Source organism: Sturnira hondurensis, unplaced genomic scaffold (assembly GCF_014824575.4).
Source record: "Sturnira hondurensis isolate 20B ecotype Veracruz unplaced genomic scaffold, ASM1482457v3 Scaffold0010128, whole genome shotgun sequence".
Classification (NCBI taxonomy): domain Eukaryota; kingdom Metazoa; phylum Chordata; class Mammalia; order Chiroptera; family Phyllostomidae; genus Sturnira; species Sturnira hondurensis.
Window position 1 is genome coordinate 8,637,811 of NW_028082759.1, and position 104,095 is coordinate 8,741,905.

Below are 104,095 nucleotides of genomic sequence, written 5' to 3' on the forward strand. Positions count from 1 at the left end.
CTCTCTTCAATTCTATGAAGGCTGAGAGAGGTGAGGCAGCTGCAGAAGAAAAGTTTGAAGCAAGCAGAGGTGGGTTCATGAGATTTACAGAAAGAAGCCATCTCCATAAAACAAAGAAGCAAGGTGAAGCAGCGAGTGCTGAGGCAAAGCTGCAAGTTATCCAGAGACTCTAAGTTAAGGTCATGAAAGTGGCTACACTAAACCACAGATTTTCCATGTAGAGAAACAGCCTTCTACTGGAAGAAGATGCCACCTAGGACTTTCATAGATAAAGAGGAGAAGTCAATGCCTGGCTTCCAAGTTTCAAAGGACAGGATGACTCTCTTGTGAGAGGCTAATGCAGCTGGTGATTTTAAGTTGCAGCCAGTGGTCATTCACCATTCTGAAAATCCTAGGGCCCTTAGGAGTCAGGCTAAATTTCTTCCTGTGCTTTATAAGTGAAAGAACAAAGCCTGGATGACAGCATGTCTGTTTACAACATGATTTACTAAATATTTCAAGCCCACTGTTGAGACCTACTACTCAGAAAAAAAGGTTCTTTTCAAAATATTGACCACTCATCGACAATACACCTGGTCACCCAAGAACTCGGAAGGAGATATACAATGAGATTAATGTTGTATTTATGCTTGCTAATATCATATCCATGCTGTACCCCTTGATCAAGAAGTTATGTAAACAAAATTTTTATATGCACTGGGAAACCAAAAAAAAAAAGTGTAACCTGCTTTATTGCTATATTTGCTTTACTGTGGTGGTCTGTAACCAAATCCTCAATACCTCTGAAGTATGCCTGAATTATCTTACTACTTAGCTAAATAAAGATGATTTCTAGTTTACAATTGCCAACAGTGCTATTTAAGGTATACCATTTGTAGACTACTTATGGCAAATGTAGGAAGCCAAGACAAATATGTTTCATTTGGAACAAGATTACTATATCACTGAGGGAAAAACCTAAATCAAACAACTATTAGTCAATATAATTTGAATTGCTGAAGCAAAACATTAAGATTGTCCTTTTGGGTAAAACCTGATTTTTTGAAAAATTCAGGAGAATAACAATGAACATACACACAAAATTTAGCATGCAATTTCTGGATTCACAGATTAAAACATTTTCTTTCTACAAAGTACCCGTATGTGTTCCGAGTTCAGTAAAGGATTCTAAATGGATTGAGTAAAGATACACGACAGTGTTTCTCACCTCCTCCTGTTCTCAGCTTCACAACATAGCTGTAAGTGTGTGATTTGCTTCTTAAGTTGAAAAACACATCTGCTTCTCTCCAGCGTATCTATATTCCCTTTATGTTGTATTGCCCATTGGTTTTAACTGAACATAACATCTATTTGTTCATTCACTCAGTAAATGTTTATCTTGTATTTATTATTTACTGGCAGCAAATTGAGGCAGCACAGTCAGAAGGAGGATGCAGATGAGTTAAAAAGGTTCTGTTGACACAGGAACGGGTCACCTCTGCCCGGTTACCTCCACAGCAATTCTCACGTGTCCCAAACTCAACCTGCACGAAGAGAAGGACCTTCAGCAGGCCTGGATGAGCGAATCCAAAGCCCTCGTAAGATACTAATTAGCAGACATGTTCTCTGTTCACACTTGAACAATTAAGTCAATTGATATTTTGTGTGCTCCTGACAGCTAACACAAATATCCGGGGACCTGCAAACACAGTTTGCCTTTCACAAGAGGGACGTGACACTTTTTGGATCTTACAGGGAGCTGAGCTCAGATGGTAGGAAGGAATCAGCGCCACTGAAACACCTGGTGCTTGCCTGAAACATCTAGCTCATCAAGTTGAAGTGTTAATAAAAAACTTACTCATTCCATTCCCCTTCCTGTTGTGACACAGAAGGTATCACCTACAGCAAGATCCATCAACTGGAACCCAAACGATGTTAAGATTAGAAAAGTAAGTAACAACTTGTACTAAATAACTTCATGTTTTTGTAAGAAGCACAATTTCAATTTAGACTTCCATGTCCAAAGAAGAGTCCAGTGTTATTTTAAACACTGTCTTCAGTGAACAAATAAATCCTTCATACCACACTCATAAGTGGTTTATAAACATAAATGCATAAACAATCTAAGCAAATGACATACCGTATTTTCTAGATTAAAATAACACAGATTAGAAAGAGATTTCTAGAGCTCAGCCCGAAGAGTTATATCAAAATCCAATAACTAGACCAAGTTAAACGATCCTACTTGTTCACCACAAGACACAGTGGCTTCTTGCTTAGGAGCATATCACTCAAAGGCCAACGACCTCGCCCATGATGTCATCTCCAGGGACCACTGCTATGTTCAAATTGACGCCAGCCTTTCTGGCCACCTTGTCAAGGGTGGCAGCACACACGAGAGGGTTGGGGCCCCCAGCATTGCTGATCACACGCACCCCTGCCAGGAGAGAGACACCGGGGCAATCACTCGGATGCTCCATCAGGGGCTTTCATTCACTGAACTGGTTCCTCTCCCCCTTGTTTTTTTGTTTTGTTTTCCTTTTAGAGGCAAACACCCCAAGGCGATGGCACTCTGCACAATAGTTAAGTGGCCGAAGCCACTTCCGATGTTTAAGCTCGCTCATAAGATGCATGGCTGGTAACTGACGTGAAATGAGATGTCACCATTGGGTCTTAATATAAATATCTGTGATCTATTAAAAATGACTATTTCTAATTTTAAAAAATTCTCCTGATTTTTCTAAATGATTCTCTGGAGAGGACTGATCCAGTCAATTACACTTTAAAAACTCTAATCTGTAACTTGATCTCTGAAAGCGATTTGCTGAGACAGGCCACGAGACTAGGACAGACTGGTTTAAACTAGAGATTTAAAATCCCAGATTTCTAAAGTAGAAAGGCCTTTAGTGATCACCTACTCCAGGAGTTCTTATTTTTTCCAGATTCATTATCCTTTATGAAATCCAATAAAAGCTATGGATTTCCTCCTTAAGTGAAGAATATTTTTTTGCTTATAATTTCAGGGGCATGTCAGATTCCCTGAAGCCCATCATTGAACACCACATTAACTAACTTTGATCAAATCCAACCACCTCATTTACAGACAAAGAAATTTAGGTGCAGAGAAGCTGCGTGACTTGTCCAGGGTCATGCGGTTTGTTGGGGGGCAAAGGCAGGGTGAAAATCCTGCTTGTCCCACTTCCTGTCTGCGGTGTCCGTGCTGTTCGACTCTATGTCTCTCTATGGACTTGTGTGGGCAGTTAATGGCCATCAAACAAAATCTGCAAAAGGCTCTGAATGCTGTGCCAAACCACTCCTACTAATCGGCCAAAGAATGATTGTTAATTATAAATGACCAGAAATTTATATCCATGAATCCTCTTTCTAACTGAAGACAACATTTTTTCTCTCTTTCCATTCTCTTCAAACTGTTCTCCTCTTTCCCACCTCTTTCCACCCCACCAACACTTTCTCAGAAAACGCCCTCCTGCCGCAGTCCGCCCCTGCCTTCCCCTCACATGTTAATCTCCTTCTTTGCCTCCACCCGTCCTCCCCCTTTCCCTAAAGCTCAACCCTACTGTCCTTGATATCCATTCCCACCCCTCGCCTTCAGAAATCCTTCCCCATAACGGCATCCACCAATCCTTTTACTGAATGAAACTCCCACCCTCAAACGTGTTTCTATGTCCACCCTCTCACCCAGGAAGAAGGGTGATAAGTGACATCTTCCGAGTCCAAAATAAAATGTAATCTACAAATAACAGATTTATTACCAATACTTAAGGTTCATACAAAGTTTTGGCAAGTCTAACTGACACCTTGCTTTGCTCTTTTTCAAGATTACGGATTTTTTTAAAAGGGGATATAGCTTCCTCTAGTGGAAAATAACAATATTTTACAAAACAGACCCTCCTAATGTGTATTCCGAGATGCATTAACAGGCTAGTAATTACCCAAAGCTCTTCCTCCTGAAGCTTTTCATCTTCAAGATCTTAAACAACCGCATACTGTAAGGGGTTTATCCTTCTTAAGCAGAAATGTAGTCTCAGTGCTTAAGAGATCTTCAGGAATGCCACTTGAGGTTACCTCAGGACCCAGCTGCAAAAGACTTCCTGTGTTCGTCCACAAACCACAGCACCAGGTAATGAGGCCGGAAACCTGGATGTGGTTCAAGTACAGCGAGCAGCTTGCAGGGGTCCCCCAGCCACAAGTTGCAATCTGACCCCAGGAGAGACCCAGGGGAGAGGCGTGACCCAGTATAATTACAACTCTCTGACGGGAAATTAACCCAAATATGCCAGTGGATTAATGCTGGCTGTGCTTTTAAATATTCTTTCAGCCAACAGCAACTACCTTCTTTCCTGAGAACCACATCAAGGTGGCCAATAAAGGCTTTCGAACGTTCAGTAAGTTAATTGTTTACTTTAAGTAACATGTGTATATTTACCTATATTATATAATACATAAACATATATTCTCTCTTACAATTTGACACACGATTAGATACAGGAAATTAAGATGATTTAGTGACAAACATTTTTCAAATTACCTTTTTTGTGAATGTCCTTCATGCATGGGGCCATGGCAGTCTGTAGACAATCAGGAACGTAGCCTAAGTCCTAAATTATAAGAATATGTGTTATCTACTAGTGAGTGAGTATTTAATTGTTTGCAAGGCTACATTAAATTTTAAGTAACTGCAATATTTAGGTTGTCTAAAAAAAAGAACAAATCCCTAATGAATTGGAGAATATAAACCAGTCAATGGAAAAATCTAATGTTATGTTCAAAACAAACTTCACTTTCATTATTACCAAAGAGACGACATGAGGAATGCAACTAAACAAATTAGTCACTTCTCCTTTGTGATCCATTAACAAAGTGGTTTTAACTCCAAAGTTTTATTAAAAACTGATCTTCCCAACACTATACATGTCCTGAGACCATCTTCCACTAGCTCTCAAGAGAAGCTCATGATTTCACATCTGGTTGATTATAGAAAGAGGTGCAGGTAACCAAAGGGGTAGAGTGGAGTAAGAGGAACCATGGGTGTAATTCATAAATGTCTCATTTTTGGCCAAAGCAAAAGCTAGATAATTAGTTATGTTACTACTACGGGTTCACTTTCAAATTAATTCTACCAAGTGAAAACAGCAGCTTACATGTATTCAATGTCACAAAGTTGATGACATAGCGACACCAAGACCTGTATGTACTCTCTAACAAGCTAAAGAATTCCAATGGTTCTCTCGTCTCACTGGAATTTCTGCTGGGGTCCTCCATGCTGCAAGCCAATTTCTTAGCCTTACATATTAAAACAAAAAAAAGTTTAATTCAGTGGGACTAACAATGTCAAAGTTAGAACTAAGACATTTATCATGTATTAGAGATGACAGCAAAAGCAATTTGTCATGTTAATAAAGCCTTTCCTAACTATAATTTCAGTGGCTATGTAAGGTTTCATTGTCTGGACCTCTTGTCATTTATTGAACCATTTCCGTACAGTTGGCCATTTACGCCTTTAGTTTTTTGTGAATGTTATAAATAAGGCTACATGATCCATCTTTGTGAGCCAAGCTCTGCCACAGTTAGCTGTAGTTCTGATTTTATCCAACTTAAGTGACAGTAAATAAAACACATTTTCTCTAATAATAAGACCTAACATTTTAAAGTGTTATATGTCATTATGCAAACATGGTCTTATATAATGCTCCTTTAAGATATGCTTACATAGTCATTAAAATTATCGCAATAATTAACTTACGGGCAATTTTCCTTTTGCAGCAGTCAGCAGGCACATAGTTACCTCCAAGAGACAATCAAAAGCCAAAAAATTCAGCTTCTCTCCATGTATTAGCTGAGGAACTGGAAGTAAATCACAGAGCGTGATCAACAATAATTTAATCAAAACTTTAAAAAGTATGAGTAAAATCTTCTTTTTTCTTTTTAAAATGTATTGACTTTAGAGAGCAAGAAAGGGGGAGAGAGACATCCATGTGTTGTTGCACTTAGTTATGCATCTATTGGCGGCTTTTTGTATGTGCCTTCACTGAAGATGGAACACGCAACCCTGGTGTATGGTGACGACGCTCTAACCAACTGACCTACCCGGCCAGGGCTTATTGTCTATACATTAGCTAAAATTGGAAGTTGTGCATATATATATACATACATACACACACATATAGATATAGATATATAGATATATAGATACTGACACATTTGGGGGGCATGTTCCTGGGAACCCTTCTAGCTCACTGTACTGCACATTCAAGCATTGCCACATTGGGGTGATAATTCAAAGACTTTCTCATGCCAACTAAAGAAAAAGCAAATTATTATATGGTAACGGAAAACTACCTGTAGCCACGGTAGCATATTTCCCCACTGCCAGTGCTCTCTAGAAATTATTTCCTTCAGATGGCAAGAGTCTCTTTGTAAAAAGAGATAAATTTCCAATTCATCAGATGTAAAACCTTTGCTCTTCCAGTCTCGTAATCAAGTCAGTTATTTCATTAAGCAGCCCAATGGGGCAAAGACACATGCCAAGCACTTAGACACAGCAGTGACCAAAACTGTCCAAATCTGTGCCTTCCAAACTCTTTGCAGTCTACACTCGGGTGGCGGGGGAGGCAAAGTGCCCCAAAGTATCTGTTATCTGACAAGTGCAGTAAAGAATGATAAAGCAAGTAAGGGGTTAGGAAATCCCAAGAAGGATCGGGTAGAATTGTAGCTATTGGTTGTGGAGTGGTCAAGGGTAGATGTCTTTGACAAGACAACATTTGAGTGAGCAGAGAACTGAAGGACGTGAAGAAAGCCAGCCCTGCGCTGTCTGCAGGAAGAGTGTTCTAGATGGAAAGACTATTAAGCACCCAAGATAGGAATGTGCTGGGACATATGGGGATCAGAGCTGGGAGGTCCACATTCCAGCAATGTTGGTGACCAAGCGGGGAAAGGGAAAGGGATGAGGTCAGAAAGGAAGCTGAGACTGAATCACATAGACTGTTAGACTTTGCATTCTTTCTGAATGAGATAAACCACGGGACAGTTGTCACCTAATTCAAGACATGATTGACTTGCACGATTACTTGTAGCTATAGGAGAATAGACTGCAGAAGGGCAAGGGAAAAACCAGGGAGACTAGGTAGGAGGCTATGGCTACCATCCAATTAGACTGGTTTAGACTAGAGTGATGCTGAAAGACAAATTCGCCGGCAGGGGTTTTAGCCTGAGCGGGGAAAGCCTGGGTCGTCATTTATTGAGGTAGATAAGATGGGCGGAGCAGATTAGGGCGTTCAGCTCTAAACATGCTTCTTCTAAGAAGATACCAGGAAGGCAGCCGGGTACCTGCCATGATCCGGAGAAGTAAAACTCACAAGACTTCAAGACAAAAGCATTTTAAGGAGACAGTCATCAATTTGATCAATACCACTGATAGGTCAAGGAAGAGGAGGGCCTGTACTGACCCTTGAATTTAGTAGTCACTGGCCAAATGGGTAAAGGTTATTTGCCCCAGCTTCCCTGAAATGAGAAGAACAAGGTTCCAAAAGATGCAGAAAACTGAACACCAAAGTCACATAGCCAATTAACAGCAGAGGTAGGCCCAGAACCAACACAAAACACAGGCCTTCAGAGGTTAGCCCTGTTTCTTGAACCCCAGAGCAGGCTCTTCTTCAATGGCGTATTATAATGTCGTCGCCCCTGGTAACTGTCATGCTGGAGAGGGACTCTAAAAGAACATGCAGCCAGTAAACAAAAAGGAACAGACATCAATATTAGAACTGCGGGGCATAATGGCAGTGAGACAATGGTTTAGTGTTTCATGACGAGGACAATATCCTTCAAGTCAAGTGAAACAGGAAGATGCTGCACGCCCAGGTGTCAAAACACACTTCAGTCCAAAGAAATGTTCCCATCTCTTCCAAGGAGTTCTCTGTGCATGGTGCTTCACCAGATGACTTCCATGGAAACTGAGCACTACTCCGCCCCGCCCCCCCCCCCACGCCTATTCCCATACGTTACTAGCACAACTAGAGCCAGGGTTGGAATAACGAGGCTCTCATTCCCCATCCTCCTTCCTTCACTTGATTTCTTACCAAGGTGCCCAAAACGGGGGAAGGGAGCGTAAATTTTCACTTCAGATTTTAAATTCAATTTTAAGATAAAAAAAAACCTAACAAATGTTAGGGGTCCAAAGGCACAAGAGAGCGAAGGCCAGTTTTAATAGTCCCAGCGGCTCCCCTCAAACCAACAGTCACCACAAAACGAGGAGGCTGGATCACGTAAGAAGTCCACTGCGCCGCCAATGTCCGCGGAAGGGTTTTGCAGACGAGGAAGAGTTCCAGGGGAAGAGAGATGGCGGGGAAAGAGGAAGGCAAGTGCTTTTCCCGGGACAGGTTGCGCAGAGGGCTTACACCCGGCTAATTGTGTTGGCGGAGGAAAAACGGCGCTGCAAGGCTGGGACGCCTGGCAGAGAAAAGCCCAGCAGCGGGGCTCGAAACTCTCCAGAGTTCCAAGTGCCAGGGCTGGGACTCCAGCGCGCACACCAGGTGTCTCCTCCCTCCGGGGCAGCAGCTAACTCCTCGCGCCTCCCTTCCAAGCTTTCCTTCCAGAAATGCAGGATCGAGGGGAGCTTAGGGGGGGTGAGTGCGGCGCAGATTGTAGCCAGGTTACCTGCGGCCGCCGAGTCTCCCCAGAAGGCGGAGGCGCAGCCGATGCGAACGGCGCAGCTCCCTAACCCCGGCTGCTCCGCCGCCCTAGCCTCCGCCCTGGTGCCCAAGGGCGGCAGCCCTGCGCTCCAGGCGGCCGCGCGGACAATCGCCCGCAGCAGGCACAGCGGCCAGACACAGTTCATGGCTGCAGGATGACACCAGAGAGCCGGCCTGCCCCTGCGCTCGCCCGGAGGCTATTCGATGGACTGCGCCCTGCGTTTCACCTGTTGGCCAGGCCCCACCCGCGCCCCAGGCCTGGGTCTCCAGGCCCCAGTGCCTGCCGCCTTCGCTCCAGTGATTGCGACAGCCTTCTCGGCAAAACAGACGCGGAGGGTTACTGGCTCGGCTCGTTTCTTTGTTCTGGGAGTTTGCGCCGAAGATTTAAAGGTCTTCCTGCAATCCCCATTCCCTTACAAATTCTGAGTTTGAAAGGAAAAAACCAACAAGAGAGACATATGGAGGCGCCCTCCTTCCCCACCGACTTCTCTTCCGAGGAGCCAGAGAACTGTATCAGCGCCAGCATTCTTTCTTCAGCCAGGTCCGTGAGGAAACCTTATTCATGAGAAACAATTTCAAGAGCTTTATTTTAAAATAAAAATAAGCTCTTATACTTTAGATTTTTTACATTTATCAACACATTAAGCAAAATAACCCAGCGAGATCGTACAGTTGAGGAAACAGAGAAGTCGGGCCCTTTCCCAGGGTCGCTCAGCTAGAAATTCAAAGTGGGACTCGAAACCCAGGCGGTCCCCGCCAATGTCCACGCTCTGGGTTCTCAAGTTATACTGCCTCTACAGAAACAAATTCACTAGGATTTCATTTAATGTCCACAACAAACCTACTGGATGGGTGGGAACTGGTATTGTTCCCATCTTACAGACAAGGAGACCTAGGCACAAGGAGACAGGATGAAGCTAGAAAGTGGGGCAGGCAAGCCGCTAGTAGCCTGTCTGATCCTGAACTACCACCGTGGGAGGGGAGGTACTGTCTTTTTAAATTCATTCACACAGAGGGAGATGTATGAGGTGTATGAGTCTTTCATAACCTTCAAATACGGAGTCCCTGGGCGTTAGGCTCCCTCTGTTGGTGTCTCTCCTCTGGCCTAACACAGGGCCAACCCCCTCTCCAGGTTGCCCCACCATCCCTGCACTCCACCGGCCTTGCCAAGAACACGAGGCCCTGGACCCAACGCAGAGCCGCACCAAGGTCCAGTCATTTTGCCAACAGCTGGACGACTGCTCCCCGAGTTGCGCATACCATATTTAAAGTGCCTACACGTGTGAGCGCCATCCCTTTTGTGGCCAGGCCTCCAAGATGCTTTGGGAAGGAATAACCAAAGGTACCAGTACCACCAAAGTCTCTTTGTTCCTAGCTGGGAAACAGCGCAACTCTCTGGAGGAAGACGAGAGCCATGAAAGGGAGACACAGAGGATGTGTGAGGCCCTGACCGAATTAGCAACTTGCTTTATCTCACTCAGTTCATGAAGTTCATTTCTTTCTCCTTGCTGAGGCCAGGCCTGTTTTGCTCAATGAATGGGTTCGAGGGATTCTGAGGATGAGCAAGAGAAAAGTTACAACCATGGGGAGGGAGTAGCACACAGCACACTTTATTTGGGCAACATTTTGACCAGTTTGCATGCAGGAGCAGGAGAGAGGAGTCTCAGGCAGCATGGGCTATGGCAGGATAGGGGCCACTACCCAGAAAAATCAGAGGGCAAGGGAACACCCTGAGGGATGAGGAGGATGGGAGAGGGGACTTACACGTCTAGGTGAGGCAGCCCAGCTACCACCAGGGACTCTGCGTCAGGGAGCTCCCAAGGCCAGCAGCACAGTGGGATCTTTAAGAGCTACCGTGTTTATCTCACCTATGGCCAGCAGGTGTTGGATGCAGTTTCTCAGGGTATACAAAGCAGGCCAGTTCTCAATAGTAAAGGTCTGCTTAGTTGGGCTGTGTTTAAAACAGTTGAGTACATTTTAAAGATACATTTGGCTCTGCCCGCAGGCTTTTTAGTTCATGGGTCCCAGCCTGTTGTGAAGAAATCAACACCCCGGGAACCAATACACAGGATCACCTTTGGCTTGTTAATGTAACATCCTAAGGCTCAGTAGGAAGTACACCCAAACGCACCCAGAATCCTCAGCTCCACTAGGCTCAGGTCTCTCCCAGGCATGCCACACACCCAAAGTCTGAGCTCAGGATACTGACCCAACGCACTGTGAATGCTGGTGTTCGACACTGGCTGGTGATTCATTCTGATGTTGCTATCCCTTCATCAGCACAAAAGCAGAGGAATCTAATGTTCAGACAATCAATTATACACATACAAAAGGAATGGTCTGGAGGAAACATTACCAACACGAGTCTACGAGGCAGTTTGGGTGGATAGGTATGTATGTGTCCCTGTTCATGTTCCTGTTACCTGACCGTGAAATAACTTCACCAGCAGGTGTCTCTGTTACATTATGTATGAGAGAGGGCCTGGCTCCCAAGCTAGGGCCCGAAATAAAACATATTTCTAAATGGTTTATATTCTGGTCACTAGCTCTAGTAAGTGCTCTGTCATTATAGCTCTCGATGATGATCTACGCTGTATTAACCCCACTTACTGTGCAATCCAACAGGTTCCTCCAAGCTCCTCAGGAAATGCAGCACAACTAGGAGATTAAGTCCACAGGATACACTAATGGACAAAATGTGTTTACTAGGCAGCTCCCTGCTTCTGGGTCCACAGGACATGAAGTAAGTAAAATGACTCTTCCTCTGCTCGTTCTGTAGGACGAGGCACGTGATCCAACACAGAGGAACTCTTCATCGAATATCGTTATCATTCTTTCCTTCGAAAGCATCCCAAGGCCCAGACAGACACACCGGTGGACTCAAGCCCCCAGGATTTCACCGAGGAGGTCTGCAAGGCATTGGCACGTCCGTAGGACTGGGGCATGAGGCAGCGCCAGGGCCATTCCTGCCGCCTCTGTCTGTTCTGTTAGCTTTAGATTCAGGTCCAAGTTCTGCCCCCGGGCCCTTTTATTTTCACGTCTTATTTTCTTCTTGGAAACTCTCATGGTCCCCCATTGACTCAGCATTGGATCTCATTCCCAAATCGCTGTCTTCAGCATTCCAATGCCACCACCTTAGAGGGTTCGCCAGCATCAAATGTTGGAAACTGGACTCATTTTCTCTCTCCACTAAACCAGTTCCTCCTTCGTATGTTCCTACGCATGTTACTAGCCAACTCTCCTATTCCTCAGAGTTATTATCTTTGACCCTTTCTTCCCTGTGTCTTCCTCACAATTCCACCCTTTCCTAAATAGACTAGTCCTTTCTAGTCTATTTCTATAAAATGCTGGAATGTTTCCAAACTGTTTCTTGTGCACCCCCTGTGTGCAAGAACTTCTGCAGTGTGTTAAGGTGTTGGGTTTGGTGACCGTCTGCATGCTATTCTTGTGGCAGCATTGAAGAAATCTTCTTAAAGCAACACGTGCCAGTAAATGGATTACCTAACATTTAATTGTTAGCTTAAATAGGAGAAGTGGATATAGTTGAGTCTTTTAAAAACTCTGTCTGTAACAAGAAATAATTTTGGTATGCCTTCAGTATAAAATATAGCAGAGGAATTAGGTGAGCTTTGAACTTGCTGACTAGAAATCAGACCCCTCATGTAAGAAGCAGGTGTGACCCCTCCGCAGCACAGCGCAGGGTGGCGGGTCTCCTACTTCCCTCCACATGGTGAAGCCAATCCCCTAGGGAAGCTGATTAATGAAATGCAGGCTCCTGGGGTCCATAACCAGATATCTCTGATTCAGTAGGTCTGGCAAGGGGCCAAGGAATCTGCATTAAAAAAATTAAAATCTAAGGAATCTTCTTAAGAAGCAGTCATGCGGAAGGAAAGTCTAAGTACTTAGAATATTGTCCTTACATCATGAAATTGCTTCATCCTAATTTGTGTTATTTGGTCTTATAATTCTCTCCCAGAAGCCGTTTTCTTCAATTTTATCTGTAGAAGTGCATCTCTTTGGTTTCTAGTTTTATATCAAGTTTAAATTTCAATCTTGGTAGAAGTACCACCTCAGGCGGATCAGTCCTTCATACCTCACTAGTGTGAATTTCTCAGGTCCTATTCTTGAGAGAGCTGAAAAGAGGAAGAAGGTACCACTGCACACCCCAGTGAGGGCAGGATGCTGGGGCTGAGCTGGGAGTCAGTGGCACATTTCCTTACAGCAGACAGAAGTCTGGTGTCTGAAGTTCAATTCCAAGCTGCAGTGAGGAGTGTGCAGGGAGGGGCCCAAGATCCTACAACCCAAAACCCTGCAAGAACTTCCCAAATGTAGGCCATGACCCCTCTCATTGGTGCTGGCATAGGACATAGGTAAGTGAGCTGGGCTAAGGCATAGAACCAGGACAAAGCTAAGGAAAGGGGCAGGTGAAGGTCACTTGCCTTTCTTTACGTGGTCCTGTGTGCTCTGGACATTTTCCTTAGGTTAGGTCAAATGCCTGACACAGCTCCAAAATGCAATATAATATCAATCCCTTCATTTCCTTCCTGCCAGGATTTTATTTAACATTGTTAAGGTCGTGTGGTTTGGTGAGGGCTGACTTGTTCTGGGCAATGGGAGTGGCTCAGGGGCCTGGGCATAGCCTTCCCTCCTCATCTTCAGGTAGTGGATCGGAAGCAGTGCCCAGTAGCCCCTGGAAATTCCTCCTACTGCTGTGGCATTCTGGGAATTGTCCAGACTATTTTATGCACACTATTTAAACTTGGGTCTGTTTTGAAGTATTACATGTTTTTGCCTTTGTTCTCCAAACATTAAATACATGTGAAGTCTCCTGCAGTCAGAAAGTCACGCAGAATGTCTCCCTCCAGTCCTGCTGCCACTCAAGTGGAGTCATGGAAGAATCCCCAGGGTTCGTCCATGGGCGGCCGCTCGGCCCCAGTTCCACAACTGAGCGGCCCTGTGGCATTGATGACCGTGTCACACCTGAGAGCAGCTTCTCCTCCGAGACAGATGCTTTGAGCCTGGTGTGCTTTGTCTTTTCTTTTGTTGACTGATCTTGTGGGTCCTTGATGGCCATGTGCTTGGCCTCAAGTTGCATTTTCGTATTTTAGTGTTTTAGTAATATTTAGTATTTAGTAAAGGGTTACTAAAATATACTTTATTCCTTCAGCAAATGTGTATTGAGTGAACTGTTTTAAGTGCTGCAGATAATAACAGATAAAAACCCTTGCCTTCATGGGACTTCCATAAAATTTATTTTATTTTGTTTGGCATGATTATAATAATATCTTAACATCTTATGGGATTGTGCTACCTCATTTAGAACATATGGATAATAAGTTATATTGCAGGTATTTTTTGGACAGGATGGGGACCTGAAATGCAAAGCTGTGAAGTGTGTATTGTATAGCAGATAGGGAGTCCTTGGGTGTTTTGCTGAGGAGAGTGACATCATTAGGGCTCTGTCTCAGGGCACCAGCCAAGACAGTAGTGTACGGATGTACTTCGTGGTATTTGGGGGCTAGGTTTCATGGGGCTCCTCTGCTTTTTCCCCTCTGTCACTTACCCGGGCTGTCAATTCTCTGATAGCCCCAAATAAAAAAGTACCTGTATGTAAACAAGTTGGCTTCAAACTGCCCATACTCTAAGAGGCCTGCAGGTGGCAGTAGTGAGCCAGCCATGAGCTCTGTAGCTAACCCCCACACTAAACCGGTCAAGTCACCTTATGTCACCTGTCATCTTACTTTACCTTAGAGTGGAATGCTTCCCAGACCACTGTAGCTCAACCAGCCCCTGGTGGCAGTCTCTCTCACTCCCTTAACCCTTCTTTATTTTTGTTCACGGCCTCTGTCACCAGTTGACATTATATACGGTATTTACTGCCTCTTTCCTTCCATTGGAGTGTAAACAAACCTCTTGACAGGCAGGACTTTCTCTAACTTGCTCACTGTATGGGATGAGGAGGACCTAGCAAGTAGTACACTCTCAATAAATATTCTGTCTGAATATCCTGCAGGGGAGCATCATGGGACAGTGTGCAATTACCCTTTAACCAATTTGGTGGGGGGTGGTGTGCATATTTTATCAAGCATTATTTCAGAAATTTTCCTAGGATAATTCTATAAAGATTCTGTATCAGAGCTACAAACAGTTTATTTTAGGAAGATGTGAAGAGAGCATGTGAGAAAGGAGCCTTCCATCCCATAATGAGATGATGCAGTAGTAAATACCCATGAAGTGCTAATGGGGACATTCACTTAATACATGGTAGTGGCTAGTATCCACAAGAAGTATTGATATGAGATTATAGCATAGTTTTCTGACCTAGAGGGGTACAGAGTTAAGCAACTGGTTTCCTGGACTTGGGTAAATAGAATTTCCTCTGTGTTGGTTGTAAAAGATGAAACACTGTGTTCTGAATTTTGACTTAATTTGTTTTTGTTTTTTTTTTTTTTATGGATGAGTATGTCCTGGTTAGTCCTGCAGGAAGACCATTTCTCAGTAACTTACTGGCACAATAGTTATCAACCAAGAATGTGTTTGACACTCTGGTCTTCCTTGCAAAACATTAGGTAAATATTTGGCTTTTTACAAATCATCCCATGGCTTACCGTGTGGAGGTCACTGCTCCGCCACTCAAGGTAAAGCACACACAGCAGCCCCCGTTTCCGGAAGGCTAACCTATGTCACCTTCACCGGTGAAGAAAGGTCCTTCAAAATGTCAATATAAAGTTAACTTTTACACACAACTTATTCTGTATGGATTTCACTTTGAATGGAAAGGACTATAGTGCAATCCCAGTTAGATAGTAAACTAACCCAAGTAGTTAGAATTTAACACGCTGAGACAAGTCTCTTAAATATTTCATTTGCCTCATTCAAGACAGAAGCTTCAAGCAAATGTGGGCATTAAGTAAGATAAGATGTCATTTTGTTGTCTCATAACATTGTTTATTCTTTCCACCCTCCCTCTTTCTTTGGGAATACTACGTAATTCTCCCAAGGTAATTTATTTAATAAAATCACCAGAATTTTTATCAAATAGAGAAATGTAACTTGATACCTTTTTGCTTTACTTTTCCCCACACTTACTTGCTCCTGTTATTATTCTGCTGATCACACTAGTGGTGAAAATTCTCTCAAAGGGTTAAGGGTCTCAAATTGTAATTTCCGTGAAGCTAGAAACAAACACAAACCAGGAAGTTAGTAACAAACTAATTTGACACTGCAAACACTTCAGTCCAACTTCTCCAGTCCAATTTGTCTCAATGCACGGCACCTCCTAATATTCCTTAATTTCCAGCCAATATTAAACATGGCTGATTCTTGGCCATTTTTGTCTCTGGATATAACTCCAATTGAGACAATCCTTTTTCTGGGCACTAGCTTGCTTAATTTTCTAAGTCCTAACCAAAGCACTTTTTGAACTCCCCTGCCCCTTGGCCCGATGGCCCAATTGATATATCTGATGAAGCTTTATGAAGTTAAGAAGTTCAAGACCCACCCGGTGGCTGGCCGCCCTGCCCTGACATGAGAACTCCATGCCACATGACCCATGTTGTTTTTCTGTCTTTGATTGACATAATGAAACTAAAAGCACATTGTTCACAGACTTACAAAAAAATTTATTTTCACTTTCCATGTGCTATTTTGATAAACAAAGCAAATAGACTAACAGATAACTTTGTTTCAATTAGTGGGGTATTTTTATTAGGTTGTACAGATTTTCAACATGCCAACAAATCATTTCCTTCCTGTCTATTTTGAAGAAATTTGATTCTAAGGAGTCAGGTTGTAAATTTAGCTCAGGTCTATAAATGGCTTACTTATTAGAAAAATGGACATACCATTGTCAGCATTGATCGGAGCTTCCTGGCACCTCCCAATGGATGTATCTTTCTTTAAAGTACTGAGTGACTTGATGAACTGAAGTTCTATTGAACTTGAATCATGCAACCAACATTGAAACACTTTCCATCTGTGATTGGACTGAAAAGACAAAGAGTATAAAACAATTACAATGCGGGTTTGAGAAAGACTGTAAAAGGTCATCCAGCCACCTTGTTTCTAATCCAGAGAAGGAGTTAAAAAGGAAGATGAGATAGATAGACAGACAGATAGATGCCAATACGTGTTCCTGTAACCCCTCACACACCTACGCATACACATGCCGTGTTTTAGAATCCTTAACCTCTGCTAGTGATTCTGTCCATGAATCACTTTCATAGTAACATCTTGTATCTGTCTATGACCTGAGGTCAAGAAGGGCTTCGTGACTGCATTTAGGGGCATGGTTAAGAGCACAGGCATTGGGCCCATGGATCTGAAGCCTTGTTGGGATGCGGTGACCTTGCATTGAGCACCATAACCTCTCAAAGACTCTCTTCATTTATAAGATGCAGATAATCACATCTAGGCTTGTTGTGAGTATTAAATGATAGAATACACAAAATAGCAGCAACTAAACTACAGCAGGACATTGAGCCTTAAGAAGATGCTCAAAATTGGCAGCTGTTTCTATTATTCCTTCAGGCCTATGTCATTCCCCACCCCCCACCCCCAGCTTAAGAAGTCTTAAAGTAACTCTACCAAAACAAATTTGAATTCAGCAAACACTTGGGGAGTATAAGTGAACAAAACAGACAAGGAGCTCATAGAGTGACTTCTCCATGCACGTGAAGACCATTAGCAGTAGACATTATGTTCTCAAATCAGAACACAAGTGGTCGATAGGCAATTTGAGAAATCATTATTTCACTAAGAAAGCCCATTGATCTCTGAATTAAATTAAATGATTATTTTGGCTTCAAGACTACCTGTGCTCCTTTCTCAGTAAACAAACCTGGAAGTAGAGGATATCTGACTTAAGAAATATTCTTCTTTCCTGGAATTCATCAATCATTTATAATTTATCAGAAGAAAAAAAACTGGCTCAAACATGAAAGGGAACAAGTAGTTAAAACTTAACAAACCCAGTGACTGAGAGCAGGGCCAATGGAGGCCGATAAATCACTTTGGCCATTTCCTCTCAGAAAACATCTTATCTAATAGGATTAGACGTACGACTTGAGATTGTGGTACAAAGCAAGTCTTTTCAAATCAAGTGTTTTCTCTGAAGTTTTGAATACACATCTCAGATGCCAATGCAAGTCAGCAAAAAGCCAGGAATACAGGCACTATCCCTCTAGGGTTGAATAAGATAGAATTTCCAATTTTAAGTGTTTATCAACCCTGTGCATATGAGATTATGTATTCTATAGATAATATATGCAAGATGTAAAACAAAGTTATGAATTGGTATCTTAACTGCAACAAATCAATACTTTATAGACTTCGGCAAGAAGAACCACAGCGACAACTTGCTCTATTTGATATGCTTTGCTGAAACTCTGATGGGAATGACACCTTTTCACAAGGTGTGCAGTCTCGTTCTATTATGAAATTATCATTTCATCTTTGACTGGTGGAGTTAATTGAGGTGGAATCTCCACCTAAATTAGACACCAGATGCTTTCTTCTCTGGAACCAGTCTGCAGTTAGTAACGACAGATCATTTAAACTTTTTGTACCTGGAACAATGAAGCTCGGTCCCGACAAGCCAGATCTACCAATAGTGGCCCCTCTAGAATTCCATGTAATAAAATACCTATAAATACAAATTCCATTTGCCAAGTTAAAACATTTGGTGACTCATAAGCCTTATAAACGTGCACCTAACCCTCTCTGTGAATCAGGCCATGTGCTCAGCACATTAGTCCATTGAATCCTGGTAACAGTCCTACGAAGTATTATTTTAAGTGATTTTTCCTATCTTACTATCACAGATTCGGAAACTCAGAGAAGTTCAGTAACTTGTCCTAAATGACTCAGCTGGTAAGTTGTAAAATGAGTTTTGAGCCCCAGGGCTCCTGACAGCTGCTGAGGCGCTTTCTCTTCCGCTGAGCTATCCTTTCCTTGAAAAGCAATGCTTCAGTCACTGTTTATATTCAGATAAAAGAAAAATCGAGAAATAATGATTAGTACAACAAATAAATCATTGTGGATAATCAATAAGTGTACCTTTAATGATATGTACTTTGCCTATATGCTCACACAGAGAAACGAAGCCGTTATGCCCCACTCTCTGCCCATCCCTCTCCACAGAGGCCCACAGTGGTACACTCTGGAACGGAATCTCGGAAAGGGATTCCAAGTACACGCTGACATGTGTGCGTATGTATTCTGTTGTCTTTTAGGATTCTGGCCTTTGATGTTGTGTATAGTGTTCTTTGGAAGGGGAGGGTTTGTCTAGACAGGCTTTTTTTTAATGTGGTCAAAATTCATCAATCTTTGCTGGGAATTCATCTCATAGTTAGATACACCTTCCATGCTCAAATATTATAAATGATTTCCTCCTATTTTCTTCTAGCATGTTTGTGGATTAGTCTATTATATCCCAATGTTTATTTAATCTGTAATTTATTTTGGCATACAAAATTAGGTATGCATGCCACTTAATTTTTTTCCCCAGATAACTTCCCAGTTGTTGTAATGCCATACTAATGCCATACATTTAATAACTTTTAATATCTTCACTGATATGTAATACCAAGTTTATCATACTCAACATCAAAATGTATTTAGGCCAATATCTTGATAATACTTATCTACCTAATATGAACCAGTATCATATTGTTTAAAATATATAAATGTATAATATGTTTTCATATTTGACAGATATTTTGGTCCTCATTCTTCTTGTTTAAAATTTTCCAAGATGATCTTCTTTTTTTTTATTTGAGTTTTGGAAACAGCTAATCTAACTCTTTAAAAAGAAGAAAGTTAGAAAAAAGGAGTCTTTTTTATAGTTTAATTGGAATATTAATACAATTCTAAATTATGGAAATCATTGATATTTTTATTGATTCTTTTTATTTTGAAATAGAACATGATTTTCATTTTTCTAATTTTTATTTTATAATCCTAAAGCATCGTTTGGAATTTGTAATGATATTCTTTCTATTACTTATTACATTTTCCCTTAGATATTTTATCTAATCATATTTGTATGGTTGAAATGATATGTGATGTTTTTCTTCCATTAGATATTCCAAATGGTTTTTATTTTTATAGAAGATAGCTATTGATTTCTGATTAGTAACTTTTACACACTCACCTTATCAACAGCTTCTTTCTGATTATTTACTTTTACATAATTATCCTTGACAAAGTCATTTATTTTTGCATTTGAAAGTTTTGAGAGATATTACTTTTAGAAGAGTAAGCTTTAAAGGCTTATTTCCAGCCCAATTCAATTCAATATCATCAACTCATTATTGAGTATTAAATATTGCTATATGTGAGGTGTGGTAGCCATAAAATAACTACCATCTAATGAGGTGCATACTGCTTATGTGTCTGTGTAATATATAATATATATTATACATATATATATATATATATATATACAAATATATTACAAGGTTTCTATAAGTGCTATGAAAGGGGCAGAGCTGGCCTGCAGAGTTTTGGATTTTGTTTTGGAGGGAGTAGGAATCATGAAACAGGGCCTGCGGGCTGTGTAGAGATTTGTCAGGCAGAGAGGTGGGAGTGTCTATGAAGGCAACCCAGGTAGGGGGTGGCCCATACGAAGAGGAAAACAATTCACGTTAAGGGGATGCTGTGTGATTCCATTGGGTTAGACCAGAGGACGTGGGGAAACAGAATCAAGAGGGAAAACACAGCAAAGGGACAGCGACTATGTTTACATTCATTATGGGGGGGCGGAGAGATAGGGCGTAACTGAAGGCTGTTGATCAGCTGAATGCCATAAGCAAAGCTACGTTGTAAGAGAACTACTCTGTCAGCAGGGAGACAGTGTGGAGCAAGAAGTGACTGGTGCGGACGGACGGAGGAAGGGAGACCAGTCAGCAGGCAGTGTAGACACGCAGTCTGGACAAGAAATGAGGGCCTCCTCCAGCATAGCCACAATGGAAGTAAAAAGAAGGAATAAAATACAAGTGGCGCCGTGAAAACAGTTTTAACGACGAGCTTGGACAACTCGTTAGATAAGTAGATAAGGAGAATGAGGAAGTTCGTGGACTTTAATTGGCTGGAGGTCTGCTAAACGTGATTGACAATAACTGTTACCAGAGAGAGGAACTATTAAAGAGAAGAGAAAAGGCCACAAATCTGGTTTTGATATGTTCACTTTGTTATAATAATTATTATTTACTGAGTAGGAACATTATTCTTGCTTCAAGTCAAAACTTAACATTCCTTTGTAAAGATTTAGAATTAGAGAGTTAGCATTTCTTTCAGTCTAGACATATTTCTCTTACTAATACATTTAACCAAAATGTGCAGTAAACTTGGTTTCAGAGGAGGAAATGAGGGATAACCAAAACTAGGAATATTAATAATAGCACTAATACGCAATTACAGATTATCAACAAGAGATGGTGACAAACGTGTTTTCCCAATATACCAGGAAGCTGCAAGGGCAGAGCCCACAGGCTGGTCTTTTACCTTTTTTCCTCCAGCTAGGCTTCTTGTCCCAAGATGGGAGGTGCATTTTTCTCACCCCCCCCCCACCTCCTGCATCCAGGCTCCCCCCTGAGGTGAGGGACCGAACCTCAGAAAAACAAAGCAGGCTCCTGAGTGGCTCTCCTGCGCAGCGTGGTGCTGTGCTCTCCAGGGTTTGTAGACAAGGGAGGGTTGAGCTCAAGAGTGCACAGAAAGCTGAGAACCCACGCAAATGGTCAACATAGGGGCGAAAAGGGTTAAAACGTACAAACTTACAGTTACTAAAGGAGTAAGCGCTGGGTATATCATGTACAGCATAATAACTACACTTAACAATACTATATTGTGTATTTGAACGTTGCTAAGAGAATAGCTCTTAAAAGTTCTCATCCCAAGAGAAGAATCTGTAACTATGCGTGGTGATGGATGTTGACTATGGTGATCATTTCACATATGTACAAATACTGAATTATGATGTTGTAAAGCTAAAATGAATATAATGCTATATGCCAGTTACATCTCAATTTTTAAAAAAAGAAAGAAAAAAAAGATAACAACACAGAGGGGCAGGGATGTATCTCCAGGGCCATTTGTTTTGGGAATACTAGTAAATTGGGATCTAGTAGAAAGCAAAGTCTCCTCTTGCCACAGCCACAGGTTAAAAAATAATTATGTGACCTAATCCATGGGCTAAGGAGGACTTTCAGGAATTTGGGTTATGGCACCAACCTCCATCTTAAGGTTGGACTGGGTTTGTTCTGGTCGAGGTCAACTGGCTGGGTTTGCTCTGGTGGAGGTCAGCTGTCGCTGTTTGCTCTCCCCTCCGCATACTGGAAGAGGTTGCATCATGCCACTCCCCAGGCTCCCCTCCCTCCTCTTCGCCATGGCTCATGCTTCACTTGCTGTTGCAGATGAATTGGCTGCAGAGGGGAAAGGCTGAACGAAGCCAAAAAAGGAGGAGCTTAAACCGGTGTGCAAAATCTGGGAACCCGACTGAGCACAGGTTGGGGGCCGGGATAAGAGAAAACAGACATCCCCCACCTCCAGGTAAGAAGGCCCCGTGATCAGCTCCAGCCAGTGGCAGTCCTGGGTCTCCTCCGAGCTTACATAAAGGGACAAGTGGAGCCTGAGAGGCCACATTCTACAAGGTTGGAGCCCAGGGCACCCCGACATCATGAGTTGGCCCTTGCACCCCCGGAGTTTAATCCTCTACTACACTCTTCTATTGTTCTCTTCAACGTGCCTAGCTGTAAGTGTGCTCTCCACAAGGCGCATTTGTTTTTGACGGAAAGCTGAAAAATAAGAAAAGATATGTAAAGTAGTGAAATTTCTGTATTTTTCTCCTCTAGCATGTGGCCACCAGAGATAACTGCTGCATCTTAGATGAAAGATTTGTAAGTAGTTTCTACGTTTCTTGCTGTGTTTGGACTGCAGAGGGGCAGGGGAACAATAGGCATTCTCCGACAAATATTATTTGGCATTTGAAAGTCTGTTCACTTTGTCTAGCTTTTGCCTATTTTTATTAACAGATTTTAAGTGCAGCTTGTATCAAGATTTTAAACCACTCTGTTGTTGCATTTCCAGGGTAGTTACTGCCCAACTACATGTGGGATTGCAGATTTCCTGTCTAACTACCAAAACGAAGTAGAAAAGGACCTCCAGTCTTTGGAGGATATCTTAAATCAGGTTGAAAACAAAACATCAGAAGCCAAAGAACTGATCAAAGCAATCCAAATCAACTATAACCCCGATGAGCCAAAACCAAGTAAGGAACCTAATAATACTGACCAAGAAAATAATTTGTAAAATTCTTTTGCTGTTGTTTTTGTGGCTCTATTTGCCTAAGTGTGTTTGTCTCTTATCTCATGTTCCAGGTGGTGTACAAAGTGCCACCAAGAATTCCAAGAAAATAATGGAAGATATTTTGCAATTTGAAGAATTGATTCTGTCACATGCTTCAAGTATTCGGTATGCATTTCTGTTTTCACTTACTCTCCAGGAGTGATTGAGGTTTTATACTGCAAACTTTGGGGGGAATAATTTTTCCCCACTTCTAATATCCAAGTGGCATTATGCCTGAGCATCTGGAACACGGGCAAGCGTTTTAGTACCATGTGAATTGTACCGGGTTATAATCGCTTTTTAACAATCATATGGGAACAGGGGGTTCTGGATGTCCTCAGATGCTCTTATGACCATATTTATCAAAATGTTTCTTCCCCCCACCCTCATTTGTCTTACAAAATAAATTCAAATGAGAATTGGGGTGCGGAAACTAAAATTCTCTTTATAAGATCGTCAGCAAAGTGCTGGTGAGGGATAAGCCAGCAGAGGCATGGGGAAGACATTGGCTACAGAAGTTAAAAGATGAAGGGTAACAAACACGACAAAGCTGTGTGGGCTCAGCACAATGAACCTGCAATCACGTGCTCTCCTCCCTTCACTTGAAACTAAAATGTCTTTGGTGACAACTTCCAGGGACTCATTAACTTCCTGAACATAGAGTCTCAGAGACCGTTTTAATTTTCTCAGTTTTTATTTCTACACTGTTTTCAAAGCAGCTTAAGAAATAACAATAAGCGGTGGCCTGGGAGAAAGGGCCTAGGAGGGATTTCTCCTCTTTATGGTATGCAAGAGCCTTGGTCAGTAACATTAGTACCACCTGTCATTGAAGTTGAAAAGGTTAGCATGCAGAAACTTTGGAAGGGGTAGTAGAGAACAAGAGGGGTCAAATACTTTTTATATCCTTCTTCACAGAAAGATGCAATAGTCTATGTATTGTAGACAGTTTTGGTTCATTTCTGAGTATGTACAGCAACCCTGTGAGAACTACGAATGCAGGGGTTTTTACTTCCCCTGGCCTTTTCTCAAAGCCCTGTAAACAGAAATAGTAAGAAGGTTGGGAAAGTGTCTATTGTCTTATTATATGTAAGATAATGTCTCAGATCCTTTCCCCAAGTAAGTTGTAGATTACAGACCTTAATTAGGTCCTCAGTACATTCACTAGTGAAAAGCATAATTTGGCACTTGTGAATTAATGAACAGAGCCTTTCCTTCCCTGAGACTATCCAGTCTGAAGAATGATCACCAGGCAGTCTTCCCCTTAACCAGGCTCCTCACTCAATAGGTCATTATCTGCTGCCCTGATACAGACAGGCAAAAGTCAGAATGACCACTGTTTAATGACAATGGCATCGTTTATGGACAAGGACTTTGTTATCTTCTTTTCAAGACAGCTTAGAATTTTAACTCCTCTCAGTGAAACAACACCATTGTAGAGGTTTTCCCAAGAAATGGAGTAATGCATTGCAAAGTAATTCTCGAAAAGATAAGGTAGTATTTTTAAATGAAAACGCAAAGTTACACCTCTGAATGGAATGGGAATGCTCTATTCTCTCACTCTTTTGCTTGTAGATTTTTGCAGGACATATATAATTCAAATAATCAGAAGATCACGACCCTGAAACAGAAAGTAGCCCAGCTTGAAGCTCAGTGTCAGGAACCTTGCAGAGACACAGTGCAAATACACGATATAACAGGGAAAGGTAAGTGACAGACTGATATGGGGTCGCTTTCATCTGAGTGAATACAGCAAGAAAATATTTCCTGTTTTGGAGTGTATAGGAATGACTTTGAAAGTGCCCAGTCATTAAATCTAAAATGTCCAATTGCTTTGATTTTTTTTGAGTAGCTGAAAATCGTTGGAAAGGAATGATACTGTGAAAAGTAACAGAAAGCTTCATGGGATATGAAGAGTTGGCAACTTGTTAAAACTCACGTTCAAGGCTGGAACCGTCTTACCGGGATTTCAAACCGTAGTAAATGCGTATTCTTTTTCTTCTTCAGATTGTCAAGATATTGCCTATAAAGGAGCCAAACAGAGCGGGCTTTACTTTATCAAACCTCTGAAAGCCAAGCAGCAGTTCTTAGTCTACTGTGAAATTGATGAATCTGGAAATGGATGGACTGTGCTTCAGAAGGTATTGTTTCCCTCACTGTGTGGATTTAATAAATGCTTATATAAGCATCTGCCTTACGCCAGATACTTTTCTAAATACCTTGTGAGCATTAACTCAGTCCTTGAAATGACCCTGTGAGGTAGGCACAACGATCCCCTCATTTACAGAAGAGGAAACTTAGGCGCGGAAGGTAAAAGTAACTTAAGATCATACGACTAACTGGTAGTAACGGAGTCAGGATTTGAACCCAGGCAGTCTGGTTTCAGAGTCTGTGCCTTGACTCTATGCTCTGCTGTCACTGCTGTTGTAGATACATGATACCATATAGTCACAGAATCATCGTGACCAAAAAACCCCCAAAACCTAGAAGGGACCGGTTTCATTACTTAGATCAAGACCTACAGCTGCCAATTCCAAAAAGATAATGTCCTGCAGAGGATAAAGCTGGGCTGTTCCATGAAAGGACCCCCTGTTTTGTCTCTGCCAGTCCCCAGCCTCTTCTGCAATCCTTTCCTGTTTACTTCTGACCATGGTTACAACTAATCCTGCAGGAGGCGCCCAGAGGGCATGTTTGAAGGAACCTCTGGTTGGCAGACAGATTGAGCAATCAGTTGACCTTTCCACCATCAATACAAAAATCAGCAAATTCAGGCTGAAGTTCTGAGGCCTCTGAGTGTCTTCTAAAAACTACCACTAATTTAGAATTTACCATGTGCCAGGCATTCTTTAAGTATTTCTCTTGCATGGTCTCAAGTAATCCTGTAACAACCCTAACAAGTAAGCATCATTATTCTTATTTGGCAGCAGAAAAAACCGAGGCAACTTGACCCGAGTCACTTAGTTAATAAATGATGGGATCATACTGTCACATTTTTTCTTTTTTAAAAAATTTAATAATTGTTCAAGTACAGTTTTCTGTCTTTTACTCCTATCCCAGCCCCCCCCCCCCAGTGCTCCCCACCTCCCTCCCATTCCTCCCACCTTAGTTTTTGTCCATGTGTCCTTTATACTTATTCCTGTGAATCCTTCCTGCTTTCCCCTGAAATTCTCTCCCCTCTCCCCTTGGTCCCTGTCAGCCTGTTCTGTATTTCAGTATCTTTGGTTATATTTTGCTCGCTTGTTTGTTTTGTTGTTTAGGTTCCTGTTAGTGGTGAGATCATATGGTATATGTCTTTCACCACCTGGCTATTTCACTCAGCATAATGCTTTCTAGTTCTATACATGATGTTGCAAAGGGTAGTAGCTCCTTCTTTCTTTCTGCTGCATAGAATTCCATTGTGTAAATGTACCATAGTTTTTGGATCCATTCATTTACTGCTGGGCACCTAGGTTGCTTCCAACTCTTGGCTATTATAAATTGTGCTGCTACGAACATTCTCAACAAGTGTTTATAATGTTTTCTTTATGTGTGAGGATCATCCATTCTTTCCTTTTGCCTATGTACTTGTGTAATCAGAGGCTGGATGGCAGTGTGGATTTCAAGAAAAACTGGATTCAATACAAAGAAGGGTTTGGACATCTGTCTCCTGATGGCACCACAGAATTTTGGCTGGGAAATGAGAAGATTCATTTGATAAGCACACAGTCTACCATCCCCTACGCATTAAGAGTGCAGCTGGAGGACTGGACTGGCAGAACCAGGTACTGTTGGAGAAAGGGTTTCCTGTGGTCTGCAGTGTGCTCTCCAGCCATCAACAGACTGATGGCAGAGTCAGTCTGACAGATGCAAAGAGCCCAGCCAGCTATTTCCCCCAGAAGTCATTTTGGTTCTTGGGCAGCCCCAAGAGATAGGTCCTATGCAGGATGGATCTGAGTATTTTGGTACAATCTACTCACCCTAGAACCGTACAGAATAATCACGGACATTTACTGAGCACTTAATATTTATCAGAAATCAAGCATGAAATTGTAATTTAATCTAGTGCTAATAACTTTCATGAAGCAGATAACTTTATTACTCACATTTTACAAATTAACTTTTCCAAGGTCATATTGTTATGACAATGTAAAGGTGGGACTTGAACATAGGTACCTTGACTCTTCAGACTGACTTCTTAAGCCTATCTTGGTTGAAAAGTGAACCCAGCTTTTTCCCATTTCCTGGGTACCTTAAAATTAAATTAGCTGGATCCTTTAGTGAGGTGGAGTCCCCTCAATGCTCAGAGCTATCTGGGGGCTTTGAGCAATTGCATACCTAATAAAAATTCAGAAAAATATCCAACTCCCTTATTTTATAAAATAATGAAATATGTTTTGTGTCCAAACACATATTTTCATTTTTTTGAAATTTTTACCTGGAAAGTCAGTACCTCTCTTCCTGTGAAAACATCTTCTATTTTGCAAGTACTGGAGATCCAGGAAGAAGCTAAATATTCTCTGGAAATCCCTGTTCATGTACCACGGCCCATTCTTCCCTGAGCTCCATAGAATTCTGGCCCTCGTTCCTATTTTTTCCAAGGGAGAATCTCTCTCTGCTCCCCCAGTTCATGTTTTGTGAGTTACACAGGGCCCACTTCTTTTATATGACACTCTAAGAAGCCCTCCTTATTGCCACTACCATGTTGCCTTGGGGAAAAATAGTCCCCTTTGGACTCACCCTTCCAATTGTATGAGTAGCTCAAGGGGATGCAGCTCCTTTGGGTTTGGTGCATTAATTAATGGTCACTCAGTGTCAGCTAATGACTGTCGTTTATGATAACTGTGTGAACAATGCTAACCACTTAGATGAAAGTGAAAATATAAATATATTTTTAAATATAAATATAAAATCAGTCAGATTCATCCACACATCTGATAATAGGATCCTATGGGCAAAACAAACACACACACAAAAGAAAAACATTAAAACCACTGAAGTTTTTAGTTTTCATTGAAATGCCAGGAAGGCTTCTAGACCATTCTGGGTGGTGCTGATGAGCTCTGAACTGATTCATGCAGCCATTGCTTTTTGCCAAGTTTGCAGAAGACTTCATTTAGTGAGAATATTTCAGACTTAAGGAGCAAAGTTAAAAAATCCAAACAATTGTCCCGTAAGAGAGGAAACTTCTGAGATCCCTAAAGAAGCTCAAGACATGATGTGTCTATTTCTTTACAGTACTGCAGACTATGCCATGTTCAAGGTGGGACCTGAAAGTGACAAATACCGCCTGACATATGCCTACTTCATCAGTGGAGATGCTGGGGATGCCTTTGATGGCTTTGATTTTGGTGATGATCCTAGCGACNGGGAAGAAGCTAAATATTCTCTGGAAATCCCTGTTCATGTACCACGGCCCATTCTTCCCTGAGCTCCATAGAATTCTGGCCCTCGTTCCTATTTTTTCCAAGGAAGAATCTCTCTCTGCTCCCCCACTTCGTGTTTTGTGAGTTACACAGGGCCCACTTCTTTTATATGACACTCTAAGAAGCCCTCCTTATTGCCACTACCATGTTGCCTTGGGGAAAAATAGTCCCCTTTGGACTCACCCTTCCAATTGTATGAGTAGCTCAAGGGGATGCAGCTCCTTTAGGTTTGGTGTATTAATTAATGGTCACTCAGTATCAGCTAATGACTGTCGTTTATGATAACTGTGTGAACAATGCTAACCACTTAGATGAAAGTGAAAATATAAATATATTTTTAAATATAAATATAAAATCGGTCAGATTCATCCACACATCTGATAATAGGATCCTATGGGCAAAACAAACAAACACACAAAAGAAAAACATTAAAACCACTGAAGTTTTTAGTTTTCATTCAAATGCCAGGAAGGCTTCTAGACCATTCTGGGTGGTGCTGATGAGCTCTGAACTGATTCATGCAGCCATTGCTTTTTGCCAAGTTTGCAGAAGACTTCATTTAGTGAGAATATTTCAGACTTAAGGAGCAAAGTTAAAAAATCCAAACAATTGTCCCGTAAGAGAGGAAACTTCTGAGATCCCTAAAGAAGCTCAAGACATGATGTGTCTATTTCTTTACAGTACTGCAGACTATGCCATGTTCAAGGTGGGACCTGAAAGTGACAAATACCGCCTGACATATGCCTACTTCATCAGTGGAGATGCTGGGGATGCCTTTGATGGCTTTGATTTTGGTGATGATCCTAGCGACAAGTTTTTCACATCCCACAATGGCATGCAGTTCAGTACCTGGGACAATGACAATGATAAGTTCGATGGTAACTGTGCTGAACAGGATGGATCTGGTTGGTGGATGAACAAGTGTCATGCTGGTCACCTCAATGGAAACTATTACCAAGGTATGACTTCCTTCCGTAGATGTATGAGTTCGTGTATGGTTTATATTTTTATAAAAGGTAGACATAAATAAAAGGAAATGAGAAATAATTAGTAAGGATATTAGGGGGCTTATTATACGGTTCTTGATTTTAAATCGGAATTGGATAACTGTGCTTACACCTCAAACTGGTCCCTCTAAAGAACTCCACCTGCTGCAAAAATAGCCAGTGGTTTGTCATGGCCCCTGAAATTACCACCATCAGAGTTGACCCTTTGGGTTATGGTATCTCCTTCAGTTTACCATATCTATGATCTGGATGGACTAACATTGCCATATTTGTGCTAGTTAACACGTTAGCCTGGCTCCGCTACACACGAGCAGTGTAGCAGATATAACCAGTGAGCAGGAAACTGGTGTCTGGAGGAATGGAGTAAAGAGCGGAAAGTGTTGGTAAGGACAGGGGTCCGTGGGAGCCTGAGAGGAGGAGAGTCCCGCCTAAGAGTCTTCTGACCCTTACTTTAGGAAGGGGGGAAGGCAAGCTTAGTTGGCGCTAAGGCTGCAGTACTTAAGAACACTGGTTTTACTTCCCCACAAACTGTTGTTATGTGAGGAAGCCCTACTGTTGCTAAAAGATCCATTAAGATGAGCATCTGTTAGCTCCGCAGGGCATTGCCCTAGCCAACAGATGCCTTAAAATCCTTTAAAAATTATTCAAATTCACCTTTTGGCTTTCACAAGTTTTTTTTTAAACTAATTTATCTTTGCACCTACAAACCACATAATTAGAAGACATTCTCAGGGAAGGATTTTGATCCATATGACCCAGAGTAGCCATGTTGGTGGCCAGTATTGGACCCAGATATTGTGTTACAAAACTACATGAGATCTGCTGTCCACGGACAAGGAGAAGGCCAATTCAACCTGATCTCCACTTTATAGTGGAGATGTGAAATAACATTCTGGAACCGTTTGCTAAAGTCCCTCATACTTTCCAGCACAATTGTGTTTTCAGATGACTTGAGACCCCTGATCAGGAATCGGGACTCCTGCCATTCCAACTTGCTTGCAGAAAGACGGTCCGTAGTAGCTGAATCCAGATGGTCACACTCAGGGAGAAAGACAAACTGGGGAAACTGGGGTTCTAGCCCTTTTAGAAGGGAATATATTTAAAGTATGAAAGTAACTAGAAAGTATAACACAAGTGAAAGGGGTTGTTTAAGAATCCATTTATTTTCATTGTAAACGGAGATTTCAGGAATCCTTGGGGTATTTTCAGTTAGTTGCTAGCACTATAAATTTGATGTGACTATGGGCATCGTAGCTGACAGTTCTGTACAGACTCTCTGAGGTACAGAAATGCAGGAGCAATGATATGTCTGTCGACCATTTGTCTTAGGTGGCACTTACTCAAAAGCATCTACTCCGAATGGTTATGATAATGGCATTATTTGGGCCACTTGGAAGTCTCGTTGGTATTCCATGAAGAAAACCACCATGAAGATAATTCCATTCAACAGACTCACCATCGGACAAGGGCAGCAGCACCATATTGGGGGAGCCAAACAGGTCAGCCCGGAACACCATGTTGAAATAGAATATGATGAAAGCATGTCACCCTGAGAATCAGTGCTCATTTCCATTAACCCACAACATTTCAGAAACTTTTCTGAAAGTCTCTTTTTGTTTTCTCTCACCATATTCATCAATTTTGTCTTTTATTAAGAATGTTAAGCCTTAAATGGAAATTATAACTTAGTTTGGATTGTATTCCCAAATTACTGAATGCAGAGTTATTTAAAATTTGTTTATTTCATGCAATAACATTATTGTATATTTCCTAGGTGTATATGAAATTATTACCACATTTTTTTTACATTTTAATGATCACACATCATTTTGTTTCGGTGACTTTTAAAAATTATGTCTTAAATGTTTTTAGTATATGCTAACAAAATAGGAGTAAATTCTAGCATTTCAAATGCCTAAGTATTTTTCCATGTGTATTATCTTAAGTACTTTATAGTTAATTACTTTTAAATGGAGACAATTATATCTTTTTAATATATTTTTGTTTTGGTCATAGGCTGGAGACGTGTAAAAGACCATTTCAAAAGTGATTTACTTTTTCAGAAGGACTTTATTTGAACACATAAATGTAATATTTTTCATATGGGACAATGGACTTGTAAAGCCTCACTTCGTTTTAAGAGAACAAAAACCCATGTTGAAAACTCCACTGACAGTTTTATGCTGGTGATAATTTATCTACATGCCATTTCAATAAACTTTTGTTTCCTAAGATTAGATACATGGTACCTTTTATTGACCATTCAAAATCACCACTATTCAGTTTAGTAATTACAGCTCGACAATTATTAGTAGTTGCTGACTTGTCACTGTACACTAAATATTATACCTGCCTGTTGGGGAGTAAATGGAAAAAAATCATGGCTTTTCCTTCCAGGGGATATAAAAGAAACCCAGAAAAATACAGTAACCCAAAGTGACAAAATTTGATACAAAAACCAAACACAAGTCATAATCACATAACAAGATTCAAAGTACTTGAAGTGCAGCCGGGGACATATAGGCTGTTTGGAAATTCTCCCAGCACAATCTTTTGGCTCTGGACCCCCGAGGCCAGATGCGGGCACTCTGAAAGGACTGGAACTCAGAGCAGAGAGATTTCAGGAACAATCTGCTCAGTCCCTCAGTGGTCAACAGTGAGGTCGGTGCAGTGGAGCCCCGGCTTCATTCTGAATCTGGGGATATTCAGTTCTAAGCAGCTGGAGTCGAGGGAGCACCAACTTTCTGAGAAGGAACGCCTCAGTCTATATGAGCCACCACAAGATTGACCTTGTAAAGCAATTGAGTAATTCTCTGAGGGGAGGATTGGGTTGTTCTGAAATCCTGAGGTTTGGCTTTGGATTCTCTTCTTTTCCACAATTTCTGTCCTAATTGTCTCACTTCCTTGTTCTCATGAGTCTTGGTTTTAAAATATCCTATTGAGATTAGAGCGAATACACAACTGAGTATTCGTGAGACCTTGAGAAACAGGAATGCTTATTCAGTGTTTGCAGCACTCATTAGTGCATGTACCAGTGAAGGATTTATACCGCTAACATTTATTGAATGTGTTTGTTGTACTAGACACTGTGCTGAATGCTGGCAACATAGCGCACAGCACTATCCTCTTCTCTCTCAAACCTGCTCTATTCCATCCAGTTCTCAAATTCCAAACAACCATGAAATCATCCCCTGGTCTTCCTTATTCCTCCCTCCCATGTCACCAAGTCTGTCAAACCCACCTCTAAATATTTCTTATACTCATTTCCTTTTATAAACCCACTGCCACATTCTAGGTGGGATACACAGCGTCTCCTGCCAGAATAATGGCACTTGCCTTCTTTCTGCCCTTCATCATGCCTCCACCCTTGCCTGCCCCACCTCACTGTGCTCCAAACTACTTCTAAACTCAACACACACAGTCTACCCTGTAAAGTCCTTTAGGTGAGCAATTTGGTCATAGATAGGAAGAGGTATGCAAATATTAATGTTTTGATGGAATAATACGATATCAGTGATTTAGCCCGAGAATTATTTTTTAAAAGAAAATAACTTCACAAAATCTCAGAAATATAAATATAGCCATATATTTAATGACTGGGAAATTTAAAAATTATTTAACAGCAGAAGAATGCACAATCAAGGTAGTTTATTAGTACAATGGAATAGAAAGCAATGATTACATAATAAGCATTATATCTGAACATGAACATGGAAACATTAACAAAATAAGTGAAATCTCAGGATGAAAAACAATTCTACAATGACAATATAAAAAGTGCATAAGCCTATACAGTTCGAACAAAATATAATCTTGACATATATTTACTATTTGTACATATTTGTTCTCCCCCAACCAATATATAATACAAAATTTAATAAAAATTCTAAGCACAAAATAAATATAAAGAAGTTCAAATGTTTCTGCTTTTTTCCATGGTCACTTGTCCAACATGCCTTCTAAAACATCAAATAAAAACATTTTTCAAAAACATTTTGGAGACCTCTATTTTGTGGGCATCCTGAGTCTGTTCGGTCTGTGTGTTGGGTAATCCAGCATCAGTTGGTAAAGGCAGAGCTTCTAACTTGCCCTTTATATACCCCGGCATTGCTTGACTCATTATAATCAGTACATATTAATTTTGTAAATAAAAACCCATTGAGGTAGAGAAAAACATGAACTTCAAAATTCTACTTGTTTAGTTATTATTGAAGGGCTACATTTTAAGAATGAAAGTATGAGATACACTTTCAGACTGGATCATGTCTCCACAAATAAAATGGAAATTGAAATGATTATCTTGATCAATTAACTTTTAGAAATCTCCTTTTGAGTGAAACAAAGGCTTTGGGACTTCCTAGGCAGATTATTTTTCCTCACAATGCAAATCACAGGTAACTATTACTCAACCCTTCCCTTCACTTTTCCGGGCATAAAAACTTAGGTTATTGCAAAACAGGGAGATTGGGTACAAAACAGTGAGCGCAGTTACACACTCTGAAACACCTACAGAGGGAAGCTTCCAAAAAAGAGGGCACCAGTACAGATGTGCTGATACCATGACTTCAGGTCATGCAACTACAGAGCAGCGTTCTGTAATCACCAGACAGGGGTAATCACTTACCGGACAAATATCAAGATTTCTAAATAAACTTCTGAAGTGTTACAGCTTTACCCCTCACAATTCTCCTCTGTTTAGTGGTTTTACTTTAAAAAGAGTTCTTCAGATGTGTGGGTGGGTGGAAAATGAAGAAATGTAAGTACAGACAACATATCTGAGATCTTTACAAGATCTAAAATTCTTTGACTGTCTCTAATCAGTGTACACTAGCCAAGGTATTTATAGTAGGTACCTTGCATTTATGGAGATGGTAAAAGTAAAAAACACGGTACACATTTAATCCAGAGGAAAATATATCTGTATGAGCATTTCTTATCAGTTTGATATAACTCAAAAGAGGAGAGAAAAGAGTTGATGATAATAAGACAAGTTCAAGTAGATGGAAAATAACAAGTGACAAAGAGACCAAGAGTGTGGGAAATACTGCTTCATGTAACTTTTTGCTGTGTGTGTGCACACATATGTATGTTTCTGCCTCAGAGGCAGAAACTGAATTAACCATACTCTTAGCACACCAGCCTCACTCACCTGTGTGCTTGGCTACTCTCTGGATTGATTGATTCTTTATATTCGAACTTTCTTTTCTTCCCTTTGTCCCCATAATAAATAATCATTCCAACAGATTTGATGTGTTTCTTTACTTATAAGGATTTGTATAAATCATAGATTTTTTCTTTTGAGCTATTTATTTTCAAATTACACAAATGGCATTATGCAATAAATCAATGTTATTCAGAATGCTGGTTACAAAGAACTCAAGTTCTTTGTTACTGGTCTGCATTAAGACAAGTGAAATAACCTTGGTGCTATCAGTAAATGAATAGATAAAAAAACGATGTTACATTTACACAATGGAATTCTATGTGGCAGAAAGAAAGAAGGAGCTCCTACCCTTTGCAACAGCATGGATGGAACTGGAAGGAGTGAAATAAGACAGGTGGTGAAAGACAAATACCATATGATCTCACTTTTGACTGGAACCTAATCAACAAAACAAACAAGCAAGCAAAATATAACCAAAGGCACTGAAATACACAACAGGCTAACAGTGACCAGAGGGGAGGGAATTTCAGGGGAAAAGGGGAAGGGTTTACAGGAACAAGTATAAAGGACCCATGGACAAAAACTAAGGGAGTTGGAAATAGGAGAGAGGTGGGAGCACTGGGCAGTGGGCTGTGATGGAAGTAAAATTGTACTTGAACAATTAAAATAAATAAAACACATAATATGTAATTTCAAGGGCATGCCAATTTTATTCCATTACTTAATTGTTTCTATACTCTAAGAAAAGATAAGTGAAATAATAGAAAATAGTCATGTAGAAACATTTTTCTAAATTGTGTTGACTCTGATTACATTTAAATTACATAACATAATTTTATGACTTTGGAATCTAATAATAAAAATTCGGGCTTGTATTTTGTATATACTTTTGTAAACTTTATTTTCCTAGGAATTAAATTTTATAATCTAATAGGTCTGTAACAGGTTAGAAATGTAATAAAAATAGTCCTCTACTACAAATGCTTTGAGAAACACTGCTTAGGTTTTCATTGTACTGGGCAATGTCCACAGTTTGGACATTAATTTTTCTTGATTTCCTTTGGAACCCAAGGGTTTTAAAGTGAATACCATTTCATTCCAAAGCCTGTAGCTTTTAAAACTCTATTTTAATTAATATCTAAATTTATTGCATTGTGGTCAGAGAACATAAACTTGATGATATTAATTCTTGAGAGAGGGAGAGATTTCAGAAATTATTTTGGGACAAGGAAATTATCAAATAATTCATTAATCCCATTAAAGTGTATGTAATATAATCAGTCTCCAATAATGGTCTATATAACAGAAGACTCTTAATACTATTTCCTTTAGGAAGGAAAATGAACAAACTAAAGACAGACAGATGCTTATTGGCTTTGTAAACATGAGCTTTGGTCCAAATGGTCCTGTAGCTATGCTCCATCATGAACATTAAAAATAGGTTTGACCATTGGCCTGTAGACACACTCCTCTGGATCAGATTTGAAAGCCTTTTGGGAAAGCTGGCTTTCACAATTTCAAGCTCTTTCTCATATCAGTTTCATTGGGAAATATGTGAAGTTACAGATAAATTCAGGATCTTGGCATTTAATCAAGTCTACAACTGGATGCAACACGTGTTTCTCAAATGAAAACCCAGTATCCTTGTCCTCCACCCCCATTTCCCAGGCCCTCATCCAGGTCTTTGTCTACTGGTGATCCCAAGAACACAAGTGACCTGAATTAGATGGGAGCCCTCTGTAAATAAATTTGAACATTGACTCTCCCGTAAATAAACAGAGTGGGCAGAGTGGGCAGAGTCCACTCTGTGATGAAAACAGCCTTTTTTAAATCCTCAGGGGCAAGTAGTTAAAGTATGACTTAAAATATACATAAAACAGCATGTAAGAAACCATGGGGTAAAAATATTTTCCTTCCTAATTTTCTCTCCTTTGCCAAGTCATGAAAAGGGTCAAATGACATGTCATGAAATTGCTCCAGGCACAAAAACAAAATTCCCATATAGGAATACCAATCTGTTGAGATTGGTATTCCTATATGGGATTTGAACCAATGTTGGTTAAGTGTGGAAATACAATTTTAAAACTTTAATATTTTTGTGTTTATTTTTAATAATCTTTCCATTTTGAAATAATTTTCTTATTTACAGAAAAGTTTTAAAGATACTATAGCTTCCTATACCCATCACCCAGTCTCCTCCAAAGTTAGCATCTTATATTAGCATCTTACATTGCCATGGTTCATTTGTCAAAACCAAGAAACTGGCTGTTATAGTTACTATTTTCTAACTTCCACCCTTCATTCAGATTTCAGCAGTCTTTACACTAATGTCTTTTCTCTGTTCCATGATCCCATCCAGGATACATTACATTTAGTTGTCACATCTCCCTAGCTTTGGTAACGGTTTCTTGTTTTACATGATCTTGATGTTTAGAAGAGTATATTCTGGTATACTGGTCAAGTATTTCGCAAAATGTCCCTCAATTTGGGAATTGGGGTTTCTCTGCTGCTATTCTCCACAATGTTTTTTTATTGAATTTTATGTAAGCAGATTTACCCAAATGCCTTTTGTAAGTTACTTTAGCATAGAATAGTCCATTAAAAATAGGTTCCAATAAGAACCGCAGAGAATTAAATGGATCTTGGTGATTATATTATCCGCTGCTTTTCATAAAAATTCTTGCTGTGGAAAGTCTATGTACCTTATAGATGCTATTTCTCCAGGTCTCAATACATCACTATTAAATCAATACCAACTGATAGATTTTGTTTGCTAAACTTTAGTAGAAGAACCACAGTGAACTCAGCAGAGAAGTGTGTCAAATCCAATGAATTTAAGGTGTATAATGTTAGAATGAATCCATAGTGTAGAAATTAATATATCAATTGGTTGTTCATCTGTATAATGGTTTTACTTTTCAAAAATAGCATTTATACTTTAATAAATTTTCAATGAAAAATATTTGATAAATTAAATTTAGTAAAGCGCATTATAAGTAAAACTGATTTATCTTGAAAACTGAATTATTTAATTGATAATACAGTCAAACATAAAAAGAAATAAGGCAGTGGGGAAAACTCAAGACCTCACTTTCACCCAATTCTCTCTGTCTTTCACACATACACACCCATGCACACACTTATAATTACTCAATGGAAACGATTAAACTTGCATAAGTAAAAGACCATAAAATTACACACAAAACAACAAACAAGAATGATTATTGTATTATTAGAAAAATTACAGAATTTAATCTCAAAAAAACAAAAAACTGACTTCCACCAAGATGGAGGTGTAGGTGGAAACACTGTGCCTTCTCCCACAACCAAGTTTGAATACAACAAAGGTTTGGAGAACAAAGACGCAGCCAAAGAACAGAAAATTGAACTATACGGAAGTCCAACAACAACGAACCGTTTTACTGGACGGGTAAGAAGGGCGGAGCCAGCATCGGAGCGGGGTCGGGCAGGAAGGATCCCTCGACCCCAGGCACCCAGGCATCCAGGGTAGCACCGGCGGACCCAGTGAGGGCTTGGGACGGCGGGAGTGAGAAGTGAGACAGACTGCGCAGCCCCCAGCAACGAACCCAGCAGTGGCTGACCACAGTCGCACATTCGCGAGCAATGGGACGAATCGTGTGGCCTGCGGTGGTGGCGGGAGGAAGCAAAGGGTGCTTGCCATTGCCTTCCTTTGGCCCCACCCCCACATACAGCGTCACAATCCAGCGACTGGTTCACCCGGCTCTGGTGAACACCTAGGGCTCTGCTCCTCATACATAACCGGCACAAACAATCCAAACTATGGCTCAAGAACTCAAAGCCCCAGAGCCCATAACTCTAAGTGACCAGGAAATAGCGAAACTCTCAGATGCACAATTCAAGACACTGGTGATCAGAATGCTCACAGAACTGGTAGATTATAGTCACAAATTAGAGGAACATATGAAGGCTAAACTAATTGAAATGAAGGGAAATGCACAGGAAACCAATAGTGATGGAAAGGAAACTGGGACTCAGATCAAGGGGATGGACCAGAAGGAAGAAAGAAATGACCAAACAGGAAAAAGAAAAGTTACAAGAATTCAAAAAAATGAGGAGAGGATTAGGAACCTCCAGGACATGTTTAAACATTCCAACATCTGAATTATAGGGGTACCAGAAGGGAAAAAGAAACAGCCAGGAGTGGAAAACTTATTTGAACAAATAATAAAGGAAAACTTCCCCAGTCTGGCAAAGGAAATAGACTTCCAGGAAATCCAGGAAGCTCAGAGAGTCCCAAAGAAGTTGGACCCAAGAAAGAACACACCAAGGCACATCATAATTACATTAGCCAAGATGAAAATGAAGGAGAGAATCCTAGAAGCAGCAAGAGAAAAGGGGACAGTCACCTACAAAGGAGTTCCCATCAGACTGTCAGTGGATTTCTCAAAAGAGACCTTACAGGCAAGAAGGAGCTGGAAGGAAGTATTCCAAGTCATGAAATCCAAAGACCTACATCCAAGACTGCTGTACCCAGCAAAGCTTTCATGTAGAATGGAAGGGCAGATAAAATGCTTCTCAGATAAAATCAAATTCAAGGAGTTCATCATCACCAAGACCTTATTATATGAAATGTTAAAGGGACGTATCTAAGAAAAAGAAGATAAAAATAGGAACAGTGAAAGGACAGCAAACTCACAGTTACTAACAACCACACCTAAAACAAAAGCAAACCAAGAGGACAGCTAGATCAGGAGTGGAACCATAGAAATGAAGAACACCAAATGGAGGGTTAGCAACAGGGGAGTGGGAGGAGGAGAAAGGGGGAGAAGATACAGAAAATAAGTAGCATAGACGATAGGTAAAAAAATAGATGGGGGGAGGGCAAGAATAGTAGGGGAAATATGGAATCTAAAGAACTTGAGACATATGGTCATAAACTAAAGGGGGAATGGTGGGGGAGGGGGTGTGCAGAGTGGAGGGGAATGAAGGGGGGAATAGAACAACTGTAATGGTATAATCAATAAAATATATTAAAAAACCTAAAAACTGATTTAATTAAATGACCACTAATCTGGGCACAGTTCAGTTATAAAAAATAAAGTGGATTTCTTTCCCAGATAAAGATTTAAAGAGAAATGCAGTGTAACAGAATCAAACATAATCAAAAAAACCTTTTCCCTCCTCACTTCCATAAGTACCATTCAGAATCATTTCTCTGTATTTTAGGAAATTGTCATCTTCTCTCCAAAGCTACAACTTCCAGGACAACCATCCAGAATCAGGGTAATGGTGGAGTCTAAAAACAAAATTCCATTAGTTGCTCTCGCACAGATCCCCACACAAACTCATTCACCCTTCGCAGGAAGCGACTTGGTTAATAACAAACGTTTACAACTCCCTTGAAGTGCAGGACACAGGTAGAGAAAATAAGACAAAGCTCAGTGGCCTTGCCAGCATTCTCCAGTTAATCCTTTAGAGGCCGATGGCTGTTGTAAAAACCCGAGGCAAAGGCCCTGAAAGAGTATGTTAGGCGCCAGAATCTCCTAAATGTTTATAAGTCATGCATTTCAAAATTTAGAGATTAATTTTAGTACTTTCCTGTCATGCACTTAATACCATTTTAACAACATATTTTCCTCAAAGTACCATTACCTTCATGTTATTAGGAAAATAATAAATGTGCATATTCATATAGATTTTTAGTCTGGAAGACATAACAAGTGTTTTTCAGGAGGATCTTGCAGTTTTTTGGCCAGAACTATATCTGATATTGTAAGGAATGTTTCACACAAAATGTAACAGAAAAGAATGTGGAAGTGATATATTGCTCCCTGCTCTGTGTTCTAACAGTATTTTGAATTAACCACACAGAAGTTTTTCCATTGTTTTGTATTAGGTTAAACCATATAAATTGCAGATAGTCATCATTTTGATGTACAAAAATGGTAATTTTCAATGGTTTAACTTCTTACCTTCGTATGCACTTGATTTGCTCACAGCTATAAGCAACTTGAATGCACAAAACTATACATTATTTCCCTTTGTCACTCAAGAACATAGAGTTCGGGACTGACAAATAACAAACATAGAGTAAATGGTCATGACATTTAAATGAATGGATAAGGAAGTAAACTGCTCTCAGAATTCAATACATTTAAAATCAATTGGTAAAGAAAAGAATAATCCTCGACTTTCCTATGGAGACAAATACTACATTCAAAAGAAAGATGATGGTTTTTGTTTATCTTTTGTTTTGTCTTTGTTTTTAAGTTACTTTTGTACAACAACAAATACTTAGATGACTGGCTACATATTTTAGTCTTCCTGTGTAAGTTCATAGGTAGGTACAGTTTAAAACGGAAACATATTTACAGCTCTAGAATTTCTATTCTTTTTTACACTCATTATTCACCATACGAATGAAAACTATTCCAGTTTTGCCAGGTGTGGTGGCATAACAAATGTGAGAATCCCTGCATGTAAATATTCATAATTTGTAGAACATTATATTAATTTCAAAAGGATTAATAAGTGAAAAATCCTTTTCACGATTAGAACGAAGGAAAATAGGATATAGTCCTCTTGGAGAAAAACGCAGAGATTGTGATTTAAGAAACCGGAAATTGCTCAGATAATTTTCCCTTTTTTCCATTTGTAAAGATGTCCTTATTATCACATGCTTTAAAAAAAATGATACTGTGGGTACTATTTGTTGCCTCTTCATCTGCATGGCTTTCTGTCCAAACAAAACCTACTTTTCCATAGTGGATGACATGGCTCGTTCAGGGGGTGGAGTGACCAGTCTGGGGGCTCAGGGCAGTGCCAGGCCAAGGCAGCGCCCCAACAAAGTGCCCAGTTAGGGATCCTGGCACTGGAGAGTGACCGTGGGAACTTTCTATTTGGGGGCATCAGGGCATTTTAGGAACAATAGGAGATACCATCCCCAGGGCTCATAATGTGTATATCCCACATGTCATCCCTCACAACAACCCTTCATCCTTATCAGTACTTGCTTGCCTGGCCTTGGACTAGACAGTATGCTCTGGTTTCATGAAGCTAAATGTGGGAGAGACATGAAATAACCAAATAACTTCCCGAATACCTCTAGTCTAGCAGTGATGAAGAAGTAACACACAACCAGATTAAGGGAACAGCACCTGAGGTGGCTGCTCTTAGGATGGCGTGGCCAAGGAGGGCCTCTCTGGCCGCCTGTGCAGAGCCCTGAAAGAGGTGTGGGGGTCAGAAGTGCTGATACTGGAGAGAACCACGGAACAGCAAGGGTGATGCAGGAGACCTACTTAGACTAAAAGCTATTTGTTTCTTATCTGAAATTCAAGTTTAAATGGGCATCCTGGATTTTTATTTGGTAAATGTGGCAGCTCTCAGCCAAGGAAACTTTGAGATGGAGGTAAAGAGCAGGGAAAGGGAATTAGCATGTCCAGAGGCATAGAAACAGAGAAACGGTATGTTCCACGGCACCTGATGTTCTCCAAAAATTGTTTACAATACTGACCACTGGACTTAGCATGTGGCCATCACTGCTCTGAGGGCTTTACAAGTATTAATTCATTTATTCTTCATAAAACATGTGTGGCAGATTATCCTAATTCCCATTTTGAAAATGAGGAATCTGAGACATAAAGAGGCAAAGTAATGTGTCCAGAATCACAGAACTGGGCCCTGGCTGGTGTACCTCAGTGGACTGAGTGCGGGCCTGCAAACCAAAAAACAGAATCACAGAACTGGGAAATGTAGCTAGGATTTTAAACCCGGGATGTCTGGAGTCGGGGGCTGCTGTCTTTTGGATAGAGAAAAAATTACCTGTTCAAGCTAAGCTTTTAGAAGGCCTCCAGTCATTCTTTAAAGGTCAAATCATCCAGCCACAATTCTTACATAAAGCGAAATATCATTTTGTCAAAACTCTGCTTCACAACAGGTTACATACAGCTGGCTGGCTTGCCTCATGACCTCTCTATATTCCCTCAAGTACTCAGGTCCGGGTATGTCCTCCCATAGTTCCCCTTTGGATTTGAAAATCACCTTGTTCCTGGAATGTGGAATCTGCCCTCTCTGTTGCTACCTTTGCAACATCTTATTGGAAGCAAACAAGCGTGGAGCAATTGAGCAAGAACTTCCAGGACTCCAACCTTGGAGAAGCAGCAAGGAATTGGAGGGCCTGTTGACCATCTAAACAGGACAGAGATAATGATTAATCAAACCTCCGGCAGGTTTAAATGAGATGGGCACTAGGAGGGAGGGCAGTCCTCCTTTCTTGCTGCTCCTTGGAAGCCACCCCACCCTCAGGAAAGATGTCTTCCGTGAGGATCTTTTGCCTGGTCCTGGGTCTGGCAGGCACGGTTTGGGTATGGTTTCCTTTGTTTTCTCTTCTTGCTCACTTTCTGGTGTTTATTTCACAGAGAGCTTGCAGGTTTGAGTCGGCTTTCCCTGTGTCCTCACCCTGTTAGCTCTCTAAGCTCTGGGCCACGCAGGCCAGTTCCCAGACGGGCTGAACACCTCCGCAGTGCTGGGTAATATGACCCTAAGAGGGGGACTTGGGGGGAACAAAGTGTAGAAATTCACAGGGGAAGCTTTAACATACACAACTTAGGCTTACAACATTGTGGCTTTTTTTTTTAAGGGAAGATATCTTGGTTGCTCTAAAGCCTTGAGATAGTTACTGAAAGTTAATAGAAAAAAAACATTCACATAAGTTGTTTAAATCTAATTATTATTTTCTTGCTATCTGTTCAGAATAAGCAGAACAGCGGTTTAATATAGTCTTCCTGAAAGATTGTTTCTGTGTTTCTTTTAAGACAAGCAAATTAGTTGTCTTTGCAAATACATCACATAGCAAAGTCAGCTGTGATTAAGTAATTAGGCAATATGTTATTTGGAAGCAATTACATTCTTTTAAGATAATTACTAAATATTGCAATAACTTCTAAAGTTTGACTCCAGAAACCTATAGAAAAGAAACTACTCAACATGGCTTTTGAAACCCTTTGATCTTATAAAAAAACATGATAAATATGTTTACAAACTCAGTTACATTGAGGCTGTGAATTACTCCAATTTATTCCTTTTTTCTTCACCACTCATAAGCTTTTATACCAAAGCAGAAAAAAAAAAAAACTAAAGAGGGTCTCTAACTTAACGTTCTCCCTTAAAGTAAAACAATAAGTAAATATTTTTATGGGAAATAAAACCAACATCACTGCTAAAAATGATATTTTGGATAATGCATAACTTTCTGTTATCACTCCCTGTTATTGGCATATTTCATTTTTGTCTGCTTTTATTCTTGTGTCATTTATTCTTATGTTTTGTATCATCTTATTTCTTAGACAAAAAAGATTACATTTGTTATTTTTAATAAATTGTTCATGATTGCTTCAATTAGTACTGATTATTATTGTTGAGGTATTTCTTTAATCACATGACAAATAACTAATTATAAGAATAAGCTGTCTGAGATTAAAATAGTCATAGTCACAGATGACAGTGTGGGGGGTGTGGGGGGCGGGAGAGGAGGGTTGGGGGAATACATGACAATGGAAACAGTACAATGAAATACAGTAGTCGTAGCAAAATCCTTGTAAGTTGGTGGTACACAGTAAAAATAGCTTAAACCTAAACCCTGCATTGATTTGTTAGCCTATAAAGTCTTATTAGAGTATTTTATGTCTTTTTTTACTTCATAGATCCTGATAGAGAGTTTTTTAAATTTGAACTTCTAATTATAAGGTGTCCAAAAAAGTTGTCAGTCATGAACCATTATCTATGCGTTCATTCTATTTTTCCTCATTTCAAGCACAAAGAAAGTATTAGATGAGTAAGCAACCTAAAAAGCATTTCTGTATCTGAACTGGCCACATTTGTGTCCCTAGTAATATTTGCTCAAATTATGAACCCCCAAGGTCATAGCAGAAACTTAAAGGAGTGACAAACAATAAGCCAAGATAATGTAGACATTTTTCTACTAAAACAGGAATTATAGGAGAAAGAACTCTTTAAATTTTCCATGATCTGTCTTCAGACATTAATAAAAATTAAAAAATAAAATTTATCCCTGGCTGGTGTAGCTCAGTGGATTGAGCGTGGGCCTGTGAACCACATGATCGCGGTTCGATTCCCAGTCAGGGCACATGCCTGGGTTGCAGGCCAGTTCCCAGCAGGGGACTCATGAGAGGCAACCATACATTGATATTTCTCTCCCTCTCTCCTTCCCTTCCCCTCTAAAGATAAATAAATAAAATCTTTAAAAAAATTAAAAAATAAAATTTAACTAATTTTGTTCATTCAAATAATTTTCCTTTTATAATGGAGACTTTTAAAAGCCTACCGTTTACTATATGATTTAGTGTCAAACACAGTTAAGAAATCCCTACACCTTATCTCCTTTAATTCTTACAGCTTTAAAAAATGGGTTTTATCTTTCATTTGAAAGACAAGAAACAGCTGGGGGGTGTTGAGGACGGTGGGAAAAGAACTCATGGACATGGTGATTGTGGGGAGTGGAGGTGAAAGTGGAAGAGTAAGTGGGAAAAATGGTGATGGAAAAATACAATAAAATTATTAATAAGATAAAATAAAAATAAAAAACCTGAAGCTTGTAGAGCCCCCAAAGCTGGTGCACATAACCTCTGGGGAAACTGCTTTTCTTCTCCGTGTCTGACAGGCATTCCAGTTTCTTTGCCTTGTGTGCTCACTCTTCCTTTTTTTTTTGTATGTATGGATGAATACTTGAAGACTACAGAGACGGGTCCAGGGGAATTTTTAACTGAGGGAGGAGCTGCACGTGGCCCCAGACTTACAGAAAGACAGCAGTCTTCCTGCAGAGAGACAGACTGGCCCTTCTGCTCCGACGATGACTGGGTGAGCCATGGGCATGGGGACGGGGAATCCTTCCTTGTGGTGTGAGAAATGTCCAACCCCAGTAGGTTACAGAAAACTTGCTCAATAGACACAATCTAATGGCTCCTTACATGTTAAATGAAAAGGAACCTAGTCCTGAGAACATAATTTAAATTACCTCCCATGCTCTGATCATTAGTGGGATTAAGAGATTGGATTTTAATTGCATGTTCAGATAGATACTCAGAATCTGAGTAGGATGACCTGAAGACTTCCTGGGGTCTAGTTTGGCACTGAGAGGGTCCTCAGTACAGGATTTCTCTATGGTCCCTTCAACAACCTTTGAGTCAATAGATGATCTGAAGGGATTGGAAATGATAGGGGCTTCACAGAAACCTTCAAAACTGCACTGAACCCAAGAGACAGACCCTTAGTGTAATCTTTTCCTCTTCACTTTCAGAACCAAAAATGCCCTTCTGGCTGCAGAATGAAAGGGTTGATTGATGAAGTTAATCAAGATTTCACAAACAGAATAAATAAGCTCAAAAACTCACTATTTGATTATCAGAAGAACAACAAGGACTCTAACTCAGTGACTAAACATCTAATTGACCTAGTGAGGGGGGATTTTGCCAACACTAACAGTAAGTATTACATACATAGCATTTTGACTTTATAGCACACAACAAAACAACATAAAAAATCCTGAATATGGTATCTCTTTATAGCAACTGAGGTTATATTCCAAAGTACTTTATGTAAAAACGCGTACTGTGTTTCTAAGCGTAGGTTAAGGTGTAAGTGAATTCTTAAGGAGGGGCTTGCAATGTTGTTATTGTTATAATGTAAAAAAGGTCAGCTTAGAATTGTTTAAGATCATGATGGGAGTCAGAATTCTGGATTGAAGGCTATAATTTCAGTGTCCTCTTTCCAAGGGTACGTATGGAAAATAAGATGGGCCCACCCTTTGGAGTGGATATTATTTGTTTCTCTCTTACAGAGGAGGGAACTGGGAGGTCAAGGGGCTTCCCTAAAGACACAAAGCAGTCACATGATGGAGTTGAGTGCAACCCAGAGACTCCACTAAGCTGATTATGCCGTGTTTTTTTTTTAATTTTAAAATATATAGCCATGTTATAGCTTTCTCACAGGATGAGGGCCAGGGCTAATTAGGACCAGGAAATATCGGATTTGTTCTGCGCATGGGCAGCAAGTTTAGTGAGGTCCCAGTTCCTGAAGCCTTGCTTGACTCTTTATATCTTCAGGAGACACTTAACTAATCTGAAGTCAATAGTGCAGCAGTAATTGGCAAGTGAGTGATCCTGTTGACCCAAATACAAGGTTAGGAATAATTCAAATCCATGGGTAAGAAGAAAAGCTCAGTAAGAAAATCCAGGAACACATTTCCCACTAGACCATGTCTGGCTATCAAGAAAAACCCATTACAAGGCACACCAAAAGGCAAAGTGCACGCACACGTGCGGCAGAGTGAGCATCAGAGCCACACACGGCAGGGAGGCTGAAATTGTCAGTCTGGGAATTTAAGGCAACTAATGACTAATATGCTAAAGATTCGAATGAATGAAGTAGATAACATGCCTGTGCAAGAACATGGGGAATGTAAGCAGAGAAATGGAAATCCTTAGAAAGAACTAAAATTAAATGCTAAAGATTAAAAATAATAAAACAGAAGTAAAGAATGCCTCTGACAGGCTCATTAGTAGACTGGACATGGCTGAGGAAGGAACCTCTGGGTAAGATGATATATCAATACAATCTTCAAGAACTTATACATTCATCCTTATACTAGTACAAACCCATAGAATGTACAACAGCAAGAGTGAACTGTAAGGTAAACTGTGAACTCTGGGTGATTATGATGTATCAATGTAGATTCATCCTTGGTTTCAAAGGAGTACCATTCTGATGAGTAATGATAACGAGAGAGACTGTCCATGTGTAGGGGCAGTGGGTATGTAGGAAATCTCTGTACCTTCTCAGTTTTCTTGGAAACTTAAAACTGCTCTGGAAATGAATTGATAAACACCCGCACAGAAAGAAAAAACAGGAAATTATGAAAACAAAAAATCTGGGAATATGTTTGAATCCCCTGAGTAAGGATATAATAAAATAACTGGTATGTGATAAAACCAATTTTTAAAAATATTTTATTTCTTTTTTTTTTTATTTTCAGAGAGAGGGGAAGGGAAGGAGAAAGAGAGGGAGAGAAACATCAAGGTGTGGTTGCCTCTCACATGGCCCCCACTGGAGACTGGGCCCGCAACCCAGGCATGTGCCGTGACTGGGAATTGAACCGTAACCCTTTGGTTCGCAGCCCACATTCAATCCACTGAGCTACGCCAGCCAAAGCTAAAACCAATTTTTTATCTCTTAATTACACCTTTAAAATTTCAAAGAGATTTTTTACTTCTGCAATTATTTGGATTACTAATTGCTAGCAGGACACCTCCATTGGCATCCATGACAACAACAGGGCTTAACAGTGTCCAAAAATCAAACGCCTAATAGACTCACAACTCCCAAATTAAATTTCCAGAGACCAAACTATTATGAAAATAAAACAGGAAATATTTCTAGGTAGATTTCTTTTTTTGTTGATTATTACAAGCAGATCACTCAGCAGCTACTTCAATATTCATATTTTCTATTTCAGACAATGACAATACATTCAGACAAGTGTCAGAAGACCTGAGAAGCAGGCTTGAGGTTCTGAAGCGCAAAGTCACAGAACAAGTGCAGCATATTCAACTTCTGCAGAAAAATGTCAAGGCTCAGCTGATAGATATGAAACGACTGGAGGTGAGGATGTGGCTCTATCACTGGATTTCCTTATTTTTGAATAGCAGGGAAAGGGAAGACAATAGTCATTCACTGGAGTGGCTACTATATGTAGAGCAAAGTGTTATATATTCCTTCTTACCTACAAAGCAGGTATTATTCCCCCACCATACAGATGAAGAAAAAAGCTCAGTGATACTAAATAAAATTTCCCAGGGCACATAAAGAGTAAATTTCAAAATCAGATATTTAGTCCCTGCTTGTCTGATGCAAGTTCCTGATACTGCCAAGCCTCTGAGCCCTCAGCCTCACTGATGATCACTTCATTAGTGCTGTTTTTCAGAAGGAATAGCAGTTTGCTTTAGATCTGTTCTGAGATCAATCCAAATAGTTCCTATTGCTTCTCCTGGCCAGCCTTACAACACCCAGCATCTCTTCCACTGAGGATACTACATAAATAGAAAATAAACTTTTGCTTTGGTAGATTTCCAAGTCAAAGAAATGAAAACAGTTTCCAAGAAATAAATTAAGTACTAAGAACTCAATAGATATCTTATATTTACTTATATCTACATTTCTTCGTCTTCTCTCTCCTCCTCTCTCTAGGTGGACATTGATATTAAGATCCGATCTTGCCAAGGGTCCTGCAGTAGGTCTGTAACACGTGGGATAGATCTACAGGACTATGAAGAGCAGCAGAAACAACTTGAACAGATCATGGCCAAAGACTTACTTCCCTCCAGATATAAGCAAAACTTACCACTGTTAAAAATGAGCCCGGCTTTAGAGTTGGTTCCCAGAGATTTCAAGAGTCAGCTTCAGACAGCCCCCCCAGAGTGGAGGGCACTAACGGAAATGCAGCAGATGAAAATGGTGTTACAGAGGTCTGGAACAGACAGCAATCTCCGAGGAGACTCTGCACCTTATGGAACAGGACTGGCCCCTGAAAGCCCCAGGAATCCTGAGCCCAGTAGTACAGGAAATAGGAAACCTGGGAGCTCTGGACCTAGTGGTGCTGGCACTTGGAACCATGAAAGTCTTGGGCCAGATAGCTCAGGGCATGGGTACACCAGGCCTACAAATGCAGACTGGGGCACATTTGAAGAGGATTCAGGAAGTTTAAGTGCAGGGTCAAGGAAAGACTTCCACACAGGTAAACTGGTCACTTCTGAAGGAGGAAAAGAGCTTCTGATTAGTAATGAGAAGGTCAATACTGGTGGCTCAACCACCGGGCATCGTTATTCATGCTCTAAAACTGTCACTAAGACTGTTATAGGTGCTGATGGACACAAAGAAATGACCGAAGAAGTGGTAAACTCTGAAGATGGTTCTGACTGTGGGGATGCAATGGATTTGGGCTCATATAGTCTTTCTGGCACGGGGGGCCTAGATGACTTCCGTAGGAAGTTCTCTGAGCATGCTGCTTTCTTTGACACTGGCTCAACTGGAAAATTGTCCTCATTACCTGTGTTCAAAGAATTGGAGACTAAGACCCACTCTATGGGCTCAACATCTGACTTAGGGGAAACCAGTTCTCGCCACGTCAAAGAAACTTCTCTTGAAGTCAGAGGAACTCGTACCACCAAGAGAGGCCATAGTAAAACTCGCACAGCCAGAGGTATCCGCACTTCTCCTTTGGGGAAGCCTTCCCTGACCCTCTAGACTAAGTTAATTACTTTTGCAATGTGCTCCCATAGCACTTTGCATTTCTTTCCTAGCCTTCTCTCACGCTTTATTAAAATTACACCCTTTATTTGTTTTTCATGTTGGACTGTAAGTTCCACAGGGGCAGGGACTTTGTCTATCATGTTCATCTCTGTATTCCCACATACCTAATAGTGCAGAGGATCACCACTTAATAAATACATGTTAAATGAATGAATCCCACTGAAACTCGATTTTGAGTTTGTTTAACCAATTTTTTTTTTACTATTCAAAATATGCATTGTTGGAATCATATATTTAGAGTGGCTCTCACTTGAAATTGAGATCAAGTTAAAAACAAGTTATGTTAGTGCTAAATGATGCTTAGTTATATTTCCTGGTTACTTGCTATTAATCAGTACATCAAGTAAAGTTTCAAATCCATTGAGGAAATCTCCTTTGCAATTTGTAGGTATAAATGCCACTCATTTGCTTATGATTCATTCCAGTGTAAGTGTATTTTTTCTCCATAGAGGGAAGGAAACAAGAAAGGAGGAAAGGAAGGAAGAAAAGAGGGAAGGAAAAAAGGGAAGAGAAGGGTAGGTAGGAAAAGGAAGCCAGTATATTGCCTTCATTTTAGTCTGGGCCATTCCTATCTTTGTAAAGTTAAATGAGAGTAACTTCTTCCAACCAGCTTAATTTTTTTTTTAGACTGTGATGATGTCCTCCAAACACATCCTTCAGGTGCCCAAAGTGGCCTTTTCAATATCAAGCTACCAGGATCCAGTAAGATTTTTTCAGTTTATTGCGATCAAGAGACCGGTTTGGGAGGATGGCTTTTGATCCAGCAAAGAATGGATGGATCACTGAATTTTAACCGGACGTGGCAAGACTACAAGAGAGGTTTCGGCAGCCTGAATGACAAGGGAGAAGGAGAATTCTGGCTAGGCAATGAATACCTCCACTTGCTGACCATGAGAGGCTCTGTCCTCCGGGTTGAATTAGAGGACTGGTCTGGGAACTGGGTATATGCAGAGTATCACGTGAGGGTAGGCTCTGAGGCAGAAGGCTACGCTCTGCAGGTCTCCTCTTATGAGGGCACAGCGGGCGATGCTCTGATTGAGGGTTCTGTGGAGGAAGGTACAGAATACACTTCTCACGTGGGTATGCAGTTCAGCACCTTTGACAGGGATGCAGACCAGTGGGAAGAGAACTGTGCAGAAGTCTACGGAGGAGGCTGGTGGTACAACAACTGCCAGGCGGCCAATCTCAATGGCATCTACTACCCTGGGGGATTCTATGACCCCAGGAACAACAGTCCTTATGAGATTGAGAATGGCGTGGTCTGGCTGCCCTTCAGAGGAGCAGATTATTCCCTCAGGGCCGCCCGCATGAAAATCAGGCCCCCGGTGGCCCAGTAAGCTGACAGAGTGGAAATGAGAGCACTCGCTTTGTTTAGCGAAGTGGAGAAAAAATAACGAAGATAAAGGAGTCAAGATTCTCTACAACCTAAAAATTGCCAGGTGCTATTTTATTATTTTTTGTACTCTAGCTAAATGTAACCAAGACATGTTAGTGCTTAAAAAATAAAGTTATATGATTTTTTAAATCTTTAAAATAGCTCCGTGAGTTTTAAAATTTCTGTAAGGATACACCAAGGGGCATTCAGTACATCAGAAAGAGGGATTCAGATAAAAGCTCTTCTTTGCCACCCTTGAGGGTGTTGTTTGCAGTACTTCTCTCCCCATACTATTCAAAGTCATAGGGATTTGGAAGGTGGAAAAGTCACCCTGGCCCATGTGGCTCAGTTGGCTCAATCATTGTTCTGTAACCAAAAGGTTGTGGGCTTAATTCCTGGTCAGGGCACATACCTAGGTTGTGGGTTCAATCCCCCCGCTGGGTATGCATGCGGCCCCCAATGATTTTCTCTCTCCCCCTCCTCTCTCTCTAAAACAATGGAAAAAATGTCGTCTAGTAAGGATTCAGGGAAAAGTTATCTCATATTTCATTGGAACGACTTAAAACCAATGTTTTAAGTTGCAAAGCACTAAATTTAACAGTGAGTGGCTCTTGCAGAAGAATTTCCAGAGTCATTTTATCTCTCCTGCTGGCAAGCAAATCCAGGAAGACAAGACAAGCACTGCATCAGAATAGAAATAGAATCTACTCATAATGAAGACCGCAATGCACACTTATGTATTTTCTCCAGACTCTAACCAATTTCTTTTTAAAAAACCCTGAAAAAATGCATTTAAATTTTTAAAAATATTTATAAGTATTCCAAAACCAGATGGCATTTACTGATTGGCAAATAATTTTCACAGCATTCATTTTATTTTATTTTCCCACTAATTATAACGTATAGTCTGTGATACGTTAGCTGCTACTAAAGTAAAACTTTTGTTTGAAAGCACCTCACTAAATATGATCCATACTATTCATAAATTCAACATATTACATTGGTTAATATTATATTTTGATCTAAGTTGCATCTCTGATCTTTGTGGCCTCAGCTTTTGCTCCCAATTTTTAATTCATATTTTATTCTAGTGAGTACAACTTGTCATATATTCTTAAAAATGTTTTAAAATACCCCAAGCACACTTGGATCCCAGTACATTGCACTCAACTGCAGAGTTTCTATTCCAGTATAACTGCATTCATTCTTTTTGTAAGGGAAGAAAAGAGAGGGAGGGAGGAATGGAGGGATGGATGGGGGGCAGGGGGCAGGCAGGAAAACAAAGAAGGAAGGAAGGGGCTAGGGCTGGGGACCTATTAAAATAAAATATTTTATTTTCTAGAATATCACACTACTAGGGACAGAGTCAGGTCCCCAAAATGAAAGGGACTCTGAATGTGAAGGGTCATTTATTTCTCATCTACTTTGAAGGCTTAGAGTTCATTAGCAAAGAATAGGTAACTTCTTTTAAAAATAATAAACAACAGCCAATATTAGTACAATCATAAAATTAGAGACAAAATTTAATTGTGAAAAAAACCCCACCAAACATCTCTTTGCCATTTTATCTTACCTTTAACCTGTTGCTCTATGTCCTTTGTTCCTGAAATTAAATATTAACTCAAGTTCTCTGATTATCATTTACATGGAAACCCACTTTAATTTGGTTTTCACTGAGTTATCACTCTCTTGAAATTGTTCTTCTTAAAGTCGACAACAACTTTGTAGTTCGAAAGTTCATTTCCTACACGCAAGACTCTTCTTACTTGGCCTCTTTTAAACATCTGCTACTACCATCCCTATCCTTCTCTTCAATCTATGTTTTCCTCATTTCTGGCACCTCCCTCCTAGCCATGTCACTTTTCTTTAGTCTTTTTAACTGGCCAATTCTTTCTTAGACCACTCCTTAAATGGAGCTGTTTCTCACTACAATACTATTAGTACTCATTTTTATTTAGTTAACATTAGGTTTGACCCACATGGCTTAAGTAAGATAGAAACTTATTTTCTGTCCACAGAAATGTCTACAGGAATATGTCCCCGTAGTGTCTTCAGGAAACCATCATCCTGATAAATGGCTTCCACCTCAGGTCTACCTCATGGTTTAAACACTATGCGCTGTGGAAATCTGGAAGAGTAGGAAAGACAGAAGTTAAAACAAGCGCCTTCTCTCTTTGAAGAAAACTTCCCGGATGTTCTGTATGGTGCTTCCTCCTATATCTCATTAGCCACAGCTCAGTCACATAGACATCCCTAGCCACAGGGGAGGCTGAGACACCTGACCGTTAGCTTAGGTACAGGCTATCCCAATCAAAATTAGGATTCTGTTACTAAGGAGGAGGCAGAGAACAGATGGTGGGTAGGCAATTAGCAGCTTCGCCAGACTATCTTTTCTCTCCGTATGTGTACATTTTCTCCTTGGTTAATTTGACAATCACCATAGCTTCATTAATCCATAGGTTGAGGACAGCCAAACTGAAAACTTCAGTTCTGACATCCAGATACATTATTCCTATTAATACTGAACATGTACGGTTAGACATTTCTCATTCATTTAAGATTAAACCAATAACCTTTCACTAAAGCCTATTGCATCTTCTCTATTTTTTTCTCCTAGTCAGAGGCATCCTTAACCTTCCAGTTTTGTAATTTAGAAAATTTGGGCTCCGTCTCAGCTCCTTTATTAAAATTCCTGTAACCAATCTATTCCCAAACCATCTCTTACGCTAGAATTGATCATTCCAATGGCATTTTTGTGTTCTTATGCAATCTTGTGTTATTTCTTTCTGACCCAGGCCGTTCAATGGTCTCTCAACCTCTTGCTTTACCACTGGTCTTTCCTTCATCGTCCACAGTGAACTTTCCAAAGATAAACCCAATCACGGCTTTATCTTGTGTAAGACCTTCTCTTAAGGTTGAGTTAAAGCAGGATGGAAGAACAAACAAACAAAACAGACACACAGGTACGGAGGGCAAACCCATGTTTGTCAAAAGGGAGGAGGTGTGGAAGGTGAGTCAGAAAAACCGAAGGGGAATAAGATGTACACACTTTCAGGATTCTTTGGTTATATTCCCAGAAGTGGAATTTCTGGGTCAAAAAGGAATCCTATTTTTAATTTTTTGAGGAAACCCCATTCTGTTTTCCATAGTGGTTGTATCAGCTGGCATTCTGGCCGAGAGTGCACTAAGGTTCCTTTTCTCCGCATCTTCTCCAGCACTTGTTGTTTGTTGACTTATTGATGGTAGCTATTCTGACAGGTGTAAGGTGATATCCTATTGTGGTTTTAATTTGCATCTCTCTGATAATTAGTGATGTAGAACATTTTTTCTCATATGTCTGTGGGCCATCTGTATGTCCTCTTTGGAGAAGTGTCTATTCAGTTTTTTTGCCCACTTTTTAATTGGATTGTTTACTTTTTAACTTAAACATGAGAATATTATATATAGCATTTAATTTTAATTATTTTTCCCACTGGTATTACTGATCTAATTATACTCTATCATGAGTTCCTTTTACAACCAACAAAATACATTTTCAATTTAGTTAGCTGAAATGAGGGGCACAGCTAGTGAATTAGAACAAGACCCACCCAGCCAAGTTCATTAATGTCTAATCATGTCTAGAAAAGCCTGAAAAAATATTAATATAGGTACACACAGGTTATAAACATCATAAACTAAACATTAGTTATACTTGAATAAAGTAATGCAACATTTACAATATACTGAAACAACTATATTAGTTACACTTGAATAAAGTAATGCAACATTTACAATATACTGAAAGCAACATTGAGATTTTGATAGTCATGAATATTATAGAGGCTGCTTGTAGGTAATGCAATTTACACAGAAACTATTTTAGAAATATCATACTTTATGTATTGATTGATGCATTTATTGATTAACCCACATCTTATTTGTAATTGAATCCCAAGTACTTTATAAAGCTGGTTATGGAGAATAATCTTTAATAGGAGGAGGGAAGGCAAGGGCTTTAAACATCATAGATGGGAGAGTACAGTAAGGAATTTGCATACTAATTCAAGTGAATTCTTATACAAGAGCTAGACAGTTTGTCTTTCCATTTCCACATTGTAAAAGCAACACGTTGAAACCACAGAGGCAAGAGCATCTAAGTTTGAACGGATTAAACAGTAGCCAGGTATTAAACAGTGGTCTCCCTGTTCATCATCTCCGGGGTGAAGGTGGCTACATGTGCATTGCAACAGAGCACTCTAGAAAACATTTGCTAGGCCTCTATCTACAATAGGTGAGTGACCTCAAGATTGCATGCCTTGCAAAGGCATAAGCTGTTGCAAAACTGCATTGAGAGTATATCCGTTGGAGAGATAAAGCAAATGTTGCAAACAGCTGGTGAATCTAGGTGAAGGACATCAAGGTATTCATTAAACCACCCTTGTTATTTTTCTGTGAGACTGAAAAAAAGTTTAAAAAAAGTTTTAAAAGTTGTTGGAAAACCATACTTCAGTCCATACACAAAAGAAAAGACATGTCACCCGTTGGTCACATCCCGGTTGCCAAAACAGAGAGAGAGCACAGTGGTTAATACTGGTACCAGTTGAGACTTGTTGCATAAGCATATGATTCTCCCAGTCTAATCACTTAGGGAATAAGATACTTGAATACACAGAAGGTAGTATCATGTTTCTAATTGCTATCTTACATACAAAAAGGGAGTGGTTAAGAATTTATATAAAAGATGATTATGCTAATAGCTGAGGAAAGAATGTAAAAGATAATTCTCAAAGGATAAATGGTCATTAAACATTTTAAAATCTCTTACTTGCACTAGTAATTAAAGATATGAAAATTAAGTTGTCAATATTTTATTTTATTTTTTATTTAATTCTTGTTCAAGTACAGTTTTCTGTCTCATATTCCCAGCCCTGCCCGCCCCCTGCCCAGTGCTCCCCACCTCCCTCCCATTTCTGCCCCCCACCCTTAGTTATTGTCCATGTGTCCTTTATACTTGTTCATGTGAGTCCATCCCCTTTTCCCCTATGATTCTCTACCCTGTCCCCTCTGGACCCTGTCAGCCTGTTCCGTATTTGAGTGTCATTGGTCATATTTGCTTGCTTGTTTGTTTTGTTGTTTAGATTCCTGTTAATGGTGATATCATATGGTATTTGTCTTTCACCGCCTGGCTTATTTCGCTCAGCATAGTGCTTTCCAGTTCCATCCATGATGTTAGAAAGGGTGGGAGTTCCTTCTTTCTTTCTGCAGCATAGAATTCCATTGTGTAAATGTACCATAGCTTTTTGATCCAGTCACTGACCGATGGGCATCTAGGTTGCTTCCAACTCTTGGCTATCGTAAACTGTGCTGCTATGAACATCGGGGTGCATAGGTTCTTTTGGATTGGTGTTTCAGGGTTCTTAGGATATACTCCTAATAGTGGAATTGCTGGGTCAAAGGGCACATTCATTTTTAGTTTTCTTAGAAAATTCCATACTGTTTTCCATAATGGTTGTACCAGTCTGCAATCCCACCAACAGTGAACTAGGGTCCCCTTTCCCCCCCAACTTCTCCAGCACTTGTTGTTTGTTTCTTTGTTTATGATAGCCATTCTGACTGGTGTCACGTGGTATCTCATTATAGTTTTAATTTGCATCTCTCTGATAGCTAGCGATATCAAGCATCTTTTCATGTGATTCAATATAGTATTAGAAGTTCTAGCCATAGCAATCAGACAAGAAAAGGAAATAAAAGGCATCCAAATCAGAAAGGAGGAAACAAAACTGGCACTGTTTGCAGATGACATGATAGTGTACATGGAAAATCCTATACCCTCTACCAAAAAACTGCTGGAACTAATAAATGAATTTAGCAAAACAGCGGGATACAAAGTCAATATCCAGAAATCAAAGACATTTTTGTATACCAACAATGAAGCAGCAGAAGCAGAAATCAAGAAAAAAATCCCATTCAATATAGCAAAAACAAAAATAAAATATCTGGGAATAAACCTAACCGAGGAGGTAAAAGACCTATATGCAGAAAACTACACAATGCTGAAGAAAGAAATCAAGGAAGACACAAACAAATGGAAACATATACTGTGTTTATGGATTGGAAGAATTAACATCATCAAAATGTCCATGCTACCCAAAGCAATTTACAGATTCAATGCAATACCTATTAAAGTACCAATGGCATATTTCACAGACATAGAGCAAACACTTCAAAAATTTATATGGCCTGGCTGGTGTAGCTCAGTGGATTGAGCACAGGCCTGTGAACCACACAATCGTGGTTCAATTCCCAGTCAGGGCACATGTCTGGGTTGCAGGCCAGTTCCCAACAGGGGACTTACGAGAGGCAACCACACATTGATATTTCTCTCCTTCTCTCCTTCCCTTCCTTCTAAAGACAAATAAAAAAAATTTTGTTAACTTTTTATTTATTTATTTATTTATTTATCTTTAGAGGGGAAGGAGAGGGAGAGAAACATCAATGTGTGGTGGCCTTTCGTGCATCCCCGGCTGGGAGTTGGCCTGCAGGGAACCAGCTTGCAACCGAGGCATGTGCCCTGACTGGGAATCGAACCACGATCCTCTGGTTCACAGGCCCACACTCAATCTACTGAGCTACACCAGCCAGGGCTAAAAAAAAAATTTTTATATGGAACCATAAAAGACCCCGAATAGCAGCCACAATTTTGAGAAAGAAGAACAAAGTAGGAGGGATCACAATACCTGATATCAAACTGTATTACAAGGCCACTGTAATCAAAACAGCCTGGTACTGGCATAAAAACAGGCACATAGACCAATGGAATACAACAGAGAGCCCAGAAATAAACTCAATATTTTAATTATAAAATTCAGAATTAGTGGGGGAGGAAAAATAAAAAACACCTATAATTCTGCATACCAGATGTAAATTGATACAATTTTTCTGAAGAGTTATTTGGATATATATATATATATATATATATATATATATATATACATACATTTATATATATGTATGTATTTAGTCTTTAGAATGCTAAAACCCATTAATTCCTTTAGAAATTCTGCTTCTAGGGATTTATTCTAGAGGGAAATAGATAATAGTGTATATTATACTACATACAGACTATATATATGCAAAAATTTAGAAATATGCTAATTTCAGTATTATCTCATTAGGAAAAGTTCAGAAAAATCTAAATGTCAAACAATAGAAACTTGCTTAAACAAATAAAGAACATTCACATGATGGAATGTTATATGGCCATTAAAAAGCATATTATAGAAAATAATATTATAGGAAATATCAGATAACATGGAAAATTTTCCATGACACAATGGGGTGAATCCAGGTACTAAAATATGTACAGAAAAACAAGAAAAACATAAACCAAAATATTAGCTGCTTCCATATTAGTGCTGAAATTATGTGGTTCTACCTTTTACTCTATTTCCCCAAATGTCTACAAATAACAGGTACCACTTGCATTGCCTAAGACAATACTTAATGTTGACAAAATACACAGCAATCCTTCCATTTAGTAGGTTGAGCCACAACTGCACAGCAACACAGTGCGAGGTGGTGCGGAGTCGAGCTCCAGGAGAAGCTCAAGGGGAGGCCCTCCTGTCATTGGCCTCAGGGAGGGGAGGGGTGGGCTTCAGGAATGGCAGTCTTGGGGCTCCATACTAATGGTGGGCTGCACCTATACTTCAAAAAACCTGGAAGTCCCACCTAGAGAATCATCAGAGGCTGAGGGCCATCAGAGCTGAAATAGTGGTCCCAGCGTTTGAAGAGCATGCTGGTGAACCCCCGTCAAGTCCTGAACATAGGCAGTGGCCCCCTGCGAAGTCAGGGTGATTTCAAAGATGACCACTTGCTCTAAATACTACTTTGTGGTCAGCATCTGAGTGAAAGATGAGTGTCTCGGGTAAATGCAAATGCCGCCACGACCAGTTGTTCCAAAATCCAGCCAGTGACCAGAGTCTCCTGAGGACATTTATTTAAAAATACAGACTCTTAGGTTCTTCCGATGCAGACACTCCGAGGAAATAAACCTGGGTGACACAAGGAAAACTGTTTTGAATAAGCTCTGCAGGTGTGGACAATCAGTGCGTGTGATGTTTGGTCCTAAGGCTGAAACTGAAATGCCAGCTGACGGCAGTGGCTGGTGTTGCGCCGACCACACTTCTGCCCCATTGGGGAGTCTGTGCTCGGCCGAAAACTGACCCGTTAGTCACACTGGTTAGCTGCTTTCCTTGGTTCCTAAATGCGGAGGCACTAGAAGTTTACTTCCTGAGGGCCTATATCCTTTATAGTTTGTTACTTTCAGTCTTAGTTGTAAAATAAAATACATTATACTTCTCATGCCATAGTGTGGGGTTAGAAATTTTCAACTCATCTTTTTTGTATCTTCATAAAAGTCATGAGTTTATCTTTTTAGCTACTGTTTTAAACATTGTAACTAAGGGACACTCCCCTTTTTCACCATATTCACAGCTACGATGCTTGAAAGGGCACAATCAGATATCTACGGTTTCTTATCCAGTGACACCCAAAGAAGGCTCACTTCTTTCCAGGGACCTAGATATGACGTGTCACCCTCCAGTGGTCTCTGTGTTTCTGCTACTTGTACGTTAACTAAGAACCAACCATTGGATTATTGACTATAGTGGTTTTTGATCGGTGGCTTTACTTTAAGCTCTAGGAATTCTTTAGAAAATCTGTCCTTGGGTGGGGCCCCTGCCATCTGCCACCCACAATTCAGTGGGCTTTGGATCCTGTCAGCGCTTCCACAAAAGTTCCACTTTCAAGCATTGTGCATTTTGAATTTCTGTCTGTGCCTCTATTGGAAAGTGGGTTCTATATATTTAAAATTGGGATACCTAAGATCTTGATAGTCATTGGATTAATCATCCAATATTTACAAACTTATGAAAATCAGCCTTTCTGATGGGCTAATGACTATGGAATCACAGATGCATAAAAGCTCACTCCTAGTGAAGGAGGAAAGTACGTTCAGCAGATAAATAAGAGAGGCTTGAGAACAAAGAATAATTTGCCAGATGGATTTGGAGGAAAGACACTGTTAACAATGGGAGCATCCTAGAAAAAGGGCCTGACCTTTCCTAGAATGGTGAAAAATTCACTGTGAGGAGAAGGCAGATGTGTGGTGGGGGTGGGGCCAAGGGCAGTGCTGGGACCATTTGCAATGCCAGCTAAGGAATTTTGACTTAAAATCTAGACAAAAGGGAAATAACATTGAGCAGGAAAGTAACTTGGGCAGAATTTTCTATTACTGTATCAGGACATTACTCGGAGTAACAGAATAAAAGATAAATGTAGTTAGGGGTATAAGAAAACCAGGTGAAAGTTGATATTGGATTTGATGAGGAATTAAAAGAGTGACAGCATTTTCATGATAAAAATTAACAACCTTTTTCACGCAGGGGCGTCCAACCTGCAGCTCAGGATAACTGTGCATACAGCCCAACACAAAATCGTAGATTTGCTTAAAACATTACGAGATTTTTTTGAGAGTAAGTGTTGCAATGTATTTACTGTGTGATCCAAGACAACTCTTTTTCTTCCGGTGTGGCCCAGAGATGCCAATAGGTTGGACACCCCTGAAGGTTGAGAGGATGAACCTCAGGACCACGAGTTTCCAAGAAAACCAATGGCAGTGAGGCTGAGTTAAAGAAAGGGGACCTAGGGCCATAGAGTCGCCCGGGGCCGTTGGAGCAAACTGATGGGAGAATATGAGGTAACAAAATGTTGAGTTGACACATTAATTTCTTGGGGAGACATGGAAAAAACAAAAAGTTCACATCTACTTCAGTTCTGGTGTAACTACGTGAAAACCGAAAACCCAACTGAGGCCAGTCAGCCTAGTGTCCAAGGGAAAGGCAACTGTTGCTTCCTACCTCACTATCTCCCCCCCAAAACTGAGTGGTGAAGACTGGATCCTGACTGTCCTCTTGGGCCCTCTGACCCCGGAGTCTGGCTGAGGGCCAGAGCAGGGGTTCTCCACGGTGTGGAGTGAGATGTTGAAGATGCTCAGTGCCAGCTTATGAGCTCCTTGAGGTTGTGTACACTTCTCTTTTCTTGAAAGCTCAATGCCTAACTCGCTGACCCTCTGGATTACAAAATAAGGAAACATTACTTTATTGGGGCAGAGACTAGCTTAATTGATAAGTCTTTTTGAAAGTTTTCTGTGGTAGGCCTTATATAAACAAATAGTTTTCAGTGATATAGAGTAGACAGTCATACTGTAGCTTTTAGTTTGCCTCATCATTTTTCTACAACAAGGACAGAAAATTCCTCCTTCTAACTTGAACCTTTTCACAATCAACTGGAATTGAAATTCCACACTGACTGGCCACAATTACCCTTTGGGTTACTGCTTGGTGAGCAACACAAACAAAGATTACAAAAGAAAATGGTGTGCTAACTTTAATGTCATTGACCCTAAATAGGATTTCCAAAAAGTCACACTCACAGCCTTTTGACAGTTTTAGAGGGATATAATATATGAAAGAAAATTCCAATGACATAATATAAAAAAATGTTGTTACACATGGAAGAATAAAAATATACGTTTTGGGGCCTATTGCTGTGGGAAGTAGGGCCTGATCTTCATCGACATCTTCTTCATCGAATACCAGGACCCCTTCCAGTTCATCCAGACTACTCCATCATCTGTGCCGTGTTTGGCCATGTCCCAGCTGTAATGTCCACCCCAGTAGTATCTGCCATTTGGATTGGCTGCATGACATCTGTTATACCACCATCCGCCACCGTCCTCTTTAGAGCATTGTTTCCTCGGGTCTGCGTTTGTCCTGAAAGGGAATGCGTTTGGGGTTGATACAACTGCAGGGCTGTCCAATTAATTCAGTGCAAAGGGGATGCTGTGCACTGTACCCCTTCCCTCTGGTTCTATAAATAAAGTCACCCTACCACACCAAAGGCCTTCTCTGCCCTCGAGCAAGGAAGGGAGAGAGCCTATGTAGCTAATTCATCTATATTTGTTACTTTATATTGAAAGGATAGCTCCCCAATCCCTTCGTATTAGAGTACACCATGAAAACCAAAAGGAAGCTTTCAAATATATACATTTCAATATATAGACATAGAAACCCTTCTGAGCACTCACTACTCAGAAGGTAAGAGTGTTCTAATTCAAGTCCTGTCTTTTAGAATTGTATGCCTTTGAACAAGTTCCTTAGTCTCTCTAAACTTCATCTATCAGATGAGAACATAAGGGCAACCTTATCAGAATGATGTAGAAAGAGCTTCCTTCAGTGGCTGACATGCAGGAACTACCCAAGAAAGGAGAGTTATTACCAACATTAGCCATCATGAATGATGCCCAGGAACAATATCAGTGGTGGCTTTGAGAGCAGGAGGGAAGAACGTAGCACGTACCAGCCGTCGTTGTCTCTGTCGTAGGTGCTGAAGAACATGCCGTTGTGAATGGTCATGGTTCGGTTTTCTCCCACGAGCTGGGAAGCCCCTTCCATGAGGGCATTGCCGGCTGTGCCCTTGTACTTGCTCACAGAGATCTGGTACTTGTCTGCCTCGTTCTGTACGGTGAAGCCTCCATAGCGCGCTTTCACCTTGTCTCCTTTCCAGTCCTCCATTTCGATCAGAAGTTCTGTGGGGCCCATCTTGGTAAGCTGGCTGATTTTATCATTTCCAAGCCAATACTCACCTACAAAAATAAACAAAATCCCACCAAAAATAAATACTTTAGAAACTAAAAACTGCCTTTCTTCTCTTTCACAGTCTTTCCATAAATTCTTCCAAACCTCCTAAACTCCTAAAACAGACTCCTGACACTATGGGTTTCTTTAATGGAGAGAGGCCCACTTTTAATAATTTTATTTCACACTCTCTGTGGTTACCTGGGAGGCCACAGTACTTTTTCCCATCTCCATTGGTTGCAACGTTGCCAAAGCCTTGTCTATATGGGTCCCATTTCCTGCCGAAGTCAACGCTGCCATCTTGACGGTTCTGAATTACTGTCCATCCTTCGGGTCAAAGAAAGGAAAAAGAAACAGCCCATATTAAACAATAACAAGTAATGTCACTTGAAGGGAAGGGTCTGAATGCTTTGTCTATTGAACTTCTATTATGCCCCTCTATGCCTAGTGCTCCACAATAGACACAACAAGGAAACACATGTGAGAAGGAAAGTCTTAAAATCTTTAAAAACTGTATGTGCTTGGTCTCACTCTGAATTGTGAACTATAGATATTTTATAACTTTTAAAATGTCAGATTGATTTCCCAATCGTGTGGCCCGTCATGAGTTATGTTAAAGCTAAGACTTACTTTCCAATGTTCTGGGGTACTGAAATAATTTGAGAGTAACAGGCCAACAGCGACCAACTTACCGCCACCTTCCGTGTTCATGTCGCAGTACACTCTATACGGTTTGACAGAGCTGTGAGGCTGGATGAGATACAGTTCAGACGTTTCACCTCCGTTCCTGACAATTTCCTCACACTCTGCAACCGTAAGGACCCATATTACATTCAGGAACTACAACTAGTTACTTGGTCTTTAGTCATCCATTTTATAAGATTACATACATTCCCAAGGAATGTTTCGTTTTAGACATCTAAGGCTACAATAGAGAAATGGAATCTTTTTACAAAAGAATCGAACTCAGTTTTGACTCATATCTGCTAAGGGGGCGCTCTGCTCCAGGCTATCTGCTCCTGGGCTATCTGCCAGATAGAAATGGCCAGAACATGTGGGATGAAGAAACCTCTGCGTCTACTCACTCCTCTGCCATCGACTCAAGCAGGGATGCACAGTGCCTCGTGGGGCTACTGCCGTCATCACTCCGCGTCCTGCTCATCCAAAGCAGGCAAGTACACTAGGCTGGGTCAGAACACAGCACGCTGGGAATGTGCCGTAGTACCATTAGGATCCGTGGGAGAGAATCCACTGGGCTTTTTGTTGTTGTTGTTACCTTAGTTTTAGAGAGCATGCATTCCTCTGAAACTCTCCAAAAATATGTTTAGTAACTAGTTACCTTTGCCAGACACCACAGGAACATTGCAGCTGACAGTGCAGGGGGTGCGACAGTAGTCCATCTGGACGGACACATCGGATTCCAGTTTCTGTATTTTGCTTCTCAGGTTTTCCAGGATTGAACGGAGCACACGAAGGCTCGTCGGGATGTTACTCGTCAAGGTCTCGTCTATGTATAATTGGTAGTTTTCCAGGTCTGAGGTATACTCATTTATGACATTTTCATTTTCTGGAAAATGAAATTATGTGGGAATAGTTAGCATTTTTCCCCTGATAAAAAAATTAAAAGTATTCAACCACACAATTGTGATTTGGACTTTCTGAGAATGAACAAAAGGGCACTGAGCCACCATCAGGCAGTCATGCTATGTAGTTGTACTTGACCCCATGGCATATGTACATTAGCATATATTCTAACTACTGTCCCAGTAATTTACCTGAGGAGTAAGCTAAAAATTGTGCTTACAGATAATAGGTTGTTTATATCTTTGGTGAGGCAAGAAGAGGAAAGTGTTTAGACCTTCCATCTTAGAAGTTCAACATCTTATGGAGTGGATATACTAGATTTATTTATCCATCTCACATAAGTATAGCAGAGTCTTCAAATTTACAAAAGAGATGTCACGAGTCATTTGAAAAATGTCCAAATTCGGGCGTGCTGATCACTGAGATGTCAACGCCAGATTCACTCACCAGCTGATTTCTAACCAGCAAGCCCATTATACTCAATTCAGATCTTAAGGTTCAAAGGTTAAGTATCATTATTTGCAATACAATTGAGTATATCATGGACCACCCTCTTATATTCAAAACCTCAAGTGTCCAATATATAAATGCTAACTTTTTTACTCTGTGAATATTGTCTTCTGAGTCACAGGTCTCTCAGAGACTGAAAATGAGGATTCAGAAAATTTTTCCATAGAAAACCATCCTTGCTGACGCCACACTGGGAACGCGTCGAACAGTGTTTCTCTGACAAGCTGCAGGTGCGGGTGAGGGCATGAGGACTCCAGGGTGATTGGGCCACAGAAGAAGCCTGCAGATACCTTTAGCCTGATCCAGAAATGTCATTCTTCTCACGATGGTGCATTCCCAGGGCAGTCTAACAGTCCCTACTGCTGAACAGAATCAAATAGAAAACACAAGGATACCTACCTTTTACTTGCTTCTGCCAGTTTTTCCACATGTCTTTTAGCATATTCATATACTGAAAGGTGGTATCTGAGGTCTGGGAAATGGACCCAATATTATTATTTAACTCTTTGACACTGTTTCTGATTGGTCTTTCTTGTTTTACTAACGTTTCTTGCAACTCACATCCTGTAGGACACAACACCCCCTGCAGACAAAGAAAATATCGGGTGTTAGGTGAAGAATTTGGATTATGTGTATTTGTGAAAATTGCACATGGTAAAAATTCAGTGATCGTTAGCCAATACAAAAACTTGTCATTTGCTTTTCTTTCCCTGAGCCCAAAAATTCTAGAGTCATCACTGTTGTCTTGTGAAGATTAAAAATAGATCTTACCAGAAAATAAGTATAAACATAAATGCAGTAAATAAGTTTAAAATTTCTCACCCAAACAAATGAAATGGGCAAAATACAAAAGTAAAGGCAGCACCCATGTGTCTTCAATTGTAATCTTGGGCCCAGACCAAAGAAAACTAGAAAGACACCTTCAACCCAAGGCCCAACATGTTTATGTTTTGTATGTATTTCCAAAATAAACAAAATAAAAACAGCGGCGACATGGTCAGTGCCACATGGGGAAGACGCGATGGAGGCGAAGGCTTTCTCCGCGTGGGCCACCCACCCACTGCGGCGAGAAACATCCGTGCACCCACCAGGTCTGGGTCGGCGTGAAGGCAGCCCCCAGCGTCAGGGGCTTTTCTCTCCACTTTCTTTTGGCTGGCAGCTGCTTTGGCTGGACGGGCTCGGTAGCCGCCTCCGCTGATGGGGGGAGGGGCAGGTCTCAGGATGGGAGCCTCTTCCCTCCTCTTGTCGAGTGGTCGGTGACCACGGGCATCCAAGCCTCTCTTCAGAGAACCAGGCAGAAACAAAATGTATTGTGTTATGGAAGGCTTTAGACTTAACTATTCCAATGTCCTCATTTGGTCATTTACATTCTCACACGACTGATGATTGGCTCAAGGCCCATCATCAACTGCCTAGATGTTGGTAAATCAATAGGTTGCTCCCGTCTTTTTAGTTACCGCAGAAAGACAAACTACAAAAAGCTGTCATATCTCATGCAGTTTTTAAATTCTCAAGCCACTTGAATTACTAAATTTCTATAATCATTGTTCATTATTTCCCCATGTTTAGTTTTTATGATTTGGTGATTGATTTGGGTAACTCCTACATAATAATATCCTCAAGTAGTACAAATTTATTTTAAAAAATATTTTATTTATTTATCTTTAGAGGGGAAGGGAAGGGGAGAGGGAGAGAAATATCAATGTATGGTTGCCTCTCGTGTGTCCCCTGCTGGGAACTGGCCTGCAACCCAGGCATGTGCCCGGACTGGGAATCGAACCGCAATACTCTGGTTCGCAGGCCCGCGCTCAATCCACTGAGCTACACCAGCCAGGGCAAATTTATTTATAATAATAGGACAACCCTTGCCTCTAACATGTTTAAAAAGAAATAAGACATTCTGCCCTGGCTGGTGTAGCTCAGTGGATTGAGTGCGGGTCTGTGAAGCAAAGGGACACTGGTTCGATTCCCAGTCAGGGTACATGCCTGGATTGCAGGCCAAGTCCCCAATAGGGGATATGTAAGAGGCAACCACACATTGATGTTTCTCTCCCACTTTCTTCTTCCCTTCCCCTCTCTCTAAAAATAAATAAATAAAACGTTTAAAAAAAAGAAATAAGGCATTCTGGGGCTAGACTGCCTGGCTTGGCCCTACCACCTACTACCTCATAAAATCTTGGGCAAGTTATTTTATCGGTACCCATTTCCTTATCTGTAAAATAGGGAGACTACTAGTATCAGCCATTTAAGATGATTATAAGACTTAAATAACTTCTTGCATACGATACCCTGAGGAGAGCACTTGGCACATAGTAAGTTCGTTATTATTTTCACTGCAGTCACACATAACAGGTACTAGAGTTTAGGTGACTTTTTCCACTGCTAATCTGCAATTTTTCATCCTATGTTCTACCAATAAAACCACTTGATAAACATTTCTAGTGAAATTTCCTACATAATTTCTCTATCAAACATCATGATTTTTCGTTATTTAAAATAATTCTCAAGGTATGTGAATTGCAATTAAAATTATTTGTTAACTTAAAAGGTATTACACTTAAAGACGATGAAGAGGAAAATACGCATTGCAACATAAAAGGGTTGAGTTGGATGAACTGTATTATCATATGGTTTTTGTCAATAATTATACCCTTTCAGGCATAATAACAAATTAAGAAAGGACTAGTTTTGAAGCAGAGACTAAGCTTTCTAGTTATTTTGCGAGCTTGAAAGTCATTCAATTACTGTCATTAACTCATTAAGTTACAATATTTAACATTTAGTTGGAGGGCTTTAAACCCAGGCAGGCTGGTTCCTGATTCCCTTGCTTAACTGCTGGATTTAAACTACAGTATTTGTTATGTGTGATGGCAATAATAAAAACAATGTGTGAAGATGTGAGGGAAATACAGATATTTTATTTCGAAGGTGTGGATTCTCTGTCAGAGCTGGTCTGTTCTAACTGAAATTTTATAAGTGTAATTCACCTGTATGTTACAAATCAATGTATAACAGAAGGAACAATATTTTCTCTTTATTTCAGAGTGTAAAGGTAGCATTGATCATCTTTCTTTGTGAGAGACAAGGAAATAAAAATATTTTAAAAATTATACAGGCATTTAGGTTTATGAAGACCACTTATTAAAATAACTAAAGCTAGAAAATCCATCTTGAAGCCTAAACCAGTAAACTGTCTCTGTAGGTATTGGTTTGTGGGCATAAAACTGCTTAACCATATACTTCGCAAATGTTTACACATTCTCGACAATTTTCTTACCCCATGCAATTAACCAGACAAGGATATTTTTACATGTATAGTTTTATAATTAGATCACTTAGAGTGCCTTCAAATTCAACAAGTGATTAAAAAGGAAGGACATCTTTTAAAATTATTGTGTGCTTTATTTTTAGTGTGATAATGCCATGTTATATACAAGAAATTTGATCATGGTTCATTTGATATTAAAATTAAAATGTGTTAAATTTCCATTTCCCTAAATGCATTTCTGTACTTTTGACATCTCCAAACCCAGAGGAATAAATCAGCAAGGATAGTACTTGAGGAAAAACTGTTCTACAAATGAATATATCAAACTGGGCTACATGCCTTGTAATCATTAATAATAATAATGAATACAACCTACATTTTAAATTTTCTAATTTGAAAAAACAATATTGCATTTCTATCACTGCACTTGATCTATTCTGCCTTTAGATTTAGTTTACAATTTTTATTAATATATAGCCAATAATTTCAGCAACTGTATATGACCCTCCTTCCCCAGGGAGAATCTATCTACCACAGCATTTTTCTTGTAAAATACTGCTCTTTTGTTATTTTATAGTCTGCCAAATTTTCAGATTTTTGTTCCCGCAATTTAATTAAAGTGTTGCTGGAACCAAAGTTCACAGTACTCAGGATAACACCAAATGAGAATAAACACATCTTACCTTAGGTGTGTCGTCTTCATCCTGGGAAAAAGAAAGTGATAAACCAGAAAACAAAAAATTGTTACTTTGTTTTATATAAGAAATACTATGTAACATCATTTAAATAAAATGGGCTCCTGTGATTGACAATTCCATTTCATAATTAAAATCAAGATTAAAATTTCATAGAAATAGATATTTCATATAATTATAATTGTTATATTTTACATTAATAATATTAGCAATAGTGTAGTAATAATTTTTTTCAAATCACCTCATTTTCATAGTCTTGGGACTGAACTACAAAAACACACAATAGTAGCAGTAATAGATGTCTCATGATTTAAAGTTTTTGGAAGTTCCAAGAAACCGTCCTTCTCTGGTGAACTTAGCTAAGAGCACTTCAATCCTATATATACCTGAATCCCCGGTTAGGTATGACTTTAAATGGTTAGCTTCCTTAGTTAATGTTTAATTTTTTGGTTCACTTCTTGGCTGAACCATTTTATTGCTTAAGCAACATCTTCCCAGCAAGACTTATTTACTTGTTGTTCAACTGTTCTCTGTTGGCTGAATTAGAAACACCAAAATTCTTCAATTGAGTTCAATGGACAATATGATGGGAAATTAGGACATTCCTAAAAGAGATGTGCATCACATTTCCTGTAAATTAATGTGCATGCTGTCTAAACTTACAAAGAATGGGTGAGAAAAAAATACTTTTAACCCAGGCACAAAAAAATTGGACTAACTCACAAGGCATCCACTAATATTGTGAGCTCATTAAAGGTATGGAATAAATGCTTAGGTTTTGAGGTGATCAGGTAATTCAGTTTTAAAATAAGTCATTAAAATTAAGAATAATGTTACATCAAGCCCTGGCTGGTGTAGCTCAGTGGATTGAGCTCGGGCCTGTGAACCACATGATCGCGGTTCGATTCCCAGTCAGGGCACATGCCTGGGTTGCAGGCCAGTTCCCAGCAGGGGGCTCATGAGAGGCAACCATACATTGATGTTTCTCTCCTTCTCTCCTTCCCTTCCCCTCTAAAGATAAATAAATAAAATCTTAAAAAAAAAACATAGCAGATTTGGGTCAGTAGAGTATGTTTTAAACAATGCTCTGAAGTGGGCTCTGGATGATAGTATGAGACCCATTAAATGTCTTTTTTACCTCGGTAGTGTGGGTGGCTTTCCCAAATTCTTTTCACTCAGGTTTATAGAAGCAAAGCATTATATTTAAATTAAGTAACACAATTGGTTGGATTTTCCTATATTTGTGTACCACTCATTAATAAGTGAATTGTGTACTTTAAGATTAGTGTAGTTTTCATTTTTCTTAGAAGAATATATAATCTAACTAAAAAAGCAAATGTGTGTATTAATTAAAATAATGTGCAAAAAGACTTCCCTTCAAAATGTAACTGAGAGTTTATTTTCATAATCTAAGCAGGCTTTTATTTTAATGATATCAGATTCTTGCTGATTTAAAAAGATTGACTACTATATATCAATTTTACCTCAATAAAAATAAATAAAATAAAAGGACTGTGAAGAATACTAAAACGTGTTTTTTTTTCTTTTGAGGTGATATTATCATGCTATTACTTCATTTCCAAGCGCTGACATTTCATCAACTAGCCCAAGAGCCATTATTTAATTTACAGAAGTTTAATTTTTAAAGTTCTTCAAATATATTACACAGTCTTGTACCACATGAAAGTGGAAACTGCTTTACATTCCCACGTTTTCTGCTCTGACTGCTATTCTGGCCATTATCAGTAAGAAGGTGGAAGGAAACTGTTAAGATGTACGTTCTGTAAGAGCAGAGACATTCATTCTGCAGCTAGGTTCTTGAGAGCATCCTACGAGACAGGTAGTGTGCTAAAGGCTGGAGATGTGTTGGTGAGCAAGGCAGGCATAGTGAGCGTTCAATAAAAAACTGGAAAGTGAACGAGTGCACTAGCCTTCTTTGAAACATGCCTCAGAGGCCCAGCTCTGGTAATCATTTATCTGATTTAATTCTTGAAACCACTAAGTGTCATACAGATGATGAAACTGAGGCTAGAAGATGAGTAAACTACCCAAGGTAAACAAGTAGTAAGGACTTGTACCAGGACTTGATCCAGGTCTAATTGATCTCACAGTCCATGCCCTGTGTCCCTTACACCACATTGCCCAACAAAATACAAACATCATAAAGGATTCACTGGTACCTTTTTGCTTGGCTTGTGTTAGTTCTTTTGGCTAGCCCATTGTCCTGAGTGAGAGTGTCTCACATTGGCACACTCAGTCTTAGCCTTTATTTTCACCTACATTTTTACTTTCTTATAAGGGTGTGGGTGTGGATATTCATGTCTGCGTGAGAAGCATGCCTGATGCAGTGATAATAACTATGAGTTTCTTTAACTCTAGTACTTGTTAAATATGTTTTTCTGTGGTTATAGACAGCTACACAAACACACTAAACGGCCTAATATTATAAAGTACATTGCCACGTTTTCAAAGAGAAAGAATGTCTTTGCAGACATTTTGCTTACTAAATTAGTTAAGTTCTTTGAAAATGTTGATGCGATTGGGGGAGGAGGAAGGGAGTGCTATGTGTTCAGTTATGATTTCAGGTCAGTCGTGCAGTGTTCTTCATATTCCCTGATCCCGTTACATAAGTCAAGGTCAGTAAATCAGTGACAGTAAATCGTGTGTCTTGTCCAGCAGCTGTCTGGCATGAAGGGCAGATTTGCAAGCACTGCTGGTCGATGTGCTTGCTGTTGATACTTTTACGATTCATATCAGGCCCAGTTTGTAAAGCATGAGGCAATTTGTGTTCGTCATACAAAGCACCTACTTCGTGGCAAGATAGTGTGCTAGGGGCTAAGGATACTTTGGTAACCTGGAAAGACCGCACCCTGTGCTCCTGAAGTTGTATGTCTAGATGGTGAAGGACACCAGAGTTTTGCCATGCTGCAGCTGCCTTTGGGGATAGTCATTTTAAGCTGATTATTCGGAAACGAAAGACTTAGAAAAAGCAATGGACCCTCCCCCTCTTCTGCCCAAGAGATTCAAATGGAAAGACCTGCTGTAGGAAGAAAACCCTTAGCCTCATTTGAGTGAAGTGTGGTAGACCCTAAGCAAGATCACCCTTGTCCCATTGAAGCTAAAATTTGCCTGCCATGTGTGTTCTCTACGCCTTCCTCAATTACCTGGAAATCATCCATCTCTATTTTTGAAATCTTAAGACCCCATTTTCTCCTTTCCTCCTTTGTCCAAAATGACACATACACCCCATTTTGCCTTACTGTCTGGAAATTTTCACACTTATGTATTAAGACTGATTTCCACACGGTATCTGTCTCTGTTAATTTATAAGGCTAGCTAAAAGCATTTAGAAGGCAGGACGAAAAGTATTATCTTTTTTAGTTCTTCCAAGAGGAAGGCAGAAAATGAAAAGTACTTATAAGATGTATTACGCCTTAGACAGGGAAAGGTAAGTCTTTGGGAACAATGACTTAAGGCCCTAACCTCCTTCAAAAGGAAAAGGAACTTAAAAGGCAAAAGCTTGTAGACTTGAAACTTACTTGTTTGAATGACAGTTTGGTTTATATCATACATCTGACACATGGAAGGTATTTGATAGATATTTATTGAGCAAAGTTTGAACATATAAATTAGTGACTGATTTAACGAATACAAGAAAATACTGTACTCTTTTAAAATAGGCATAGCTTTTGAGAAATTATGCTAAATCATTGTTAGTGATTGAGTGAAAGTGGGTACATTGTTAGTGAAAGTACCCCCTTTGTGGATACTTTTCTTGTGACACTTTACTAAATTGTTGTTAGTCTCTGAGAATGTTTTTCTTGTTTTATCCTGAGCTCCCGTTTGAGAACCACTGTCCACAGGGAAGTCATTACTGAAGAGCTGGAGGTCCACTTGGACCAGAGCTTTGATGGGCAAGCCTGAGACCAGGGAGGTGGTGACCACCATAATTGGTTAGCCATCACAATGAGAAAGCAGGGAAGATGAGGATGTGCTAGCTAGCACTATTTCTTGTGGAGAGACTCCCTCTACTGACTTGAAGGATGCCACTCTGTTCTTCTTAAGAGGACTGATTGGAAAGCAGAGCATGGCAACATGGGAAAAATAGGATATTTTCTTCTTCAACCCAAAGCCAATCTCCAAACTAGAGAAAAGGCAGAGATGCTCTCCTGCTTCTGTCACACTGGGACTTGAGACCATAAAGGGTGTAATGAACACCTGTGGAATGCTGCCCCCTTAGCTTGGAATGCTCCTAAAATGCAGGTGTGGGGCTACAGTGGTCCTGTTAGTACTGTGATACTCTGACCTTAGAGCCACAGGTCACTGGGTTAGGGGTAGACTCCTTACCCAAGTCCTATTCATGGCAGCATTCCAGAGAGAAAGTCTACCAGCCCTAGCAGCAGAAACTGCTAAACTTGATCATTTCATTCTTCTGTCAAATTGGTGAGACATCTAGTTGTTCTTCTAATAGCATCCACACCCCATTATCTTTTGGTTAGTTAGGCTAGGATTGCTTCTAAGGTCTGCTAAACTAATCCAAGGGGAAAATTAATATAAAATTCTTATATTAATCAGACTGACTATTTTTTAAAGGCATAAATTGCACATGAGAAAGAGAAGCTGTATTTTCAAGCAATACAATAAATGATGAAGTTTTTATACTTAAGTACATAGCATCAGCAGTAAAACTCTATAGAAGATGAAAATTTTTGTTTTATTTTGGAGTGTTTATAATTTTTAAATTTTTCACTAAATACTTCTTAAATTATAAATATTTTCTGTGAAATGTGCCCAGGATTAGATTAATGATGTAATAGACATATTTACACTTTTGAGTCTTTCTATCCAAGAATAAGGTATGCATTTTCATTAATTCAAATCTTTTAAAATGTTCCTTAGGTTTTTTTAATCTAAGTCTTGCACATTTTTCACTTACTACTGTTATAAGATGGTTTTCCCCATATACTTTAACTGCATATATAAAAACTACTGATTTTTTAATATTATTTTTGTACTCAGATACGTTGGCAAATTTTCTTATTATTTCCAACAGCTTCTCCAGTTGCTTCCTTATTTTTTAGGCACAAAATCATACCATTTGCAAATAAAAATAGCTTTACTTCATTATTTCTTATTTTACGTGACTTATTTCTTCTCTCATGAGTAGAAGTTTTAGAAAAAAATAACTGTGGATAATAATGGTGATAGTAAAAATTCCAGTTTTCTGGCTTACTAATGAGGATGTTTTTCGTGTTAATCTATAAACATGATGCTGACTTTTGCTACTGTGCTTTTACAAGAGAACCTAAAATGGCCTAGATTATAGTAGTAAAATATTCAAATAATCAAAATGCTTTAATCTTCTTCATTATGATGTCAAGTTTTCTGCCAACTAAACCCATTTTTGCAAGTCATAAATTTTTCAAATAAGTTACTATCCTATAATTTAATATCAGAATGAAGTTTTATTTACACCAACTAAAATTTGGAACTAACTTATCTAAATATAATGAAAAATAATGTGTTTTCTTAAAATGTACTATGATTAGAGAGGCTGACTGTCTTCAGGGAAGCAATTCTCCACCTTACGTAAAAGAGTTAAGACTGAATTAATGGTTGTTTACAAAGTAGCATCGTTTTAAGGGTGAGACAGAGCACACACCTACAGATACACACAATTGTGTGTTTGGAAGAGAATAAAGAGATTTCTATGTATTGGTGACTTTTTAAAAAGCAGCTTAATTAATCAGGGGAGGTCTCGTTTTAAATTTGTGCTATCGGTTTCACACAAACAGATTTAGCAGTATTTACATTAATAAGTTACCCCCCTGTCTGATCTTGAGAAAATCCTCCTACTCTTATGAAGAGCAGCAGTGACCCCTACTGCTCAGTTAAGACAGCTCTGGGTGTCAGCCCCAAAGGTAAAGGATTTACCCAAAGCTAAAGGATCCTATACCTTTTCTGGGTCCTGGATCCTTTTATGAATCCAAATAAAATAAAATTTAGGTCCCTATAAAAAAATAAACAAAATAAGATTTAGGTCCCTATAAACACAAAAATTGCATACAGCCTACCAAATTTTGCCACATATAACACCCACTTTTTCCCAAATTTTTGAGGGAAAACTAAGGGTTGACGTAACACCTGGGTAGTGCCTGAAATAACTTGGGTCTGTCATTGTTTTGTAATTGTTATTACATAAAATTTCTTGTACCATAATATGTTAAAAAATAAATGCTAAAATATCCTTTATAATACACAAAGATATCTAAAAATAAATAAATAAATAAATTTTAAAATTAAAACGAAAGATTTTTTCCCCTGAAAGTTTGGGCCAAAAACGTGGGTGTGCATTATACATGGCAAAATACAGCAGGTAACTCATAGATTCTTGAATGAGGTAGCAGAGCCACTGAGCCCTATCTAAAACGTTAAAGTGTGTAACTCTGCAAATTAAAGAGAGCTTCTAAAAACTAAGAGCATAGTCTAGTCCAAATGACCAAAATTATTACAATGCTTTCTTGAGTCTGGGCTTATAATTTTTTTCCAGGAAGATTAACTAACAAACTAACAAATCCCAATAGACGATTATATTCCCATAGATAAATTAGACTCTTCCTTATATTTTCTATAAGGAAATGGAAAATAACTTACTGCCATTTAAAACCATGTCCTATTGTATGGTTATTATTGTCTTTGTAATTATATTATATCTAGTATAGAATATATTTTATAACTGGCATTTCCTTGCAAGTTCTACCATCAATGACCATTGTCAGAGAACATCAGTTTTAAGCAAAACTCACGCTCAAATTCAGAGTGATTGTATTTTCAAGAAGGGTCTTAATGTGTTTAATTAATTAAAAATTAATGAATTTTTAATGAGGTTATCGATTTACATTCCTGTACTTATGACAGTTTTCTCCCCCCTCTCAAATTACATGTCGTATGCTCTGAGGGCAAGATCAATAGAACTGATTATGGTTAAGGAAAAAGCAGAGTAATAAAGTTCGTTTATTTAAGTTTGTAAACGTCCAAGTCCATCAAATTTTCCTTTTTGCACAGAAACACAGGGGTCGCCATTTCTCCAACCCGGGACTCCGCCCCAGAGCGGGACGGAAGAGGAAAGGCCCGCCTCTCGACCCCCGGAGGCCCGCGGGCGACCAGCGTCCGTGCGGGGACTTGCGTCACATCCGGGGTCAGCACGCCAGGTTCCGGAAGAGGCTGCACAGTTGTGGCGGCCGTTTCTGCGTTGATGTGTAGTTTCTTTGCTGCCGGAGGGACGGAATACACAGCAGCATCATGGTGGAGGTAAAGTGACACTTGGGTGCCGAGGACTATTTGCTTTGGGGCTGTTTTGCGTTGTCGGCCGTCGTGGGGGACCGAGGGTGTTGGGAGTCCGGGGAGAGTAGCGGCTGGGAGGGGAGGCTCCCTGGCCGAGGCGGGCAGTCTTCTCAGGCTTTTCAGAAAGGGAGAGAGGCTGGATGAGAGCACGAGTTGCAGGTAGCGTCCGGGAGGGAAGCCTGAGATAATGCCCCCAGCCTTTATTTGACCCTTGGGCACTTTGAGGTGGGCTCTGTCCTCGGAGGCGGGGCTTCTGTCATTGTCCGACCACTGGTATTTGGCGCCTGCTGGGTAATGTCAGTGAGTCTGTCCTAAGAGATTGGCGGTCTTCTTGGTTGTTCACTTTGTCTCTTACTCCAGCTGTTCCCCAGAAAAATCTGCCATTCTTGGATTTTTGCATCTTTTCCTAGCTTGAAAAAACATTCTATTAGCCTTGTTTCTCTTTTCTGAGAACTATTTCTTGACTTCTGTTCATACCCACTGCCGTTATCTTAATAAGACCGACATCATCTTTCATCTGGAAAGATGAATTAGCTATCAACTGGCCTTCCATTTTTGTTACAACTCTCCCTCCCCAAGGTAGTGTGTTTAAGAACGTTAGTTGGTCCTTTTTTCTTTTCTTTTATAACTTACTTAAAACCCTTCACTATGTTATTAGAGAAAAAATACAGACCGTTGCAATGGTCCGGAAAAAGCCCTTATCTGGTCTGGACCTTGTTTATCTTGATCTCAACTCACCCTCTTACGGAATATATACAACTATGCAGCTTCTGGCATTTCCATTACTGAGCACCTTTGTACGTGGCTTTTTTTCTCTGCCTGGATTGTTTTTACCTATATTCTGTGCAAGGCTCATTCCCTTTCTTTTTAAATGTCACCCCAGAGATCTTTCATAACTATCTTAAGTTCTTGATCTATTCTCTGTCTCAGTGCTTTGTTTATTTTTCATAGTACTTATAAAGATGTGGAGTTACTTTGCTTTTTTTTGTTTGTCTCTTTCCTCTTTGCACAGGGACCATGACTGTCTTTTCATCATTCTGTTACTAGCTTCTAGCACAGTACCTACCAGACATATAGTAATAGCTCAGTAAATTTTTATTGAGTAAAAATTTACTCAGTAAACGACTAATCTTAAGCAACACTCAGTTGGTCTACTTGAGGCTCTAGCCAAAGAGAAGCTTTCTCCATTCTCTGAGCTTGACTGCTGTAGCTTGCTACACATAGCTGTGGTGAGTGGTACAAAGTTTCTTATGTTTTTAAACATGTAATAACTAACTTGACTTTAACTTAGGTTTGTGTGTACAGTTTATAGCTAGATATGTAATTACATTCTCTCTTTCTAGGAGGTACAGAAGCATTCTGTGCATACACTTGTATTCAGGTCATTGAAGAGGACCCATGACATGTTTGTAGCTGACAATGGAAAACCTGTGCCTTTGGATGAAGAGAGGTAACTGTTGGAATATTTAAACTTTTAATAGTTGGGGAAGAGAGCAGGGAGAAGGGAACCTTTAAGGTTTAGTGAGTAACACTAACACACATAGGCTATCCAGTAATGAGTAGTGTTAGGGCATAATCGAAGCTGATTTAACTTTTTTTGGCCTTATCTATTACATGAATTTATTAATTGAATTTTACAAATACCCACTAATTAGGAGAGGGTGTTACGTTTTATAATCAATCACTTTGTATGTGCTTTCAGCTGCCCTCCCGCTGCTCTCAGAGCCTTGCTGAGCTGAAACTGCACCTGGCCAGCACTTCCGCTCCCATCTTTTCTCGTTAGTACGATGAAGATTTTTGAGTGGTGGCATATTTTTGGTTCTACATCTCCAGCTCCAGTCTGGGATTGCATTATGTGCATCGTTCCTCTTTTGTCCTTTACCATTCTTTTAAAATCTGCTTAATTCCTCAAGCATATAAATGCTCATTTATATTTAATATGTAAATTGAACTACTCATAAAAGTAATATAATAGGTACATTTTAAAAAGATATTGTACTAATTAAGTATTTTGATTAGTTTTAACTAACCTTTTTTTGCTATACCCTGTAAGGGTTATTAGAAAGCTTTGACTACATTTTTATATTTAGATATTTGAAGGATAATGTATTGATGCTGAGGTTTTTTTTTTAAAGATCTGTTAGTTTCTATGTATTTAAAAATCAGTTCAACCCTTGATGACTCATCATGAAAGATTTTTTTTACATTTATTGGTTAACAAACTAAAATATTACTTAGACTTAATGGATGCTGTGTGGTGAATTGTGAATGAAAATATGGAAATGAACTTGGAAATTTTGAGCTTTTAAAATGCAGTTTAACTATAAAATATAGAAATTTTTCTACATGATTAGGAAAACAATCTAAGTACTTGTTTTGTCTATCTGTGAACATATTTACATTGGTGAATATATTTAAAGTACTCAAAAATACATTTTTATGTTTATAACTTTTTGAAATAGTCACAAACGAAAAATGGCAGTTAAGCTAAGGAATGAATATGGCCCAGTGTTGCATATGCCCACTTCAAAAGAAAATTTAAAGGAGAAGGGTCCTCAGAATGCATCGGATTCATATGGTCATAAACAATATCCTGCTAATCAAGGTGAGTATGGTGTTGTCAGAAATGTCCGGACTTGTATGTGAATTTTAAAAATAGAGAAGTGAAATGTGTTGTCAGCGCCCCTCCTGGAAGGGCTAGTTAGAGCCAAATTCTCTTTAGCACCTGTACCGGTATTGCATTGGAAGTCCTGATTTCCTCACTGGAGCAGTGAGTGAGAATATAGGTTGGTGGGTTTTTCTTATAGGAAATTTAAAAATGATATTATAATGAGGGCAGAAATTCTTAGGAAATAGACAAGGTCATGATGGAGACTAAAGGAAAAATACCTAATTTGTGGGGAGACTGTCTTTTTCAGAAAGATGACATTAAGTACTGAAATTGTAGATACTAGAGATAATCCAAGATTCCATAGGGAAACCATTTGCTTAGAAGAAAAACCAGAGTGGTTTATTACTTTAAAGGATGATCTCTCTACACACCACTGCAGTATAGCAAATGCACAGGCTTTTTTGACATCATGTCAGCTAATGCTTAAGGAAATCACTGTATACATGTGATCTTTAGTAGTCAAAACAAAAATCATCACATCATTTCTGAGTCTTACGTTTAGTTGTGAAAATTTTACAAATCTGGTTGATAATTTAAAATCTGGTTGATAATTTCATATTCAGTTCTTTAGAAGAGATGCTACTGCCTTTGCTGGTGTGGCTCAGTGGACTAGAGCAGGTTTGATTCCTGGGCAGGGCACGTGCCTAAGTTGCAGGTACAAGTGCCAAATGAGGCCACAAACGAATCGCAACCCATCAGTGTTTCTCTTCCTCTCTCCCTCTCTTCCCATCTCTTGAAAATCAATAAGCATGTTCTTGGATAAGGATTAAAAAAATTAGGAAGAGATGATACTAGTACATAAAATCAGTTTTGCCAATGATGAATTTCTCTCTCTCCTTTTTTTTTTTAAGGACAAGAAGTTGAGTATTTGGTGACTGGTACACATCCCTATCCACCAGGACCTGGTAAGTGAGCTACATATTGATAACGTCTTACTGTCACATGAATTTTCACGATTGACCTAATAATATGATTCTCATCAGCTATAAAATACAAGATAGGCTCAGTAGCTAGGCATCCAGGCACAGCTTTTTAGATGATAATTAACTAATACTTAGTATCACAGGCATTCATTTGGCAAACATTCTTAAGCAAAAATGTTAAGTGCCTATATTTTTTAGGCACTATGCAAGAAATTCAAAGACAATAATACTGTTCCAGTCTAAGGCGAGCTTATTATTTGGAGGTTTAGGCAGACATGTAAGTATCACTAAGCTTATAAAAGTGATAATAGAAGTGTTAGTATAAAAGCAGGTATGATAAAAATGTTTCGTGGGTGTGTGTATGGAGGAATTGGCATACAAGTGGAGCGGCCAGATTCATAATAGAGGATAAAAGCTTAGTAAACCTAGGCTCTAGTAATTTTATTTTATTTTTAATCTTCACCCAAGTGTATGTTTATTGATTTTAGAAAGAGAGGAAGGGAGAGAGAAACAGACATTGATGTGAAAAGGAAATATTGATGGGTTGCCTCCTGTTTGCACCCCAACTAGGGACTGAACCAGTGTGTGCCTAGGTGTGTGCCCTGACTGGGACTTGAATCCCCAACCTTTTGGTGTATGAGACAATGCTCCAACCGAGTCACTCGGCCAGGTGGTTCTAGTAATTTCAGAGGACAGGATTTACCATATTGAAAGTACAGGAGAATTAGTGCTTCTTACTGTACAATATACATTTATTCTTCAAAGCATTCTGTTAGTATTTAGGGAACTGCTTAATTTTTTATCTAATGATAACATCCCAAGGTTATTTAAATTTAACTTTACTGTCTTGGGCTTTGCTAATACCAAGCTGCTTTTGATTAAATCAAATTTGAGTTATATATTGTTGAGCACTGTTTGTGGTAAAAAGGTAGGAAAATGTAATCAGTTATTGAAATATCACCACTTGGAGATAATCACTATTACTTTTGTGGTATATGTCCCTCCAGTGTTTTATTTTAAATGCAAATGAAAACAAAGATAGCCACTAAAAGGATTTTTTTTAAACTTAACAGGAGTTGCTTTAACAGCAGATACTAAGATCCAAAGAATGCCAAGTGAATCAGCCGCACAGTCCTTAGCTGTGGCACTACCTTCTTCTCAGGCCAGGTATGAAATATTATGCTTCTAATTATAAACATTTTGAAAGCATAGTTTACTGTTCACATTTTTTAAATCATTTTTAAATTTGTTTGTTTGTAATTATGTATTACGTGACACTTTACCATTGCATGCAAAAATGGAACAAATAAAGTTCATTCTGCAGAACATGTGACTGAAGGTATTAATTACTTAGAATATGTTGGTTTTTGCCTCAGGGTTGATGCAAATCGTAGTGCACCTGCTGGAGGTCCCGACCGTCCACAGCCTGCAGGGATGACTTTGGTAAGTTTCTCCATGTCAGATCACATGCAGGGTTGCACCTTTTGGAGCATATTTCCTTATTTCCCTTTATTCTAAGACTCTTACTTTATTAAAAAGAACTTTTGGGGGGAATTGTTCAAGTAAATTGCAGCCTGAGCTAATTGTTAATATTTTATAGCTCTAAAATTTAAGTTGCTAGTGGATTGGCATATATTTTTTTTTAAAGATTTTATTTATTTATCTTTAGAGGGGAAGGGAAGGAGAAAAGGAGAGAAATATCAATGTATGGTTGCCTCTGCTGGGGACACACAATGTATCGTGTGTCCCCTGCTGGGAACTGGCCTGCAACCCAGGCATGTGCCCTGACTGGGAATCGAACTGCGATCCTCTGGTTCACAGGCCTGTGCTCAATCCACTGAGCTACACCAGCCAGGGCGATTGGCATATTTTTTTAAAATTTAAAATTGTGTTATTTCTTTGTCTACTTACATGTTATATTTATCTTAATGAAGATGATGTAATGTTATTTTTTATTATCTACTGTTAACTATATAAGGAATGTTATTCTGAAAGTTGTATTATATGTTTTAGTTATGAAAGCCTTTTTTAAAACTAAGTTGATTTATACAATTGAAATTGAATGCTACTAGTATTGTAATTTCATGAGCTATATAACCAGTGGTGTATTAGAGCATTTAGAAATATGTAAGTTTATCTGTAAGTAAATGGCAGTTACTATTATTATTGGTGGAAGTAATTAGAGAAGAATAACTGAAAATATGCTGTCCCTCTAAATCAGTGCAGGCCCTACTTCGTCATTTGATTTGGCTTTATGAAGTGAGCGCAGGTGTGGGCCTCCCATCACACCCTCTAGTCTCTCTCTGCAGGTCTCCCTGCTCGGGCTTTCTGCCTCCTTAAGAGGAAGAAGTGTTATCTGCTTGAGGGTAGGAGGAACCTCATGAGCTCAAGTATTTTTTTGGATAGATGGACAAGTGCTAGCAGAAAATTGTATGTTAACTAGAATGCCTTTTAAAATAGTATTGAAATATTTGAGGGGAAGATAAATAGATCTAGCAGTCTCTTCATTGCAATATTAAATCAGTGACGTTAATATACAACAATGAAGGGCAACGGCATTAATCCATCTACAGTCAAATGAGCTTTACATAGAGCATTTACTACTCTGTTAATCTTCATAATAACTGTATCAGCTGTTACTTATTTTTATTTGCATTTTAAAAATGAGGCACATGGTTACATGATTTTTACTCAAGGCCCAGTAGCTATTAATTGGCAGAGCTGGGTCTTGAACTTATGCACAGTGATAAATGCTCTTAACATTATGCTCTTTCTTTTTTTAAGATTTTGCTTATTTATTTATTTTAGAGAGAGGGAAAGGGAAGGAGAAAGAGAGAAAAAGAAACTTCATTGTGCTTAAGAAACATTGATTGGTTGCCTGTTTTGTCAGCCGGGGGCCTGACTCACAACTCAGGCATGTACTTTGACTGGGAATCAAAGTGGGAACCTGAAGGTATTAATTTCAGGTATTTCAGTTCACCCAACCCACTGAGCCACACCAGTCAGGGGAATTTTATGCTGTTAAGTTTGATTTCTGCCTCTAAGATTTTTAAATTTCTTTTTAAAATTAACGTAAAGAAAATATAGTTTTGCCCTGGCTGGTATAGCTCAGTGGATTGAGTGCGGGCTTGTGAAGCAGACGATTGCAGTTCAATTCCCAGTCAGGGCACATGCCTGGGTTGCGGGCCAGTTCCCAGCAGGGGACATATGTGAGGCAACCGCACATTGATATTTCTCTCTCTCTCTCCTTCCCTTCCCCTCTCTCTGAAAATAAATAAATAAAAACTGTTTAAGAAAATATGGTTTCGATTAGAAGTGTTAGACTCATTTTCTAGTTATGCAAACATTTTTAGCTGCCACTTTCTCTTTATAGAGGGGAAGAACAGCTTTCATAAATCCCCTCTTTGAATTTCCATTTTTGAAAAAACTTCATAAATCCCCTCTTTCATTTTCTTTTTTGATAACATGAAAACTTAAGTATGATACCTTTAATAATAATGTAGCTTGTTCCATATCTAGGCTGTTATGGAGGGTGGCAATGCCAAGAACTCTGCACTGATGGCTAAAAAGGCCCCTACAATGCCAAAACCCCAGTGGCACCCACCATGGAAACTCTACAGGGTGAGTGAATTTGGGTCTATTCTACTATATGAGACATGATGGCTGCTCTCCAGTTGACAAAAGCTGAGTGATAGATTCAGGAGGAAAAGAGTGAATGTGACCACCAGCAAAGTGATCTGAGGTGGGGAAAGGGGATTAAGCACGATATTAAAAGATGTCTTGGAAAGGATACTTGTATTTTGTATAAAATATTAAATAAGTGTTGGCGAGGATGTGGAGAAAAGGGAACCCTAGAGCACTGTTGGTGCATCCACTGTGGAAAACAGTATAGAATTTCTTCAAAAAATTAAAAATGGAACTGCCTTTTGTCCCAGCGATCCCAGTCCTGGGAATATATCCCAAGAATCTGAAAACACCAATTCAAAAAAATATATATGCTCTCTTATGTGTACAGCAGCATTATTTACAATAGCCAAGATCTGGAAATAGGCCAGGTGTCCATCAGCAGATGAGTGGATTAAAAAACTGGTACATTTACACAATGGAATACTATGTGGCCATAAAAAAGAAGAAGAAACTCTTACCTTTTGTGACAGCATGGGTGCACTTAGAGATTATTACTCTAAGTGAAACAAGCCAGTCAGAGAAAGACATATACCATATGCTCTCCCTTATATGTGGAATCTGATGAACAAAATAAACTGGAACAAAATAGAAACAGAGGAATGGATACATGGGACCGACTGACAACCATTAGATGGAAAGGGGGTGGGAACTGAGTGAAAGAAGGTGAAAGGTTGCATAACCCATAGACACAGACAACAGTGTGGTGATGGCCAGAGGGACGGGGTTGAGTGGAGGAGGGCAAAGGGGGTAAATGGGAGCATTTGTAATAGTGTCAACAATAAAAAAGTAAGTAAAAACCAAAAAAAACACAACAACAAAAATGTTGATGGAAGGCTACTAATTATGGAGAGCAGACAAAATAAATTTAGCAACATGCTTGAGGTATTTAATATGGAGGTCAAGGGAAAAACAATGTATCGGGACATTCCTTTGGCTCTAATGATTACCTTTTCAATTGTGTGTTAAAACGATTTAAAATGTACTAGACCTTAAATAAAATGTATGTAGTAGGAAAAATACAACTACATATAATTTAATATATTCATGTTTAAATTTTTAATTGTCATACAGCAAGTAATTTTCTCGTGGTATACAGATCTAACAAATGTTAGTATCTATGTAGATTGGGTAACCACTACCGCAGTCAGGGTGTAGAGGTTTTGTATAGCTGCACCCTTCCCCAACTCTGGCAGCCGTTGGTTTTCCGTCACTACACTTGGGTTTTTTCAACTGTGTCCTATGAATGGGATCTTCTTTCACTCATCCTAATGCCTTTGAGATTCATTCAAGTTGTTGCAAGTGTTGGTACATTCCTTTCTATTGTGGAGTAGTATTCCACTGTGTAGACACCACAGTTGGTGTATTCATTCACAGATTGAAGGCAGTATAATACTTATTCTAAAATCTGATTGTCAAATAATCTTATAATCTTGTCATTTGAAGATGTTGGAGGGGCAATTTAAACATGAATATTAACTTACATGTAATGAGTTGAACTTGAATAATCTTTAACTTTTGGGTCCATTCTGCATTTCTTTTTTAATACAGGTGATCAGTGGGCATCTTGGCTGGGTTCGATGCATTGCTGTGGAGCCAGGAAATCAGTGGTTTGTTACTGGGTCTGCTGACAGAACTATAAAGGTAACAAGGAAGGGAATGCTCTGTGTTTGCCGTGTGCACTTAGTTTGTTTTATTTCTTCTGGCGAGAATTGCTCTTATGGTCCCTCTGATTTCTTAGACCCAAGTATGGAGTAGCATTTATTGTCTATGCCAGTTAAAAGTCCCATCTGTTTGAAAAGTGGTGTTTCAGCAACAGCTTTTTTCCAAATAGAACATGCTGACTACCTACCACAGATTACTTGATACCTAATATTTTTCCTCTTTAGTTACAAAATTAAAGTATGTGCATCTGTAAAAACTATGGGAAGTACAGAGAAATAGAACATAGACCCATATGTAACCCTACCGCTGTCAGGTATTAGAATGAGTTTCTTTTTAGTGTTTATTTCTGTGTTTCTGTATCAGTGCATTTTCCTCTGAGTTTTTCCTGTTTGTAAAAATGTGTGTCTTTTAAGAGAACCTTGGTTTTTTGCACTTAACATTAATTATATCAAAGGGCTGTCTCTGAAAAATCAGTTATCTTTTTAAGTGGTTCCATGCTATTACATCATTTGGATACTTTATAATCTATTCCTGTTATTGGGCATCTTAGTTTCCTGACTTTCACCATCATAAGTAATGCTGTAATTAATCTTTGTGCCTAAAGCTTTTTCTGTTTTTAAATTATTACTGATTCTCAGAAATGCAATTAATAGGTCAGACATTTTTGAAGTTGGCACCCAAAATACAAATTATTTTCTAAAAATGGTAAATTGATACTTAAAGTATATGAGAAGATTCATTTTAGCCTATTCATTGTGTATCTCTAAAAATTTATACTTATGATAAGCAGAAGTGGGTATCTTAATTTTTTAAGAACTGTATGTATAAAATTTCTAATAAAGATGAACTTTTTATTATCTTATAAAGCTACTTCTAGGATTTAAAAAATCCTAGAAGCATAATATCTTCAAGGACCATTCGTGTTGTCATAAACGGCAAGATTTCATTCTTTTTTATGACTGAATAGTCTTTTCTGTGTGTCTGTGCCACATTCTGTCTATCAGTTAATGGACACTTAGGTTGTTTCCATAGGGGTTTTTAAAGGGTTGCCATCTTTGGCTTTAATTTAATACTATGGTATTCATATTTTTATTACCAATGTTATCCTGTATATATTAAGAATGTTAATCTTTTGTCACCTGTTACAGATATTTCCCCAGTTTGAGCATGCCTTTAATTCTTTTTTTTTCCTTGCTTTTGTTTTTGGTGGTATTTGTGGGGAGCATTGTTTTGCAAATTTAAACAATTTTAAGTTTATATCTTTCACATTTTAGAGACTTCATTTTAATATCAGGTTTCTAAAGTTTTGGTTGGGGATAATCAACAAGAAGAAAAATAAAATATTCTTTCATTGCAGATCTGGGACTTGGCTAGTGGCAAATTAAAACTGTCATTAACTGGTCACATTAGTACAGTTCGTGGTGTGATAGTCAGCTCGCGGAGCCCATACCTGTTCTCCTGTGGAGAAGACAAACAAGTCAAGTGCTGGGATCTTGAATATAATAAGGTAAGCTTGGATATAGCGATTTAAAACATTATGGGCCACTGTTTTTCTTTCTAATTACAGAAAGTTTAACTTTCCTGCTGTGTAGGTTATAAGGCACTATCATGGACACCTGAGTGCAGTGTATGGTCTGGATTTGCACCCGACAATTGATGTGCTGGTAACCTGTAGTCGAGATTCAACTGCACGGGTAAATGGAATGGAGCCTTGTGTTTATTTGTGAATATATTGCATCTCACAGTATGCGTGTTTCGTATTGGGAGTCGTACTTTGTTTGATAGAGAATTAAAGATGGTCCCTCTGACCCACCTGGTCCCTCGGTTTCTTGACTTGTACGTTTTCATACCTGTATCTTCAGTTCTGTGGCCTCACAGGCTTATTACTAGAAGTGCTCTGTCCCTGAAATGCTCTGCCCTCACATGTCCCTCCATCACCACAACCGTCGTGCACCAGCGCTTTCATTCAGTAGTCCCCTTATACCCTAGACTTTCAGTCCCTTGAACTTTTCTTTTAGTTCCGATCCCACCCCTCAGTCCATTAGCTGTCTCCTATCTTCAGCCCCCGGCCAGCTTTCAGATTGCTCTTATTTAAGTGCTTTCTTCATTATATTCAGGCCTGGCCGTGTAGTAAATTCCCGGCCTTAAATTCATTCAGGTACCTGCTTGAGATAGGAATGCCTGTTCTTTTTGACAACATGTCTATTGATGTCTAGTATGTGTGTGTGTGCCTTTTTATAGATTTGGGATGTGCGAACTAAAGCCAGTGTGCACACGTTATCTGGACACACGAATGCGGTTGCTACAGTGAGGTGTCAGGCTGCAGAACCACAGATTATTACTGGTACGATTGATGCTTTTCAAGCTTATCATATATTCATATCAATACATTGTGATTGTGCATTTGAAACTTATTATAGTAATACTTTATTTTTATGTCATATTTTTTAAAGATTTTATTTATTTATCTTTAGAGGGGAAGGGAAGGAGACAGGGAGAGAAATATCAATGTATGGTTACCTCTTGTGCGTCCCCTCTGGGAACTGGCCTGCAAGCCAGGCATGTGCCCTGACTGGGAATGGAACTGCGATCCTTTGGTTCACAGGCCTGCGCTCAATCCACTGAGCTACACCAGCCAAGGCATATTTTTTTCATATCATAGAATGTAAATATCATGTAAGGTCTGACTAGAAAATGGTAATGTAAGGTAAATTAAGCATTATCTCATAGTATCAGATTTCTTGGTCTAGAAAATTTTTTAAGAATGTGTTTATTTTAGAGAGAGGGAAAGGGAAGGGATAGAGAAGGGGAGAAACATCGATGTGGGAGAGATACATCAATCAGTAGCTTCTTGGCATACTCCCACCTGGGGACTTGGCCTGCAAACCAGGCATGTGCCCTGATGGGAATTGACCTGGCGACCGTTTGGTTTGTAGGCCGGTACGCAATCCACTGAGCCACACCAGCCAGGGCTGGTCTAGAAAATTAAAGTTAGCAACAGGCTACCCTGAGATCAATAACCTTTAGAACAAGTTTAAGTCATGTTTTATATAAAATAAGATTAATAACAGTGGATCTTTACTTTTAGACTAGGAAAGAATTCCATGATACATTTTATGAACTAAAATATCACTTGAGTTTTTTTCTCCCTTTCCACAAGGGGATGGCATCATGTATTTGTTTTATTTGTTACTGGCATCTGTTCAAACTGTTCAGTTAATAGTACATCAAGCATACATTACATTTTTTTAAGAAATAAATTTAAAACCAGCCCTGGCCAGTGGGGCTCAGTTGATTGGAGTATAGTGCCATACCAAAAGGTCACAAGTTCAATTCCCAGTCGAGGCACATATGAGAAGGCAGCAGATTGGTGTTTCTTTCTCACGTCAATGTTCCCCCGCACTCCTTTTTCTTCTTCTTTTCCTCTCTCTCTAAAAGCAGTGAAAAACATTCTTGGCCAAGGATTTAAAAAAAATTTTTTTAAACCAACCTAAAATTTTGGAAGGTCAGAGCAATTAGCCAAGAGTTGATAACGACTTTCATTTGGTACATGTGTGTCTGGGAGAACACATCATAGTTTATTACAGTTTCACATTCTTGCCCTGATGTATGTTTTGGGATGTGTGTTTTCGTTACAGGAAGCCACGACACTACAATACGATTATGGGATTTGGTGGCTGGCAAAACAAGAGTCACATTAACAAATCACAAAAAATCAGTCCGGGCTGTGGTGTTACATCCAAAACAGTAAGTGCGTCTTCCTAGTGAGTTTCTCTTCCTCCTCCAGTGTTTGCTGTAGGGCAGGGATACCAACCGCAGTGCTACTTGGGTAGTCATGGAGACACTCGTTTGCAGGCCTGTTTTGCTTATGCATTTCTTTTATTTTCCTGACATATTTTGCTTTCTGCTCTGTAGATGAAGAAAGATTTCTGCATGGTAATTAATGATAATGTCAAATGAAACTATGAATAAATCATGCTTGTCAAAATAGAAGCTAAGGGTAGCTAGATTTAATATTTGGACTAAGTGTTGTTTTTTGTCACTGAGAGATATATATAGAATAGTGTAGTTCTTAAGGAGGAAGTTAATATCCCTCGGGGGAAGTAGGAACGAAGAACATTGCAGCCAGGTGTCCAAGAACTGGTGCAAATACCCCAGGCTACTTTAGTTGTATCGCATCACCCTGACCTTTTCTGTTCGTGCTCGTGTCTTTCTGCTTCCCCTCCCTTTCTTATTCTTATTCCCTCTTCTACTTTTTTCTCTTTCCCTGTCTTCCTCAGTCCCTTTTTCTCGCTTCCTGTTGCCCTTGTTTCTTTCCTTTTCTCCCATTCTCCCAGTTGTCCTCCCTCTTCTCTCACTTCTCTCACTTCTCTCTCCTTCTCCCTCCTCATTCTCTCATGTGTTCTCTCTCTCTCGTCTTCTCTCTCATTCTCTCTATTTTTCTCATTTTCTCTCTTTCTCATTTGTCCTCTTCTCTCTCTCATTTCTTTCCCCTCCCCCCATAAGAGTTGCACAGCCCCTTACCCTTTATGTGAATTTATTGCTGTAGCTCAGTATAGAGCATTGGAGAAATGAGAGGACAATAAAACATTAATCTTGGCCTTAAAATACATTTAAAGTAATTTGAAAATCTGATTTAACCTGGGACAAATGTCTTGATGTTTTTACCTCTTGGTGTGACAGTGACGTTTGGGTAAGACTACATGGATCACCGAGTACATGTGCTAAGTAAATACAGCCATGATAAACTGCTTTAAATTCACCACTTTTATTTAACCTGGTTTATTTTGTTACTGTTTTTAATCTTATTTCAGCTACACATTTGCCTCTGGTTCTCCAGATAACATAAAACAGTGGAAATTCCCTGATGGAAGTTTCATTCAAAACCTTTCTGGTCACAATGCTATTATTAACACATTGACAGTAAATTCTGATGGAGTGCTTGTATCTGGAGGTAAAATAAAATTTCTGATAAATGTGTTTTTTAGTCTGTCATTTTTTCTTTTAGTGAATGAGTAAACATTTGTGAAATTCCTGAGCCATCACACCTAAGTACTATGGCACAGCTTACCTAAGTAATGTGTATTTGAATGTTCTTATGTGTGTTCATGCTTGTTCATAATACGTGTACCATATTTCATAGTTCAGTCTTCTTCGAGTTCCCACATGGTATATCTAACTTTGAGATTTATGCTGGGACTCGCCTGAAGTTTGGTTGTGCATTCTGAAATTGGATATTGTTTTGTGGTGCTTTTTGAGATCTGTAATAAATTCCAAATTAAGCACAGATGAAAGTGGACAAACCAATATTAAGAGAAACTTGTGCCTGTGTCCTATATATTTTTATAACTGTAGTTATTGCCATAGTGCTGAGCTAATGGTTGGGTGTTTAATGCTTGCTGAGCTGAATTACTGAAGGGGTACCAAGTTCAACCGCATCTTTCTCTTTAAGCTGACAATGGCACAATGCATCTTTGGGACTGGAGAACTGGCTACAATTTCCAGAGAGTTCATGCAGCTGTGCAGCCTGGGTCTTTGGATAGTGAATCAGGAATATTTGCTTGTGCTTTTGATCAGTCGGAAAGTCGTTTACTAACGGCTGAAGCTGATAAAACCATTAAGGTGTACAGAGAGGATGATACAGCGGTAAGTTCTCTGTTTCACATATTCATTAAAGTAAGTAAGCTGTACATATTTTGCTAGTGTTTTCTTATTTTAAAGTTACTGAAATTATCAGAAGGGAAAATAATCCCTTATAGTATTAAAGTATTTATCATCTTGAGTAGTGTCTGCTTGTAGCTTTCTGTATTGGTTTCATTGATGACAATAAATCCATAGATTGTTTTAATTCCAACTTTCCCTATTACAATTACTGGGAAAATGTGTACTGAAAACAAATAGATTGCTATGCAAATAAATTCTAGAGTCATCAGCTTTGGTGTTATTAGAATATCTACATAGCAACTTTATTTGAGATGAAAAACAATGAAGTGGATATACAGTGAACTCATTCATCCTTTATTAGGTCCAGACAGTGCCAAAAGTTTGTCAGTGGTTTCTAAAATTGTTAAATAACTTATGAGTAACTTATAATGCCAAGTAATATAATTTAGAACAGATAACCTTATTTTTGTTAGAAAAGAAGTTATTAAATATGAAGTAAACTGATCCTTTATTTTCTTGTTTACTTTTTGATTTTTAGACAGAAGAAACTCACCCAGTCAGCTGGAAGCCAGAAATCATCAAGAGGAAGAGATTTTAATGTGGCATTCTCTTCACGATGTTTTTTTCTTTTTTTGTTTTTGTTTAGCCTGGTGTTGATGAGGATATCCAGTCATTCTGTGCTCTGGCTAGGATTATAAAGCAGAAACTCACATGCTTGAATCATTGCTGCTTAATATTTTACAATAAAATGTGTTGTCCCCCCCTCCCCATGTTTTTATTTCTAAAGTAAATAAATAATTTGACATCCTAGAAAGATACAGATATCAAGCACATGCAGGTTTATTTAACTATGCTAAAGATAGAATATTTTGTCAATTTTATTAAAAGATACCTTTTTTCCCTTTTAACTTACCAAATTGCGTGTCATAATAGGACTTGTTTTGAGCAGAGTGGTTTGGTTTCTTTTTAAAATTCTTTAAAACTAGTATCTGTGACTGATAATTTTGTGTTAAAGGATTTGAAGTCTTGGTTTAACCTAACGTATGTTGATTCCACAGACAGTTTTTGAGCGCATGTTCTGCAAAGTGTGCACTAGGAACTGTTCAGGATACAGACAAAGAAGGTGCGTCTGTCCTCCAAGACTTCTGGTTTACTGCAGAATGCTGTGATAGAGGTAGAAGGGGAAAGCTGGGGTAGCACAGAGGAAAAGACTTTTTTTTCTGGGAGGATTGTGGAAGACTTCATAGAGTAAGTGGTATTGGAGCAGAACCTGGAGAGGGCAGAGCAGGAAACGGATACTCTAAGAGGAAACAAAGTAAATGAAACCAGCCAGATGTGTGGAAGTGGGTCGTGTGCTGGGAGAGAGTATGGTATGCGGCTGTGGAGTGCACACAGCTGGTTGACGGTGGGGAAAGCCCAGGTGCCAAGTTTGGACCGGCCGTAGGTGCCAAGACAGGCGTCGAAACCTGGAGAACAACTGGAGACACCAACAAAGCTATTTGAAGCTGGAGCGAGGGCTGTGTCGTCTTTCCTTTGTGAAGACTTTAGAAAAGTGTTAAGTTTCCAATACCTATGCATCTTTTTGGTAAACGTGAATTTTATAAATCCTGCCCTTAGCATCCTGACTCCTCATCAGTCAAGACTTGTCAAACTTCACTATCTGTAGTTAGAAAATACAGTTGTAAGAAAATTGGCCTAACATTTTTTTAATTAAAAATTAAAATTTTGGTTAAGCATATCCAAATTAACACATTTGATCTTGCATGCTGTAGGCGGGAGTATAATCATTACAACTTTTAGGTGGATAGTTTTCTGCAATATATTGAAAATGCTTGACCTCTTTGGCTAACTCTTTATTAGAAACGAAATTACTAGGAAACTTCCTAATGGAAATAATCTGAGAAGTGTACACAAGCAAGTTTATTATACCTCTGTCCTTTAATAGTTAAAGTTAGCCCAGCCATCCTATCAATAAGGGACTGGTTTAATAGATTATGGTACTTTTGTGGAATTTATTTTGATTAATTAAGAGTGAAGAATATCTTTGGACTAATAAGGTGTCCAAACTTTACTTTTATGTAAAAAAAAAACAACAAAACACGCAAGCACTGGTAAAGAACTTGTTAAAGCTCTAAAAGGCAATGGAGAAGTAGCGCCACCTTGTTATCAGTGACTTTGTGAGGGAGTGGGATGATGGGAGAACTTTCCTGATTGGCTATATATTTCTATGTTTTAATTTTCTATAAGCATGTATTGTAAATTTAAATAAATTAAAAAAAATACACTTGCATCCCTGACAGATTCTAATATGAATTCTAACAGAAGAAAACTCAAAGATAGTCCCCATTATCCTGCCTAGCAAAGCTTTGACTCCGTGTTAGACACAAGTACTAAATTCTAAATAGCATTTCAACAGTCCATTTCCCTGCTTCATGATTCCTTGTATCATGGTGTTCTTGAGTCCTTGCAAACAGTTCATCCACCATATGTAGTCATGAATCCCATGAAAATTGTGGGATTTCATGTGTGCCCTTCTCTTGCTTTGGCAGCGCCCTAACACGAGTTAAACCCAAACCTCTTACCGTGCCTGTGCCTTCAGTACCCTCGGGTTGTAAGCTGTTAGCAGGACAGACAGCTGTGCTACTGGACTTTCGACTTAGGACCACGTACTTCAAGGGGGCCGTCAGTAGTGACCACTTAACATATTCCCACAGTTAATGCCCTTCGCCGCCTCTTAAGGACGAGCTCCCCACCTAGGAACAAGTTCTGCAGTGTACAGTTATTACTGTGTGCATTATTAAAACAATGAAGTGGATATACAGTGAATTACAGTAGAATTACAGTAGATTATAGTAGGATATACAGTAGATTACACTAATCTACTCAAGGACTTTGCTCCTGTGATTCACCTCTCTCCACAAATTCCCTCTTTACCAAATGATTTTCAACAAATTTATGTATTTAAATAAATATGCCTGACTGTAAAAAGACAATTTGTGCTTGTCTTAAAAAAAAAAAAAACCTAACATTCCCTTCTAAGTAGGTACTCCCAGTTTCTGTTTCCTTTTATTATCAAACTCCTAGAAAGTTTGTGGGTCAACTGAGTTGGACCCACAAATGATGAAAAGTCTGTTACACATTGTTCTTAGAAACGCTGACACTATTACAGATGTCCCCATTTTGTCCTTCCTTCCCCTTGCCCTCTTCCTCCCCTCTGACTTACCACCCAGTCGTCTGTGTGCAGAAGGTGAAGGGATTAGTCAATGCACTTAAAATTTTTCTAGAACCTAGGTAAGAAGGAAAGCTTTCACATGTTTTAAAATGTGAGTATAACAAAGATACCCAGATCCAATGAAGCATAAATACAATTTCATATTGCTTATCAATGTCGATGTGAAAGTTGATGAAGTCTAACATAAAGGATCAAGTACCACATACCCAAGTGAAGTCATCCTAAGAGTGCAAAGAAGGTTTTTTCTTAGGAAATAATATCATTTACCATATCAGTTTGTGTAAGTAGAAGAATTATAGCAGAATGTAACTGGAAGCCAATTGGCAAAAAAAAAAAAAAAAAAAACTGGAAAAGGGTGGTGTTTTGACCTTTAGCCACGTAGCATTCATTACAAAGTGGAGGATAGGATATGAGTCTGGGGTCATCTGTCAGGTAAATACCCAGCAATCGCTTACGTGAGCATGACGTAGATGTAGAATTTCAACTTAAGATACAAATACACGGTTGGTTTTTTGGTTAATTTATTTTTATGCATACTTTTGGTTACCTGTTCTGGCACTCAAACATTTTGAGTGTTTTTTGGGGGGTGGGCAAAAAAATATCCACGATAACTGGAATGTGAGGTGTCATAAAAGAAGTGCCAGGCTGGCGGCCCCTTTGGAGTACCCATAGAAATGCCAAAGAAGATGAATTCATTCAGACCTGGGTCCCTGAAGAAGCTTTAAAAATCGGTGGCATTAGGACGGCACCTCCATAATGAAGGAATAGGAAAGGGGAAAACATGCCTAGATAGACAAAGAGATCAAAGCCAGAGGAGAGAAGGTGTGAAGTGTGTTCTGAGAATAGCCAACGTTTGGTGCACCTGAGTAGAAAATAAGGCATGTAGGTTTGGGATGGGGAACGAGTCCAGTCACATGTTCCCATGTAGCTTGGAGGAGAGACTTGAATATTGAGCTAAAAATTTGGTTTCTTTTCTGCCAAATAATGAATAGGCAAAGGGAAGTCATTCAAGGACACTTGGAACTGTGGAAAAAAGATCAAGACCAAGTGTATTTGAGGCCAGATTAATGAAAGTAGAGAGCAGTGGGTCTCTACCTGGTGGGACCCAGGGCCCCCACTGCCCAACAGACATTCATTCACAGGTGCCTACACTGGGGAATCTTTATAACACCTACTGTGAATCATTGCTTTATTCGCTCACATCATCCAAGCCCAGTTTTGTCCAAATTTCTTTTGTTAGTATTCCAAAAAATTAATTTTTGATACAAAATATATAATTCCAAAAATGGTTTGTCAAATTATATTAATCCTGCACTCATAAGCTACTGAGGTAAATGTAAATTCCTAAAGTCACTTTACGAACAATTTGACAATGCACCTTGTATTTTATTCACCAATGCATTTTCAGCTCCTAGAACAGTATCTGACACTTAGTAGGCACTCAGTATGTTTTGTTAGATAATTGAAGTCAGATATTCTAGGTAACTGGGAAATTGGAAGAACTGTTTTCCAGTGGTCTGATTTGATTTTTTCACTTTTTAAATAAAAGTAAATTACTGAATGAATTGTTAAACAATGAAAGATTGAAAGTAATTTTAATGAAGAAAATTTATACTTTTATGAATTTAAAATGTAATTAACAGTTAACACTTAGCAAACAGATTGAGAAGGTACTTTGATGACATGAGCTGAGTTTAGAACATGTGAGTTGTATCTCACAGTATTTGCACTGAGAAAAAGTAGCATCTGGAACTGGAATAGGAATCATCCCTAGAAAAGCAGTATTTGATTGATATATCTGCCATCATTTTCAGAAATATGTTTATTGGTTTGAGAGAAAAAGGAAGGGAGGGGGGAGAGAGAGAAATACTGGTTGCCTCCCATTTGCGCCTCGACTGGGATCACACCTGTAACCTAGGGATGTGCCCTGACTGGGAACTGAACCTGCAGTCTTTTGCTGTGCCCCGACCAACAGAGCCATACTGGCCAGGGCACTGACACCATTTTTAAAATAATGCTTGGGAATCTCTTTCAAACTTTCAGACAATTCCGTTTTTCCACCGTCAGCGACATCCTGATGATCCATCTTGTCGCACTGTCTTTTCTCCTGATCAAACGGCTGCACCTCCAGAGGAGGCGAGGGCAGTGGTTCGGAACACAGCCGCACAACTACCCCCCCTGGTGGCAAGTTACTAAACTTCTCTGATCTCAGTTCCCTAACTGGTAAAAGTGGGGCAAGAATAGTACCAACCCCACTGAGTTGTGCCTCTTTAAAAGCCAAGTAGTCATAACAGGACTTGGCAAATAGTGAACACTCTATTAACTATTATTTCCCTGGACATTTGACTCTCATCATTTTTAGTTGCTGCTATTTTTAAGTCTTTTATAATTGCCTAAAAAGTGTTACAGATTCTTCACTGTCACTTCTAGCTAGAGTTGGTAAATTAGAGTCCTACACTCTAGGGCATTGATCTCTCCCAAGGTGATTGGAAAGCTGCTCTTTTTTTCTTCACTTGCAAAGCAAGCTGTCCCTGGACAACACCATCTACAGTCTTGGAAGGAGCAGCTGTGCCATTTGCAGACTTCCCTTAGAAACGTGTTTTGTTATCTTCCACACCGCACGCTTTTCTTCTTACATCGTATGTGTGCATGTATGTAAGATGTAATATATAAAATACACATAAAATATTTGACTTTAATTGATATTTGTTTAACTTAGAAAATATTAATAGAAACATATTTACTTGGTTATTTATAATAAAACATAAAATTTCCCCACTATCTAGTCTCCTACTAGGTATCTATCTACCTATGCATTCAGTTCTACACAAACTCCCTTTCAAAGACCGAGGAGACTGAGTTGATATCCAGTAGCCATTCTCATCTCCTTTCTTAGTAAGAGAAGCTTTAATCTGATGGGTGGGGAGGTAGATAATGCATCCACCCAAAATTTTAGCTACATACCTCAGACTTTATTGTGGGGAAGTCCTAGCTAGTTCTGTGAGACCTCCAGCAAGGTTGGTTAAAAGATGTTGACACAGCTGGGAGATAGGAATTTTGCATCCTTCCTTCCATCAAAAACCAAAAGCAGTGGTTGGAAGTCTGGCCATCATCCTGGGACGAGGGGTGACCTTGAGGATGGAAGCCGAAGCTGGGGTAATGGAGCAACAGCACAGAAGCCTGTGGTCTTTTTGAGCACAGCACTGTTATCCCAGCCCTGCACTACTCTCATCTGGACTCCTACCATATGATGGAGAGAGAAACCCTCATCTTCCTTAAACTACTGTTACTTTAGGTTTTTACTGTAGGTAGCTATGTGGAATCTTAACAGAGAGGACCTATTTTCCAGGCTCCTCAGAAGTGGCTCTCCCTTTGGGCCCGTGCCCTTGGGAACTCTCCCAAGTCTCACAGCAGGGAGAGGACAAGGGTGAGGGGATGGCTCTTCTGTTGAGTGACCAGTGGTCGAAGCACAGGCAACAGTGAGAGGAAGTTGTAGCTTCTCGGCCAGGGGTGATGATGAGCTCCAAGGAATGGCAAGGGACAGTCCCACAGGTGTGGGCCGGCCTCCTGATGCTGCCAAGGGCTGGAGCAGGCTTTGGGTCGACTCTCCCCTTTGAAAAGGTTATCAACTCTGTTCTGTTGCTCTCAGTACTTTTTTAAAACTTAAAATCTTAGTTTGGGAATCAAAAATAATAACACTTTAGATCATTTCTTTCTCCTTGAATTCCTTGCTCTAACAATCTTAACTCTCCTCTGGACAGTATGATCGCCTCTGACTGTTGGGTAGAAATATCAGGAAATAGGGGAGAGGAAAACACAAGATTGATATCGTCATATCTCACTACAAGTCCCTGCCATCAGAATGTTTTCTAACATATGGTAATACGAAAAAAATATTTACTCAAACAAGTCACAATCTGTGTAGTGTCCATTTATTTTGAAAAATACCAACAAAAGAAAAATATCCATCAAACTTCCTAAGAAGTATCATTCCATATTAAACATGCCTATTTTAAAAGAAAATTCTTCAAAGGGGAACCTATGAATACAGTAGCTCTTGTCAAAAAGTTCGTGTGACCTTATCAACATTTAGTGTTTGTTTTATAAATGACGACGAGCTGTTCAAGTATACGGCCTTGCCTGTCTGTCAGCTTTTTGGAAACCATTTCTAATCACACTGCTTTCAATTCCCTTGGTGACATTTGAAGTGAACGAAAGTTTTGTTTCCAATAGGGAGTTAACTGCAGAATTTTCTGTTTCATTCTCACAGGGTGTGCAGCTGGAGAATTATTCTAGTCACCCCTTTACACTGGGAATGTTGCAAGAGAAAGAACTAAAAAAACTGGGGAGTGTCCCTGAGACAGTGGGGAGGCCACAGCCGCTATAGGTAAGGAGGGTGGAGTGAGAAATCGCAAGTACTGGTGTGACTGGAAGTATTGGTGAGGAAAAGGGAACAAGATTCTACAGAAGGTCAGGGACCCAGTAAATGTGCCAGAGCTCACCTTCATGGGGGTCAGAGTGGCCCCCTCTCTGTTCTCCACTGCTGTTTGACAGATTTGATATCCAACTATTATCAACAAGAGTCCAAGACGCCAGTAGAGATAGCTGTGGGCATGTACCCCAGATGTGATGAAAGTAGCTCTGTTTTCTTTATTCCTTGTTCCTGGCTATTATCCTCTTTGAAGAAGATATTAGAATTTTGCATGATTCATTCACTTGTTCATTTATTCAGCCAACATTTATTGACACACCTTCCCTCCTTCCAGCACAGATGAGATTATTCTCTGCTTTTATTTCTTTTAGTATTTTATTACTCCAGTCCTGATGAGAGCTTGAGTGGAGTCCCAGGTGTCCATATTGTCCTACTATGATGGGCGATGGGTGACAAGCCCCCTGCAGGGGCCCTGTCCTCAGTCAGGGTTTGTCCCTGGAGAGCATTCACTCCACCAGCTCCTGCAGTGTCCTCCCGGACACAGGCTCATTTTTCCCCCCAGCCTGCCTGCCTTCTAATGGAACTGTATATAAACGTTCCTGCAGAAGTGCTTATAATTTTCATACTACTTAATTAACAGGAGTTCAAAGAGTGAAATACACAAAGCATCTGTGTGACTTTCAGGTCCAGAAAAAAAATGGCCTTTTTTGATGACCCCTGGCAAGTAATATGCCACTATACATGTGGGCTCCCTTCCTTGCTTCTTCCAGTAACAGGCCTTTAACTACCTCGAAGAAATTTCACATTGTCCGTTTGCCTTCAAGTTTTGTTTCTTCCTTCCAGGTTCAGAGAATTGGAACCTCCCTGACAAGTCTACTTTTAAAATAAATCATACAAGAAAGCATACTTATTTTTTAGAACCTTGGTAGTCATTGTTTCTTTCTTAAAGATTATTCATTCACCTGTTTTGTCACGTAGATAAAACCCAAGAGAACACCCATCATGATTTTCAAAGCCATTTTGAAATAATGAAAACCCTGCCCAACCCTTTAAAGAAAAGAGCTCACTTTAATGGATTTTGAAGGGTATCCTAGCAACCACTCCATAGTGAAATTTATCAACTTCTCTGAGAAAATTTGCACTAAAGCCATGAAAGGGACACTTCAATTTTAGCTTCTTAAAGCCATTTGTTTCTACATTGTTCCAAGAATTGGATCGTCTTAGACATCTTCACCCTTGATATTTACTTTAATGACCATTAAAAACATGTATGGTGTTACCCTGCTTAGGCTCCTTTAATGGCACTGGGTTCTACCGGGTCATTGATAGATCGATCAATAGATAAAGATAATATTTTTAAATTGCATAGTCTAAAATAATGCAAAGATAGAATATATGTTTGTGTTTTTTGGTTTTACTTCTTTCTGTACCTGCAAAAATGCACGGCAAAACCTTTTTGAGTCCAAGGGAATGGTGACAGGTGCTGAGTCCTGGGAAGCATGTCCACACTCACTAACCTCTTTTTTCCTGGGCACTGCAAACGGGAGAGGATTTATTTCCCTGTGTTTTCAGATAGCAGTTGTTTTCAATTTGATGATTTTTTTTAAAAAAATCTGAATGCAAATTAAAATAGGAATTTCTCCCAGGTGTGCAGACAAGTCAAGCATAAAAGAACAGAACTGAGCACACCTTCTGCCAACAGGACTCAGAATTGAAGAGACTATTAAAATTAAAGAGCATTAACAATGCCAGTCTGGATGACTGGGAAATAATGCCTGCATAGAAAAATTGTGTGTGTGAGCAAGACTTATTCTCATCGTTTTGCTATCTTGAAAAGCAATATGAAATTGTAATATGCATTGGCCTATGTGGATCTAGAATCCATGCATTGTTTAGAAGGCAGTCATTTGGCATTGTCCAAGTATCTATATGAATCTGTTTTGAGGACATAGACATATATGGGCAGAGACTTACTTTAATTAGTCTTATGATAATTTAGTTATAGGAAGTAAATTTTCCATGACCTAGAAGGCTTACTCATAATGTTTCCTTAATGTCTTCTACTGAATTAAGCATTTAGAAGTCAATATATACAATTATAGCCTTCTTCTGACAAAATGACCATCAAGAGATTTAGAATTTATAGCAAATACTTTTTCTTTTAAAATATTTTGGTATTTCATAAAGATTTGTTGATTTCACTGTACTAAGTATTCTTTATGAAATTTATTTAAGTATAGTCTGAATTATTCAAAATTTTATTCTTTGAGTTATTTTTGGAGGTATATCCATATAAATATTGCTTTTTACATCCTTAAATTTTTTCAGCCATTTTTAACTTGATGGTTTTAAAGATTACTATTTCTTAAACTTTTGATCTTTAGCTCATTGAATCCTGCTTTATTTGTTATCCTTTACCTGGAGGGAGCTGAGTTGTTCTTAGTTCAGAGTATGCCATTGATAACGGCACCAAGAAAGTCTGGGCACAGGGTGACAATGGTGAGAAGTGCCCACACCTTGGAGGTGGAAGGTGTGGAAACCCATCCACTTCCCCGTGGGTCTTCCTTCTTTGTTTTCTTTCATCCCCGCTCCCTTGCCAAGCTCTCCAAGTAATCTTAGCCAGGGTGATTTAAGATCTCCACAGACTAAGAAAGCTTTTCCAATCAAAACTGCCTTTCTGTTCAAATAGCACTTTTGAGCCTCTATTGCCTTAGGCCACCTGCAGTTTACAACTCAGAGAACAGCAGCTATTTATTACTGAACACCAAAGGCATGCTGAGTTTGCGCCGTGTGTTTGCCGGAGACTGGCCACTGGGAACTCAGGAAGCACTTTCCCCCAGACAGTGCCATCTTTGTATCTAGTTTCCTGGGCTGGTCCGTGAAAGCCCAGGGAACCTAGACCAGCTTAACCACTGCTTAATTCTTCCCTTCCTCCCTTTCTTGTATTAAAAACAAACAAAAATAAAAACAGTCCTGGTGCACTGAATATCTTTCCGTTTACATTTACAATAATCTCAAGGACTTATATTCTCATACGGGTGAGTTTTAAGCCACTATATCCAGATTTAATTGAGATGAAGGGAGACAGAGACAGAGAAGGCGAAAACTGGGCAGAAAGGAAACTTCAGCCTCAGAAGCCTCCTGGTGAGGCGGACAGGAGGCTGGTTTGGGGAAATGCCAGCTCGAGGGACTGAGGCAGACCCCTCAGTGGACACGAACTCCTGCTGAGTGGGAATTTCAGAAATACGTCGACCCTCAGTGGACACGAACTCCTGCTGAGTGGGAATTTCAGAAATACGTTGACCGCGTTGATGGGAGAGCGGATGCAGAGAACAAGGCCCTTTGGGATGCGTCTTGTGTTTAAATTTAGGAGCATCTCCCTCCAATGGCCTGTGTGGGAGGCCATCAGAAGATTCCAGAGAACATGGGATAGTGAGTAGAATTAATTAGTGATTAATATTACTAATGGCTTCGCTCTCAGTCTTGATGTTCTCAAACCCGTTTTTCCTTTGTGTCTTAAATTTCTCAGTTTCCAAGTGCATTGCCAAGGGGATTGCAGACACCCAGCCACTGAACTGGAGATGGAACACTGACAGCCGTGAAAAACAGCATAGTGATGTTGCAATGCCCTGAATTCAAAGTCAAGAACACTAAACACATTAGAAACAAAACTGTGATGTTTTAAAAGCTGCTGCTTAAGGGAAGGTAAGTCTAATTAGAGGGGGATGAAGAGAGTCCAGTACGACCTGTGGCTGCCGTCAAGGGCTTTAAAAGCTGGAGGCAAAGATTCCTTTTGAACCCGTTTCTTTTCAGTGTCTCTGTGAGTCTGGGCCCTTGTCCCTTTCTCCTGCCCAAGTGTTGTAGCTTGGTTTATAAATGGGACAAAAATATAACAAGAAATGGAACAAAAGAAAGATTTCTGAGATAACTGGCAGAAAGTGGGAAAAAGAAGAAAAAGAAAGGAATCAAAGTTTATTGAGGGAAGAGATTTCTCAAAGCAAAAATGAGAGGAAAGGGAAAGAGAGAAGGAAGGGGAGAGATGTGAGCTGGAGAGAGAAGACACTGAGGAGGAAAGAGAAAGAGCGTAGTGGGGAGGAGGGAGGCAAGGGGAGAGAGGAGGGGAGATAGAGAAAATAGAGAGAGAAAGAGAAGGAAACCGAGGGCACCATCTTATGGTAACAATCTCTTGTCAGGTGGCCAGTGCAGAGACACATTGGATCTCATAGGTCTCTAAGCTAAGGCCAGAGTGGGGCTGGGGGCCCGGACGTGCTTTAATGCTGGCTGATTATTAGATCCACCCAGGCCTGGCTGTTTAAAAGCTCACCTGGTAGTTCAGTGTGCAGCCAGTGTTGAGAACCTCCGGGTAGATCTGAAGACATTGGAGCAGCAGGCATACTTGTGTTTGTGGGATGCTGTTTGTAAGCTGGTTGTCACCCTTAGGATCATGTCTGCATCTATATACTTGTTTTGTACTAGTTCTTTTGAGGAAGAGGCCCCGGGAGTGCTCCCCAGTGCTAACACTTTCTAAGGAGCTAGACTCTTCAGAAGCCATAGAAAATACATGGCGTTCAACATAATGATCAAACAGCTTCGTTGAACCACATCATTTTTACATTATAAGATCTTTGTAAGATAAATGTTCTTACTCCCTCTTTGGTGAATTCTCTTGCTGCTCAGAGATACAAAAAGGGAAGGAAGCTCCTTAGCTTTTGACTGTCAATTGACATTGCCAAATTTCTCAAACAATACAGAGTGCTATAATTGGTCAATAAAAAAATTACTGCAACTAGATTTTTGAAGAGGGGGGGCCAAGAAATTCTAAAGAAAAGATTCTTAGTAGCTAAGTAATCATTATTATTATTTAATAGCTATTTTTATTGAGCACCTATTATGTGTCAGACATGGTATTAGGTGAATTATATAGGGATTCTCTTGTCATTCACAGAACTCTCTTTTCAAGGTTCAAATGTTGTTGACAGTGATTACAAAAGTCAGCTTGGACGTTTAAAAGATTTTTTTCCGTATCCCCTAAGAAATCACGGTTGTGTAATGGAATCTTTGTGTGAAGTTAGAAACCTGGGAAAACTCATTCATTCAAGTTGTGGTTTCTTCCTTTCTTAAGTGATACAATCAGACTGACTGATTTTTAAAATAAATTTATGAACATCTTGGTAAGATGATATAGTGGCTATAACTATGAACTGTTGAGTGAACTACTAAGGTTTGGTGGGGGCAATGCTTTATAATTTCCACTATAAATGTTATTATTCTTAATCTTTACTCACAGCTCCCTTGTGAGGTAAGAAGGATAAATATCACCTCACCATCCCTGGGAACAAGCCTGGGAATGTTATTCTTTCTTAGGAAATGTTACAGCAGCAGCAGTTGGTTTTTGTTTCCTTTCTTG

General features: G+C 39.5%; 4 protein-coding genes and 1 long non-coding RNA gene across 8 annotated transcripts; 3 read left to right on the forward strand and 2 right to left on the reverse strand.

Moving 5' to 3' along the window:
* The first annotated feature begins 22,248 nt into the window (after positions 1–22,248).
* FGG (fibrinogen gamma chain) lies at positions 22,249–31,673 on the forward strand. Of its 3 annotated transcripts, none has more exons than XM_037058354.1 (11): positions 22,249–22,437; positions 22,538–22,582; positions 22,773–22,953; positions 23,063–23,156; positions 24,603–24,733; positions 25,035–25,168; positions 26,604–26,788; positions 28,242–28,321; positions 29,191–29,388; positions 30,766–30,935; positions 31,453–31,673. In XM_037058354.1, exons 1-11 carry the CDS (start codon positions 22,363–22,365, stop codon positions 31,465–31,467), a joined length of 1,308 nt encoding a protein of 435 aa, XP_036914249.1. In that variant the 5' UTR covers positions 22,249–22,362; the 3' UTR covers positions 31,468–31,673. The 3 variants fall into 3 exon arrangements, with proteins under 3 accessions (XP_036914249.1, XP_036914251.1, XP_036914248.1); XM_037058353.1 differs by having other exon boundaries at positions 22,250–22,437; positions 28,242–28,354; positions 29,224–29,388; XM_037058356.1 differs by lacking the exon at positions 28,242–28,321 and having other exon boundaries at positions 29,111–29,388.
* Positions 31,674–42,710: 11,037 nt separating this feature from the next.
* On the forward strand, positions 42,711–51,466 carry FGA (fibrinogen alpha chain). Its single transcript, XM_037058352.1, has 6 exons — positions 42,711–42,945; positions 45,332–45,457; positions 45,897–46,080; positions 48,111–48,256; positions 48,842–49,853; positions 50,591–51,466. The coding sequence occupies exons 1-6, from the start codon at positions 42,817–42,819 to the stop codon at positions 51,298–51,300; spliced, it is 2,307 nt and encodes a 768-aa protein (XP_036914247.1). The 5' UTR covers positions 42,711–42,816; the 3' UTR covers positions 51,301–51,466.
* Positions 51,467–61,153: 9,687 nt separating this feature from the next.
* On the reverse strand, positions 61,154–71,027 carry LOC118995382 (uncharacterized). The gene is made up of 3 exons (XR_005068257.1): positions 71,017–71,027; positions 70,445–70,448; positions 61,154–61,338 (listed from the first exon to the last, which is right to left on the reverse strand). It is a non-coding gene; the product is annotated as an uncharacterized LOC118995382 (long non-coding RNA).
* On the reverse strand, positions 61,750–69,435 carry FGB (fibrinogen beta chain). Its single transcript, XM_037058357.1, has 9 exons — positions 69,315–69,435; positions 69,062–69,082; positions 66,199–66,390; positions 65,510–65,693; positions 64,356–64,583; positions 63,709–63,822; positions 63,218–63,343; positions 62,739–63,024; positions 61,750–62,152 (listed from the first exon to the last, which is right to left on the reverse strand). Exons 1-9 carry the CDS (start codon positions 69,378–69,380, stop codon positions 61,921–61,923), a joined length of 1,449 nt encoding a protein of 482 aa, XP_036914252.1. The 5' UTR covers positions 69,381–69,435; the 3' UTR covers positions 61,750–61,920.
* A 5,222-nt stretch (positions 71,028–76,249) lies between the features above and the next one.
* Positions 76,250–91,790, forward strand: PLRG1 (pleiotropic regulator 1). 2 transcript variants are annotated; one of them, XM_037058359.1, is made up of 16 exons: positions 76,250–76,384; positions 77,761–77,867; positions 78,120–78,195; positions 78,880–79,022; positions 79,940–79,993; positions 81,085–81,178; positions 81,388–81,454; positions 83,531–83,632; positions 85,247–85,339; positions 86,718–86,867; positions 86,953–87,054; positions 87,602–87,704; positions 88,999–89,107; positions 90,175–90,314; positions 90,813–91,006; positions 91,563–91,790. In XM_037058359.1, the coding sequence occupies exons 4-16, from the start codon at positions 78,893–78,895 to the stop codon at positions 91,620–91,622; spliced, it is 1,398 nt and encodes a 465-aa protein (XP_036914254.1). In that variant the 5' UTR covers positions 76,250–76,384; positions 77,761–77,867; positions 78,120–78,195; positions 78,880–78,892; the 3' UTR covers positions 91,623–91,790. The 2 variants fall into 2 exon arrangements, with proteins under 2 accessions (XP_036914254.1, XP_036914253.1); XM_037058358.1 differs by lacking the exon at positions 78,120–78,195.
* The last annotated feature ends 12,305 nt before the right edge of the window (positions 91,791–104,095 follow it).

Excerpts from the sequence above, each read along its gene's own strand:
- FGG (XM_037058354.1), top strand. The coding sequence starts at position 22,363 with ATGAGTTGGCCCTTGCACCCCCGGAGTTTAATCCTCTACTACACTCTT. Across the intron at positions 22,954-23,062 it reads CCCCGATGAGCCAAAACCAA|GTGGTGTACAAAGTGCCACC; the intron begins GTAAGGAACCTA and ends CTCATGTTCCAG. Across the intron at positions 23,157-24,602 it reads TCACATGCTTCAAGTATTCG|ATTTTTGCAGGACATATATA; the intron begins GTATGCATTTCT and ends TTTTGCTTGTAG.
- FGA (XM_037058352.1), top strand. The coding sequence starts at position 42,817 with ATGAGATGGGCACTAGGAGGGAGGGCAGTCCTCCTTTCTTGCTGCTCC. Across the intron at positions 46,081-48,110 it reads GGATTTTGCCAACACTAACA|ACAATGACAATACATTCAGA; the intron begins GTAAGTATTACA and ends TTTCTATTTCAG. Across the intron at positions 48,257-48,841 it reads TAGATATGAAACGACTGGAG|GTGGACATTGATATTAAGAT; the intron begins GTGAGGATGTGG and ends TCCTCTCTCTAG.
- FGB (XM_037058357.1), bottom strand. The coding sequence starts at position 69,380 with ATGAGACATCTATTACTGCTACTATTGTGTGTTTTTGTAGTTCAGTCC. Across the intron at positions 69,083-69,314 it reads CCCAAGACTATGAAAATGAG|GATGAAGACGACACACCTAA; the intron begins GTGATTTGAAAA and ends TCTTTTTCCCAG. Across the intron at positions 62,153-62,738 it reads GACAGAGACAACGACGGCTG|GACAAACGCAGACCCGAGGA; the intron begins GTACGTGCTACG and ends ATTCCCTTTCAG.
- PLRG1 (XM_037058358.1), top strand. Across the intron at positions 85,340-86,717 it reads CTGCTGACAGAACTATAAAG|ATCTGGGACTTGGCTAGTGG; the intron begins GTAACAAGGAAG and ends CTTTCATTGCAG. Across the intron at positions 89,108-90,174 it reads GTGGTGTTACATCCAAAACA|CTACACATTTGCCTCTGGTT; the intron begins GTAAGTGCGTCT and ends ATCTTATTTCAG.